We start from the raw sequence: 121,553 nt of genomic DNA, 5'->3' as shown, positions 1-121,553 counted from the left end.
TCTAGTGAGAATATGACTGGACCCTTTCCATACAACTTTAGTCATTCCTTGGAGGATATTTCCAGCTGAGAAAAGGTAAAGAGCCATCTACCATATGGTATGTCAGGTTAAAGTAAGTGCAGTCTTATCAACCTTTCAGTGTTGTTAGGATCATAGCATAATTCACCCATATATCCTCATGTACATCCCTTACTGTCTTTTATTTAAATAAGCATTGTCTTAGTCTGCATTCTCTTTGCATTGTGTTTTAAACAGGAAAATAATTTTAAGCCCCCTCACTGCTTTAATATTTCTGTAGGAGGCAGTGATTTGACTTTATTTTTTAAAATTACTCAAGGGTAAGACCTGTAAATAAGCTGCTTTCAAATCTGTGTTCTTCTCTCACTGAAATCATAAGATTATCACCCAGACAACTGGGTGGCAAAGCTGGTCTTTTGTTTTCTGCTGAATCTCACAACATTTCCTGTACATAACCTGTATAGAAATATGATTTATAATACCATAAGAAACTTTGAATACATATTTTCATTGTTGGTAACCCCTGGGCTTTCAGCAGCAGCAGAGATGATATCCATTTGTATCTAATATTAATTCAAATTCACAGTCACGGATGTAAGACCACTGAAAATTTCAGAATAGAGAGTTTACACAAAAGCATGATTTTAACTGTCATTCAATGCTAACTTTTGGGGAGGGGAAGTACAAATCTCTTGCATTTTAGTTACTGCACACAGGAGATATATAGTCTTAAATATATCCCAAAATAATAAAATCAAGAAGCAAAATAGGTTAGCCTTTCCCTTATAGGTTCTTTCTGAGCCACTGTGGGTACCCATGCTATACTTCAAAAGTTATTCCCATAATGATGAAAGCAAGATTTTTTTTTTTTAAGTGGCAATTTCCGTGTAGCTGCCTAGCTTCTGGGAGCTGCAACTCAAAAAAGCTGTTGAAAATAATTGTTGATAAAGTCATGAGAAGTAGCAATACAGCAAAGGACAGAAAAATCTAAAGATCCTCCCTATCTGCTTCAGGCCCTTCTGGGCTGTGATCAGTTCTTGCCCTTCTCTAGGCTGACAAACGCCCCTTTTCAGTTGCCTGGCCATGCCCTGTGCCCTTATTTTACAACAGTAGGCACACTCATCACCAAATATACGGTTTCATGTGAAACCACAGGAAATGGTAATTTCAGCTATTTTAAGCCTAAAAGTGGGCAGTATTTTATAGCGGGCTTGATTTCAAGAGACCATAGCATGTAAAAAAAGCTTTTTAACTTTCAGGGCTGTACCGTAAGCTAAAATATCCTAAGCCACATGAAGAGCCCCAGATTTATGATTGACAATAATAATAATTCCCACATTTTTGGCAACTAATTTGTGATTTATTAGTACACAAATTGGGAATTACTGACCTTGGCAAAACAAAACGTTTGTTAATTCAGTCAAGGCTACATTTCACATATTTTATTTGGCATTCTCCCATAAGCTGCAGCAAATCAAAGGGCAAATCTGGAAGCAAAAGGAAGGCACTGACTCACTAGTTAACTGAAACTCTTTTCGAATTTAGCAACTTCGTTCTGGGGCCCTCTAGCCAGAAATTCCTCTAAACCCAAAGCTGGAGGGAGCTTTAGAAGGCTGTAGGGTTTGTTGCCAAAAGTTTGCACAGACGACTCTTAGTGAATTGGTGACTTCAGAGCTCGGATGGACATTTGGAGCCCAAGGTGAGCTCCTACCTCTACACAGGCTTAACAAACCTGATCAAAACCTTCCTGTTTTTGTTTTTTTTTTTCTTTACTTCTGTAGCGCAAGGCTAAGGAAATGGGACGAGGACAAGGGCAGTGCAGCAGAGAGGAAGATGGTTCCAGGAGATCGCCCACGGTGTTTTGTGGCAGCGCGGCAGCGCTCTGCCGGCCGCTGCTCCAGCCGGAGCTTTGGCTCCCGCCGTGCCCGCAAAGCGCAGCCACAGGCAGCCGGCGCCTGCCGGCGTTCCGGGAAGGCGGGACGGGACAGCACGGGACAGCACGGGACAGCACAGCCCTCCAGCCGAGCCGACAGCTCCCGAGCTTTGCCGGCGAGCCCCGGCTGCCCCGGGACTGGCCCAGGACGGGTGCGGCGGGAGCCCCGCCCCGGCCCGGCCCGGCCGAGCGGAGCAGGGCAGGGCGGGGCAGGGCAGGGCGGAGCAGGGCAGGGCAGGGCAGGGTAGGGTAGGGTAGGGCAGGGCAGGGCAGGGCAGGCTGTGCCGGCTGTGCCTCCCGGGGGCGGGCTGAGACATCGGGAGTGACCGTCGCGGGGAAAGCGCCCGCTGGCCCTGCGAGCCAGGCACAAGGAAACTTTGGAGACCTTCAGTGCCATGCAAGGGTGAGTGATTTCAATGCTTCTATAATAGGAAGGAGGATGCTGTGGGTGCGTTTTCATGTTCTGAAGAATGTAATGTTAATTTTGCTTATTTTCACCAATGCAATCCCAGAAATGTTGCTCAGATAGAAAACCTGTACTAATTTGCTAAGAATGATTTTCAATTTGCCATTATGAGGGATCAGGTGAGATAGGAAAAGAAGAAATTGTTTCTGCCAAGCTGCAGCAATGTCCCAGGTGCTCAGATGTGCTCCTTGTCACCTTGAGTGTGGTAGGAACAGGTGAGGAAAGAGGGTGTCAATAAAGGCAGGTGGTAGGACTCCTGCCCCACTGGTTTTATGGAGCAATTTGTCTGGGGCAGAGTTTGGTGCAGTTCTGCTAGTTGAATATAGAGTTCCTGTTGGTCTCAGTTGGATGCTTTTGCTCCAAGTCCATTTGGGACTGGCTTAAAGGCCAGTACAACACTTGTTAGTGGTCATGAGTAGCCAGCTTCTAGGTGTAATGTATGGACTCTAGGTTTGGGGGGAGTGGGGAGAAGAGGCTTTCAGGTCTTCTGAGACCACTTTTTAGATTAACATAGGCTGCTGCCTTCAGCTTTATAAACTTCTTTGTATACAACTTCTTTGTTACAGAATGAGGTAGGTTGCCACTTGTATTACAGTTCTGAGGATGACTCTCCAAAGTACAATACTAAGGTGTAAAAAATGTGGGTTTGTGTATGCAAGTTGCTTCCTCTCAGTGGTGGGAACTGAGGCCTGACTGGGTAAGTGTTTGAACCTGGGATGCCACTGATCATAGCCAGGTTTGGACTCAGGCTCCTCCAAGAAGCCTCATACCTTAAATCCTAGTGCTCTCTGTCATCTTCCATTTTTTTTGCCAAGATCCATTTAACTTAAATTACAGTAAGATTTTTGAATTATCCTTTTGTCTGTGCTTGGTTGTATAAGGGCTGGCTTTGACAGGTATTGCATGTTTAAAAGCAAGATACTACCTTTCTACAAAAATGCACCTGTCTGCATAAACATTTGTTTTCTTGGCTTTTCTTTTAAAAATGAGGTGTCTGTAGTGCTGTGGTTAGGGTAATTAACTGCACTTCTGGGATTCCCTACTTGTTTGAAGCTTGGGAACTCAAATTGCTTAGCACTTCATGGACTCAAATCCTTTCAATTGACTTGAAATACCAAACTTTGGATGTGTGGTTTTCAAATGGGGATTTGGCTTCTTAAAAGCCATGATATCCTGAGATATGTTGTTACTTTATTATTGCACAGAGAATTTGAAAACCCTCCCTTGATGCTTTTGTCCAAGGACCTTACCATGTAGCACTGAGGCTAACTTTCTCTGAAACCAATGAAAATCATTCTGTTAACCTCAGTGGTAGCTAGCTTGGCTCTTCTGGCTTGTAAAAGCACTCAAGAGGATTATCACTGTAGAGACCAATGGCATATTGTGGCTGTAAAAGTCTCATTTCAGACACAAAACCTTTTGGGTCTGCACACTGGCCACCGCCCTAGATAAAAGTTGTTTGGGGCTTCCCATGGTGGTGTTCTCTTGCAGAAAAGGTGGAGTTTGTAGCAGCAAAGGAGTATTTGTTTGTTTGTTTGGAGGATTTTTAGTTCCTTAGTGAAGGAAGCAAGAAAATAGGTCCTTGTGTGTTTTCTTATGCAACCTTGAAATCACACTAAAGAAGTTCAATTTTCATTAAGCTATCTCCCCCCAAATTCATTTTTTTACCTTCTGGCCCTGAAAGTTTCACTGCTGTCTGAAACTCCTGATATCCACATGGGTCAACCTCACTAGAGAAAAAACATGGGGATGTGACTTTTTTCACTATCTTAGTGAAATTAATGAAATTGAACTTCATTGAAATTGGTCACCAACATGAACAAAGGTGTGAGTGCTTTAGGGAGAGAGGTATAGAAAAAGTATGAGGTGCATCTCTGAGATGATGAGGGTGATTCTGGCCGAAGGAGCAAAATTCACTGGACTCCAGTTTCTCTGACTGGTGAACCTGTCTGTGGGCTTTGCCACCTGCAGGGCAGGAGCAGATGAATCTCAGAGGTGTTATGTGATGGTGTGCAGCCAGACTTTGGGTTCATGGACATGCAGCAGGAGGTTCATGGACATGAATCAGGGTCTTGTTACTTAAATAATTTGAAGTAGTGCCATGCTCACAACTGTTCCTCCATCCCTAGTTTGGTAAGCACTTCTGCAGTGCTCCTGAGGGATAACCTTTGTCTGTCCCCAGTGCACTGCTGCTCTGCATGGCTCCAGCACAAGCACCACTGCCTCTGGGTGCTGCTTCTTGCATATCAGCAGCTGGCTCTGCCTTCAACGTTGCTGTGAATAGAGGTAAATGACTTTTACAACTTGGGTTATTTTCAGCTAGGAAATAATACTTTTGTCTTCTGAGTGTAATCACCCAACATGTGGTGTCTCCACAGGGCCTGGAGACCACCATCAGTCAGTTGGTGCTTGGACTGAAGTATCAGTATTAAAAGGATGGGTCTAAAGCTTTGGAGGTGTGGGAATTAGTGGAAAGGTTTGCATCTTTCTAGAAGCCAGTCTGTTCACTGACAAGAAAGAAGATGCTGGACTGTGTTGGGGGCTGACACCATGGCTTTGATGAAAAGTAGAAAAGGCTCTGATCTGGTGTAGTTTTGTCTCCCCAGTTGTTTAGGTAGACAAGCATCTGCTCAGAAGGAAAAATGGACAGTAGGGCTGGCATAGCCTAGCTAGCTCCTAGTGACTTAAAACCAACCAAACAAAAAAGCCTTGGAGAACCTTTGTCTTTGAGAAGATATGTTACATAAATTGCAAATTTTAAAACAATCATTTTTGCTATGCTGCTTTTTGATATTGCAGAATCTGTGTGATTGTATCTCACTATGACCTTGCTGTTGGTGACCTTGGAAGCTAAGTGAGTTGGCTTCTATAAAACTGATGGTGTGTTTAAAGGTGAGCAGTATTTATGAGCCATATTTGTTGGACTAAATCCATGTACGGAGCACTGTTCCTTCCTTTGAAACTTGCAGCAGGCTAGCTTGTAAGTTGCAAGACTTTTACCCAAGATTTTTTGATGGATGGTGGTATTTAAACATCAAGCCTCTTAGATACGTACAATAAAATGTGGCAGAAAACAGGTGTATCTGTAATGCTTTCTGTGAATCATCCCTAGTCTGAGACTGCCCTCTCTTGGAGGCCCTCAGTTGTTTTTTTTTTTTTTTTTTTTTTCCCCTCCCTTCCCCGGAGTGGGGGCTTGGTTTTCCTTCTGGAGAAATCACTAGAAAATTTCAAAATAATTCAAAATACTTGCTGCTCTATTCACCCCGTGGTAGACAACTGTCTTCTAGGTGTTGGGATTTTTTCTTTCATTTTTTTCTCTTTCTTTAGAAACAAGGGAAATTGATGGAAGATTAGAAATAAATCAACTTTTCAAAGCACTAGTTTTGAATCTAGCAAGGGTAGAGTTCCAAGGAGCCAGAGGGATGTAGATGACCAAACCTTGCTGAACTTTGAGAGGGATTCCAATGTCATAGGATGTCAATGCCATAGGAAATCTTGCTGTGTTAGAATGCAGTGTCCTAAATCTTCTAGCTGATCATGTATGATGATTTTGAATTTCACTCTACTTAAATGTTTCAAGTAACATCGTTTTAGTAATATGACCAGGGCATCAAGAAGGTATAAGGACTAAAAGTTTTCTTTAGCTAAAATAATGCTGAAATATTTGTTTAAATTTAGCTAGGTTGACAAATTGGTCCAGACTTGTTTATCCAGCCTCATTCTGTCATCTAAACCAAAACATATGTATTTTATTAATCTGTCAAGGTTTTAAAAAAATAATTTTCCCAGGTGATTTAACATGACACAAACTTGGTGTGCCTGTGAACATGCTGCTATCCTGCTGTTAAAGCCTGACTTGACAAATTTTGGTGAGTAGCTTATTATTTGTTTTAGGGAGAAAAAAAATTTAAATGTTTCTGCTGGCCTAGGAGCAAATTTATTTTACTTTCCTATAATACTCCCCTGAAGCCTGATTTTTTTACCTAATTTCATGGGATATCCTGAGGTCAGAGGAGAGATTCTTGATGTTCTGATCCATGTTCCTGGCCAAACCAATATGTGTTTGACATTGAGAGTAAACCAACAGGCAGAAGATAGTCAGACTTGTAGGAGGGATGCAATCCGCACAGGGCTGAAGGCAGCTCAAGGAGGCCACAACAGCTCCAATTGTTTTTACTTCACTTGTTTTCAGGGCCATCTTCTCAGAGTGAGCCTACCTGCTTTCAGGTTGAAGACTTCAAGGGGCCAAATTAGTTTTTTGGTTTGTCTGTGGTCACATTATTAGGCACTTCATAATAAAATCCTGGAAACTTGGGATTACCCCAGATCTTGTGTCTTTGCTGAACAAAGCTTCACTCAAGCCTTTAGCTGTCACATATTCCCAAAGGTGTTCTTCAGCTCACTGAATTGGTGTGTGTTGTTGGTTTTGCTGCAGCAATTCCAATGTAGAAAATGCTTTATCTTTTCCCAGAGGAAAAAGGAAATTAATTGATTAGCATTTGTTGACTCACCAAGATCACAGCAGCCTTCAAAGCTATCCAGCTTTAAAAAGAGTATTCTGAATGTCTGTCTCTGTGAAGACTAACTTTTCAAGGGTGAAATAAGTTATCTTTTGTCTTCTTCCTGTGCAATTAATAATTCCTCTGTCTATTAAGACAAGAAAATGCCCGATTTTTTTTTTCTTTTAGCCCCACAAGCAGATGTCTGAGAACATTCTCCCATCGTGGTGGGAGCATGTTCCTTCCAGAGCCTGTAGGGGGTGGAAAATTATTTTGGCCTCAAACCTTAATTCAGAGGTGCTGAATAAATAGCCACTCTAATAGCAGGAATTTTAAGAGCATACTTCTTTAAGATGCTTTAAACGTTCCACTATGGTGGAACAAATCCTTTAAGTTCAGTTGTCCTCCTGAGCCCTGGCTAACACCAAACTTGGAACAAGTGCTGTTCTGATTGAATACAATCTAGAATAGCTGCTGGAAAAATTGGCTTAGCCTTTGGATTTTTGTGGGCTTCAGTTGCTTGTAGCCACCATGGTATTCCAGCATAGGAAATGGAAATAAGTAGTCAGCCAGTTTTTGGTAGCATTTAGCACATCTCGCTGCATTTTGAAGACTAGGACAGCTTGTAATGGTTTATATAGAGATATCTTGTGTTCTTCTGATGCTTCCAGATCTGGGGCTTGTGGCTTCTAACCAGTGAACTCTCAGCACGTTTCATATGAGACAAGTATTTAAACTTCTTCTCTTGTCTCCCCTTTCTTGCTGGAGAGGAAAATCGTCAACACAGGAAGACCAGGGTGTCTTTTAGCTCCTGCTCCACTGATATGCTGGGGCTGGTACAATTGCATCAAAGTTCTTTTTCCTCCAATGCCCTCTTCAGCTTGGAGACACGGAGCAGAACGGAGAGGACAAGAAAGTAGCAGCCTAGCAGGGACAGCAGCTAGGAGATACAGCAGATGACAATACTGTGCCTAATTCCCTTTGGTAGTACAAGGACAACACATAAGTGCTTTTGACCTTCTGAAAGGCATTCTCCTGAATGGAGACTGGTGACAGAAGACAGTGTTTAACAGGGTTGGAAGGTAATTTAGATGGAGGGCAGACTCCTGTGAAATCACTGTACAGAATCACCCCCCAGGGCTGTACAGAAGATTTCTGCTGTGATTTGAGACTGCAGGGTTCCCTGTTCAAGAGAGCAAGTGAGGGAGAGGCAGTATCAGTGCAAAGACTGGTTTTTATAAAACCAGAAAAAGGCAGGTCAGGAGAGGGATTTGAGTGGGGCACAGGTACAGATTGTGCTGTGAGATAAAATGTGACACATTGTTTCCTGCACAGCCCCTGGGATCTAATGGTGTGACTTAGTTCTGGCTGCAGTCTGTCCCTCTTTGAGGTATTCAGGCTCTGTCCTTTTCCTATATATTGTCAGGACTCTTACAAGAGCCTAATATCCCTGAGGTCTCTGTCAAATTGGGATTGGAACTGGACAGATATTTATTTTAAAAGGGAAAATAAAACCCAAAGCCTCTCTGTCAAGTAAGGTAAGAAGGGCAGCAGAAATTACTGAATAATCTGCTTCTACTTCAAAGATGTAGTAAGATTATTTTTCTTAAAAACAGCTTTTTAATTTTTTTTTAAACCCAGTGACCTCTTTTGATGTCAGACTTCAGATAAAACATATCCAAAAATCCTAAGGCAGTGTCTTTAACAATAATGTTTCACACATGCTCCAAAAACACCCATAAAAACACATGTGAAGAGTGGAAAGTATTTAATTTTCTCCCTGTGGGCTCTGTCCCTGTATATGAACAAGTCAATCACCAGAAGAGCAGCAGAGTCAATGACGTTTTAATCCAATTGTTCTGTGATCTAATTTGCTTCTTGCTTACCTACCGTAATGACCCCAGTGTTGGTGTGTCTGGGGTCAGTGCTGGGGTAAAAGAGTATTTGCAGTGGCTGTTGGGGGAGCTACATCCAGGCTGACTGGCTGCTTCCAGCCAAAAAGCATCCTACCTAAGTTCCTCCTTTGCTCTCCCCAAATGAAGCATGAATCTGAATGTACCTCATTTTCTCAACTGCTAATTCTCAGGAAGCAAGTTGGGATTTTGGGATCTGAGGTATTTCCCCTTCTGTGGAATTTGATTGAGTTCTGCTAGCTCAAATGGTATGAATCGTTAGTAATTTTGAGACTCGAAAATACTAGCAACAGAGATGAATGGACTGAACAAAATATACCATGCTTTTTTAGATACAAAGGAAAAAACTAGCAGAGCTCAGACATGTCTTGTAGACATTCTTTTTTTAGTTTTACCGGAAGTTGAGAAATTAAAGCTGTTTGACTCTGACATATATGCAAATGCAGAACCAAGCTTGGAAATTTATGGGAAAGATGAAGCATCCTCTTTGCTCGGCCTCTGAAGCTGTTGCCCAAAAGGTGGCAGTCTCTGCTAGCAGGAGTGTGTCTCTTGCTGGCAGATTGATGCTTTTCCTTAAGGTTCATTCAGTTCAGTGTTCTGCATTGGTTGGGTTTTTTCCCTTCCCCTCCTCCCTCCATAACCTTTATCTTTCAAACGAGACCAGCAGCCTGTATATTTGACAAATATTTGTCTAGCACTGTAAATGCACACAGACTTAAAAACGACCTTTGAGTTAAACCAGAACAGATTCCCACACAAAAAGGAATTAGTTATAGTTAGGTTTATTTTTTCCTAAGCTGTGTAAACAAAAATTATTAGAATGCATGGTATGAATGCTTCATCTCTGCATCTGTGGCTGGGCTTCCACAGCTTTTTAAAATGTAATCACAGCTACAACCATTCCCTAAAAACCATGCCAAAGGCCTGGACCTGTACTCTTCAGTTATAAGCAGAGCTTCCTGGTTTATGCAGTGTTCGCTTAGCTTGGGGTGAGACCTGAAGGACTTGAAGCTGTCCCTGTGTTGTCATTCAGACCCTCTGGAGCTGGGAGTCTTTGCTTGCTGATGTTTTTCTAGTGGAGCTGTATTTACTTGCCAGCCTGAACTCTACTCCACAAGCACAAGTGTTGTTCCTGAAGTTCCTGAACCACTGCTGGGTCTGACAGCAGCAACAAGCCTGTGGATCTTCCTGCAAGATCCAGCCAGTGGTCATTACGGGACAAGGGGGAATGCATTTCATACTCTGATGTTTCCACTTCCTTACACACGTGACTGAAGAGCTCAGTGAACCTAGGGAATGGAAAATGTCTGCAGAAGCAGATAATTCTGTCCTTCCATTTGGGCACAGAAACTCAAGTTTACCTCTTGGGACACTCAAAGGCATGTGCTGGTTATTCCTTAAAAACATATGGAAAAACAGACTTTCCAGAATGGATCTTTTGCACTTAGAAGCCTGACATTATATTTTAGGCCCTTTGTAAGGTAGGGTTAAACTAACAAGTGTATTCTAGAGACAATTTCAGTGGGTCTGAGCTTACTGCTTTGCAGTCATTCTAAAGTAGCTTTGTCTTTAGAGCATGACAATTTTTATGCCACTTTGATTGGACTAAAAGGATCTTCATAATAATAGTAGTAATAATAATAATTCAAACTAGCATGGTACCATTAGAAATTGGATTTAACTAATCTGTTTATATCATTGGGCCTGCTCTCAAATTGTCTTCTCTTCTTTAAAAAAGAAATTGCTTGGTTAAAAAATCTGACTCAGCCTCACTAAAAAATTATATGACTTGGAATGAAAACCTGGAATTATGGGAATTTTTTTGGTGCAGAGAGAATTTGGGAGTGTGGTACTAGTTTGTTTTTAATAATGTGTTTATTTGTTTGCCAGACCCTATGGAAATGATGAGTGTAAAACCCAGCTTTCCTCACTACTGATCTTTGGAAGGGCTTTTAGTTTCACTGTTGCCTGCGTTAAGGCTTCACAAAATGGGATAAGTAGTCAAAAGCCATGAGCACAGAAAATGTCTAAGGGCATCTGATCCACATCAGGGAAGGTAGGTCAGAGCTAGAGAAGATTCAGATCACAGGAACAGTAATTGTCAAAGGCACCGAACAACTTCTGTACAGCAAATATGCTTGGGGCTTCCTTTCTTGGGGAAAAAAACTACTGAGAAAAGATGGACAAGAGTATTTTGATGTCACAAGGAAAGGGAAGATGAAAAGGGATTTTCTTGCTGCTGCTTATAATCAGAGATCCAGGGAATGTGAAAAATTTTAGTTGGTTTGGGATTTAAAGCAAGGGGATGTGGTTTGTAATGTCATCTAAGCAGTTGCACAGAGGCTAGAGGTACGAGAACTTCACATGGGTTCAGGAGTGTGGGATTAAGGAGTCTCACAGGAGACCTGTGAATTGTGCTGATCCTGGCAGAGTGAGGAGTTGCCACATGCTTGCATTAGTCTTGCTTTTTCCCCCCCATTATCTGGTATTTGCCAGTGTCAGAAACAGATAACCCAGGCTATAGAGACTGATGTGGCCAAAAGATGGGCCCATCTACTGCGTGTGTCAGTGATTTTTAAACACTTCAATAACTAAATTTCATGTGGATAAGAATCAGTTTGAAAGTCAACTCTTTAAAGATTCTTTTTGTATTTAGGCAATCATGACTTCTAACTAAGTTTTCTCCTTTCAAAGAAATATTTCACAGATGTAGAAGGAAATTGGATGATCTGGATTATTTCACAATCGATGTAGAATTTCCTTCCATATTTTTTACCCTTTACCCTCTTGGCTTGGCACACTGCAGTTTCTCACTAGAGGCCAGATTCTGGGAGATGAATATTCTAACTTCTACAGAAAGTTTCCTGGAGGCATTTGTCAGGGGAAAAAAAAAAGCCCTCAGTTTTTTCTATATTAGAGGTGTTTTTTTTGGTTTTTTTTTTTTTTGTACATTTTCATTTGTTTGCAGGTTTTTTCTTTTTTTTTTTTTTTTGTTGGTTTGTTTTCTGGGTTTTTGGAGTAGGGGCTGTTGTTTTTTTTTTCCTCCTTTTTTTTTTTTTTTTTTAGCTGATCACATTCTGGAGCATTTAATTTGTTCATATCTGGATTACACCAAAAACAAGGAAAAAAAGAAACCTACATAGAAAACCTCCAAACCAGTAGATTGTTCCTCCCCTGTGCGCAGAAGTACCATGACCACATTGGCCCTGCACATGTTGCATAGATGCTTAAATGCAGACAAGCTGCCACTGTCATTAAAATAATTCATAAAAGGGTTTCAATTAAAGGTTTTAAAAACTCACATTGTCCTTGTTTCCTCAGATAAATTTCTGGGGGGTTCTGTCAGCTGCCATTGGGAGACCCATTGAAACACTGGAAACCTACTTGGTTAGATGCTATCTAAAACTTGTTGGGGGTGGAATAGTCAATAATATTTGTTGCGAAGATTTTTTTTGTGTAAGTTGGGTGAAAATGGCCCTTCTTAAAACAATAAATAGTCCACCAGCAAACTAGCCAAGGCATAAGTTATAATACATTAATAAGCTTATGTAAGTATAACCTTTTGTTGTTTTTGTTATATTTTTATAATCTACTAGGGAATAAATTTCTTAATCAGATAAGGAAAGGAATGAATGTTAAATGCACATTGCATTAAAATAGACCTGGAGTCTTAGTTTCTTTGGATCTCTGTTGCAAAGATGTTTGGATCAAAGCTTATTTCTTTAATGACAAATAAATTGCATTAAACACAATTATATGCCTTTCATGAAGATTCAAAGACAGAGTTTGTCAGCCATGCAAATATTTTGGCATATGCATTACAGGTTTCTTCTGGGCTGGGCAACCTCTAATTTAATTTAAGAAATGAGTGGGGGAGAATCATATTTATAATAATAAAGTCTGTTTCAGAAGAAAAGGATAGGAGCCTGTTTACTGCCTTCAGTGGGCTTTAGATCAGAAGCAAAATTATCACAGTTATCTCTAATGCCCTTAAAATTATTGTCATAAACTTCCTTTTCTTCTCTTCGGTATCCACATGGAAGATCTTGTAATCTCTGCTAATTTTGAGGCAACAGTTTCCCTGACTTTATTAGAGGCTTTCCAGAACTGTGTTAATGAAACAATGATACATGACAGGTTGGGTGTTATGGTCTAATAATGATCTGCCTCGGAGGTTAATGGCATTTGGCTCGCAGCCTCCGAGTAATAGGCTGCGTGTGCACTCAGTGCCCAGGTGTAGCATTATTAATTCACTTTGGTTTACTCCAGGCCCTACATGCATCATCAAAACTTTTGGCCCTTCCTTCTTCAGCCCCAGAGGAGCCTGGTGTTCAAGGAGAATAGCAAGATTTTGCTAAATGAGAGTAACGCATCTCAAAACAGAAATGGGATGAGAGGAGACTTTCCCCTGCTCCTCCCCAGGCTGCAGCCTGTCCCGCATGCCTGGTGCCCTTCTCCCTTGCCTGGTTCCTTCTCTCTTGCCTGGTGCAAGGCTGGAGCTAGGCACAGAGCTATGCTTTGCTGTCTTCTCCCCCTGCCCCACTCTGATGGGGAGGTGGTAGCCTAGGCTGTGCCACTTCTGCTACAATGCTCAGCTTTGACAATTAAACCTCGAGGACAAAGGAGCTGAAAGACCATGGGAAGCAGGTGACAGCAGCCTGTACCTAGAGCTTGGAGGCTTTGCAAACAAATTAGCTTCAGCCATAGGGTGGGAATGCACAGGGTGGAGGCAGAAGCAGAAGAGCAGGAGATGGCACGAGGCAGGACATGTTCCCAGTAACACTGGTGTGGTTGTGGTGGTGCATGGCTGCATGTAATGAGGCAGGGTGCATTCACAAATGTTACATTTTTTGGTTCTTATATGACTGTTGTTACTGCAAAGAGTGGTAGCAGCTTGTGAATACTGAGTGATATGGATGTGTAATTAGCTCAAACCTGGAAGAGAGGGAGGAGGCATTTTGTTTAGCTAAGGTATGCTCCCTCTGGAAGAGAAAGTAGCCCAGAGGCTCAAGAAAAAAATTTATATACAATTTCCCTAGGTTAAAATTCAAACCCTCCCCCAAATCCTGCTATAGTAGAAACAAGGAAACTGAAACACCTACTTATTGCATTAACAAAGCCAGACAGTCCTGGGGGTATGAAATAGAGCACCGAGTGCATATGCTGCTGGGTGGGAATGACGCAGACGCTGCTCTTGAATGAGGCACCACTGCCTGCACTCTTGATTTTCTGAGCTACTTAAGGAACCCAAGCACTGCTCTGCTGGTAGAAAAGGGCCAAGAAAAATGAATACTCATCTCATTCTCACCTGATGAATTTTGCTTGTGGGTTAACAGGCTTGGGACCCCAAGCACTCTTTTCAGATAATACAGTTGTTATCACATGGAATATGAGGAGAATGAGTGTTTCTGTACTTCAGTTGCTTGACAAAGAATGACTTCCAGAGTGACATGTCTCCACTGTTCACAGGGAAGGGCAAACAATAATGCTGTGTATTGTGTTCAATGTTTGTCTAGCGGAGTGATTTCTTTTTGTGCTATGATTTTTGATTTCTTAGTGCTCAAAATGGGAGCTTTTTTTAGCAGACATATAACTAGACTTTGTGATGATGTTGTCCAATGATTTAAAATGGCCTCGTACGTGGGAGGAGAAACTATGAGTTTACAGTGAAGAACAAATCCTTTAAATGCTATCCAGGAAAGGACAGACAACTGATTTGGAGTGAAGAATATTAAAATATCACCACTGTAGTATAATATGTCCTGTGCCAATACTTTCTCCTAAAACTTCAGCTCCTGAAAAGAGTAAAGATGCTGCTCCTGTGAGGCTGCTGCTGCTCTGTTTTCCAGATGCACTGATGTCTGAAAGGGTGTCTCTAGCCGAGACTGATGTCTGCAGGGTAACTGCGTGGGAGACCAGGTGTGCCGTGGGATGGAGGGGGCTCAGGAAGCCAGAGTGCTATTTCTGGCTCTCTCAAGGTTCTGGCGCATGACCTGGGGAAAGGCACTCAGCCTCTCCCTGCCTGTGTTTCCTTTCCTGTTTATATAGCCTGCACACCCTTCAGGCAGAGTCTTCTCCAACTGCTTTCAGTATTGAAAGTCTACTTTTCCTCATCTCTGAAAGGAGGGCTATGGCTACGTCTATTAAGGGCTATGGCCCTTAATATATGATTATGGATAAATTAAGAGATATGGAGGTCCTTCATGATCCTAGTCAGGGATTTGCCTGTGAACAACGAACATATTTACTCTTTCCTGTGAATAATAGATTGTTCACTCTCTCATGACTCTTCTTTTCCCCAGTTGAATTGCCTCAATCTAAGTTCCAGAGGATTATTAATATAGTAGCCATTGCGTATTTTTTTTAAAAGTCAGAGTGAACTTGAGAAGGCAAGATGCTGAAACAATGACTTGTTGCATATAGGTCCCTCTTGATTATTAGAGTACTTTATGAAACATACCTGTGGTATGGAGTAGTGACAACAATTTATGTGCAAGTCGTAATAATCCAGAAAAGAGTGCTATGTTAGGAGAAGATACATCACCAGCAGCCTGAGATAGGTGAGGCAGCTGTACTTCCAGGCCCAACCTGCAGTGAGGATAACAATGTATTCCCAGGCTTGGTAAAGGCTGTGTGCTGCTCTCTTTTCCTGCTGAGTAGGGCAGAGGTCCTCTACTGAGGGGTGGGGGAAAAGGTTTATGTATTTTTTGCCCTGGTCTCCAGTAGCTGACTCCCTTGTATTCTTGCTCATAGAGATAACCCTGGCTCCTAGGCTGGTTCATGTCCTCACTAGCTAGTTCAGCTCAGGCCTTTCTTGCACTCACATACTCCCCTGTGCACCTGCGCTCACTCCATGGACACATGACACTCCAACCCAGATTCTGAGTTGGGGTTGGTAGATGCACTTAGATCCCTGTACACACGCATGTAAATAATGAATAGAATCCCTCATCCCGCATAAAAGTTAGAAATTAATTTGATAAGAAGCCAGGGTCGGTGCAGCCAGACAAGTATACCAAAGAGCAAACTGGTCACATGTGGCCAATCTTTTATATTCCTTTGTCTCCTTATTTTCCCTGTTCAGCTGTTCATTTGAAATCACCTAAATCCATTAATTTCTCCACCTCTGGTACCTTTCCTAACACCCTGTAGAAAGTCTTCTGCAATCCCAAATTGCTCTGCCCCTGTATTCTACAATGTGTCCCATACCCCTGGGCAGCAACTCCCCTCCATCCAAAAGGCATTCTAGTGTTGATCCATCTTGATGAGTTTCATGCCTAGGCACTGGGTCTGAAGCCCTGCTGGGAGAGTCCCGGGAGGGGTCTAGGTAGAGTCTCTTTTTCTTAATTTGGGTTCCAGCCCTAGTGCCTCTGTAGTCCTGTGGGATTGTGGAGATCAGGCTATGGTGAGCTCATGGCTCCTGTGACTAGCCAGGGCTGGGTATTATTTGGGCTTCCCCTCCTACCACCATGTCTCTGTGCTCATTTGGGTGCGTGCAAAGGAATTTTTATCACGTGACCTAACACTCCTGCAGTTTTCTTTCAACTTGTTAAGCAGCTACAGGAAAAAAAAGTGAGTAAGCAGGAAAACCCAAATCTGTGGCTGTTTAATTCATGGCTACCCAATGTACCTAGTGCCTGAGAAACACATATATCACCCTTGTCAAAACTATATAGTGAAACCCATGGCAAACCAGCATAACTACTTTTCTGTATTAGCAATTCTGCTCTTGCTTGCTATTTTTTTAACATCATTCTTCAAACCGTAAGTACAAAACCATAATTAGTACTCAGAGCAGATACAGCAACTTCAAAAACAGAAATCAAGCAATAAACCCTGGGGCAACATAACCACATCTTGGTTGTCACTAGTATGTTACAGAGGCAGTAATGATATACGGAAGTGTATGGCTTCATGTGGAGATGAGATAGGAGGCATTTATGAAGGTTAACACAATTTCTGCACAAAAATTGAAGGGCTTTATCTGAGGATGATGGCAACAAACTCCCAGGTTTGTGCTTGTGGTGAGTTAGGTTATATCCTGCTAGTTATTTGTCAGGCTGTTTTCTGTAGCAAAGTGAAAGCTTTAGATTCCCTCTTTCACTTATGTATCATCTTGTTAACAAATTCTTCAACAAGCTACCAACTTCCTTGTTGGCCTGGGCAAAAGTCAGACCTATAATAACAAGTTTGCTTTTTCACCCTCAGCTTTTGCAGAGATGGCTTCTTTCCCAAATAAAAAACTGAGCTGGAGGAAAGACTCACTATTTGTTTCTTTCTCTTCCATGTGATGCTGGGCAGTGGTTGCGTGTTTAGTACAGAGCAGCCTTTCATGAAGTTGTGCTTGCTTCAATTTGAGCAGCCTGAGCTGAGGGCTGTGCCTGGGCAGAGCTCATGCAAAAGCTTGGTGTGGACATACAAAAGGATCAGTTGACTGCAAGCCAGAATCTGATAATGACAGTTGGTATCTTGGGTCCTGTCCATGCCAGAAAAACCCAAAAAAAACCAACTCAAAACCAGAAAACCCCACACAGCTTTAACTGTTCCAAAGGATTGTATTTTATGCAGCCCACAAATACAGTTGAACTGGTAGTACCAGTGTCATGGTATTTGGTATTAGGGTATCTTTCCATTCATTCCTGTATATGAAACCATGAACAAATACTAGTGGAAGACACCCAGATGAAGCTTGGCACATGTCCTTGTAGCAATGGTCTCAAACAAATGCAGTCACACAGTCATACTGGTAACCAGGGAAGTGTGTGGTGACACTAGGTACAAGGTACCTACAAACCCTTTGAGTGAAAACCCCCCCGATGCAGTCATTCCCCTACCCCTTTGGTGGGAAAGGAGCTGGGTGTGCTGGGGCAGGGAGTGGAAATCCAGCTCTGCCCCATCAAGGAGTCTAAGAAAGGAATGAGTAGAGATGAGGATGAGATCAAAATGTGTTACTTGGGGAGTAACTACGATCACAAAATTTGATCCTGAAACATAATCTGGAAGACAAAAACTGTTTCAATAACAATGCTTTGAGGCACAAGGGAAAGGAGGAATAGGGTAAATGACTCCGTTGTTTTGTAAAAAACCCCAACAAACCCAAACCCCCCAACTTGTATTTTTTGGGTGATGTTATTTTTCCAAGTGCAAACACATAAGAGAGTTGTTAAAGCAACTCTGTCAGGTGCTCTGTGCCAAAAGGCTTCTGTTCTCTTCCTGAATGGGAATTAGTTATATTGTTCTGAGTGTTTTTAGAGGAATACTACAATGTTTGCCCTTAGAGAACTTGTTATCTATGATAATCAGGGTAAAGCAACAGCACTTCAAAGTGAAGATAAAAATACAGATAAAGATATTTTTCCACCTGTGACCCTATTATCCCACTCTATATTTCTTATTCTCTATTTTGACCAGGTTGCTTCTAATTGCTTTTCCATTCTTCTGATAAAATAATTGGCGGGTTTAGTTGAGGTTTTCTGAGCTGAAAACTGATGTCTAGCACTTTTTTATTTTCTTTTTTTTTCCCACGAGAATGTCTTGCTTTGTGGTTGTTTGAGGAAGTTGACTTCAGCAATTTAAAATGTAGTCATGGCTTATTTAGAAAGAGACACTGGCTGTTAACTCAAAAATATATGCCTAAATATGCCAACAGGTGCAAAAGCTGCTAATCACATGATGGCTACAGGAAACCTAATAACCATAGTGTTTGGGTTAAAGACAGGTCATGCTGATAATTAAATACAGAAGGTAATTTTTTTCCATATTTTTTCTTCCTCCCCTCTCTGTTCTATGTTTCTGTGTTCTAGAACTAATATGAAAGGTTGTGACACTGATGAAAATCAGACAGTCATAGCTGTAGTAGGAACAGAAATAGAGATGTGAGGTTAAGCAGATGTCAGCGTCACAATGAACTTCTGTGCTCTTTCAGGTCACAGCTTTTCAAGTACTTTCTATGTATTGTAAAAATAAAGGTCTTGAAAGAAATATTTTCACAATATTTTCATATTGTGAAAAATATGAAGCTAGAGGTCTTATGTAAAGCACCATTTGGGTTTGGTTTCTAGGGCTATGACTTTCTTTCTCATTGTAAGGGGAGAGCATGCACACAAAAAAATCTTTGGGGTAGATTCCAGTAATTAATACAGAGAGGCCCTCTTCTATACAACCCAGTCTATCAGGCCTGCAGTCTGGACATGTAAGTACATATAGCCCATGTCAAAGCTCTGTATCAACTGAGTAAAATTTGTTAGCTTTCTGCATCACAGATTTCTGTAGGCAGGGGAAACCTGGAGATTCATCCTTAGCTGTGTTCCAAAGCATTTCACACGTTTGATATTGTTGTGCTTGCTGCTTGAATGTTCAAAGTGCAGGTTACCATTTTACTCTTACTTTTCCTCCCCTAGTCATTACTTTATGATATAAATTGCCCCAGAGTTGGTTGGTGCCATCCTACCACTCTACCTAATTTGGAATAACTAAAACATGTTTGTGCAGCACGTAGCTACAGCTGGTACTTAGAGTTGTAACATTTCTGTTTGAAGTCTACTTCCTAAGGATGTTTAGGGAAAAATCCCAGCAGCATTCTCCAGTACCTATTCTTTCTAGGACAGGAAGAACATCTGCCTGCCTATAGCAAAGGCAGTGCTCTCAGAGGATAGGTCAACCAAGCCTGTGTAGCAGGGATAGTCTTCCAGCAACAAACAAGGTGATCTAGGGGATTCTGTCCTACAAAAGGAAAAAAATAAGCAAATCATCTCGTTAGAAGGCTTCTTAGAGGGCTCTTCTTCCCTTATCCCCAGCAGAGAAAGATAATGTGAAGAGCAAGATTTTTATTTTCCAGGATGCCTCCTGACATGGTGAGGTGAATTCTTCACTGTCTGGCCTCTGCCAGTGTATCCTTGATCTTGAGACTGAAATCTGCAGTTGCAGTCCAACACCTTGCTTCTTTAGGCAGCTTGTGCTGCTCTCAACACTTTGAAGCTGTACAGGAGATTGAAGTTGCTAGGAGTTTCCCTTAAGATTGTAACTGTCCCATTTCTTTCAGTATTATGGTAGAAAATTGATCATGAGGTGAAATTAGTAAGAAAATATGTAATCTAGATTTAAGTGACAAATGTGTAGATTTTCATGCTTCTGCTTGAGGCTTCTTACTTGCAAGGTGGGAGTATATGAACCTCACTTCTCTAATGCAACAAAAGTCTTGAGTCCTTTCATTATAGACCATTTCTCTTGGTATAAAATCCCATGCAAAGTGATGCTGCAGTATGCAACTAACCTCTGTTCATCCACTAGCTGGTCTTCCTCTTTAAACTGCCACATAAAGATCTTTATATTGTAGGTGTTGATAAGCAGTGATAACCCAATGGTTAAGGGATTGAGTTCAGCTTGTTCTGCTACAAATTTCTTCTCAGGCTTCTACACATTAGACTGTTTGGCTTTAGAGCACATCCTTCTTGACTAGCAAGAGATCTTATAAGATAAGGATGATGTGAGAAACTCCTGCCTTGTAGTCAAGTAATCTCTAGCTCTTCCTACCTGATTTGTCACCCACTGGTATCTCAGGAACTCATCTGTGTCTTGGGTAACCCAACCCTTTATTATACAACTGTTTCCACAAGATTAAAATTTTTATTACTGTTTTAGTAAGCAATCACTCTTATTCTCTTAATTATTCCTTCCTTATGTTGCCTAAATGTTCACATTTGCATGAGCTTGATTTGATTGCTTAATTATTTTTGAGATTTCAGTGTATTTAACCATTTTCCAATGTGATATTTGTAGTTTTTACCTAAGATGAAAAACATGTCTCAGGTAGACTAACACAGGATATTCTGAGTTGGAAGGGATTCACAAGGATCATCGAGTCCAAGTCTTAAGTGAATGAATGGCCTGTAAGGGGATCAAACACACAACGTGGTGTTATTAGCACCGTTCTCTAACCATGTGTGTCTTCTGAATGTTCCTTGGAGATTAGAGCAGCATGTTTGCTTCTCTGGATTCTCCATACTTTGTGTGTCTGCTTGAAGCTGCAAAGCACCACCCACTCTGGGTTACATATATTCTAATTGTGTAGCTTTAGAAGAAACTGTAGAGAGAAGTGGGCAGAAAGCTGTGGTCTCATTGCCATTACCATACATGATTGGAGAAAGTATTCTGAAAGGCTCTGCATTTTAGAAAAGGCTAAAATAAACAGCATTTTGTGGTAAATATTACATCAGTGATGGTGGGTATTTTTTTGTTTTGTTTTGTTTGGGGTTTTTGTTTGTTTGGATTTTTGTTTGTTTTCGTGTTTTTTGGTTTTTTTTGTTTTTTTTTTTTTTTTTGTTAGCGGAAAGCAAGGGTGGAAACAGAGTTATTGGAATATTATATCATGAACTGGAAATGGGGCTGATCCAGGAAACTGAGAGGTGAAGAAAATTATTTGCATTGCAAAAGGTGCACAGTTCTCTCCTGCTCTCCTGCTCAGTGTTGAATAAAGCCACAACAGATGCAGCAACATCAAATCTGTTCCCCTGAAAGGAGGAAGCCACCTTTTTTTAGTTAGTGACAAGTCTTGAAGGGAGCAAAAGGACTTAATTTTGTTTGTATTTCAATATTGCTTTTTGCTCCTATATCAGCTTTAAAATAGCAGCCTGCTGTTGCTCATCTTGCATAGCCTCATCTATTCTGTGCCTGAGTGAGGAAACCTTACATCCCAGAGATACAAAGTTCTTGTTGATAGCTTGAGGGAGGCTTTGAGGCTGACTATACCAAAAACCACTAATCTGTGGCAATTACACTGCGCCTTTCAAGGCAGCTTTACCAAAAGACCTGTTGATATAAGATATGGAAATTACAGAGCATGTATATATCACTTGCAGTGGGCTGAACTAGAGCCTTTCTTTCCTAAATACTTGTCCATGTGTGAGGATTCACAGGAAGCCTGTGCAGAGCTGTTATTGTTGAGTCAGAGTCTGTGCTGTGTTTTCCTGGAAGTGCTTGAATAGCCTGTTGATGTCTTTGAGTGTCTATTCCCGTCACTTCAGTAGAGACCTCCATCAAGTGCAGTATTTGGTATGAACTTCTGGGGTTTGCATGCAGGTATGCAGGTTGCCTATTAGAAATCCAGGATTCAAATTAGATGAAAAAAAGACTGAATTTTCCATGTGGGATTGGAGCTAATCACACCCCAGTGATTTAGCAGATCTCAGCCCTCCTTTTCACCTGCTGTGTTCTCTTTATCACTCTCCTCTCCTGTCTCAGTTTGTCATTCCTGATCATCTCACCAAGAAACTGAGCACTGAACAGCATTTCCTGAATATACAGCTTTTGTACTTCTCCTTTTGTTTCCAGCTTGGATCTTCCCACCAGTGGTATTAGTCTTTCTTCTTGAGAAAAGGAAGCCCTTGGAGAGTTGGGGAAGGAACAAATGCAGCTGTGGTTCAGTCTGCTGCAGGGCAAACACTGTGTGTTTGGAGATTTGTACAGCTCTCTGCCTGCCACGACTGCAGCACTGTGGAGGTAGAGCAGAGGTTAAAAACCAGAACCTCTGTTGTGCTCTTGCCTGCCTGAACAGAGTGCTGAGGTCCCTGCTGTTCCTTGCTAACAGAGGCACTGTGCTAATACAGAAAAGTCAACATGAACAGTGAAGGGCAGATCAAGTATTTGGTGTCCTGGAAAAGAGAAGATATTTTGTTACATGGTGCACAATACAGCTTGGTTAAGCAACATATGTGAGCCAAGAGGCACGGGACAGGTGATCTGTTAGGTGTGTGAGATGTGCCAATGAGCCTGAATGTGGCCATCTGCATAGGCATGAATCAAGTTCACCCGGTTCACTGAAGGTGAATCAGGATTGAGACATGAATACAGAAAGCAACAGATATATCGTAAAATACAAAACCAAAGCACAAGAAGTATTTGAACATTGCTATGGTCCTGTTGACACAAGAAAATGCCTTTGTGCTCTACTGAATCCATGCTATTCTGTAATTAGAGGCAGAATTGAAAGCCATAGATTTACAAGATCAGTATCTGATGTTCTTGGTCCTGTTGAGCTGCTATTTTATTGGCATTGCCCTGTAAAATATTTATCTTCTGGGGGAAAAAAGAGTTATTTCTTGTGTAAAATACTGAACTTCCTTGAGATGGGCTCTGTGTTTGGAAATAACTAGATAGGTAAAGAGACAGAACACTCTGAAATACCTGACTTAAAAAGAGGTTACACAAGTTGACTGTAAACTGGAATCTGGGTGTGCTTCTCACATTCACACTTATTTTGTGTTTAAATCAATAGCAAGTCACATAGGTATTCACCTGTGTCCTGTAGATATGAACAAGCCAAACAGCTTGAGAAGTATTTTTCTTATTCCACACTGACAGCTGCATGTGGGAGAAGACTTTAACAGTGTGCTCTTCAAGTTCATGACCTTTAAGTGCTTGCTGTGAATGTCAAAGGTAGGACAGCAGTTGTACACTTTGTAATGAGAATTATTACCTAGAGCACTTTTCGACTCTAAATACTTTATCTTATTCAATAACAACCAATGGATATTTTCACTTTACTCTCTGAAAAGCTAAAGCAAAGACAGGCTATGTAATTTCCTCTCTGAGGAACATGTTGGTCTACATGTTGCTGTAAGGGATAAATTTCATTCTTGGAAGCAGAAGTCTGCATTAATACATTTTATATTTCAGCTTATATTTCAGCTGTGGATTAAATAAAATTAAAAATCACTTGAATGCTACTTTGGCTGGAACTCAATAACTCTTTGTTCAATTTTTCCATCTATGACAAAACAGGTAGGATTACTAATGAAGTCTCTACAATTGTTTGGCAACACTTACAAAAGACATTGCATATGAAGACATTCTAGGATCAGTAAGTGAAAGAAGAATGGCTAGACTAATTAAGTGGTTTATAGTGTTGAAACACCTTGTAAGGTATCAGAATCCCCAATGGGCAAAGGAGTGAAGGAGGTTATTCTTGGGCATGCTCACTTCCCATTCCTAGCAAATCATGGTTAAAGATCTGTCAATTCAAGCTTGAAAAGTCTGGAATATAACCAAAAACACAGGAGGTGAATACTTCAACTTTGCGAAAAATCCTTAACTCAGGAGAGGAAGCTAATGGTCGTACTTAATAAGAAAGAATACAGTTTTAAAATGTGGCTAGTAAGTCTCAACTCTGCATTTTTCACAGAATACATAGGAGAGCATTGATTTGGAGTGGGAAAGAGGTAAAAGAATTGCTCTGGCAATAATTTTACGTCTTTTTGTCCCCCAGCAACAAGTTATGTAGATGACCTAATGAATAAAAAGAAAGACGGTTTATGTAGACCCCACAGTACCTGTGAATTCAAGACAGGCAAGCCTTTGGCCAGGAGCTGTGAGTGATGTTTGAGCCTGGTGAAGGATCACTTTTGATAAAGAAGGGCTCATTTTCAGAAAGAATGGGAAGAACTTGGACAGAAACCTGCCTACTGGACAGAAAGCCATGTGAAATAGGGGAATAATTTCTACCTTCTTTATTCTCCAATAAGTGTTAAATAATGTAACACAAAATTATTGCCTGTCCGGCAGCTTCTTAGTAGTATTAGAAGTTCATTTACTCCTTTCCCTTCTCAGCTTCTTTCTCTATCATAAATTTGCTTTCAGGTGAGGAAATGATCTAAACTATACTAAATGTTACACTGGGAACAGTTCACACTATCATGTTCCAGACAGGAGAAACCCTGATTCTAATTTCAGGAGGAATATTGGTACTGGTATGCCCTCAAAACCCATGGGGCTATCAAAGTCAAACCCATGTGGAGTGTGAAAATTTTGAGATAGCAGAGAGGTTTTGTTCTGGTGTGCAAAAGATGACAGTGTGAAACCAAATAGGAAAAATTAGCAATAAATTAGTTAGTCCAAGGATCTTTGATCTTTTTTTCATTATGACTGTGTGCTTTATCAGGCCCTTGTACATACTACCAGTTAAAGACAGGACATTTCAGAGGCAGCTCTGAGTAACCCTGTGTAATAATCTGTCTTCTGTCTCTTGTCACTGCCAGCAGAATGGACCAGGAGAAAGATTAGTATTCAAAGAATAATGTTTGGTGGTTTGGGTTTCTTTAGATACTGTGCCCAAAATGCATATTAAGTCATATCTTGAGATGACAGCTTTTGCCACCTAGGTCTAGAAGGGAGGAATTTTTCTGATGTCTTTTCATGTCTGATAATGGCTGTCCATTATATGGGTAAGAAAACACACCAGAAATTGTGATTCTTGCCAACATCTCAGGAAGTTAAGCATTATTGGTGATAATTATGCTTCTGGCAACAGGTTAAGCCAGATGTTCAGAAGCAGCTGCTGTCGACCTGTTGACAAAGTTAGTTTCTTCATGGTATAGTGCAGTGATTTTTGGCATCCTTCTAGGGAGGAAGGGCATAAAATTATGGGGAAATGAGACTGAATGTAAATTGCAACAATATGCTGTGGTGATAGAAAGGTCTATCAGTAGTGGGTAATGAATCTTGAAAATGGTAATGGCTTTGCAGAGGGTAGAAAAACAGTTCATGGGCATCATTAGTCAGTGATTTCTGCTCATCAAAATCACTTTCAGGAGTGGCATATGGATCTGTTTCAAATAGTCTAGCTCTGGATTGTAGGAATGTGACCTAGAGGCTTTTCTTTCATCACAGGTACTTGAAATTCAGGGACCTAAGGTTTCTTTCTTTGCTACTAAGTGTTGTTGAGGAAATGAAATAAAAGGTTATAGTGGAAGGTCACAGGTACTTCACCACGGGCACAGTGGAGTGGAAAGGTACAATAAGCTTGGGTCTAACATTTCTTGAACCTTCACACACTTCTGTAATTTGTGACTCTCCTTCAGAAACAGCCCAGAGAAGGCATCTTGGTGACTGTGGGAGCAGTTTCATTGATGATCACTTGTTATCACAGTGAGGATTTTATTAATTTCCCGTAGATAAGTAAGCTATGCAGGGAAGTGTTTTGAAAGGGCTTTAGTGGTCTGTTCTCTCCAATGGATTCAAGAAGTGAGTTTTAAAAGCTTGTGTTTATGGATAGCAAAATGTAATGAGGTTTTGTTTTCTTTAATTTCATACTATGACTGAAAATGTTGTGAATGGGATGGTTTTGCATCTGTAAGTTAGCTCAAAAGGCCATATGGTCTTAATCGTACATTTGCACAGATAATTCAGTCTCTAGAGCAGAGTCCATTTGTGTTTGGTCATCTCTGAGAAGGGTAAACAATTCACTCTGACAGTGAAATGCATCTTTCCTGTGGGGTCTAGGAAAATCGAGAAGCACAGACCAAAGGGAAAAAAAAAAGAGGAATAAAAGTTTTAAATTTTTTTACATATATAAAACTGAAAGTGGACAAGCTTTAAATATTGTGCAATACTGTAACTGAATTCAATATAATTTTGCTGTATGCGCATCTCAGATTTACTTAATTAAATTGTCACCATTTATATATGCAAAACACTTGATGCCTTCAGAAGACAAATATTGACTACAGTTGTAGGTCATCATGACCAAGACCGATTTCTCGCCATGAGAGTTTTAAGTTCCAGTCCCCAGAACCTCAGGTGTTAAGATCTTGTTTGCAGGAAGTCAGACATTTGCCCTCTAAGCACCTTCGAATGAGATCCCACATTTCAGCTTTTGGTATTTATGTGCATGTTTGCACATGAATGGGCTTACATAAACCGGAATTTGTGTGCTTCATTGCTTCACTTTTCTTAGGTAAATGCTTATGAAAAAAATATGCGTGCTTCTGGGAAGAGCCCCTTAACTTTTTATCAGGGCTAAACTATTTCAGGGATCCTTGGGGGATGACTGAGTTCGTTTGCGTGGTTTGCTGTCCTTCAAACGACCATTGCTAAAGGGCAGGCTGTGTAGAAAAATAAGGTCATTTCCCCCACTGCTTACTGGAGAGGCATAGAGTTTGTGTTTTTTTTTAACTCAGTGTTGCACAGTTGTTTTAATGAAGAAACATATGGCATAGCTGCACTGGTCTAGATGTTCTTTTCTGCTTACTCATCCCAGAGGGCTTAGTGTCTTGCTTTTTTTTTACTGAAAGTATAAACACTGTCTAACCATTGGGGAGACTTTGTCCCTGATCAGATCTGCTGATGTTAATGTTTCCTGGAGGAATGAGTAAGAGCACTTTAGTAGCAAAAAAGTGGTTTTGTATTGAGGAAAGATTGTAGATGAAAGTATACACAAGGTATTGCTGTGTGTTTCCCTGGCATAAGTATGAAGAGCGGATGGGTGAGGACATGTTATGAAAACTCCAGGAATAAATGAGATAACACTGTGATGTTCCTTTATTGTTCTTGGTGTTAAACGGTATTAGTCTGTTTCATAGTGTATTTGTGTTGTTCTCTTCCCCAAAAAGTAACTAATTTTGGGCTGTGTAAACTTTTTCAGGTCCAAAATTTCACCTGAAATATATGGGAGGAAAGGGGGAACCTGTCTTCCCTCCCCTTCCCAGTTATAATCACTAAAGCATATTACTTCATATATTTCCCATTGCACAAGTATTCTGCCTTTAAGCATGTTGTTTTAGATCTAAAGCAATTGAGGGAGGAGATGGTAATCTGGGAATTTCCGTGTTTATTTTTCTTTTGTTTCCAAGTGTGTACCCTTCATGATATTCTGTAACATTTCTTGACAATTTCTCTGCAGAAAATATTGAAAAAAAAGTGAAATAAAATTAAAAATTTATTTAACAGCTGTAGCTGGAAATCCTAGAGTAGTACAGTATCTCTTGTTTCTTCCTTTCCTAAGGTGGATAACAACTCAGTATGGTTTTAAGGTCGATGTTCTATGTTTAAATCAGTGAAACAATCTTTCAGTCTTTCACGTCTTATGATTAAATTCTGAAGTCTCTGTGCTGAGGTCAGATTGCACTATCTGAGGACATGGAAGGGAAAAACAAATGAGATTGGAAGGGTTAAGTGTGAAAAATAACCATAACAATGTGACTTTTGCTGCTGGTGAGTTGTTGACTATCATTTGTTCTGCAAATGATTTTGCTTGTCCAAGCTATGTAGGGTTGTTAGTTATGAAATGGAATTGAGGCACTGTTACTTAGTTTTGCTCACTTTGCGGAGCTGAATTTCCTTCCGAAAAATACCGTGGTTCCTCGAGAGTATTTAAAAAACTGCAAGAACAGCAGCTGGGCTGGGAGATGGTGAAGGAACATATGCAAGACTGGGATTCTAGATTAAATTCAGCATTTTGACTTGCCTGGGGCAATGGGCAGGGTGTCTGCTGGCTGCCTTGGACCTCCTCGTTCTGTCCAGGGTGGTCAGTGCATCAGGCTGTAGTTTGAGTTTGTGTGGTTTAAATTAATATTATTAGTATTAACTGATGCTCAGGCACTCAGCCCTGCCACTCTTTATGGTTAGGATTTGGGAGCTTAGCTGTTAGTAATTGCTTAGCTACAGTGATACAAGTGCTGTAGACAGGAAGGCTGTCCATCAAACAGGAAGAGTGTGCTGCCCTTGGAAATGCAGGGGGAAGAGGGTGAAGTGTGATGCTTTCTCTCCAGTTAGGAAGTGCTCTAGTCAGCAGACTTCTGGATTATTTAGTGTGAAATGCTGGTTTTGTAGATGCAAGGGCAGATAGGCTGAGCCAAAAAGAAGTGCACACCAGTAGGGTGAAAGCATTACTGGTGAGTGGTAAGTGCTTAGAGGTGGAGGTTGATTTAAATACCTCCTCTACATTGTCATCCTGTGACTAAAATTCCTCTTTCTTGCTCAGTATAATAGATATCTATGGTTATCTGTTGAGCCACCAATGTCTTCAAGGTACCATTCTTGGAGGTACCAGCATGGAGAGAAAAATCCCTGCACCAGAGATCTTCAAATCTGAAGGGACCAGTGAAGCAAGGAAGACAGGGTCCCCTGCCCCATCATCCTTCCACACCTTGGGTGCCTCCCAGTGTGGCTGCAGAGCCTCTTCCTTCCCACAGCCAGCAGCCAGGAACCTGCTCTTCCCCATGCAGCACACGCGCTCAATTTCTGAGCGTAGCCTCCAGACTAATTGTCAGGATCTTTCTCAGCACTCTCAGAAGGTCTGCAGACCAGGTGCTAAAATAAAGCAAAAGCTGCTGTTGGAAGTTTTTTGGCCTGGTCACCATTTCTTAGTCCTGCTGCTACAACTGATGCTCCTCTGCCACTTGCCCTGGTGACCTTTGGTGCACTCAGGAGGCTCTTGTGGCCATGGAGAGGGAAGATGAGCCCCTGTGTCATTCTGGGGCACAGGGCTTTCTAAGAAGGGGTGCAATGTTGTGGTGGGGGTGCTGTTGTTCACTTCTCCACTCTCTCCATGCTGCTTTTTGGCGCTCTCTGCTGTGCCCGCCGTCCCTTCCGTGCCAGTGCGTGCCGGTCCCCCCTGGCCGGAGTGGTGCCCAGCTGGGCCGTGCAGCTGGACTGGTGGGGGCAGAATGTGGGGGCAGCCCCCGTGCCAGCTGCGCCCTCACACAGGAAGGTCTCCACAGGCTGTTCCCGCATCTGCTGGAGAGGTGACGTGTCTGCCGCTTCACCCGTGGCGTGTGGCTTGCTGCCCTTACAGCTGCGCCAAAGCCGTGGGGCTCTGTCCTGTCCTCCCCCCCCTGCCCCCGTGGGAGGATGAGCGTGCCTGGGGATGCTCACGAGGTGGTGACTGTCTCCTGCTCTGCTCAGTGTGGGATCAGCATCTGGCAGCACAGAAGGGACTTTCTTCAGGTTGGTAAAACACAGATTGTGCCAAAAAACAGAGAGAAGTCAGGAGGTGTAGTAGGATGCTAGAGGCTGCACTCCCTTGCCTTGAGGAGTGCCATCATCCTTTTCCATTGCTCTTCCTGTGTCTCTGATGGCTCTAAATGATATTACATCCTCCAGATTTAAAGCTGCTTGAGTGAGTGTTGCCATATCTCCTGCTCTTCAGCCACACACTCAGTGAGCTTCCCTTGCAGGGCACCCAGCAACATGACTGGTATCTTTTCAGCAGAAGGTAGTTTATCTTAGGGGAGTATTTCTTACACAGTCTTCAATTAACATCTGACATCAGCACTGCTGAAAGAAAATGCATCCCACCTATTGTGCAGCAGGTATTATGGGGCTTCTTAAACCGCACAATTTGGTAATAACCCAACTCCTTAATTAATGTTCTTTTTCTATACTAAACCCAAGCTGCTCAGGCAGTTTTATTCTTTTCCCATGTCTGGGAGGCAGTACAGTGTTTAAAGACTTAAGTAAAGCTTCATGTTGACTTTTAATGACACCTGTGTCTTGAGGCTGGTTGTGGGGGATCACTGTCTGTCATTAGTCAGGCATCTTGTTCAAGCTTCCTACACCAGTTTGTTGACAAAAAATACCACTGTTTTGGAAGAAATCTGACACCTTTTTGCTCTATTTCTTTAACTGATTTGTTTGCTTTTCTTCAGCTCCTGTGCAAAGGGAGTCTGCCACCCTAGAACTGAAGTCCTGTTTGAAATAACTAGTATTTACCTATGAAATATTCATGAAAAGACCCAGGGATTTTGTTTGCTCTTTAATTATTCCTAATTAAACATCAGAGGATCATTTGAGATAGTTGAAAGCTAAAATTATTTTTCTGCACAGAATTCTTCAGATCTGTCAGCTCTCAGTTATTTTCTGCCAAGGTACTGCTAATGAGGGCTCAGGTTTATTTCCAATGAAGGTGGAAAACAAAAACACTTTCAAATAACTGGTAGCTCTGGGTGGTTGTAGGCTCTGGCTAATGGTCATGCACACACGCTGTGGTGGTAGCAGCCATTAGACTGGTGCTGTAACCCACCATGGACTCTGCCCCAGTCCTTCCACATTTGTTTCTGCAGCCAAACTCCAGCTGATATGGAGAATGCCTCTAGGTGATAGGTGTTTTTGTTCCAGGAGTGGGAGAGGGAAGGAGCAGCAGGTGAAAAGCCTTTTTTGTTTGCTCACCAGTGGTGTTCCTCCTTTCCCCAAGGAATGTGCTGGAGGTTAACTTAGGCAGAGACCATAAGGAGTAGTGTTGGCTCCTGCTCTGCAGTTGTAAATCTGTCTTCTGACATCTTTATCCCGTCTCTGTGGACTGGCTGGGGACAGGAGGATTAATAATTGGTACCACTTAATTCCCAATAGCCACACTGATGTTCTTGGTGATCTGTGAAGGTCTTACAGCTTCTGTTATAGCCTGGGATGTATTGTAGCAGGAGGGTGTTTCTATGTTTGGCTTACAGTTTTAGAAGGAAATGGATTGCCTGGATTTTGTCTATACATACTTTGTGCTTTGAACGGGACCGTAGTCAGATGTAAACCATGGCACTGTGCTGCTTGTGCTGTCATCAAGTTACAGGCTAAAAAGAGAAACTTGCCCCCTCTCCATTTCCATGCCCCTTTACAGGTGTATCCAGATGCTTTCAGAGAACTCTGAACCACAGTTGAACCTTATATATTCATTCTGAGCATGTCTAGTGACACTCGCAGTAAGCTTAGTGGAATGCTCCTGATCCTCTAACTCTGTGATGTACTTGTCACTTGTTCAGCATGTGGTCTGGGCAGCTCCTCAGGCATTTAGAGGATCAGAAACAAGCCTTGCTTGTATGTGATGTTAAAGAAAAAATATAAGCCAATTTCAGAATGAACAAATTAAAGCCAAGACAGTTTAGATTGTGATTTCAAATTTATCAGTGTTGTTGGAAGGTAGACAGTGTTGGCTTTTGTGGTATTGTCCCATAACTGAGTGTATCCCTTCTAAGTCTCTTGGTGCATCTCTCTGTGTTCCCAGTGATGCATGACAAAAAGCTCTGAGGAGCACTGGGAGGTTTGTATTGCAGCCTGGGATGAATCTCCAAGTAGGAATTTCCATTCCTCACCTCTGGCTTCTGTCTCATGCATTGGGTTATCTGTATATGTGTGGTTGATGGTTTAGGTGGGCCGAGGAACCAGGAGGCTCCCAGTCCCCAGGCAGGTCCTAGACATGTTGTACACAGCCATGGGGGAATCGATGACTCCATGTGCTCAGCACAGCACAAATTCCCTGCTGCTTGCAGACAGGCATTTGCTCACTGGACCGTCCTAAGCCCCTGCTTTGGAACATATAGAGCATACTTGTGACCCTACCAAAGCAGTTAATAAGATTTTACTTTCATTTAAGCGTGCTCACAAAGTGGAAAGCACTGTGACTCCCTTACAGGAACATACAGCCTGAGCTCCTCTAAATTACAGGGGATGTTGTACTGAGATGGCTTTATGCCTTAAGGGTTTAGCAGAAAAATTTTGCAATGCCTTTTTTTTTTTGCTATTACTTGCAAACAGGAAATGAATAAGCAAAGAAAGACCATTATAACTGTGGTTTCAGAAGCTGTTCAGTTCGAAACAAAGAGATTTCTTCACATTCAACCTCATTAGTCTGATTAGTGGGCTTTGAAAATGAAGCATGGAAAATGAAACATGACATGGACATGAATTGATTATACTAAAATCTACACAAACTGCTGCTTGGAAATGAAAGGATGACAGACATCTTCTCTGAGCTGTTTAAAAAGTTACATTTTCAAAGTAGCTCATTTTTTTTAGAGCATGTAAATTGCATTTCTGTAGCTCTTAACAGGAGACATGAAGAAGCTGAAAAATCCAAACGAGCCTGTCAGGTGATTTTTTTGGTTGGTTGGTTGTGGTTTTTTTAATAGAGCAGAGAAACATGAAGATGTAATAAGTTATCAGTAGAAAGATATGTTGGGCAGGAACAGGTTATAACTACGTGGAAATTGATAACGGGCTACTAGTTGTTTCCATTTAAAAATTGGAGAGAATACTCAGCATTATTTTCAGAAAGGCCTCTTTGTATCCTGCTGAGTTCTGCCTTCAAATTCACTCTGTCCTGTTGCCTTATTTATTGTAAAAATACCTGTTTGTTTGGATCTTGATGGAAGATCCTGAAGGGGCATGATTTTACTCTTTCAACATTAGTTCAGTTACTGACACTGTGTGATACAGGTACAGCAGTCTCCTGTTTCTAGTGTTGCTGTACAGCTACAACATATTATCTTGAAAATTGGGGTTTGAATGCCTAGTTTTCTTAACAGAGTTTAGTCCTTCAGGCCCCTTCCTCTTTGGGTATGAACTGATTTATTTCTGCATGTGTCAAAACTAGGTCTGTCCAACTGCAGTGTTAGTGCTGCACGTGACTGTGACTGGCCACGTCCTTTTTCTTCAGTAGCTCATTAAAAAAAAAAAAAAAAAAGTAATTTGATTGTATGTTTCGGTGTATTTCGAAGAAGTATTTTGAAATACTGCTTTCAAAGATTAGTCACACTAGTACAGTTAAGATCCCAGAACTCCTTTTGTAATTGTGGAGTCTGCATTTCCAGTAAGTGCATCTGGAAAAGGATTTCTGATTTCTGCTGTTGGACATTGTGGAAAAATGATCTGGAGGTATTTTCTCAGGAGAAAAATTTGGCATTTTGGTAGCGAGGAAAGGAAGGGTGTGGCTGGGAGTTTCCTACAAATTGGAGAGATATGTGATCACTGTGAAATATTGTGAGTAAGGGGCTGAGCACAAGTGTGCTTCAGGGGGACCCTGTCATGCTGCTTTCAGCCCTAGCAAGTTGCTGCCATTATGGTTTGGCTCATTGGGAAGAACAGGATAGGATACTGGTGTAGGAGGTGTGCTAAGTTTTTGCCCTTTGGGCAGTGAAGCTTGGGGGTTTAGTGAGAAAGTAGAATGCATGGGGTTTGGAAATCTTCCTGGATATTCCTTTTGGAAATGTCCTGTTAGGCAACTTTTGCCATGAATGATGCTGCTCTGTAATGCATAGCCGCAAAGTATTTCCATGAACCGTGGAAGTAATGCATTGCCAGGCTTATTTACCCCCTTGCTCCATATATAAGTGAACTGTGCATTACCTACTTTAAACCTAAGTAGATGAGTGTTGTAGAGGTGACCTGTGTTGGAGACAGCTCAGGAAATGTGCAGCTTCTTCAGCCACTGTGCTTCTGGCCCATGACTTGAGGAGCAGCAGTGTCTTACAGCCACTGTGTGTCATGCAGCATGCTGGGTGCTCCCATGCCAGGATCAGGAGTGCCTGTGGAGAGCATGAGCTCCTGCCACAGGCTGCGGAAGACCCATTTTTCAGGGTCTTGTGGATGGTGGCACCTTAGCAACCACTAATTTTGTAGGCACATGGAATTTATTTCCTAGGCATGAGTCAGGACATGATTTTGCCTTTAAGAATCAAAATACTCTTTGAATGTTTCCATGGGAAGGGGGGACTATATAGGAAAAAGGGAAGGGGGGAAGAAGAAGGATCACTTCTTTGAGCAGGTTTTGGGACAAGTGCTTTGAGTATGGCCATCATGGCAGTCTGCCATGCAGAGGCAACCGTTGTGGCTCTTAAGTGCTGGGCACAGGCACTTTTCACTCAGTTTATTATTTTTAGTGTAGGTTTGTGGAATTTGTGTAATTTAGCTAAGTGTGTGTGTTTCTAATACAAACCTCAGTTTAAACAAACCCTGCCCAGCAGGGACTGTTGCAGAAAGAAGAATGAGAGTACTGTTGACTTGAGCATTCCCTGTTCCCTGTGTTTCCATTGAGTTCCAGATATTTCATGGGTTCCTGGTTCCTCTGCTGGTTAACCAGACAAATATTTTAGTGACTTTAAGATGATTTCTTCTTTGTTTTGAATGAGGGGAGGAGAACGTTTAGGGGGAGTTTGAAGAAGTCCCTCTAAAAATGAAAGTAGAAGTTAAAATGTTTATTAAGTATATAAAGATACAATTGATGGTTAAAATAGCCAGGTTTATGTCCACTTTTCAGAGTGCTTGGGTGACTGTTTGCTGTGGATCTGGGGAAGGCAAAAAGGGGTGCTGGATAAAAGCAAACCCACCATGTAGTTGTTCAAGGTCATTAAACAATCTCTTCTGCAGAAGAGAGGTTTCAAGAGAAAAGAGGGAAGTTCACCAAGAATTATTCAGTGTTGGTGTCACTTTTATCTTTGAGATTTCTGTGGTGATCAGAATGGCTCTGAAATAGATCATGCTGTGCACTCCAAAAGCCAACTAATGATTAAAATGGAAGTTGTGAACAACAACCTGTGTTAGAAGGTGTCAGTATGTTAAAAAATAGCACCTCTGTAGTTGAGCAAGGTACAGGAAAACTCATTGTGATGTTTGCAGATGAAGTTAAAATAAAGAAGAGCAACCTGTTTTCCCAGTAAACTTCCACTGGTTTGATTTCTGTGAACTCCAGTGTGTTCTGGGGGCTGCAGTTAAGGACAGCACTATCTGTGTTAGCAGTAAAGCGATAGACACAATTAGTATTGCCTGCTCTTCCAGGAAAAAAGCCAATGGATGTCATGCGACGGATCTAAAAATGGATGGTGACAGCACCCATTTTATGCTTCATTTGATCCAGTGTAATACTGTTGTGGGCTGCTGTGTGGAGGAGGGGATGAACTAAAATAATATGTATTTGTATTGATCATAAGGCTCATTATATGAGGCAACTTTTGTGGCTTGCCACTTAGAAGCTTGTGCAACTTCTGCTACAAAATAATGTCAGGGAGCTGTGTGTTTTGGTCTGGGGGTTTGACAGTTGTGGGTTTTTTGTATTTGCGCTTTCCCCTTCTATCTCAAATTTGGTGTTTACCAACATCTTGAGAAAAGGAGAGCAAGACTTTCAGGCTGCTGGGTTTGTTTGATGTTCTTTTCCCACTTGAGAACATAAAATATAATTCAGTTGCATAAACAGATGTAACTGGGAAAATACATTCCTGCCAATGTCTTTAAAAAGAGCTTTGTTCTGGAAAATTCTGCTGAATTGGCGTAGTAATCACTTTCCTGCCATTCTCTTCAGTGGACATACAAGCGGGTTTTAGCTTGCTTGTGTGAGTCTTAACCTTTGATTTTTCCGACTTACAGGTTACAACTAGACTGAGAGAGATCCCCGTGGATCACTCTCCTCTGAGGCACCTCGGGGTTCTCCAAATTCTGGGCAGCCAAATTCTGGAGTGAGTGTATAAGGATTGCTCAGGCCTTGAAAATACTGATGAATGAGTTCGACTTGGAAATCAAACCCTTTGTGAGCTTGTTGGTGTCTGTCAAGTGCATAGCAGAATTTGGCAGCAGTCTAACAAGTGTGTGCACCTCTCTCTGTCTCAGGCTTAATTCTTGTCCTGAACATGCAAGTATTTGTATGGGAAGAAGGTTTGGGGAGCCACAAATATGGATTCTCTTCCCACTAATGTTAGTTCTGTGGTGCTGATAGGACTAAAAGAGTAAACCCACCCTGCTTCACTTATGGCTGGGAAATGGTTCTGGCTTTACAGATCAGAGTTCAGCCATCTGGGGAACTTGCTCAACTCTGCTCTCATTTCCAAAACTGCAGGATAAATTATGTGCACATCTGAAATTTGTTGGTGTTTTTCTTGAAGCACTGTGTCAAGGGGCTGATAAAAGAGACACTATATTTTCTGTGAGCCAGCAGAACCCATACCCCACCACTGCTTGCTAGAATAGCAAATGGAAACAGGCTGAGAAGAATGTCTGAAATGACTTGGGTAGTATTGCAGCTCCTGGGAGGATGCACTAACTCCTTGTAAGTTAAAGCATTAAATCTGCTTTCATGTCAGTGAAAGGATTGTTATCTGTTATGCCCAGTGGTTAGCGTGGGAGTGGGGTTTGGACATTTTAACACGAGCTTAACCCAAGAACAGAGAAGCTGAGGTTTGGGTGGAAATGGCTGGGAGTCTGGCTGACCATCATATCTAACAGGCAGCCCAGGCAAGGACATGATGAGAAAGAGCCCACTCTGCAAGTCCCAAAATCCTTGCTGAAAACTGCTGCCTGCAATGAGGGCTGTGTAGAGATGGGGCAGACTGGAGCAGGTTTGTCAGGAGGGGAAGGTGAGCTGGGCTAAGGGGAAGGCAGCATGAGGCAGAAATCAGAATGCTGAAATCATAGACCTATGCATGTATTGGGGGCTAGTGGAAGGAATGTATCAGGGTTAGAGGAAAGGACAGGAGTGAAGACTAAGCAATTGTCTGCAGGTGCTTGCTGCAGCTAAGAAACACATTCAGCTGTGGAGAGACTAGAGGACATTTGATGTTTGATGGATGAACAAGCCATCGAGATGGTGGTGCTGTGCTGCTGTGTTTGATCTATGACCTTTAGTCCTGGCACTATGCACTGGAGGGGGACACCAATAAGCCTGGAGGAGGCAATGCTTGAGGTAGTTTTCTTCTGGTTTGCTGTTGCCAGTGCTGTGGGGGGACAGCTTCAGTCCCTAGAGCTAGTGCCAGTCCTTCAAAGATCAACAACCACATCTCAAATATTAAAATATGCCTGGTGCGAAAAAGTCACTGTGGTTTCTGGTGCTGGTGCCTTTGAGGATCTAGCTTGCCAGTTTTTTTCTGTAATTCCAAGACCTAAACACAGACATTTCAAGTGAGAAGTTTGGGGGATGGTGTGGTAAACACATTTCTCTCTCTCTCAGGATTTTTCATAGAGGTGCACAGAGAGAAAGAAAGAGAAAACAATTTATAGTTCTGCTCGTGTTTTTCCTATGTGGAATGTGTTTGGAGAATGTTTACCTGGGGTGCTTGCTTGATTGGATTCTGGTGAGGATCGTTTTGAGCCTGATGGTCAATCAGATCCACCTGTGTCGGGACTCTCGCGAACACAAGTTGGAGTTAGATTTGGTAGTTAGAAAAAGTAGGTTTGTAGTTTTAGTATCTTCCTTTATATAGTGTATTAATGTATTATAGCATAGTTATAACAAAGAAATCATTCAGCCTTCTGAACTGGAGTTGGACATCATCATTTCTTCCCACTGGGTTCACCTGCATTTTACAATAGGATGGTTTTCTTTCTTTTCTTTTCTCTTCTCTTTCTCTTCTCTTTCTCTTCTCTTTTCTCTTTCTCTTCTCCTTCTCTTCTCTTCTCTTCTCTTCTCTTCTCTTCTCTTCTCTTCTCTTCTCTTCTCTTCTCTTCTCTTCTCTTCTCTTCTCTTCTCTTCTCTTCTCTTCTCTTCTCTTCTCTTCTCTTCTCTTCTCTTCTCTTCTCTTCTCTTCTCTTCTCTTCTCTTCTCTTCTCTTCTCTTCTCTTCTCTTCAGTTGGGTTTTTTGAGATGCAACCCAAGTGAAGTTAAGATGCAGGAATTGCCACATCAGATAGTATCCAAGGTATGACACAGCTGCTGCTGCCTCCAGCATGTCAAAAACTAGTATTGGTTGACTTGCAGGTAGTCCTTGCAAGCCAGGCTCATGAATTTGCTGCTGTTCCCTAATGAGACATCCTAACCACATTCCTAACTGGGAGGCATGACTGAAAAGAATTAAGTAACTCCTTTATTACAGGAATTTAGGACTTCTTCAAGGAAAATGTTCCATGTGAGACCTGTTGCACATCACAAGCTTCCAAAACTTCAGGCTGGCTTTCAGTCAAATAACAACAAAACATAGCTAAGGTGTTTCTCACTTAAAAAAAAAATTTGTTTAGTCAAATACATTTTTAATGCAAACACCAAAAACTGGGCTATGTCCCAGTTACTGAAGCCTTCCCATGGTGCTTTTGTTGTATCAGTTAACTAAGGAAACGTCAATGAACTGAGCCTGGAGCAGCAAGAATCCACGCTTGCCTCCCCTGCAGGCAAGGGTGGGCTCAGATGCAGCCCCAGGAAACCAAAAGGCAGCCTTTGTGCTGTGTGTTGGTTTGTGCTAAGGGAGCAGGACAGGGATGTGTGACAGACCTTGTCCTAATAAAATATTGTTAAGGACTTGCTTTTTTCTTAGAAATTATTTCTTCCTCCCTTGGGAAGCCTATAATTAGGAGTTGGAGGGGAAATTAAAAATAAGTTGTTTATTTAGATGTAGAATAATATTTCCTGTTCTCCACTGTAGCTCTTTAAAAAAATAAAAAATATACACACACACACACACACACACACACACACATGTATGTGGCATATCTATGAATAGCTTTATAAAGCTCTTCAGGTAGAAATAACAGATTAAACCTTTACCACCTAGAACTAGAGCATCTGTGCATTAGTTTTCTTTGCGCTCTGCCTGCTGCTCCAAGTGAGTGTGATGAATCACGTAGTGTCTGCAGATCTCAGTATGGCTTAGGAGCCTGTGTCTCCAGTGGAAAGACAATTGGACTTTGTTACCCAAGTTTACTGGGCTTTTTTGTGTTTTTATTAGTAATCACATGTTGAGAATTTCCTATTGTATTTTGTTCTAAGTATTTCTTTGATAAATATCATGAATCTTACCTGAGTGAATTCTGTGTTCCAGGAAAAATGGTTGCTTGATCATTTTAAAAAGATGATAGACTTGAAAATCAGCCAGAGGCAGAGACCAGCCCAAGTCATGAGAGCTTGGCAAAACAGGCCAATTTTTCAGCAGAATGTAATGAGTGTTGAACAACATCAGTGGGATCAGTGCTGTGCTGTTAGAGATACAAAGTCTGATGCCAAGAAATGGTGCTTTTAGACAGTGAAAGATGATGTACGCTGAATTTTAAGCACTTCCGCTGGCCTACTGGGGAGAAAAAAAATTAAAAAGCCACCATAAATCCCTATTCAGCTATTAATTCATAGGTTGCATTGTGTTTCTGACCAGGGTTTGGGTCTTTGGGGTATGTAAATTGTACTGTCAGAGTTTAGCTGTCCAGAATGTCCATATATGTAAGGAAAAACTGTTAAAGCTCACTAACATGAGAAGTGTTTAGCTGTAGAGGGGGAAAGAAAAAAGGCAGCTCAAGGCATTACCAGTATGTTCCTTCAGCTATTTGAACACGGGAATGGTGAATGCAGGACCCTCTTAAGTATGAGTGTGTGAGCAATCAGCTGTTTGGACACCCCAAAAAATAATGCCTGACAGCACTAATTTATATTAACAGTTAGCTATTGCACTCTTCAAAAGATAGAAGTTGATCGTAACAGGTTAATCTCTATTTCAGAGATAGGTTTTTTTTTGTTTGTTTGGGTTTTTTTTGTTTTTGTTTTTGTTTTTTGTTCTTTTTCCAATACTCAGCTGGATTAGGATCTGCTGTGCTAAATTAGTCCTGGGGACATTTAGACAGACTAAGGGGATACTTTAAAAGGGAGAGTTTTGTATAGTTAATGTTAATTACAAGAGATTTAGAGGCAAGGATTTGCTTTCCACTCCTACAGAGTGTCCAGTCTAAGAAAGAGGGTAACGATAGCCCACTTTTGCAGGCTCTTCACAAGAATTGCTGCTGCTTGAGCAGCTCACTGCCATCTGTGTGGGCACTGCATGTGTCAAAGGCAGGTATCAGAAGGATCAAGCATTAACAGCTTCCACACGGCACTGAAGTTTAGGTGCATGTTTGGAAATTAATTTTTTAATGTGTCTGTCCTCCTACTATGTGATCGGTGTAATTACACAGGCAAAACTGGCATTTTCCACACAGAAAAGGACTGACCTGTTTAACAGCAGCATTGGGAATAATGACTACTGTCAGAGTAAAGCAGAGGCTTGGAAGGATTTGATGGGGAAAGCCCATTAGTCAGGGGCTTGCCAAGACTGCTAGAATATGATGGCTTCTGTTTCTCCACCAAAACTCAGGTTGGGAACTGTGGCAATTCAGCCTCTGAACTGTGATTTGCTGGACTTAATTTTTCTCTCTTTTTTTTTTGTAAGCGTAGCATTACAAAAGGCACCCTCAGCTCCTCAGATAGAGTTTTGAAATAGAAGCAGTGGTCTGAGCCACAAGACAAGTTCCAGAAGGGCAGTGGTCGGCAGGGCATTAATTCTTCTTGTGAGGCAAGCCAGGTAAACTCTACAAAACAGTTGATAGTATGGACCTTTGGCAGGCTCCTTCCCAGCTCTCAAACATGGGTAGCATTTGATTGTTCTTTCAGTCTTCAAAGATCAATGCAAACCTTTATTTTCTATAAATAATTTAATAAATACTTTTGTTTTACAATGATACAACAAATAACAAATTCATAGCAAATGAGTCACAAAGAATTTAGGATCAGTATACTTTAATAAGGTATCAGTGTCAAAATACATTTCCTTATCAAGTTAAAGTTCCCATACAGTTATAATATTCTCAATAAGAATTCAGCAATATAGATTATGAAATAATTATGATAAAAAGTATGATTAATATTAAGACATGGAATATTTTTTCAGAGTGTTTTAGTAAACTGTTAGGGTATAACATTTTTAATGCTGAAACTACACAAATAAGAAACAGAAGAGCAGTATTCAAGTGTCTTTAATCCTTGAAGCCTTAAGTCTGTGCCACTGCAAATTTGTCAAATGTGGATGGCCAGTTTTCATCAGATGTTGATGCTTACAATAAATTTTTTCACACAGTAATATCTTCACTTTACGAGTAGATTATTTTTGGTAATAAACCCTTGAAAGATTGCCTACAATAGGGAGTATATTTTTTTTACATCATGTACCCATAACAAAAGGTCTTCAGCTTTTCTAAGTATGTGTGGTTAAGACTCGCTTAGCACAGCGAACTCAGAAGTGCTCTATGAACCCAAGGCTCTCTCTATGCAAGTGTCAGTGCGTGAAATAAAGCAATTTTATACACCATGCTTCAGCAGACTCAGAAGTCGCAAAAATATATTTTTGTTCTAAGTTTCTGGGCCAAATTTTTACCTTTAGTACTTTGCCACTGTTTAATTCTCTTCAGTGAATCTATAGTGATTTACACCAGTGGAGGAAACAAGATAGATTCCAACACAGATCTAAGTCTGTATGTATTAAATCAGAACTGCTCACCTGCCTTTTATTGTATTATTTTTTGCTGTTAGAGATGTTGTAATTTAAACTTTCAAAACCCTTTGAAAGCATGCAAAGCTCTATTTTTAAAATATGTGCATGACAATTAATGATAGTTGAAAAAGAGCTCTGAAAATGTCTGGCTGCATTTTAATGACTTTTTAGCTACTGATTAATTTAATGCAAGTAAAAATGAGAGACCTCCCTGCTGGCTATTCATCTCACTATGCAATCCCTAATTCTTTTTGTCAAATTATAACTGAGTTAGCCTAATACACTGGAAAATACTTGTTGAGATTTTTTGATTCAATATTGCAATTATATTGCTAGTTGGCATATAAAATGAAAAAGTGTAACATTAATTAGAGGTGTTAGTACTGGCCACTGCTCTGATTCCTGAAATATCAGCAACATCATAACAAATACTACAAGTTTCTAGCAGAAACAGCTCTTGAAGTAGTTGTGTCATAGATATAGCGAAAAGTACCAAGAGATGATTAACAACTGACCCAGAAAGAGATAATAATTAAAAAAAAAATCTGTTTTGTGTAAAAAATAAAGGCAACAACAAAGAACAAAACAAGAAACCTCAACACAAATGAAATCAGAGGCCTAAATCCTCCACTGGGGCAAATCTGTAGGACTCCCCTGGCTGTAGAGCTAAGCCAGGTTAAGGCAGCTGAGAATGTGACTTGCTTCTGAGGAAAAAAGCTTAAAACGTGCAACTTTCACAGATACCCACAAACATTGCATTTCACCATTCACATTTCTTTCAACAAAGTGTATAAAATGAAGGATGGGAGGCAGAAGGCTAGGATTTTTTCCTTAGTATGGTTTTCCAAAAGTTATTAAAGTTACAATAAAATAAATGCTGGAAAACAGAAATACTCAAAAGGATTTTAATTTGGCAGATCAACAAAAAACTGTGGTTGGAGATCAAATTTGTTTCATTCATCTTTGGCAATAAAAATATATCTTTGCAATACTGCAGCCAAAGTATCACATGATGAGGCATTTATACCACAGCTTTTTATTAGCATGAAATTTGAAAAAAAAAAATTCAGAATATAAATTAAAGGTAATGAGATAAGGGGAGGGTAATCAAACTCTCTAAACACCACTTTAATTGCAATACAGAAAATACAGTAGAAGTATTTCTTTAATATGAATAATAAAGTAAGTAACTTCAAAAGGCCACTATTTGGTAATGTGGACAACAGGTTCAATATCTAAGTAAAATCCTGTAAAAGTGTACTGGTATTAGAAATTGTCTACTTGCAAAAATATATTTAAAACCAGAAGCTGTTTGAACAGTATAGGCCGTGGAATATTGCGGGGTCGCTCAGGTCGCCTGGTCCAGCGCTCGGAGCAGTTCGCTGCCCTGCAGCAGCATCGAGCTGCCCAACACGGGCACGTTCACCTCACAGTCGTATCTTGTCAGCTCGGGCAGCAAGTAGGGCTCAAAGGAGGGCCCCAGCAGGCGACTGGTCATACCTGGAACATGGCAGTGAAGTAAGTTAAGGTGCTGAGACTAGAAAGGGCACTTGTTTCCTCCCACCTCTTCTGTTTACAACAGTTTCATTCTATTTTTATGTCAATATGCCTCAAACCACTAGCAGCTCCAGGTGTCAGAGCAAACCTGTGCTCTGCCCCTCCTTAAACTGCTGCAAGAGTGTCACACTAACAAGTGCAGTTTTTCACCTCCACCCCCAAACTGAGATTGTTCTGAGAAAAACCATATTGGTGCAGATGAGAAAAGCTGTAGTAAAAGACATGGTTTCTAAATTGACACCACTCCTCTCATATGTTAAAAAGAACAGACACACGTCCCCTTTAATTACTTATTTCAACATTTAGAAGGTACATGTTAAGACTCTAACTTACAAACCTCCATATCAATGCTGTAGCCAAGTTGTTTAGTATATAATAATCAATTCTATAATAATCAATTCTATCACAAGACAAGAGTATGGATGGAGGATGACAGGTCCTCCAAGGTGAAAAGGTGTTAAGTGTAACTGAAATGAACAGTAAAAATATTTTTTTCATATATTACAAATTACATTACAGTTTCACACTTAACCACAGATTTTTGTGCTATATTTTGATTTTTATCATCCTCCTCCTTGTGTGTTTTTTATTTTTCCGTGGAATCAGTATTGGAACAAAATACCAACATTTTCCAATCTCTGTGTTTGACAGCTCTTACCCGATGCTTTATGAGCTGGCTGGACACTGTAGTCCTGACAGTGGGAACTATAAAACAGAGGGGGAAACGCTCCTGCCTTCACATTCTCACCCGGACTGTCACAGGTGGGTTGATGCTGCTGCTGCTGTTGCTGCAGTTGATTCATTGGTTGGCTCAGACCTCTTGAGTTACAGAAAAATTCATCTGTTATTTAAATAGTAGGGAAAAAAAAAGCTAAATGAAGCCAGTGCAGTAATTATAGTAGATAATACATCTTATCACAAAGAAAGTCTAGAAGTAGCCCCAGCTCTAGCAGTAGTACTGCAGTCAAGATATGCTTGTGTAAGGAAACACAGTGTTGTAGAGAAGCAGTATCTGTTCTAGCTCTGAGATATTCACACCTTGGATCAGCAGGAGGTAAACACAGCTCCATTAAGCTGTTTTCTGTTCCCTCCTAAGCAAGTGTGTGAATATATGTGGAACCAACTAAATGGTATTTATCAAATGTACCTTTAAATTGTTCAGCTCTTAGTGTTACAACTTGATCTTTAATTTTAGCTTAATGTAATATTTACAGAGCTTATTTACATTTCCTTTTGAGAGAGCTTTTTTCCCTATCCAACCTGTCTTAAAATGGTGTTCCAATATGTAACACTGCAAAACCACTTTCTTTTGTCTTACCAGTAAGAACACCTGTGCTGAGAGACTTCTTTTCTGTAACCAAGGAACAGTTTTCCCCCTTGAGAAATTTCATTCTCTTCCACATTAGGTGAGATGGGTTAATGACAGATGGATCTACCTAGAATGAGAAGGGAAGCAAAACAAACAATTACACTGATGACCATGGTGAGTCCAAAGTTGTGAAGGGCATGCATTAAGAAATTATTACCCCACTCAGCTGTTGCAAGGCTTGTTCTTCATAATCCAGCTGTCGCTTCAGTTTCAAACTGTTAGACAGAGCAAGTCTTGCTGGGTTTACATCTATGCCTCGTTGTCCAAAAGCATCAAGGGGCCTGTGGTGAGGAGATCTTTGTGAGTGCACAGGAAGGCAAATCAAAATCATCTGGTTCATTTACAGATTCTTCGTTCATTAAAAGACATTTAAGGTGTCTGAGACTTGCCAGTGGACAGATCTCAAACATCAAATGGTTTTATTTCCTTTTATTAGTCTTCCCACCATCTTTAGAAACTTTTGACATTTGGGATCAAAGACTTATGAAAGTTTAGCATAAACAGCCCCTAGGGATCTCCAGGCAGACAAAAAAATGCTGTGGAAAAGAAAGTAATGTAATTCTTAAGAATTGGATTTGAGAGCCATGCATGTCCCCTTGCTTTACATACTGAGTATGAACACACAAGTTGTTGACTGGGGACAAACCCTTTCTTTCCAGATGCATATTCAGATACTGGTATTTCTGCCAACAAGAAATTCAAAAAAGCAAACCGCACAGCTTCACATTTTAAAATGATCATTGCTGTTTTATGTACTTCCTGAACATGTCAGTGTGAGCAACATTGAAAACTCAAGAGAAGAAACAGAGTTTCTCTCCACAGAGAAACTTCTAGCTATGAGGCAACTTCTAGGACTGTGCCCTCTGATCTTCATCTCATCACATACTGTTCACATGTAAGAAAGCAAACAAAAAGATTGTAGAAAAAGAGCCTGCAATTTAAGTCTTGGCTGTAGTATTTACATATGCCAGTAATAATGTACTTTTGCTCCTCTCTCTTCCCCATTTTCTGTTGTGCAGAAAATATATGCAAGGTAAGAAAGTATGAGTGTGTCCCTACTACTGCTGGACCAGTAAGTCTTTTTGGTACTGTTCTTAAATTGCATAAAGTCAAACATGCTTTGCAAAATTACTGGTGTAATTTTAACCGGACCAGCAGGAAATTCATTTGCCTATCCTTACAGGCAATGAAAAATTAGCCCACTTCTGCTTCCTTCAGACTCCTGCCACTGGGAGAGCACCACAATAATTTCCCCAGAGCTGCAATCTGATGCCTATCACAAAAAATTGTTTCAGCTGAATTGAGAAAAAATTTTCAAGATTATGACCCTTCTCATTTCCCAGAATATTTTCTGGATAAATATGCATAGTTATACCACAGAAACATGTACCTTTTTTTATATATGGGCACTCTCTGAGAAGTTATTGGTGGACCTGAGGGGGAACTTGATAGGGATCCTGAGTATTTATCCATGAGTCTCCATTTTGCAGGAACATATTCTAATGGGGGATCAGGTGGCCACTGGGTGTTTGATCTTCCTCCCATCGAAGACAGGGGAGTGCTGGCTTGGTCATGGTATGGTGGCAGGGATGGCCTACTCATATTGTTAAAGAACGCCGATGACAGGGACCCATGACCAGAGTTAATTTTTTCATTTGATAGCTGTGGGCAATATTTCTCTGGGAGGAACTGATTCTGTGAAGTAGGAGCGAGGGGTTGGAAGATGGTACTCATGCTACTTAGATGCTGCTGGGTATTTTGTGCACTTTCAGAGAGAGGACTTTCTTCTTGGCAGATGGGGCTGAGCTGGAAATCTTCTCCATCCATAGGAATGTAAGGAGCCAAGGTTTCAAGGTCCAGTTCATTAAAGTCAGTCTGTGCAAAGACAAAGTAAGTTCATAAAGAAACTATAAATTAGTAATAGTCGTGGCAGTTAGTGTGATATGGAATACTAACAAAGCTGAAACACCACTGTATGCCAAATTTACCTAATGAAATTGGCAAAGTCCTATTTAAAGGTGTCTTATTTCTATGCTAGCATAGCATAGCATAACATGTTCATCATATCATCAGCAGCAAAATTAAGACAACAAACTGAAGGAAAAAACCTTTCAGAGGAGCAATATTTGTTAAAGCAGCTTGCATGCAGCCTCCAGCATCACTGTGATCTGAAGTAGATGCTGTTTCACTAAGCTTTGAATAACTTGTCTGCCAAGACTCTACAACATGGGGCATGTAGTTCAACCTCAGGCTTTTTCATGTTAAAATAGAAAACACAGCTTTCTCATAATCCAGCTACATAAAAAAAGGTGTCTAAAAATGTGAGGGTTGAAAAAATGTAGCCAGAAGGACATTATCAAACTTAAATATGTATTCTGTTTTTCCCTTGGAGGACTAGTCATACCTACATTCACTTCTCTTGGCATTTGACCAGAGCTGAACAGAGAGGATAATCAATGTTGGCCCCCCAAACCCTGCAGCACTTTTATAATACTCATTTTTCCCACCAAAGCAGCTGATGTGGTGGGAAACACCTGAGCAAGCAGATGCTGAATCTGACAATACTGAAGTTTGCACATGTAAAGTCTTGCAGTGATTTTCATCCTGCTCCACCCTTGTCTCCTCTCTGTCCGCTCTTTCTCTTGCTTTCATTTCTATGTCCAGACTTAGACAAAATTTCTTCAGAACATGGATTACAGCCTACCTAAGCCTGAAAATTGAAGTGTTGGCTAATGGAAGTACCTAATTTGGGCCCCAGCATCCCAAACTTTGTGTAGGATTAATAGATAGAGATGAGTGTGAGGTCTGTGCTACCAATCAGCAGTGCCTGTTCCTTTCTCTCGACTATAAAGTATAAGCTCTTCACAAAGGCATTTCAATTAAGTATCTAAAGTTAAATAAGCTGAATCAGGCCCACACCTTTTATTCACTAGCTCACTTGCTATAATGTTGTAATAGTGGGTTTATTTATTTATAGGGGAAATTTCTACACTTACATCATTATTAGAATGCAGGAGTTGGAGACTGTGTTACTTTATGTGCACGGAATTGTCAAGTCTCTCTGGAAACTTCCAAGGGGAAAAAGAGGAAGCATATATCTAAAATGAGTTTTCATTTTGTAGTTAAAGGAGATGTGTGCTACGAGGGGCATTCCTCTCTCATTTGGTTGTTTTGCAAGAATTAGTTTATTTATATTTTGTTCTAGAAAGGATGTTTACTCATTAGTAATTCGGCTGCATTTAAAAAACAAATTGCTGCTGTTTATATTCCTTATCCAATCTACAAATTTTGAAAAGCTCTCTGGTGATCCATTCTTCTTAGCAGTGCCACCACAGTGGCACTCCAAACCTCATATTTCATAGAATTAGGGACAGAGATTGACATGGCAGCTCTTGGAAGTGGGCTGTTTTGTTAATATGCATCAATATGCTGTATCCCAATATCTGCACACACAACATGCAGCTGTACTGTCTACTAGCAGGAGACTGATCTTGGTGGCTTTTGGAAGAGGGAGTTCATTACCTGGGAGGTACACTGACTTTTTGATTCTGTGTCCATGGCAAAAAGTTTTTCAATCACCTCGATCTTAAGGTCTTCATCCACAGAACTGTAATAATCTCCTGGGCTGCTGGGCTGCATGGAAATAACAATTTTTTCTAAGCAGGAAGACAACCACAGTACTGGCTTAGCATCATGTCATTTATACCATGCTGTTATTCAGTAACAGATTTTTCCTATGAAAAGTGAATGGCCAGATGGTATATTTAGGGTGCTCAGAACCCAAAACTGTCCACTGCCATCAGAAACTTTTCTCTGACACAAGATCATCAGTGCAAAACATATGTACCCATTACAGGAACCTAGCTGTCATCCTGTTTTAAATATTTTTTGGCAACTTAGACCAGGAACAAGAAATGTACATCATTAAATACTTTTGTCAAGAAAGAAGACGCTTAGCAATACCGCCGTGCTTTTCTTAAGACTGGATGCCCTCCGGTAAGAGTGGCTCCAGCTCTTGGGGCCAGTGCCATGGAAGCACATTCATTTCTTCAGTGGGAGACTCCAAGGAGCTGCTCTCAAAAGCCTGACTTGGCTAAGCTTCCTAAAAGCTATAGCTTCTGCTTAACAGAAGGAGGATAGGTCTGGGGCAATGATCCCAGTGGCCACACAATTTTACATTGGCTTTTTTATAAGGCTAACTCCATGAAAGTTATGTTCTCCTACTAGTTGTTTTATATGTTACAGTAATTACTAAAGGGACAGCTGGGAGACAATGAGGACTGCAATGTGAAGTCAGGATATTGTTCCCATTTCATAGTTTTGCTATTAATTCTTAAAGCATGATGCAGTGTAGGAAAAATAAAGATACTCTGGGCCTTGCTAGGAAGAAGTGAGTCAGGAGTGCCAACACAAAAATGTTGTCTATATATATATAGATGGGATTTGGATACAAAACATAACATGCTTTTTAATGTTTTTTAAGCTCTTCTTACCGTGGAACAGCTACTGTTGCTGCTTGCACTTGGAGTACTGCTTCCAGGTGCAATCTGAGGCATTGTAAAGGATGGTATTGTCAGTGTTTCACCTTGAGCAGGGTGGCTTTTCACTTCCATCGGCCATGCTTTGTTTGGTGTCAAAACAGCATTGGTGAAGGCAGGGGCTTCCTCAAACTTCTGTGTTCCTGGATGGGGTTTTAACAACATTAATGAATACTTTTAGCTGGTGCAGTGTTATGATATAACTGCAGCTATTCATTAAAAGCAAACACTGCTCCTAGTTGCCATGACAATAAGTTGGCATAGACTTAATGCACATTATTTAGTCAGCAAGAAAGCCTGATTCTGCTCTCATTCACAGAAATTTTCCACTGGTGTGAGCATGTGGGCTCTTTTAGCCTTTACTCCCAATTTGTACACACAGCAAACAGACCTTGTCTACTAAGTTTCTAAATGTAGGCTCACATGTGGTTCTTTGTTGCACAAAAATAATTTATACAAATACTAACCAAAATCCAGGGAAATAATGGCATCACCAGGTGTTGGTGCCAGCTGAGCAAGTTCCTCTGGTTCTTCCTTTAGCTTAGTAAACAAGAAGTCACTCTTCTCTGTCACAGGGATGCCGCTGTCATAGGCAGCATTCATTGTCAGCAGGTGGGGCTTGAAGAGTGATTCTGTTTGGTCCATGGAGAACACAACGTCGTTCTTCTCAATTTCACTAATGAGAGAACAGGTTTTAGGCATTTTGTACCATCAAGATGAAAGATGTGGATAAAGTGGGCAGTACAAACTCCCTGAAGCTGGGGCTATAGGAGCACTTTGGCCTCTCGGTTGCATGCCAGGCTCTCGACAGGCAAGGCACAATTCCAGCGTTGCTGAGCACCACCATTTCGGATAACGCAGAGAGTGTGGTCAGGACTTCTGTGGGAATACTCAGGGCTTTGTTGCTCTGCTTTTTAAAGGGATGTAGTCAAGGCTGTAATGACCCAGACTATCACTCAAATAAGTATTTCCTATTTTGGCCCCAACTAGGACCAAAAAAACTTGAGTTTTGCCAAATGAAGGCAAAACTTCTGATTGGTCCTGATTTTTAATCCTGTAAACAGCTTCTCCTAGCAACATATGATACAGTTACTACTTAGTTTTATGTCTTGGTCACAGCACTAGAAAAACAAAACACATTAGCAGTTGTGTTACACAATAAAATCTTCGGTGCAGACCTTATTCTCTGTTGTACAAGCACAGCAGCCACTCTGCAGAGGAGAAGGGCTGTGGTGTATTTCAACAGCTCATATGAGAACAGGCATGCCACATTTTTCATCGATGTCTAACATCAGTAAACAAGACTGAACAAACATGACTAAACTGATTTCAGAACAACACCGTTGAATAAACAGACCCTTGAAAAGTTCCTCCAAATATTCCGTTTCTCCAGCATGTGAATGCACACGTGCTCTGGTGTGTCCCCTAAACCCACCTCAGCACGTAGTTGACGCAGACGATGCACTGGGGCTGCAAGTTTCGGGTGTTGTAAATCACTGTTCCTTGGGTCTCCAGCCATACGTATCCCCCGTGCTTGGCAAGCATACGGTACTGGCCCGTCACTACTTGACCTTTTGTACACACTGAGAAAAGGGGGCAGAGATATAAATAATGCATCAGGACAGGAACACACAACGTGTAACACTTGTTCTAAATACACCCACTTCTGAGTTTTCATTATGTGGAAGTGCACTAAGGCATTTGTGGACAAGGGATGTACTTTGGGGAAATGCAGCCATTTTAAACATGAAAGGAGCTGTTCATTTGAGGCTTCTACTCAAGACTGAAAATTTGAATTCTGGTATTGGAGTTTTTGAGATGGTCTGAATCTTCAGATCAGAATGTGGAAAAAATTTAATATAATACCTCAACAATGCCTGCTGACTGCATGTTTCTTGAGTACCTGTTGTAGAAGTGACAGGCTCCCAGACTGATCTGTAGAAAAGTGAATTTATTGAGGAAACTACAGTTTCCTTATTTAGGTAATCGATAAATATAAAAATCAGGTGATTTAAAAGCTATATTCGCTAAGATTTTTTTTTTAAATTAAGACCTTATGGTAGCAATATCACTCTTAAAAAGGTATCAAAAGTAAGAATAGTAAACAGGACTCTTTTTTCTAGAGAAAAAAAAAAAGCTGAACTACTGTATTTCTCTCTCTGGTTGAACTGTGTTGTTCCTCTGCAAGAGTTTGGAATTAGCAGCCTAGGAGAAACCAAGACCCACACGACCAAATTAAGTAGTGTTTGTTTAACTGTTTTTTTGAACTATCCTGTATTTCTCAAACAGTAAACTGACAATAGTACAACTTGGTTTAAAGCTTCTAAATGTCTGAAGGGTGAAATCTGTAGCCCTGCTATCCCCCATTATTTTGTAGTAATTGCAGAGAACGAGTTTTCAGTGTGGAGCTTTGGACTTCTGAGATGTAAGGTTTTATGATGTTCTGTCTGTTGTAATTCAAAGCTGTCAGTGAAGGAAAAATAATGTTGATCAATGGCAAAAAAATTAGGGCTGGAGTAGACAAGCAGTACTTGCACTAATAAGAGCTTGTACTTGTAAGCAGACATAATCCCACTGAATAGCAGCAGAAGTGGGAACTGGCCAAACTAAACCTTTGACCACACATTGGCAACCTTTCCTTTTAATCAGCTTTTACATACAAAACAAGTATGCCATCAAACTAATGCCCTAGAAATAATGCAATTTGACTCAGGAGGACTAGAAAATTGATACCATGGTCTTTTTACAGAAAAGTTCCTTGTGAATGTGGCCATTAAAAGAAGCTAGCTATTGTCAGCCTCTCCTATATTGCCACCATACAAATGTACAAATCCAGGCCTGTGAAATACAACAACTGTTTTGCAGATAATTGTTGCCATGTTTATCCTTCTATTTCTGAAGTTTGTTTGTTTTCTTTCTAGGAGTATTTAATCATCCTTCATTTAATTTATTTAGACAAAGTAGAACATTACTTATATTGATTAAATACTTCTGGTGGAACAAAATCAAAAGGCTTTCATTTCAAAGTGTTTTAGTGACTGGACTGTTCTGCTCTGCTTGTGAAACATAATTACACAGCTTCCTAATCATCAGCTCATCAATAAGAGTCACAGTGTAGGCGCCTGTTACATTACAAAGAAGCTTTTTACTGCTTTAATCTTTTTTATTATTATTATTCAAAGCATGTCATGTTCTGATATAATAAAGTACAGCAGAATCCCTCCAGGGGGTAATCTCATAAATTACTAATACACTTGTAACTGCTGACTTTGTTATCAATGCTACATTTAAGGTTCTGTCTTCAGAGTGAACTTCTCATGTCTCTATTTTTTAAACTTTTTATGAAGTATACATTACCTGTATCTGTACAGAACTAGTTACATGTCAATGAAATAGGCTCCAATTATATTCCTTATCTTTGTGTGGAGAGAGGGGGAAGGCGGGGATGAATTTAGTAGAACACAAAACCATGATTTCCTTGCAAGGCTTGCTGAACTTCTGCTAACTGGTGGGCACTGTCAGAATTGATGACTGCATTATTGCAAGGAGATATACTCTATACATAGCATACGTCTAATAAAAATTATTGTTTAATAAATGCAAATCTGCTGAACATGAATTTTGAGGTGGCTATTTCTGCGTACAAAAGGATGTGGCCAGGGAAAATGAGTAAGTTCTGTATAGCCACATGCTTGGAAGAACAAGGTCTGTATAAGCTCTATACCTGCTTGGTTACCCTGCATTACACAGCATCTCAATGGCATACATGATGGAATCCAGGCATTTCCTATTTGAAGGGTTTACGTGTGTTTTGTCAAGTTACAGCTTGCTGTCACTTTGTCCTTGTGGTTGTTCTCTGACTTGGTAAGAAGCCTGATGGTCCTAGAAGATGCTGTAACTCTTTATCATAGAAAAACTAAAGGGGTCAAATTAGCTGGCAGTTTAAACTGATGGTTCTGTTGTGGGAAATTGCATTTATCACAGCAATAGACTTTGGTCCTGTGCTTCCAACAGTAAAAAGATAATCCATGCTGATCCTGTGCTATCATAAATCCTATGGAACAGTTTGATCCTAAACATTGATAACCTGTGCAGTGTCTTGAGGACTTCTGCTGTTGTAACACCACCCCTCTAAGACTTATTCTTGCTCTCATTCTGCTTCTTGATAAGACCTTGTACCCTGCAGCAGGTTTGCAGGACATGGTCCTTTTCAGTGGGCACAAGTGACATCTGGACATACAGCCTGCACTATGTGAGGGTGATTGCAAAGCTGGAGTGAGGAGCAACATCTGTTAATGCCTGGTCATGGTGGGGACTAGAAACCCTCCAAAAATCTTCACATGGACAAGTAACTCAGTGCTCCCATTTAATTAACTAGATAGGGATTACCACCAAGGGCTTGCTCACCCTTCCCTTTTCTGTTACCAGATGGATTGCCAGCTCCCAGTTCATTCCCTCCCAGTACTGTCTCATTCTTAGAAATCAAATTCAGTAATTCTAAAGCACCAGCGCAGCTCACACCCCTGATTTCACAGGATGACTTTCAATAGCCCAGCACAGGATATTAACATCCTATCTATAAATACCACTTATTCATTTTTACTGGTAAAAACACTAACATATTACCTAAGAAACAATTTTTAAAATTACATGCCCAGATAACTCTCACTGAGTATGGGCTGATTTATTTTTTTAGTTTAAGCAGCTTTGGAAACAGGATGATTCATATCAACACTGTTTTACAGCACAAAACTTTCATCAATGCCAAAGAGTTTTTCAAGAAACATTTCAGCTTAAAACTGTCCTGAATCTTTGCCAATGGAGCTAACCCCTTAAGGTCAGTCAGCTATTCTTTGCTGCAACTTTTTTCTGGGAAGTACAGAAATACTTTCTATAAGTCTGTTTGGTGGCCAATTCCCTTTAGATGTGACCTAAGTCATGGGCTTTTTCCTGAGGACAGAGGCCTTGATCACAGCAACTACAAGGTGTGTGGGGTTTCTTTTTTGATCTTGTAGGTTCCAGTCTAGCTGCATTGCTTTGTTTCTATTAAAAGAGCATCTGCAGACGTTTTAGTGATTTGCTGCTTAGACCTCTCCAGTAAATTGGTTCTGGGGGGGCATAACAGCCAAGGGTGGGAAATGCCATTTGTACATTAATGCACTACCTTGTCTCCAGCCAAAGCACTAACTTCTTAAGGACAGAGACTGAAGATTTAAATCCAATTACTTTAAGACACCTGATGTGAAAGAGATGAAAATTATAACTGTGTGGCCTGCTGAAGAGAGATCTTAGATCTGATCTCTGCTCCCAGAATAATTCAGATACTTTACTTTAAGAACAACTAAAACTGGCAGTTCCCATAGGCATAACAATAACAAGAAGCAGCTGTTCCTGGCAGTAGGTATTATTTGTATAATGAATATCCTTTTAAGAAATCTCCTTGCACATCTACTTTGGATGGAAAAGATTGTTGTTATTTGGTAGCAAAAGAGGGACATTCAAAAAAACACTGCAATAAGCTCTTCCTATTTCCCTTTAGCTCTGCCTGCTGAGTCCAACAGCACATGAGAAAGATAATCATAGAATGGCTTGGGATCTTTAAGGAAACTTAGAGATCATCTAGTTCCAGCCCCTGCAATAGGCAGGGACACTTTCCACTAGATCGGGTTGCTCTGAGCCCCATCCAACCTGGCCTGGAGCTCTTCCATGGATGGAGCAGTCACAGCCTCTCTGGGCAACCTGTTCCAGTGCCTCACCACCTTGATACTAAAGACTTTATTCCTAATATCTCACGTAAATCCAGCCTCTGTCAGTTTGAAGCCATTCCTCCTTATCCTGTCACTACATGCTCTTGTAAATAGTCCCTCTCCATTCTTCCTGTAGGCTCCCTTCAGGTACTGGAAGGCCACATTTAGGTCGTGCCAACCAATACCTTTTCTTTTTGAACAATCACAATTTTCTTGGCCATCAGGAAATGCCCTTCTCACCAGGGCAGAACTGCCTAACTCAGCTTTTCAAATTTTCAGGTGAACTTTGCACTGTACCTTAGAGAGACAGTGATTCTTCTCTCTAACATCCAAGTTTAGTTTTAATTATGGCAAAACCCAGGCCCTCTGGAAGGACCAGCAGTAGATTTCAGCTAGATAAGCACAGTAACCTGGTGTAAATATTGCTCTTGGAGAGTATCTGTACACAAAATGCATGTGTATTTTCAAGTATGTATTGAGGTACCCACAGTTTATGCTTTACATGAAAGTGACAAAAATAAGAATGTGACTTACAGTTCTGATGACTCTTGGTCATACTCTCCGAGTCCAAGGCATGGTAGAACTCATATGCTGAACGACCCAGCAGCTCCTCTGGATGATATCCAATCAACTCTGTTATTCTTGTCCAAGAAAAAAAAGTATTTAAAATTCAGGTCACTGTAGCCTTATGCTTACATGTGCAGGGCAGCTATCAGCTCAAGTTCTTAAACTAACAGAATTAAAAAAGCAAAATGAGAAATTCTAAGCTTCCAAACACACGAGGAGCTATAGAGGACTTCTGATCACATTATGAAATATCTCCATGTTAAGAATAAACTGCCTTGTCCTACTACTGGAATAAAAATTCCTAAGGATGTCAGTGTGAGCACTTCAAATTTCCCTTTGCCTATTACATGCTATCTCTAATAGAAGGTATCAACTTCCATTACTGACAGAGTTCTCAAGCTGCTCGCTACATGCGGAAAGTCCCAACAAGCACCATTCAAAATCAAATACATGTGAGGCAGGTAGTGGTAGGTGCCACCAGGTTTAAAAGTATGTGTACATTTTAAAAACATACACAGAAGGTACTTTAGGTACTGCTTTCAATAAAATAAAAATGCCAGGTGAGAAAGTATGGGCAGTTAAAAGGAAAAAAAAATGCTCATCTACTTAGTCTTTTCTCAATAATTTGAAAACTCTGGCACATGGATTAGGTTACTTGGGTGACTAATCCACAAACTAAGTAGGATTTTACACAAAGAAAGCTATGATCTCAAAAACTAGACCTGTTTTTATCAGAGTCTTTTTGAGGTAAGGCCAGATTTCTCACAAGCTGGTTTCTCACAACCAATGAAAATAGGTCATCAAACTGTGCAGATGATTTTCTCTAATGAGGGGGTGGAAGACAAATATTTTATTTCAATTGGAAATACCATCACACACAGCTTTACAGGAAATATAGTAAGTTAAAAAAAGTACATAAAAAGTTAATTCAAAACCAAAGATTATCTTCTGGTTTACAAGACAGTGGCACTCTTGACTGCATCTTCCTACCTATTATAATTCTTACAATAACCTGTGATACAGAGAACAGCCGCACACAAAATTATTGTGAAGCTGTCCTAAACCTTTAAAAGCTGGGAGTTTTGCAAGGAATGGTCGCATCTTGCAGCACCTCACAGCTGTCAGAAGCAGTGCCCAGGTTTTATGCCACGTCACTAACTCACTCAGAATGGCTGTATCTGCCACCACTTTTGATTTGTAGTGTTGTTACTATTAAGAGACATCCTCAGGTTTGTGTGCTCCCTGGAAGGACAGCTTTGGCCCAGCCCTCTAGACACAAGCATGTCTTTACAAGACAGACATGTAAATACTGTGAAACAAACAGAGCAGGAGCATGGCATTCATCTCCTGGATCCCCCTCCAGCAAGGAAGGCACATAAGATGGGACTATCTTGTGTATGGCTTGAACGCCAAGGTATTGAGTCAGCTTTTCCGTGCCTCCACCTCCACAGAACTCTATAGCTCATAGCCCCAGGAGACCTTGGTTTTGTCACTCTAAAAACTATTCTCTGTCCTGATTTCCATGGAAGAAACCTGGGTTTATAATACTTAAGTTGGGCAAAAGCTGTAGCTTGTATTGGGTTCCCCTCAAAAACTTACTCTTCTGTTTGTGTTTCCAGTTTTATTTACATTTTAAATTAGACCAACAAAAAGGAAATGTTTGAATCCAGGTTTCAAAGAGTTTTTTTACTCTCTTCACTGACAAGCTTCTGAGCTTTTAAATTGCATCCCACTCAAATCTAAATTTTTTTCTGAAACCACAACTGTTTTTTCTTTCTTATTGAAAAGTATTTCTCATAATTAATCGGTCATCAAAGCTGAATCATCAGGAGAAAACAACAAATACTGAAGGAGCCCTAATAAAATTAAGGCTCGCAAAATACAGTTGCTGCTTGCCTTTATACAACCAGCTGGGACACAGTGGTGTGTGTAAGTGACCAGAAGCTTTTGCCAGGACCATGGTAAATACATGGTCTTTGAAATCAGAAACTATGGTCTTTGGCTGTAAATTAGCACAATACCATAAAGCCATTCCAGTTAGTTTGGAGCTCATTGCAAGGGGAGTGATTTTAAAATTCAAGAAGTTGAGTATGTAATCTTAATGCACTCACTGGGAGCTGAGAGTCAAGTGGGGGTTGAGCAGGGAGAAGGAAAACAAAATGAAGATAATGGGGAAAAACCAGAAGCACTATGTACCCAGCAGCACCAGTGCAAATCCAAACCCTTCATGGAAGTCGCAATGGAACTGAGGTAGCAAACAAAAAATACATGTTACAGCAGGCTGAGGGACTCTTCTCATATAGGAATTGCAATCTCTATGCAAAATTTATATATTCCAGTCCTGTAATTCCCCTTCTCATACTGCTCCTTGCTGTCCATAATGAGCACCCTTACTATAAAATTGCTCTTCTTGTCATTCCATGGCACAGAATTACTTGTGGTGCAATCCTGATGTGACAATGTCAAATCTAATTAGATCTAATGTAATCTTGGATGGAAGTTAGCAAGTGGTGGTAGTATCTTTTTACTACAAGCAACTACATATTACATGAAAAGATAAGATATCAAAAAATTACCCACAAACCCCACAACATTGGCCAAGTTCTAAACCCATGCCTGGTAACAGTGAAATACTAATGAAGAGTAATTGTTTTAAAATAGTTACTTTAAAAAATAATAATAAGTGGCTAAACAGTCTCTATGCTTTCATTGACTGATCAGTTCATCTGTTAACACTGTTCAGATTCATTCCACTTCTCTTTGAAGACTCCTCCAAATGACATGATTTAAAAAAGTAGAATGTTCCATTTTCCCACTCACAACCCCCCCTCCCCCAAAACTGGCTGTCAGTGTTTCCTAAATACATTTTTAAATACCACTATTTTATGAAAAACAATCTCTCTCCAATAGTTGTTGTTATCTCCATCAGTTTCGGGTGCATAAATTGGCAGTTCGCACCCTTCTTTATTTCTCCCGTGGTGCTGCTGACCCTGAAAAGCTTCAAAAATATCTTGTAGACTGCAGGCTGTGCAAGGCTGGAAATCAGGTTAGAGTATTCCATGCCACATTATGCACCAGGGTTGAAGTAGGCAGCTAGCCTTTTATCCATCATATCCATCCTGTGGCTCTCCCAAGATGTTTGTGGAAGAAGACTGGGCAAAGCCAAGAGCCTGACCAGCCCCTGGGCCAGAAGGCAGCGAGTGCTTTAGCACAGGTCCTTGTAAACCTCACCTGAGCCTTACTTTGAGGTTTGCCAGGGAGATGCACCCTATAAACTTTGTGTGCTCTCCACAGGAGCCTTCTAGCAACACAAAATGCCAAGTGAACACACAGGGGACTGAAGACGTCCCTTGGAGCTATGAGAAGGAGGAGAACATAGCTAAGAAAGTCAGGAAAATGTCTAGGTCCCATAATACCAAAGGATCATTTACACAACTGAGTTCAAGCACAAGACTTCTACTTTTGTTTAGACACCCGACAGAAAATTGCTCTTTGTGCAAGCTGTGGAATGACAAAATTAGAAAACAAACTGTATGGTGGTTTTGGATGGCATTCCTGTCACTGTAGGCTTTGTGTTTCCTTTGCATCTGTAGAATGCTCATTAGTAAGATAATAATAATTTTTTGTTGAAGATGACAGGTGGGCTCTGAGGCTGTTTATTTTCCTGTTACTGACTTGTTTCTGAGAACACAAATACCTTTGGGAAAATCTTAACTTTTGCCAGACTGGCACTTCAGTTTTCTGAGCTAAATTTGTCATCATGATGTACAGAGGTCAAAATCTCAGAAAATACAGTGAAGAGGTGGGCAATAGCCAGCTGCAGTAGGAGATCTATCCCAACTGCCGCCACTCAAATATGTTTTGAGCACCATTTCAGTTTCCTTTAAATATACAATATATATAAGTATCTTAATATTGAATTTTTGGGACATGGAATTAAATTTTGTGCTTAGGGTATGCAATTAAGAAACAAACTATCTGAATCCCATTTCTAGGTTTGTACAACTTTTCCCTATTTTATATCTTTGAGACATGGCAAAGCAATCAAAACTCACTGCTTCAAGGCTGTATTTCCTACAAGATGAGCTAGTACAAGTATTTTTGTTTTTCTTAAAATTGTGCTTTTCTGTCCCTTTATAGGAGCACAGAGGTTTTTATTGTATACCACTTCTTGAGTTAAAATAGTATGGTAAGAACCATCAGGACTGAGAAGTCAGGCTCTGTGAAAGACTGCTGTAATGTTTACTGCTTATAAAAAATAGTTGGGTGTATACTCATCATGCCCTGTGTGGACTCTGTGTGTGAGGATGTGGATCTCTTAACAAAGTCTTTCTGTATTCAAACTGTTACCAAGTTATTGAAGTTAAATTGGTCTTGAGAGGAACAAACAAAACAAAGTTATACTTAAAGTGGAACAAGTTAAAAAAAAAAAGAGGGAAAAATAATAAAGCCCAACACAGGCACTATGCCTGGGGTAAAGCACTCTGTCAGCCTGCTAGAGCAGGCAGTGGGGCAGTCTTGCCAACTAACCACACTTCCTCTCAAAAATATTAATGGCTGCTTCTACTCTAGCCCTGGCCAATGGGAAAAAAAAAAAAAAAAACCCAAAAAAAAACCAACCAAAAAAAAAAAAAAAAAAAACCAAAGCAAAATGAAATGCAAAATCTTGGGACCCCTTGCTACTACTGAGCAGGATGGATGGCCTGGTCAAGTGTATCTGCTCTGCAAGGCAAAAAAACCTACATGTATACATGAAAATCTTCACCAGGACTGTCACTCCCACTCATTTTGTCTACCTGAATCAAGGTTTTGTTATTAACAAAAGAAGTAGGTCATGTTTTACTCTTAAATATAACATATACCAAAAGTCAGTTTTGCCAAATGAGGATCTTTGGCTTCACATATCACCACTTCACTCATTTCCATACTGCATTTTCCCCTGAGCCAGAATGAAAGGACAGGAGGTCCATTCAAATGCTTCCCTGCATTCCCAATGAACTTAAAAATATTCCCCAAGTATAAGTCAAATGGCAAATTGACTAAAATCCTCATCCAAACTCCTATGCCTGCATATTTCTTATTTACTGGGACACAATAAAAACTCAGTTTCCTCTCAGTTGGGCACAGCCTGGATGCCACATGAATATTGATATGGGAAATCTAACTGGGACCAATGCTATGGCATTGCATCTTCCTGCTCCATCCTATTCTGAATCACCACACATCCTCTGCTGCTCCTTTTGTCTTCTTCAACTCTACCATTAAAATGTCCCAGTTAAGAAAAAGAAGAAAAGGGTATATAATTAATTGGATTTTTAGTAATCAGGGACATATGATCCCCCACAGCAAGCCATGCCTTCAAGTGTGAGCCAATGCCACCAAGGTAACAATATTGCCTTTGTACAAAGATATGCCTTTTCTTCTGACTAAAACACCCTCACTGGCAATCCTTCCTGACACAAAAGCATTGTGCAGCTGAACTAAACCCTCACTTGGATTATTAAATTGTACCACTGATTAGCATTTCTGTATTACAGCTAAAATAATCCTTCCTGTAAACCACTTAGCCAAGATAAGTGGAGCAAGGGAACAGTTTTAAATCACTCTCCAGGAATGGCTGAAACAGGCATTTAAGAGAACAATCCTTATTTTCATATCCATGGAATTATTCATATCCACGAACCTTTCACTACAGGCTCATCACCTTGCAAAACTGTCTTAAGAATACAAACATATCCCACCCAACCACTGGCAAGTCATAGGCCCACATACATAATTTAGTTTTGGAAGGCAAATTATATGGGCTACTGTCTCACATGTTTTAAATGATGGCCAGTCTTGCCTGCTTCATATTTCATCTACCCTACGCCCTCCTAAGGAAAAGTCAACTAGTTTTTGTCACAAAATGCTGTAAGGTAGCCAGTCTATATTTTGTATGTTGCTTTGTGATAGACAGTGACTGTGAGCTTTCCTAAGGAGATTATACTCAGAAATCCGAGAGTTTCTTTGACTGAGTGCTTTGAAAATAAAAACTTAATGCTCCCTGGAAGCAGACCTGTCCACAGCAGATGAACTGCAAAGAAGATACCAGGACCACTGCAGAAGCCTGGTAGAGGAGGCACACTGCCATCCATGATACCAGCTCTAAACTGGAAGCACGCTGTCCCTTAAGGAGCAATGAGCTGTGTGAGCCCTGCTGTGTCACTGCAGAAAGAACAGAGTATGTAGAAAAAAGTTTAGGCATCTGACTGGCACATGCTGCCTTCCCTCCTCTGCTCCCCAGCCTGGATTTACATTCCTAGCATAAGCTGCTCCTTCAATGTAATCTGTCTAGCAGCACTGAATTTGATAAGAACAGCTGAGTGTTTTGCATTTTTATGTGTCTAGTGTTGTGTCGCCTGCTGGAGAGAAATCAGCATCTCTCTAGGAGGGAAGCGGGGGCAAGGCGGATCTGCTGCAAAGAACCTGAAAGGTTTGTGAGATCTCCTCCTTCTCTGCCCTGGCTATCTTTTTGCAGCTTTACCAAAATCTGAATAACACAGGAATGAAACATCCAACCAAAACTATATAGTAAAAGATGTGCTAGTTTATAGTCTGGTTTTGGGAAAAAAAAAAAATCTTTAAAATCCCTACAAGTTCAATTCTCCAGAGGAAGCTGTCATATTTCACTGCCATTTGAAACACCTTCCCTGTAAATCAAATGTCCACTATTTAAGACAAGACATAATGTATCATTATTTTTAAAATAAGCATGTGTATCTTTAATAGGATAGCATCAGGCCCTCTAATTCTCATTTATAATGGCTTATGCATTAAGTCTTACAGAGACATGTGAATGCCACAATAAAGCAAAATCCTCTACTACTCTCCTGTAGCCTGTCACTGAATGGCCCCAGTAATTCTGAGCACATTGCCTTTAATAATGAGTCACTATCATATTGAGTCACTCCCCCCAGCAGCAAAATCCTATTGATATCTCAATATTTTCATGCTGAAAATATAAACAAATGAAAAAGTCTCATTGTGATTACCTCAGAGACCACTTCTAGTTACTTGCTGTGCAGATCTCAGAGAGGTCACAAGATCAGTCACAAGTTTCACACTCGCAATCTTGCTTTCATCCCCAGCTGCTAACACTGCAAGTTTATATGGCTGCTTCATCACATTGTTTAAAAAAATAATCTTACTTAGCAAAGTTTAAAAAAAACCTTCGAAGGTTGAAGAAATCAACAAAGATGTTGGTCCTGTGAGTTTCTGCATAAGTTGCAAGCATGTGTATAATCTTACTGATAATCCTCCAGGCCTCAGAGGTTCCTAGCATCTCTGAATTTCAGTAGACCAATTTCTTTAGGCAGAAAAGTTTATCTTAAATTCAGAGATTACCTCAAAAACCCCAAACAAACCCCAAATCCACAGCAGTGAAGACAGGATTTTCTGGGCAAATGGAGGACAGGAAGACACTTCATGGGAAGGGATCTCTGGGTCGCTCGCATGCACGGAACAGTTATCACAGTACACAGACAGGGAGAAGAGGTAGATGGCATGAAATATGCCATCCCAGAACAGTCAGGCAGGTGGAAACTAGAGGGATCTCCATTTTTTTCACTCAAGAGTGAAGTGTGGGGAGCAGAGGACAAACCCCTTGCCTGATCCAAGGTCCTCCCCTCCCCTTCATTTCACCACGAAAAGGCGCAGGGAGATAACCAATAAAGGCTATTTGCTTTTCATTGAGCAAGAGGCTGCAACTCCATTTCAGAGCAGCAGGTACTCTGGATGCCTTGGCAATTCCTGGTTAATGCAGGGCATAAAGTACTTGCCAGCTAACTGATAACAGCATCCTGGGCCAAACCAGCCATAAAACAGTCCTTGACTAAGGTCCGTACGGCATGCCCTGGGACACACACTCTAAAACAGGAATCCTGCATACCCTTCAGTTTGGTAAACCCTGAGAAGCTGACATTTGTGGCTCCAAGTCGCCTCATCCTCTGCCAGTAAAACTGAATTCCTCACTTGGCAGGATGAGGAAATACAGCAGGAATACAGTTTCGCCCAAACTGAAATTTTTGAGGTGGATTAAGTGAGCCACTAAATAGCCGTTTTGGTAACAGGCTGAATTTTCTTCTGGTCCTTGCTTACCAGGTCCACACAAAATATTTGGAAGAACTGCTTGTTTTGTTCAAGAAGATAAAAAACACCTCTGGAAAGGAAAAGCCAGTGGAGCATACCTGTCATCACAGTAGGTGAATTTCATGTCCATGCTGTGGCGACTCAGGAAGGTCTTGCTGTCCAGGGGAATATCGATGTTTGAAGGGTGCTGAATAGGCTCGCACATTATAATAAGGCAGGTGAGAAGAGGCTCCTTATACCCACACAGAGTGTGAGGAGGGCAAGTGTTATACACTTTAACTTGTCCAGTGCAGTGCAAAACCTGAAATAAGAAGAAACAAACTTAGGATGTACTTTCTCTCCACATCAAAATGTCTATTAGAATAAAACCCACTTAATTTGGCTCAAATACTGTACCTTCCATGTGGCAGACTTGAGGTTAACAGTTCTGCCTCTGTTGGTAACAGTGCATTTCATCCTCATGAAGAAGTCACGCTCAGTTGACATCTCTTTGCTTTTCTTTCCAAAGCCTGGACCTGTATAAGGAAAAGGCAAATTAATTTTCTCATTTTCCTTCTTGATTTCGTCTACTTTTAAGCATGAAGTATTCAACAGAAATAACAGACTAATTCTCAGATAATTTACCTGCAGAGACCATCAAAGATGCATGGACCATTGCAGAGCAGTTTGTAGAGCTCAGACCTAAAACTTTAGGTGGAACTTAAATAGGACTTTGTGCATTTTAAACCTATATTTTAGCTTGCAGCACATGAATCTTTCCACAGTGTTACAGCTGAAAACATTATACCAGTCTAAACTTGATGAGGGAAAATACTAAGAAAACAGTTCCTTGGTACTATCATATTTAAGCAATATTTGGCAAAACAAAATGAATCTGCAAGGCACTGAGTAGCAGTTAATGAACTCTAGGAACAACAATTCCTTTTACCATGACAAACAGATCTTTTTTGCTAGCCATTTACTTCATTTGGTTATTTCAGAAACAAACAGGGACTTTTGTATTTTCATTATTACCATTTTTCAGACTCAGATTCTCTCGAATTTCTTCATGGTCACATGGATGAGTGAAGTCAAAAATGCTGTGTCCAGTGAGTTCCACCTGTGTGGAAGTAAGAGCTACACATAGCAAATCAAAGCAACTGAAAGTATTTATCTATTTTTAAATACAATTGAAATGAAACTGCTCACTAGAACTGAGTGCATTGACAGGATGCTCACAGACAGAAATCCCATAACCCTCCCTTTGTTTATCCTAGGCAAAACTCCTCATTTTCTCCCCAGAACGATTCTCTTATCTTTGAATTTGCACAGTGAACAGTCAACACCTCTTGTTATTTTCGACACAGGACAAAACTCCCAGTCCATAAAGCAGAAAAAGGGGGACCAAAAAGAGCAGCTCTATCCCCTTTATCCCATAGTCTAAGGCACAAGTAGAATAATGCCTTCTCATCTCCCTAGTAAGATGTAGGAAGGCAACTTTGCAGTCACCAAAGACACTACAACTAGATAGGAAGGGAGAGGGAACCTGCAACCCATGTTGTCTGCTGGGCAGGGTACCTGGCTGAGAAATAAGATATTTTATTTCCAGTCTTTCTTGCAGTGACACACAGTTAGGTTTTCTGCATTTAGACATAAGAGTTGTTTCTATGAACTGTATTCCAAAGAGAGGAAAGCGTAAGGGAACAAGTTACCTGGGTAAGACCCATATATTTATTGACATTCTCTGACAGAAAGATCATATCTCCATCCTGTGTCACCACGGCAATAAATCCCTCCAAAGCTTTCAGGTACAAGTTGTCCATCTGCTGGTCTGCCTCTAGTTCATTCTCACTGTCAGCACATACTGAGGGGAAAAAAAAAAAAAAAAAAAAAAAAAAAGCATTTAAAGCCTTCAGTGCCCCAGCCAGCCTTTTTCAATGTAAGCACATCCGGTTACAAGGCGACAAAATATTTTTCTGCTGTTAAAATTTCCTTTCAGCAAACCTCTTCTGGTGGGGCCTTGAGAACAGCATATGAAAAGGACAGCCTTATCACTAGAAAGGCAGGAGATACTTTTCTAAATGTTTTGGCAAATGCAAGACCTTCTCTTCACCTTTAGCATGTTTCTGCAAGACATCTTTTCAGTCACTAACACCTGCAGATGCAAATGACTGAGGTGCATCTTCTTTGTGCACATTCTCCTGGCGACTTGCAATATTTATACCACCTAACAGGCACAAGGTAGAGGGCAAGCCTTACAAAAGGTACATAAATCTGTGCATCCCTAACAAACACCTAACAGGACTCTTCCATTAGGTCAAGCTTTCTAAGAAGTCCCAATACAGCTCCTACAAAACATGCCTAAATAGACCTCTTTACTCGGTACAGACACATCTCTTAACACTACTTTGGATAGAAAAAGTAGAAAACTGCTCCCTTGAAGTCGTTCTGGGTGAATCTCTTTGTCATCCCATAAATCTCAGTATTCCTCGGAAAACCACAGATCCATCTCACTGATACCTGCTTTTTCATCTGGAGACCTCAAGACTTCCTATATTCCTATATTCCTATAAAGTCTGACAAGTTTCATCACCCACCCACACTTTCCCTGCAAGGAGAGCCTCAGACTCTGCTTATGTCCTAGATGTTTGCCTATGCAGATTCACAAACCCAGTGCACCTTACTAATTTCTGGGAAAGACGTGCCACTAAGGCTGTGATAGAATATTTATTACAGCTGTTTTTCCTTTGGTTATACATCTTCCTGGTACCTTTTGGCTGCAGTGTAGTGACAATCGATGGCACTGTGATGCCCTTGTTGTGTGGTCCATCCCATGCCATGGGAGGCAGCACATGGCAAAACTGCAGGCAGCAGGGGAGGGGGCAGGTACTGCTCCTCCTGATGCCAGTCACACAAATGCCCATTTCCCTTCTATGCTTTTAAGCATGTCTCAGCTCCATGAATAAGAAGCTGTCAGGGAATGACATGCAGAAAGCTAGTATTGAAAAATTTCTGTGTAGGAGCTGGCCCATTAATTTCTTGATATGTTTTATGTGAAACTTCTGGAATTATTTTTTACAAAACCACTTACAGATATTGTATCTGGTCTGTGTAGCTCAGACATGCTGTGGTGAGCTTATCTTTACAGTTTTGTCAGTTAGCCTGCACATTTGTGATCAGTCATTGCAAATGTCATGGTAAGGCTCTGATTTTGAAGGGGAAAAAGCAAGTAAAAGAAGAAAAAAAAAAAACCACCTTATTGTCTCAGAATAAGGAATAGCCAACTCCAAGATCTGGGGCCATGGGTAAGTCCCATCTAGATCGAAGGTGCCCTAGAGCCCATGGCAGCAAGGATGGTGAGAGAATAGCTGAAGCGATTCTGCTCTATGTGCTCCTTCCTGGTGGCACAAGAGTGCTCCAGGCTGGGCCCACCATCAGTCTTGATGTCCAGAGGCTCCAACCATAACTGCATCAGCCTTACTTGCAAGAACAGTGGGACACAAATTCCTTGGAGAAGCTGCTCTCCTTAGATGGTTTAATGTTGCAATTTCAGCTTACAGTTTGTTCTGTAGTACACATACTGTTAGCATTTGAGAAAAGTCATTAATTTTTGTCCTTTTCCTCAAAGAAACAGCACATTGATGATATTCCTTCATGTTTCTTGTTGAAATACTCATTTTACACGAAGTCTGGAAGCAGGAATAGAGCATTGCTTTGTAAAACATTACATGATTTGGGTTTGTTGTTTTTTTGAATAGGGAAGAGGCTGAGCCAAACTAATGCAGTTTTTACTTTGAAGCACTAATGAGTGATGATTAAAGGATAAGTTTGATCTATACAGCTCCTGGAACTGCATCTGCTAGTGCCTGAGGATGGACTGCAAGCAAACCAAGAGGGATGAGCAGTCGCAGTGCAGAGCCCAGCAAGCACTGTTTGGAACAGGTAAGTGGTGACAAAAACAGTGCTTGCTGCTGCTGCATCCTCCTGTTCTCAACATCCCTCCCTGGCAGCCGCCCATCACGCAACATGCAAACCAGGGAAGAAATCTGACTCAACCCCAGAGCTATGGAGAGCACTTGGTTTATCACCCTTTGCCTCTCAACAAGACTGGTAGCAGGGAAGAGAGGACGCTCTCTGGGGATGACCAGCATAGGCTGGGGATTTATCATTTCACGTCCTTGCACTGCAATTCTGGCTACACATGCAAGGGCCAGTTCCCCCTCAGTACAAAGCAAATGACTTCAGGAAATTGCATCAGGACTAGCATTTAAAATACAGAAAATATACAATAATATATTTGAATAGTACGCACTTTGACCAAAATGACATTTAGGAAAGGAAAAAGAAAAAAAAAAAAAAAAGAGGTAAGTGACCATCTGCTCCCAAGCTTGTTTCTGCTGCATAAAGAATGTCAAGGGTCTTTTTTTACTTTTCCGGAAGCAAACAAATGGTTTATTCAGCAGGGATCATGGCTATAGCCCAAGACAATCAGCCAAGTGTGGGTTCAGAGAAAAAATGACTTTTCAGCTCTAACCCCAGACCCTCCTTTCCATTTTTTCTTCCCAGCTCATTAAGTTTGCATTAACAAAACATGACCATTCAAAGGCAGGAAGGCTATTGAAAGCATTTGTATTCTTAAATGCCTCCAACAGTGAAAGACAAACACTTTACTTGTATTATCAGATGATTAAGTTTGCTTTTCCCTGTATATAAATTATATTACTTATACAAACACACACAGAGGACATGGATCACTCACATCAGGGCTGCAGGTTCAAACCCTTAACGTCCGAGCCGAGCACAGCACTTAAAGATATAGTCAGCTTTAAAGCATGTGGTTACAGGGGTTTGTGGGATCAGAGTACACTGTTTTTATTAAAATTATTTTTGTCCAGCTGGAGGCATCTGTGATGTGGACACAGAGGAGGGAGAGGAGATTGATTGTGCTGCTGCGTACCCAGTCTGACCTAACCCAAAAGCATGACCAAGGTGTTTTGCAGACACACACCAGCCTCCCTGGTAACTGAATAAACCCCACTGCACCCCCTCCTTTCTCCTCAGCAGCCTACCTGCAGCAGGAAAGGGGAGCTGGCAGATACGGGTTTCTTGTAGTACCTAATAGGGCGTGCTCACCTTTCAAAGGCAAGGAAACTGCGGGTGCTATCAGGCACATAAAGGTGGGTGCCAAGTACCTCCAGAGCCACTCTGCTGCTGCTGCCCTATTCCTTGCCTGTCCCCACAGCAGCCTACCCAGTGCAGCTCCAGCACTGGGGAACACACCAAAGGTGCTCGTGTCTTTGACTGTTTCCAGGTTCTTTGCAAACACAGAAGGTGTCATGTGTGCTAACCCTCTGCAGCATATCAGCTACCTGAGGATCCTAAGTCTGCAGCAAAGAAATATGCTGGGCTGCACTGTGGCGCCCCTGGTATGCCCTGTATCAGGTAACTTGGTATAATTATAGTAATATAAATAATAAATAGGAGTCCCTCCTATGGCTGCAGTGTCAGCATTAGAGCACGTTCCCTTTCTTCTGTGGAAAACACTAGCTATTAATACACAGAAGATATACACAGTTTAGGAGAGTGATACATCAGAAGCAATTCAATCATTGCCACTAGCAAAAATCTGGTTTGCTTGAGAAAGAATCTATTTTGCTGATGCAAAACAAATAATGACATGGCTACTGCAAGCTCCTCCCTGAAATCCCCACTGTGTTTCACTTTGTTTTAAATTGTCTTCATTAATTTACCTTGGTGCTGAACTGGAACATTAGTGTAAGAAAATTCAGCTTCAGATGGAAAATATTTGAGAAGGCTGGGACCAAAGGGAAGTGGGAAGTGAGCACGAGGAGGTGAGAGCAGAACTTCAGCCATGGGCTTCCGATAGGTCTGAGGTCACTTTATCCAGAGAACAGCACCTCATGTAGACTTGCCAGGTTTTTGCAGGTCTTTGGGAAGGGTAACAGTGGGATTCAGTTTATAGTGATTTTTAGGGGATGGGGTGTTTTTTGTTTGATTGTTTTTTTCTTAGCATTGCATTTCAAAATAGCTGCTAGCTAAATTTTGAAATAAGGAGGTGTTTCTGGTTTTTTTCCTACAACATTTTCCACCTCACCTCAAGGGGAGTACCTCAGTTCTGGCACCATGACAGTATAGCAGGGAGACTGGACTGCAAATATGGCAGTTTAAATTAACAGCACATTCAGCAGAATGAAGTGCTGTAATATTGTTGTTCATATTACAGCTACTTGATGGAGTCCAGCCAAGATTGTGTTCAGGTAATGCTGGAAAGCCTATACGGGAGGAGAATCCCTGTCTAGGGGAGACTAGGAGATGTTGAAACATGTCAAAAAGCCTTGTAAAACTGCTGCTGTGGCCTTCCTGGGATGACTGTAAGAGCTACAGGGGAACCAGAAACAGAGCAATGGTGTGCCATGTCCCAACATTTGATGTGTCATCCACTGCTCACTTTGCCCCCAGGCAGAAATTCTTGAATTTTGATACAGTATTTTTCAGTCCATGTCTCAGTCTGTATTAAATTTTGGTAAGTATTTATAATGACTAATTTTCTAAATACCAAATAGAATTTATTCATTGACAAGAAACTTTGAACTGTAATGGCAAAGGCTTATTGCAGTGTTTATGATAACCTTTTATGCTAAAAATAACTTTTGTAAACAAGCTTTGATTAATTCTCACTGTCAGGATGTGCACTGTTCCCAAGTTTAAGAACCCTTTTTCCGTAGATGCTTGCTCATTTCCTTCAGTCCAACCTCTTGGAACGAGTCTGAAGGCTCAAAAATCAGGCTTCTCCTTAAAAGAAATAACTGTGCAGGTATAAACAACCTTCTAGCAAACAGCCTGTAACTCTTCTCAATACCTTTGATCTGACTCAAAGGGGTCTTTCTGGTGAGTTCAGAGGTAGAAAATTATAAAATGTGTTTCTACTGGAGGCCACATCATCACCTGCACAGAATTTTCCTGGCTTTGTCTCATCCTGGTTCCTATAGGTACCAGTAAGTTGTTTACATATTGTACAAAACTGATACCAGGCTACAGCTGCCACTCCAGAGGAGGGTTGCAAAACCTGACTGACGCCAGCAGGCAAAGGTTAGGGAAGATCTAACAGTAGCTTCATCCTGCATCAGAGAGAGCAGCTTTGAGACAGACTTGTCTCTTCCTCATTTCTTGTTTTCCATCAAAGGAAAGTGATTTTCCCCCCTTTTTTTCTGCCTTGACGGGGCAGTACATCCTGTTCAAGGGGATATTTTCAATGAGTTCAATAAAAGCTTTCAATTTAGATACATCAAGAAAAAGCTACTCTTAAACTTGAAGCTTCCTGAAGGGCTCTTATCTCCAAGTGCACAAGCAATCTTGGATAAAGAAAACACTTATGTTAGTGTTGTTTTGATTGCAGAGTTTGTATCTAGCCAAATAATTCAGATGCTGCTCCCAGGAACTTGGTTGGAGTCCTGCAGCCATTGGTGTTGAATGTTGGGAATACAGCATCCCATCAGATCAAGCTTTGAGTCCCATAGGACCTTTGGGTGCACCTTTCCCTGAAAGAGGACATCCCTTTGAGCAGCTGCAGCACTCAGCACCCGACTCACTCTCATTCCTAGCAGCAATTTTATGGTTAGCATAAAATTACTATTTTTCCAATGTAATAAAAGCAATCAAGTAGACATGCTATTTTTAAAGCACTGTTTTATGCCACAATGGTCTGACATTAGATGCAGCTTGTCCAGACATTCAAAAACAATGCCCACATCAGTTCTCCCTACAGTCTGTCCTCTCCCTTAAAAGCCTAGAGAAAAGCTATTTTTTCCCCTTCTGCTCCCTGCTGGCTTTCCGGCTCTGTTGTCTCCCTCCCTTGAAACCTTCACACTGGCTTCCTTGTGGCCTCCCTTCTCCCAAACAACTTCCTGTCTGTATCCCTGTTCCCTCCCCATTTCTGCTCCTGTCTGCCTGCACAAGAACAACTCCCAGCCAGTTTCCTTTGCTGGATTTCTGCACAGAAAAGACACCCAGGTGACCACACAATTGGGATGAGATTAAGGCAAGCCAATAAAACTGTGTTTGCCTGATTAGCCTGATTAAAAAGTTCATCATCCTGGCACAGAGAAATTCACTGTACTAAAGAGTTTTGGTTCCTGTAACACCTTTAGCATCAGCATGATTCAAATAAACACTTAAAATTATTGGCAGTGTGCATACAGTCTTCCTAAAATGGACTCTCCTCCTCATATACAGACAAAAAGAGACTATCTGAGGCAGCCTTAGCAACTACCAGAATGTTAGCTGCTAACCAAGGCAGCCATTCTTTAGCAAAAGCCATTATTTCTCTTTTGCCATCTATTAGCTCCCCAAAAAGCATTAGCCTTACTTACTAGCTATACTAGAAAATAATATGGGAAAAGTAGTACTAACACTTTTCTGACCACACTAAAGGACATAAGGTCCCAAATACAAAAGCTCCACTACTGATAAGCATCAAAATGCCTATTTTCAGCAGCAACTTTATGGGATCAAAACCTTTACTTGAACAAAGATCAGTTCTAAATTTATCCCAAACATTTGAATGTGATGATGGTAAAAATGTATTATGCCAACAGAATTAGTAGACATCTTGAAAAATATTTAAGATGATCACAATTAAATATTTCTACTTAGCATTCCAATTATACCATGTACTGTTCTGTGCACAACATGGAAACAGTATTATAAAGCTATTGTTTCAGTTTGCTTCCTGTGATACTAATCTCAATCAGGCCGTCAGACGAACAGCCTGCATTTCTAAATGTTAAAGGCTTCCTCTCCAACATTCCCACACAGAATTGCCTACTGTGAAAATCAAAGGGTAACGTGTTACTAAGTAAAGCAGCAACTTTTATAAAGCTAAACCTGGTATTTTTTACCCTTTTGAACTCTGAGATATGCAACCAGCTATTTCCTATTATGATAGGATACAAGGGCCCTACAACGCCTGCAGGAGACGTGCACTCTGCAATCCAGAAGTTGGGATTTTTTGACGCACATAGCGGGAGAGCTTTCAATGAGGGCTCAGATTCAGGGCCTCTGCCATTCACCTGCTGAAAGAATGTGGGTATAGATTTCCCTAGGTCTTGGCTTCCCAACAGATAAATGATCATTATGGAGACACAGATAATAAAACCGCCCGAGTTACACATGGGAAAAGCCCTATTCCGACTCAGGGAATAATAGGAAAGGGCATGAGACACTCAATGCCAGCGGAATGAGACTGACAAGTTGCCTACAGCCATCTCCAAAATCCCACCTGGAGCATCAACTTGCAGAAATATGAGGGTACTGTCCTGGGAGAGGCCTTGCTCTCTCTGCTTCAGGCAAAATTGCCTTAAAACAGAGAGATGTGTTTGAGAATCGTGCCCACAAACAGTAACACAAAGTATGGTGTGCTATTAGGTTTTGATAGACTAAATTAGAAACAAGAAAAATGGTAATCAAGCAGTAGTTTTATCTCTATCCCATTTTGAAGCTTTTTTTCAAGCTGCAGCAAATGTTATTTCAACATCCAAATTACTGACAGAACAAATACACTCAATTAACTCCAGTTTACAGTAGGCCTCCAGCCCAAATAATCCAAACCATTTCCATAAAGACAACATAAAGCAAAGAGGGGTTTGCAAGCTGGGGTGGGCATTTGATTCTATGCACTTCCACCTGCCCATTTCCCAGTTCATCCATCAAGAGATGATACAGTGTTCCCTATGCTCCCTATCAGTCAAATCAGATTTCTCAAATGCAACAGTATGTTTATGGTCAAATTCCAGGCTGCTAAACACGCACATGAAATCTTTGCTGCAGCTTTGCTTGGGGCTCAGAAAGGATCCAAAGCAGAAGCAAGAACAGAATGAGTACAAACATCACCCAAGCCTGTTTTCCATCTTGCTTCACACTTGTCAAAACAGGATAAGCAGCAAACCTCTTGATCTGTGAGCCTTCAGCTGCATCAAAAACCTACCACTCTGAATTAAACTGGATGGCCTTCTAGTGAAAGCCAGTGTCCTTACAAAGACTGACACTATTCAGAGGTCCACAAAGATAGGAAATTTAATTTACATGTTAGCTATACTCAGAATAGTAGATGAGAAGCAGTCAAGGTTTTCTAACTTAAGTTCTTTAATTATAATGTATTTTCATTATCAGAAAATAATACCCAAAATTTCCAGAAAATCCATCCTTTTAAAGTACCTTAAGTTCAACTCCTCAAAATAGAAGCATCTAAGATTTTGAAACCCTTATCTGCACCTCTGGTGCCTAAACATGCAGCCACAGACAAATCTACATTTGACTAACAACAAAAATTTAATGAGAGGATTTACTCCAACTAAACATTTGGACTGAGGAAGTGAGTCCATCAGATTTAAGGCTAAGCAAATAACTAATATAGAGAAAGCATGAAATATTAAAGCATAGCCTGTCTCTACTGTAGCATTTTATTTCCAGATTCTTTTCTGATGCTGGGTACTGGTAGTACTTCAAGAAAACGTCAATTGTCTACATGAATCACATTATTTTTCAAACACTGTCACAGAAATATGTCTCAGAAATATTATATCTTTATGTGTATGTATGAATATTATACACATATACTGAATTGCCATCACTATCAAATAATGAGTCTAAGCCTTAATACTATAGCATCAAAATAAATGTATTAGTCAGTAGATTTTTTTCTCACTGAGAAATGTAAATTAATTTCAAAAGTTCACTTTAATCTTAGCAGTTTAGTAAATGCATTATTCTGATGATGACTGCATCCAACTATTTCATGTCAATTTTTACAGGCACGCACATTACTTATATTATCGGCTACAGCCTCTCAGAAGTTTACTTTTCCTATGATGTGTCAGTCTTTAGTTCATGCCATATAAATATTTGAAAAGCAGAGGCTGTGTTTTTATGAGAACATTACTAACAAATTGGCGTTGTTTAAGAACATTTACCTATTTACGCAACTTCTTCAAGTATTAGTTACATGACAAAATCGGAGATGATTTCCAAAGACTGTTCAGCACATAAATGTTTCTTTTCACAGAAGTTCATGATAAAACCACATTCTATAAGCTAAGATAAAAATACCTATATTTTATACAGTAGGCTTCAGCAAAAGCCAAAAATGCTACAAGAAATTATAGAGCATACGGAAGCAGAATTGAATTTGCCATATCTTTCAGACTAACCAACAAAAAACCAACAGCAAATTCGACCACAAAATGGGATGCTTCCTAATAACATTTATTAAAGTAATTGCTGCTGTATGACTCAACTTTTCTGAGTAGAGGAAGTGCAATCGTGACCTTTTTGGGAGTCTTGCCATTAATGAAGGAAAAGACAAAATTCTGGGGTTGCCATTCACAAACAATGCAGGCATTGTTTTCTTAACATATTCTGAACATTCATAGGTCACCGTGCAAAAGTTCTGGAACATCAGTTGTTTTCATTGATCCTACAGGCTACTCAAGCCATGTATTTCCATCAAAGTGTTTATTCAAGTATAGGGGCAAAATAAGATTATTCCTAATTTTATCAGTTTTCACAGGCTGTAAAAATTATGCTTGTTCACATTTCCTACTAGTCCAACATGAGCAAAACTGATTGTGTAGAATCCATTCACATCAAGTATTTAGCAGTTGTTTTAGCTATCTTAGTATAGCCTGTTTTAAGTAACTTACCTACTACTCTTTGCCAGTGGATAGCACAATTACTCCTTTCAAACAAATTATTGGACCTTCAGAAAGGCCCAGCTGCTGTTTCAATGTGCAGGCACAAACATGCTTGCCACACCAAATCAAAAATTCTTTGTTTCAGCATGAAAGCTTAAGATATATGTTTGGATTCTGATTAAACTCTTAAAAGCTCAAAATCTCGTAACTAAGATTAATAAACCACACTCAAGAGTTCTCAGAGGTTTTATTTAGAGAGCCAAAAAACCTGCACTAATTGTTATTTTGGTCACCCTGTAGTCAGAGAAGAGCATAATCTTACCAGGCTGCCATCAGCCAGCCCGGACACCTAACTTCTTTCAGCCAGATCTTACCTGAAGACAAAAGCTTATGAGTCCGTAGGAAACTGATTGCCAGGCGCATTATGGATGCCTTGTCCAGGTGGGAACTGATGTTATGGGGCAGGGGCAGCTCATGTGCCAGCTCATAGAAAACCTCGGTCTCCTTGCTTCTTCTGCATCTTGCTGCATCTCTTGACTTCTCCTTCCTCCGTTCAGAACTGCTCCTGATAGGTAAAAAAGAGAAAGGAAAAAGCATTTCTTGAAATGAAATTCACTACTTGTGAGGCATTTACAAGAGTGTATCTTCTCAGCAATGAATCCATTCTGTCAAGTGTCTGAAATAATTGGCCAAGCTTTAATAACTATTTGTGCCCTTTGAATTGGAATTAGGAGAGGACTGACACAGCTGGAAAAGGCTCAAATTGTACATGAGTCAGTCTTTCAATGCCCTGAATCCCCACACAGTACAGCAGAATTGAGATCTGCCTTAGGCAAGAGAATCAAAATGAAATAGCAAATTATTACTTCTGGATTCGGGAAACATTAAAAATAATTTTTTTGCTTGTTCAATCTAAATTTACTTACTCTGGAACAGGGTGGCAATCCATTTTTAAAGCTAAATAATTACAGTGAATATGGCTGTGACATAGATACAACAATGTTGTGGAGTTTTTCAATGGCTGCACTCCACATTAAAATAAAAGTAGTAGTAGAGTAACAAATTGTGTTGGTCTATAGAACTGTCTCAGCTCTTAACCCAAAACTTGTCCAGAAAGCCAACTTTCTTTGACCATGAAGGGCACAAAATAGAAAATACTGCTGCTTGCAAGATAGCCCTTCTTTGGAGAAGCTGTTCTAATTAAATCACCATCTCTCCACTGTCTATGAAAATAATTGCTCCTTGAGTAAAATAACATAACCACTAGAGCTCCATGTAAAACAGAGGGGCGGGAAACAACAAAGGGGAAGACATTTCATGAAGCAAGTATGCAAATTAAAGCCACCAAGGGACATAAAGCTAAATTTAACATGTGGGAAGCACAAGGAATAAATTTATAATGGTTCTGGGACAGGGCATTTTAAGAGTGAGCTCTATTGACTCTAAAGTTCTTTAATGAAGTATAATTTCATTAAATTTCAGAACATGAAGCATTTGAATCCATTTAAAACCATGAGCCATTTCAGCCCCACATAGCTCTGATGATACTACAAGTTCCTACACTTGCATGAGTTGAGGTTTTGCAGTCACACCAACACAAAATACATTTTTCAGGCCGACTCTTGCAACAGTCCACCAGTGCCACTTGACTGAGCACAGAACAGTTTCACTGTTTTCGCTCTTTTGGCTGCACATTCATTTCTAGAATCACCAGCAGCACCTCTCTCCACTAGCGAGGCTCCCACAAATGAAGCAGATTATAACTTGTTTTTTCCAACATCAATATAAAATAATGAGCCTGTAAACTAAATATGGACCAACCAAAAAACCCCACCCTCTCAAAACCAAGAGTTTAAATAAATATATTCTGTTGCATGAAAATTTTGAGGAAAACAAGTCTTAATCGCAGTACTTAATTCTAGAAACTGTTTCAACCATGATATGTCTCATGCTAAACTGCCTAAAATAGGAGTATTAATCCATAGCAGAATATTCTAAAGAAGATTACTGCTTCTTGAAGACCTAGACGAGTCTGCAAAAGTTTCTAGCATTGAAACCACAGGAGGCTTCATAAATTAGTAAGAAGGAAAACCAGCCAGGACGTGCATTAAATGCCAAGAGTAAAGTCACAATAAGGTGTTTGCTGTGGCTCAACAAGACTGGACACTCAACACCATCACTCAAAGCAGGAGGGAGCTCACAACACATCAGTGGAGCCCCTGTGCTGCAAAACACAAGATGCTGGGCACATATGTGGGATCAGACAGGTGCTCACTAATGGGTGTGCTAATGGGGAAAGGGGGCTCAAATTCTACTATCTTCTCAGGATCCATGATCAGCCCTCAGCAAACCACTTTCACAATTATTTTTCCCAAGGTTCTGTAAAATGGTCTCTGTTACAGAAGGTGTGTACTGGAGGAGTCCTACACACATTTCAGTACATAATGGCAAGATCCAACTTCAATAATTACTTCAAGGGTATTGCTGAAGTGAACACCAACCCATCTAAGTTTGAATCTAAAGGAAATTCACAGGGTGACACTAACTCAATACTTTTCTCCTTGCCAAGTAACAGTCATACTACATCCATGTGAAAAAAAAGTCCCTTCTAACAGCTATCTGAGAAGATACAACAAAAAATGCCCCATGTTCTCCTGGGGCAGGTGCTGGCTACAGGAGAGTCACATATAATACAAACACTGATGGTACTTTCAGAAACGTGTCTTGCTCTCTAAAGAAAAATGTGCCTGCTCTGTGCCTGTACAGATGCTAGACTGGGAACAAATCTCAGTTTCTAATTATACCAAGAAAATAAAAGAGTAGAAGCAAAACAAAACCAAACAGACAAAAACTATGTAGAGGTATTTGTGAGCATTTCCAATTGTCGCTGGAAAAATATAACTTCAACCATAAATGTTTGAGCTCTGTTCTAAATCTAGAGGCCACAATTTTCACATTACAACCAACTTGGGCAAAACAAGATCCAGTTCCTCCTCGTTTAATTATGAAACTTTGGGAAACAAGGCCAAAGCCAGGTCACAATTTATACAGTAAAAATAGGTTGTATAAGACAGGGTCTCTCATGACACCACTGCAGCCACAAAAAAAATATTTAGTTTTCTAACCTCTGTAAATATAATTTTGAAGTGTGGCTAATGAGACAAACTGGTTTCAATATCCATGGGTTGCTCACAGTTTCTAAGAATTAACACTATAAGCAGAGAAAGATTTTCTCTCTGTTACAGATGCATTCCCTCAACACTGCTTCTGACTGTCCTGCTAAGGTCCTCTGCAGAGAGACATCTCCGTTCATTACACACCACACAAGAGCTTTCTCACATCAGAAAATGGGAAGGAATCAGTCTGCCAGGCTGCTTTCAAAAGACTTTTCTGCTCATCCATTATCATTTCAAATAAACAAACAACTTGCCTATTAAGCATTCCCCTCTTGTGGCTTCCTGCACCTCAATTTTCCTCCCCATCTCCCCTCACACAGCACACCCTTGAGTCGTGTTGCTATTGAAGCCAGGGCAGCATAAACCCACCAAGACCTAAAATGCTCCCATGCCATTTCCCCACTCAAGACCTCCATCTAAGCTTGCTTGCTGTGCCTCCCAGGGATGTCCACGTCAAAGATGGTCACTCTGTGCTTACTTGTCCTGGTTGCAAAAGACTCCCAAAATTGCAGTTGAGTGACAGAATTCTGCAAAAAGCAGTATTTTCATGATTTTTGTTTGCAGACCTGTAGGCCATTAGTAATTCTCTCTGCAGTTACACCCACATGATTAGCATTTCACCCTGGGTGAGGCTGGACCACCCATAGCTGGAGAGTGGTAAAGTGACTGCAACCTGCATGACTGAAGGCCAGGAGGAAAGAAAGGCTGACACTGAATCCTCTTCACACATCACCCGGGCAATAGAGAAAAGGTCTGGGCTCTAGCTAATTTATGAATCATTCCCTCCTAGCACATAAACCACCCACTTATGTGGCAGAAAAAAAAGCACAGATGTGCGTCACTGCTCGGAGAAAGCAACGCAAGCATAAACCTCACTCGCTCTGACAGATTTCTAAAAGTGCAGAGGGAAGAGCAGAGAAAGCCACCACCAATCAAGCCACCTGTACGCTGGTCCAAAGCCCGAGGGTATTCCAAGGTAAGCCTCTGAGGAGCTCCTAGACACCTGCTTCTTCAGGAATCCCAGTATCGGGCAGGATAAGACTCCACTGAGCTGCACATGCACCCTCACACTGCAATCACAGCATAAATGGTCCCAATAAACCAAGAAAGGAATGGAGAAGCTCAAATTTCTTTTGGAAATGGGGAAGCCAAGCTGAGAAATGGGTCTGGTGACTCCATTCAGGACTTGGCTACATAAAAGGTGGTCAGGAGACTTGAGAAGGAACAGGGAGGTGCTGCTTCCCAGCAAGAACTCTCCCAGGGCTGCTGGATGATGTGCCAGTGCTGCACTGCTTATGGGCGTGCAAGCCATTGGGAATGGAAGAGTTCCGGAGGCACAGGCAGTTCTGTGACACAGAACACAAGTACAGCACTGTACCCTCAGGACAGCTGTTTACATGATTTCCCACTCCTTCTTGATGGGTTTAGTTTGCACTCTGAAAATAGAATTTATGGGCCAATGCACGTGAGAAAAGATGACAAACAACTGGCAACTGTTTGTGCTCCCAAGGTGAAGCTTCCAAATTTTCATAAGCAGTTATCCCTAGAATCCAAACACCAAACTAGTCCCAAGGGTACACCCATGCTCAGGAACAGAGCACTTGATCCCACTGGGTGAAAACACCCCAGGTGATGTAGAAATGCCTTGCATGGATCCCAGGAGCCAGATTCCTATCTCTTTGCTCATGTCCGGCAGGCCCTTGCAACACAGCTTCACCAAAATCAGCAGGAATGCCTGCAGACAAAGTCTTGCACACCAGGGGTGAAGATCATAATCTGACTTTCTGAAGCCTCTCTTACTGCAGGTCTGGAAACTTCAGGGACTGCAACTTATTGGCAAAACCTGAAGCCCTATATAGCCCATCTGTTTTAAACAATCTTGCAAAACTATCATGTCAGCTTAGGAGTTGCCTTCCCAGTGCCTAGTGCTGTGACAGCTCCAGGCTCCAGCAGCCAGGAAAACAGCTGAGACAGCTAGGCTCAGCCACAGGCTGCACTGCTGCCACTGTCCTGCTGCAGCATATCCTCAGAAGGTACCTGTGACCCAGAGACAGGAAGGATCAGCCCCACAAACAATGGGGCACACAGATCATCCCCTGCCTGGGAGCTTCGGCACATGGCACCACTCACTGATCCAAAGTTTGGTTAGGCACCCGTGCAGTCCTCCTCAGCTCAGCAGCCAGGGACTGAGCTGAGGTTTCAATCCTGTTTCCACTGACTCTGAGTATTCGCTCTCTGCAGTTTAAATCCCATCAGTACTTCATCTACACCAGTAATCCCTGCCCACCACCTCCACCCATACATCTCCCTGGTCCTTCCTGCAGGCTGTTCCAACCCCCTCAAAGCCCTCGGTACCCACTCAGCTGATGAGGGTGCCAGGCAGTCAGCATCAGGGGTCCTCCCTTCTGTCAAGGACATTGGTGGCCTCCTCTAAGCTGATGGAGGGGACTTGCCAGGACAGCAGTCTTCTGCTCAGGGTTTCACTGCTCTTCACGAGTCCATGTGGGTCGATACTCAGGTTGTATACACACACACATCCACGCTTGTTTAAGATTCAGCAGTGCAGCAACTGCACTGAATTACACTCCCACTGTGCAGGCTACAGATCACAGAAGCTTTCAGAGAAACTGAAATGCACACCTTGCAGAAAAATATCTCATAAGTAAGCCGGTAGCCTTCGCTCGTACCTACATTCTGTGTGACACATCCGGACAGCACTTTGAATTATGCAGTTCAGACAGACCCGCTTGAGTTTACTTCATGATTTTGTTGACCCTTGGACTTTGCTTCAAACTGCCATGTATGCAAGCTAGTAAAACAACAAGCATATTACTTTATATCCAATGGCTGGTTATTAAATGTTTCTAGCTTCAGCACTTTAAAGGTCAAGAATCCACAGTTAATTAAGTTGTCACATGAAATTTCTCTAGCAAATGCTCATTTTGAATGGTTTAGAGTTAAAGCATCAAATGCTAACTTGCAGAAAAAGAAAAATACATTCTGTGCATGCAAAGATAAGAAAATACTTTACAGTACAGATAAATGAAAAATCAGATGCTTAGCATAAAAAAAAAAAAAATCAAACCTGTAAAAACTCAATAAAAGTATTTTAACAGGCAGTACTACCTTAGATAACAAAAAAGATTTATTTCAAACTAGTAAATACATTTTTTGCTGAGCTTATATTTTGCATTACTTTCTGCTTGTCAAATCCCTAGTTGATTTGAACCAGAATAATAAAAAAGGAGTTTTGCTGACTGTGAGGCACTCCATAGCTATCTCACAACCACACCACTTGACTGCCCCAGAGATGTGCTTCCAGACACCAAGCAGCCAGCAGTCATGCTTACTTAGCCTTAAAATTCCTTTAAAAAGTATTTGTAACCATTCTACCTGACAAGCAGTTTATTCTGGATGGCATGCTGTGCATTTGAAAGCTCCCTCCGTTAAAGTAATAAAAGTGACCATTGGTAAATAAAAAGTGCTAGAAGCAGCAATTTACTCACTCCCCATGAACTCCGGCCAAACTATGAAAACTGTGAAGGAAACCCATACACAGTGCCATGCAGATTCCTCCTTATACCTCTTTCCAGTGAAAATAACTATTTCTAAAGCGTGACAAGACACCAGATGCCCAAGTTCAGCACACTAGCAAGAGCAAAAGGAAGGAAAAGGACACAGAGTTATTTTCAGGCTGATGAAAAAAATCCAAAACCACTTTGAAATATGTGGAATGCTCATGGAGGGCAAGTGCTAAAGCAGTGTTGCTGCCCACTGGGATACAGAACCCAGTACACAGACAAAATAAACTCAAAGGACACCAAAATGGGGAATTTGTTAATAAAGGAAATGAAAGTTCGAAGGTAACAAGAAAAGCTACTAACAGAAAGGGCTATTACCAAAAAAAGGAAATAAAGTATCTCCCACCCTTCCTTTAAAGCTGCCCTGACTTACAGTAACTCCCCATGAGCTCCTTGGCTCATTTGAGGAATTTCTTATGTTTCTGTACATACTCATTAAATAACAAACCAAAGGTGAGATGATAGGAAAATGAGAAATCTGAGTGTCTCAGGGACAGAGGAGAGAAGAGAGTGAATTAAGAGTGAGGAACCCATTTCCATTCTCATTAGAATGCTTGGCACAACAACAGAGGATTTGGCTACTACAATGACAGTATCAAGAGATGAGGCCTAAATGAATACCAAAGTTTTGGTCCCTTCAAACATATTTATGATTCACTAAGGCCATATCACACCAAAACCCTCACAGCTGAACGTAACATAGACAGGAACAGGTTTTCTTTACAGGGGATAAATTTATATGTACTTTAAAGGCACACATGAGACTATAACTTTTCCAGTGTCCGAAGCTCTGACTGAACCTTTAGTCATAATAATTAAAATGCATTGAAGTATTGGGTTTGTATTTTATTTATTTTCATTAACATTCTTGGCACTGATTTGTGGAAAAAAAAAAAAAAAGAAAAAAAAGGTGGTACTAAGACAAAAAGCATTACACCTATACAGTTTTAAAATGTTTATAGCACTGGCATCTTCTTTATACCACTAACTGCATTTAATGCAGCTACTAAAAGAAAAACACTTTGCAAGTGCGATTTAAGGTATCACTGTAAATACTAAAGTTATCACAGCAACTATGTAGCACTTTGGAAGTTCCATGTTGCAAATCTCACTGAGGCTGCAGGAGCACTGACATTTTTTAAAGCATTTAGGTTCACATATGTCAACAGAGTCTGATAAATTTAATCATAGTAAGCAAAACAATGTCTAAGGATTTATGTTCTTCCTTTTTTCCTCTGGTTTTATGAGTACCTTGACCAGAAAGATAAGTATTAGGATTTCGGCAGCCATTAATCTCTTCCTGGATTATTTTACAATGCTGAGAGTGCCAGCCTGTCCCGCAGTTGCCACGCCAGCACAAGCCTGGTACCTCAGAGGATGTGCCAAAGGCTTTCTGTCCAGGGCAAAGCACAGCCCTATGGAACCACCTGAGGCCCACAGCGTGCAGAGGAGATGCCAGGCTGCTGATCAGCTGTTAGAGCAGATAGTGGCACTGCCTTTTTGCCTACATTAAGGCTAGATTACTTTATTCTGGCTTAGCTTTCAGGAAGTGCAGTATCCTGCTCCAAGTCACTGCATACTCAGAAAGCATCAATGCTGCTCACAGAGGGTCAAAACAGCTCTGGGTCACCTTTGTAAAGCTGCTGCAGCCCACATTTAAAACAGATCGGCCCCCCTTTAAAACATCATCCATCTTCTCAAATATTAGGGACATTTGGAGAAAAACAAGGAGGACAGCACATGGTCAAATCTCAGTGGACCAGCCATTCATCTCAGCTCAGGTCTTCCCTCCCCAGACTGGTTTTGCACTGCCCTTCTCCATCAACATCATGGATTCCTTCCCTGTGGCAATCAACTCTGACACCAGCCAAGACAAGGCAAGCTTCAGAGAGAACGTGCAGACGAAAGAAGGCCCAGCACCAACCACTCTAAATAGCACAACAGAAATTACTGTTTCAACATTGGCCAAAACTGAACTTCCTTTTAAATCAGCAAATTGTTTTTTGTGGGTGATAAATGTATCACTCTGCTTTTCTCTCCTGGAATCACACTGCAGTGGTGGGGATAAGGTTGGTTATGACAATGCACAACCCCAGATGGCTATCAGGGATTTGTGTTTGAGAGATTGAGAGATCCTTATCTTGGGGCATTACTTGTAGTAATCAGTCAATTTTGACAGCTAATCTAGAGGTCCATACACATTGTTTCTCAAAGGCTCAGCAGGTATTGCTAAGATCTGTTTTCAGATAACCCAACTATTTACCTACTCTAAAAAACACATATGAAAGGATGTGCTTTATCTCTTCACCAGCGGGTTAAAGCTAAAGGTGAATGAAGTGCAATTTGCAGGCTGGGGGATGAGGGAGGTGGGCCATAGTTAAATTCAAAACCAGCCTCATTTTTCAATGGGGCACTGACCACATCCCCAGCCCATACCAAACCCCAACCAGCATTATAAGATGGCACAACTGCAGGTAAACAGGGACAATTTTTCAATTAAGCTTTATTTCAAGCCTAAAGGACAAACATTGCCATCGCGTGACTTAGCTATCAGTGGTATGCGTACCTACGCTTCAGCCCCAAACCCACTCAACTGTAAACAGTACAGAGAGTCACGCTGAGCATTGTTGATAAAACCCAAGTTTTACGATCTAACTCTGTGTTGTCCCTTGGGCAATACCCACCAGCATTTGTGGGGGCAAACCTGGGGGCTTCAGCAGGCTTGGACCACCATCTCATGACATTTTAGCTCGTTGTGCTGGCACATTTGCTGACAGGTTCACACAAGGGGCCTTTGTGGGTAGGAACAATGAAAGAGGCCTGCACAGCACAGGAAAATGGGTGGTGACCACCAAAGGCTGGAAAAAAGCCTCTTTCAAAGGAAGGTCTTTGAAAACATTCGTTACACCCCACCCAGCTATTTTCACTACAATATTTCAGTACATAAAAACAACACAGGGAAAATAAACAGCCCACCCTTCAATATGTTGTATGTTCTCCAACCCCTGAAACCCCCCAGCAAGCCATAAAGATGTAGAAATCTTCATCGAAAAGAGCCACGTAAAATGCCATCCACCAAAACCTCTCCATACCCCCTTTCTTCTCTTATGCATCTACAGGCACTGGATGTAAGCTGACTCAAATAGACATCCTAATTTTCAGAGTAAAACTGAAATTTAAAAGTGTATTGGCTAGTAAATACAGGATAACAAGCATTTATAGGGATTGAAAAAGTAACTATACTGACACAATTGAAAAAATTGCTAAACAGTCCACTACAATGCCTTTCAGCTGTGATTTTTTTTCCTACCAATTTCAGCTAGAACTAATAAAATATTTCAGGTAAAACAGCAACCAGAGAGAAAGAAGCAATAAATAATCCATAATTAAATGGGTCTCTGAAACCAGCAGACAGCTGTAAACTTGAAGCCAGTCTCACAGAGGCTTGTCTCCATCACAATCAGCAAGGTTTCCAAGAGAGCAAAGATTGAGTAAGTGAAGCTCCAGCACTGGGAACACAGAAATAGTTCCTTCTCCTGAGGCTTTGGGCTGCTCTCTGATGATGCTCACTACAGCACCCTTACTCGTAAGGTCTGTATAGAAAGGCAGGGAGCGCCCACAACGGAAATTCCACCACTTTGTGTCACCTTGTTTCGAGCATGAGGTCTCTGTGATGGATGCTCTGAAGACTGCAGCGAGGGCACACACCAACTCTAAATGAAAATATTTTGTCTCCTTTAGAGAACATTCAAAACACTCACTAAAATGATTTTCTGTTAATAAGTCATGCTTTGTCCTCCTGAAGTGTCAAATCTTCTAATACTAAAGTTAAAAAAAACAGATCTTGCAATAAAATCTGTATTAAATAATGCCAACCCTTCTTTACTTTTGGATTTTAACCATGTTAACGTGCACTTGGTAATAATGGAAGTTAATGATTTCTCCATCTCTTGGCGATTTGTATCCATCCATGGTAAGATGATGGATATCCAGAAAGACAGATTAAACGGCCATTTCTTTGGCAAGCAGGGAATAATTCCTGAAAGTAACAATACAGATGCTCTAAATTTTGATCATTCCTTGTAACACAGCTTCCTCCACTTCCTGCAACAATGATCAAGTGTAGATTTTGAGGGCCAGGCTACATTTTTTGCCCTGTGGGGTGTGGGTTTTGTCTGTACAAACATCCCAGGACACAGCTTATTCTCAGCCCCTGCTTTCTCTTTGGAGGGCTGTTATTTTATACAGTAGTTCTTTCATTGTCTCTCTCCTCCTAAGTAAGTCATTGGGTTAAACTGGAGCAGTGATAACTTTGCATACTGTAATTTTGAGTTCTCATTATTATTCAAAAGTCTGCCACTAGTTTAAGTCAATAAAAATCGAAATTTAGTAGCTTGAGCTGGGTTAAATTTTGTTCTTTGCTAACTACAAGGTAAAAGGATTAACACCAAAGCTTCAGACTACTTCAGCTACCTGGCAAGAAAAGCAGCAGTCACTTCAGCCAAGTTAGGCAATTCCTCTAAATTTACAGCTAAAATCAAAGCCTGGAGTGATGTAACCTGGGGGCAATCAGTAACCCCAAAACACACACCTTTAGCTCCTGGCAAAATCCTGAGGAGTCTTCTCACTGCTGGCCTGCCCCTCCGCACCCATGCTTGTGGCAGAAGCCAGAGGGACATCGAAACTCTAGTACTTGAGGAGGAAACAGTTGTGGCCCCTCAACACTCAACTGCAGTATTTAAAATATTTTAAAAATTAAGGCTTGGTTCTGTCGGGAATCGGCTGCTAGCTCCTCTGACACATAACCCTGAATTACTCACTAAACACTAACTTTCAAAGGGAACTGATATAAAGGCAGTCTGTATTGTAACACAAAGTAGATAACTGGATGCAGTCTTTCTCTTTTGGTGTTTTTTACTTTATTGCTTCCCTACTCCAACTGTCTACTGACTCCTCATCCTCTATGTAGCTACAATAAAAAAACGGTTACTCTGGGAAAAGGAAAAAAAATATTATGAACATGAGAAGCAGCATAGCTAGGAAGAAATTATGTACAGATACAAAAGTAAATTCACACGGCCACATTTGTTTTCTATTTTCTGGGTTTTACTTCAGAACTATGAATTAACGTATCAGTATTTTGGCGTTACTCCTGTTGGAGATTTTTCTCTCCTTAAGTTTAAGCAAACAAGGCACATATGCATACACTGGGCCTGATTCTCATCTCCACCATGGTCCCATCACCCCAAGAGGGCAGGAGGCAGAAGTCAGCTGTTATAAATTCTGTTTATGAAAAACATAGGTAAGAAGAACTCAATTCTTCCAGAAAAGAAACAAGACTTTTTTGTTTCATATGATACCATCCACAATTGTCAGCTTACTTAACATTACAGCTAACTTGCTTCCAGCTTAACATTACTGCTAACTTGCATTACAACTAGGCAGGTCCTGGAGATCTATCAGAACTGTGCATCTGTCAGGGTGTGGTACCTCAGTATTCACTGTTTTGATTCTAACTATACAGCAACCAAATTTCTGACAAGAATGTCCAAGATGCACATGCTGAAATGCATGCAACTGGATCAGTACACACAGAACTGGCCACAAGAGTTACACAAAACAGATGGCATCTCCCAAGTCAGGAGTGAGGGTGCTCTCATCCCAGTAACTACCAACACTGTTTTGTAAACCTACCTCCTTACAGTGGTTCTTGGAAAAGAACATTTTTTTCTTCTCATCCTTTCCCTAAATTATGTAACTCAATTAACTGAACTACATAATTTCCCAAAACCTAACTACTTTCTCAGAAACAGAAAAAAAAAAAGAAGGAAAAAACATGAAGGAAAAAAAGAAAAGAAGCTGCACTCACTGCCAAAAATCATGGCTATGTTGTTAGAAAACACAACTGGGATGGTACAGAGGCCGAAGCCGAGGTAGGCTGAGAAGCAACTGTACCACCACCAGCAGAAGTGCAGGGGAGGGCTGAGGCAGGCGCAGAGAGAGCACCACGTACGCATGTTGATAGAAGCTGAATCCAAAAGGGAATGTTGCTTCTTGTGCTAATGTATTCTTTTGAACTGTGTGTGTCTGCCAGTGCAGTTAGCTACCTTTGTACACAACATGCTGCTGTGGCCAAGGGTAGTTATGAAAATATATTTACCCCTTCGTAGGCAGGGAAAAAAAAAAGGTCCTTTAGTACAGAATACAGAACATGAATAAATATTTAACTCTTTTACTGGAACAGCTTTATGCTTCTGTGAAATACATGTAAGACTAAGGCATATGGAAAACGAGTCATAATTAAAGAGCAAGGCATAGTAACATCTAATGGACACAATCTAAGTTGTACAGATATGACTTGATTTAACATAGTTTTTAGCCAATGGTACATTTATAAAGCAACAAGCCTTGGAGAAATATACTTCATGAACATACTACTGATTTTATTACATGTTTTAAAAATTTTAAAAGCCATTTTATTAATTACTGTATATAAAAATTATCTATATAAACTTTTCTCCTTTGTTCATATTATCATTTCCTCATACAGATAATGTATGACTTCAATTTCTGTTGATTTTGAAGTAAACTTAAAAACATTGGGAAAAATCTTCAAGGACTGTAAGACAACAGCTAATACCAGAACAAACCCATGTGGATGAATATTTTAACCACAGTTTAGCCACTTAAGAGGAAAGCAATCTCTCAGATCATTAAGAATCAAACAGGTGATTCTCATGACGGATACTAAATAAAGTTGCATTATCTACCAATAAATGTTTACCACAGCTGAGATCAGGCTGTTTAGCTTTAACCAGCAAAGCCTGGCAAAACCTTTCTAAAAACACAGTGAACAAAACCAATCCACCACGTAAGAAGTGGATGTAAGAAGAAAGAGGCTCTCCTGTATTTGCTATATTTTCAATTAAGCCCCAGCTCATATTGAGGTAGGGCAGAGGTCTGTGCCTCTGCACACACAGGGATTTTGTTCATTGTGATTACAGCAGGTTTTATTAAAAACCTGAATGAAGATTTGTTTCCCTGAAGCTCTGGCTTGCTAACAGCTCTGGGAGAAGGATGAATGACAGCGTCAAAACTCATCAGCCCAGAAATGAAGAATGCCAACAACTTGTCTAACCTGTAGAGCAGAGGTTGCAGGATTCACTTGAATTAATACAATTTGAATCTGAGCATTTCTTTAAAATAACAGTCTGACCAACTTAAGCAACTTTCAAGGATGGAGAACCAAAGCCAACCCACTGCAACCTTTAGAAACTTGCTCTACTGGTCAGTCACCTTCACTGTCAAAATATTTGTATAGATTTTCTTTTTCCTCCATTATAATTTATTTCTTACTGCCTATTTTTAAAGGCCTGAAGTTATTTTGGGTACTGGTGTACCAACCCAATACCACTTCACTTTCAGTCTCTGTTCATACTGTGAAAAACCTACTAACCAACAGGTCTTGCATCACTCCTATGTTCTGTGCAGAAACTAGGTGCAAATTCAAACCCAACATTTAACATGAGAAAACATGAGGCCAAGCAGGAAAGAGCAAAGAATTACAAAGTCAGTTTTGGCCAGAGGGGAGAGGAGAGAGAGAGAAACAAGCAAGATAAGCTGTGGGGTTTTGGGAGAAAAAAACCCTCACATGCACAAACACTCCCCAGCCCAGTTAGCAGAAAATCCAGTGTTTGCCTCTGGTGAATGCTATTTCCCCTTCTGCCTTCCACAGGCAGCAGCCACAGCAAGTCACTCCTCAGGTGCTTCCAGAGTCACTGCTGTCACTCGTACTCACTGTCACGCACCATCAGCACTCGATGGGCCAGGCACAAACATTTCTACAGACAGATTGCTCTGGACAGTAAAAACCAAAGAGTGGCTACAGGCAGCAGCTGCAAAGCCTGTTTCTGTGACCTCTCCTTCCCTAGTGTTTACATGGGAAGGATGGAATGCCACAGAGAATACCCTCTGAGGTACAGTTGACTAAAGCAACTTTGCAAAGCCAGTCTCAAAACATTTCTTTCCCATGTTTTTGGGAGCTGCAGCTATTTAAATTATCATCTTGAAGTATTAAACTCCTCACTTCCTCATTTTAGCATTAAAAACAAAACAGCAACAAAGCAACTGGGAAAAACATACTTGACATGACATGTCCCATGTCTGACCCATGTGACTCCCACTCAGAGCAGGGATCCAATACTGACACTCATCCCTATGCACAAACAGGGGACCCGAAGAAAGGAGGGACTGCAATAAACATCTGAAACTCCATTCAAACACCAATATTTGTGGTACAAAGGAAGAGGACATGGGGGACACAACAGAGTTCAGGATGAAGGAATAGCCTGTGATACTACAAAGGCAAGGTCTCCCCTCCCAAGTGTTTCTTCCAGGAATCATATCACACCTGTCCCTGTTACCTCATCATACTAACTTAAATGGAGTTATTCTGACTTGCACCAATGGGAGATTGGAACACAACTCTTCAAAGTAATTTTTTATGTTTTCTTCTGTTGTTTTAATGCCAATAAACAGGAAATACTTCTCTCTCACACTCTCCTGGGACATGTCACACTCCTTACACCAGATCAGCTATTAAGAGGCAGTGACTGTTCAGCATGGGAAGGAACATCTAGATACCCACATCAGCTCTGTTACTTGGCTATCAAGAGAGAGATATAAAGATTTAAAAGAGAAAGTAGGTAGAAACAACAGTTTTGGGAAAAGTTTAAGCAAAACAAGGGCTCTGCAAGGAAAAAAAGTAATTTTTCTATAAGTCTATTATAGAAAACAATGGGAGTTTCACATAATTCCAGAAGCCATGAGAGAATGAATCTGTAACTAGTCTGTGATATTGTATTTCTAATGCCTCAATACAAATCTATTTCAGTAGAGAAAAAGAAATAAAATATTGAGGAGCATTTGGAATGAAAACCATATAAAAAGGCAAGAAAGACCACAAACAGAAGTTCATTAAATGATGTTCTCTTCTACAAAGAAGCCTGAAACATGGAGAGAACTGGAAACCAGATTTTTATCAAACCATCTCTGGAGGAAGTAGATAACACAATTCAGAAAATGGGATTAAGATTTGGGTGTGCCGTCAGCAGATTTAGGGAGAGGAAAGGGAAAGCACACAACCAAAAAAAAAAAAAACCATGAGTGTAGAAAGACTTCAAGAATATGGAAAACATTTTTAAGTGCAGACCTAGAATTAGATAAAGAGAGGAGTCAAGAACTTTTCACCCGAAGTGTCTTGCTTCACAAAGGGGAAAAGGTGCAGGTGTGCCTGAAATACAGGAACATCTGGACTTTGTTAAGTCCTAGTTATGCAAGCACTGATCATCTTAATTAACCAGGCTTTGAGAACTGTCAGGAGGACAAAGATTAATTCTGTTTAACTCCATGAATAACACTTTTTAAGAACAAAAGGGCTCAGCCTGCACAGTAGCTTCATCAAGAAAGATACACTTCTTATTCCCACAGGGATCCAGTAAAGAAGAGGAAAAGATACTGCATAAAAACTTTAAAGGGAAGATGAAAATGTACCTTCTATTAAGCAGAACCTTCATATAAATATACATGACTGCAACTGTGCAGATACAACTCAGCCCTCAAAAAAACACCAAACCAACCCCACAACCCAAAAAACTAGAACTGGAATACTTTATGTCAGGATCTATTTTCTGGATGCTTAAGTATTTTTCCCATGTTTCTGCTCACAAGCTTGCTGTATCCTCATCCATGGCAAGCCCCCATGGCTACCTGCTCAGTGAGCCCCATGCTACCCCTTGCACATGCAAGGCCACTGCCAGTCCTCCTCAGAAAGTTAAGTGCTCCCCTAGTGAGAACACCTGTCCTGTGAAGCAGAGTCCATTTCATTTATTGAAAAGTCTTTTCCAATTTGGCCTGAGTAAACTTCTTTTCATGGCTGTCTGCCCAAGTATCTCCGATCTTACATGCTTTATCCCTGATCCAACTGCTCACCTAAACTACCTAAATTGGCTCATTTTCTAGTGTGCTTCTGGCACTCACATCACAGGCCAGGAGGAGTTGAGCCCTTGCATCCTCCTCCCTGAAGGTGAATTTGAAGTTCAAACTAGAACTCAGTCTAAGACTAGCTGTCCTGAGGATTTAATTCTGCATCCCTATCTGTATTTTACACTGAGTTTTCACCAGACGTGTTGTTGTCCTATTTCCTTTCATGCTGCTGTTTCAGTAGTTCTGGGAGTTACCTCTCTACTTCACTCTCATCAGGGAACTGGGGACCGTTTTCTGTCATGAAACTGCTTTGTTCAACATCCAATCACACCTACAAGATCACAAATTAGGAAGTAAATATGACAAACAGCAGAGTTTCCCCTGTATCTACTTGTACATTGGCATTCACACTCCTTCAGTTTTGCTACTCCATTTTGTTCTCTCTCAGGTGTAAACACAGTGCCAACACATTACACTGCTTTGTTATCCAGCTATGGTAATACAGCTTTGAAGTTACTCAAAGTTTAACTTCATTGAAGTTGTGTTTAACATGCCATGAACGAAATCACCTTGTGCATCACATCCTGCCTGCCTGTTGCTCTACACTGCAAACAGACCTCTGCCACCATACCTTCAGGTTATTGCCCTAAATTTGCATTTATATCAGTCAACTAGAATGTAGGGTTTCTTACAGTATGGCATTGTTATTGCTCCATTGTATTGCTATCTAAACATTATGCCACTAATTCACCTTTGAAGACAACTTTAATGTATTTGACCAGTATTGACAAAAAAGAATTCAGTTACTTGTTCTGCCAAAAACACATTTTTAATAGCACACTACCCTTTTTTCTAAACACTTCGAAGCTGCAGAGAGAATAAAGGATTACCCACAGAATGGGCATAATACAGAAGCAATGCTCAAAGTATTATAACATTATAGATTTCTAAAAACAGTGTCAGCCACAATAAATGCTAAGGCACTACAGTACAATACAGATCCGTATCGCTTACAAGATTAACACAAAGGTTTTTTGTCAGATAAAAATACTTTGGAAAGTTCATACATGTGATATTTTCTCCTACATTAGACATGAAGACATCAAGACATTAATGCATAATAAAATATTAAAACAATAGCACCTTTGCACATTGTATTAGCCTGGGCCTGTAAGGAATTATCTGACCAAGACCAGCAAGACTGTGTGCTCTAGCTAATAATCTGCACAGCCACACACAGGAAAAGACTTCCCCCACCTTTTCAGGTGCCATTGTCTTAGTTTTTAGGATAAGGAGAGGGAGTTCATATACTTTACAGATTGTGTGGACCAACAAGACCTAGCCTTCCCAAGGATTACAGTCCTTGCAGTCACACAGTGAAACAGAAATTGGCAGCAATAGCTGAAGAAGGAGCTGGAGAAAGGGCAGGTATTTTGAAGGATGGTCAGGAGCAAGTAATTTAGGAATGTGAGAGGGTAACTGTCCTTGACATTTGCAAACTGGCAAGCACTTTACAGCAGTGTCCAGGCTGCAACTATAAAATACTTTAAGTACTGCAGCTGAAGTTTAGCAGTGGTTCCCTATTTGGTCACTCAGAATTCAATGTCTTTAAATAAATACTTTTACAAACTGCAAATGTACCAGTGAGATTTCCAGCTTTTGCAAGACACTAAACATCCTTCATATACCCTATGGCTAATGTTTTACCCTGGACACTGGCTACCAATTGTCAATGTAATAAGAGGTCCAAGCATTTAAAAAATGACGAGAAGTAAGTCTGGTTTACAAGAAAATGGTAAAATTTAAATGTTTGTAGATGTGTGGGCACATTCATATATGTACACATTAGAATCACCATGAAGACACAAACATGGGGCTTAGAAGTCTTTGCCTTCCCATTCCTGAATTTTTGTGAGCAACTGGGACACAATTTCAAATTTAAAATACTATATTTAAAAAAATACGGAAAAGACACAGACCTACAGAGAGACAGAAAAGAAAGTATGTGTCTCACACCTGAACATGAGGAATGAAGACTTTCACAGTAACTGTTTTGTGTAACTCATGGTAGGGGCTACCAGTGCTGCAATGACAGAAATAATTTTCTCAGTTTTTGTCATGAGCAGACACATTCCTCAAGGTGGGATGGATAAAATTACACTGATAATTGCACTTCAAATTGTGCACAAACTTTGATTTGGCAATACTGTAGTACAGAAAAAGAAGAGGAAAAAGTAGGAGTTATCCCTCAGAAACTTACCAATGCCAGGATTTAGTATACCCGTAATTTTATTGCCTGAAGCCTCTATTGAAAAGGCCCTTCCTCACTGACAATAAAAACCAGAGGACAGAAGTAGGTTACAAGTAAACATTATCCATTTAAACTGCTAATGGCAAGCTCTGTTATATTTTTATCAATGCTTTTCTGCAAATTACTTTTATCAGTGATAATTTAGCTTTTATTTCATTATCTGGCAGAGCAGACAAAAGGAAAACAGATTTGTTTTACAACAGCTCCAGCACTTGCTCTGTCCATTAACACTGACAGACGAAGGTAAATTAAAGCTCTTAGACCACTTTTTCAGCATATGTGGCACTGACGTCTCTGTTTCTAAACAATGTGTGATTCTAAAGGAGAACAGATTTCATGCTAATGCTTTTATTCTCCCCACACAGTAAAGTTTCTGTATTTTTTCATATTTCATATTATTTCTCCATTCAGGTCTATGTGCTTCCAAAAACATCTGAGGACAATCATGGAGAATCACTATTTTAAAGAAGGAAAATACAACATTTCAGTCAACTGAAGAGTGAAATAGCACTTTTCCTCCTTCTTAAGACCACAAAACCACGGAGAAGTTGTGCTTGATTAAAATAATAAATAAGCATAAAGAACACTTGGAGGACTTTATTTTGCTCCAATGCTCTTCATCCTTTTTTTACCAATGTTTTCAGCTATTCTACTTACTTCAGTAGAGGTAAACAGGTTGCTTTATAACTTTCATCTAAAATAATAAACTTATTTATAGAAGCTAATGTAGCGAGCCAGCTGTTCTGGGCAAACAGCGGGCTCGCCATTTAAATGATTGTTTAATGGCTTTGATTACAAACAATTTTGCAAGAAAAACAACAAAATATTATTGACTGCTCTAAAAGTGCAAGTAATTAGTCATTAGTAATAACCATTCTAACTAAATAATCCAGTCACTTCTGTTCTTTTATTAAATAGCCTTTCACTCGGGCTTAACAAAAAAGCTATATTAGAAAATCAGAATTTCAAAGTCTGAACTGACAGACAGGTATTCTGGCTTGGTCTGAAGACTACTTGTGTTACCATTAAAAATACATATATTCTTTAATTTTAGATACTTGGGATAGTTCTAATTTGTGATATACAACCCACATAAAAGGGCTCTTTCTCAAAGAGCCATTACCAGATGTTCAGTCTGAAATTGCTGCCATAACCCAAGCATAAACAATTATTAACATATAATACAAAATTAAAAGCTGGTAACTGGTACTGGTAAGCTGGTACTGGTAAAGTATTTCAAAGAAAGAAATTTCTACTTTGTCGGAGCAAAATGAAAGAGTTCTGCTACCATATTTCTTTATTCAGGTTTGTGAATTACCCCAATATTGTCAAATGTCTTCATATATTCTAATAAATCCCTCATTTTTCTCAGAATAAGATTTTTTAAAGTCTCGGATAAATTTAATTTAGTTTTTCTGTCTCTTCTGCAAACATTATGAGCCCAATTACAAACAAATGTTATTGCTGGGGCAGGTCACATTGATGAAAATAGATTAATATTAAAGCACGTGAAAATTTGGAAGATCAACAAAATGCTTCTTGGACTACCACCAAGACAATTTTAAAGCAAAAATACGAATATAATTTAATCATTTCCTTACAAGCAGCCTTCCCTACAGGGCTCCCAAAGAAATGACAAAAATGAAGTGTCAGAGTATGTATTTTAGGAGGACCTTTACTGAGATGGGGGAGAAAGAAGAACATGGTAGTTGAATATTTTTAACCAGCTTTCCAGAGATGAGTCTAAATCAAGCTCTTACGAATCTTCCCTGTCATAACCCATTACAGAGGTCAAAGGTTGAAGCTTTCCCAGAGGTTCACTGTGCACAACAAACACTGAAATTCCTTAAATTTAGTTTATATATAAGAGCAAAAGTGCTGTGGCCAGTGACATCCCATAGAGTGCCATTAGTACTGAACAGGGCATAAACAGGGCAGGCAAAAGCACAAAATGGCCACGTTTTCAGCTAGTCCTAGTACTCATGTCTGCATCAGTTAGTGCTCTTACACTCTTTTAAAATGTGCTGTGAAAGGACAACAAAACCAGTCCCTTACTGCAGACATTGGACATATTTTGCTATAAATGGTGTATTTTTTTTCCTAATGTATTACAATTATTTGTGAACTATTATTAAGCTTTACAAAAGGACTTGGGGGTGCTCACTTTTTTTTTTTTTTGTTTGTTTGTTTTGAGCAGAGATCCAGTGAACAATTTTGAGAAATTTGAGATTGTGAGCTCTACAAGCTGGACTGGAGCAGCGAGTTCAATACCCTGCAGCTAACCTGCGGGGGACGCCTGGTGGGAGCTTGGCCACTCAGCCAGAGCCAAAGCCCTTGGCTTTCGTGCTAGGCATCTGACCTGTACACTATTTCATGTCTGTAATTTATCTTCAGACAACATTGGGGAAATCAGTAGGAGAGGGAAGGCTGCTGGATGTGTGTGCTGAACTGTCTAGGAACTTGCCATTCCAACTGTGCTTAGGACTCACTTTTCTAATACTGCCATCCAATCAACCAATATAATCAAATTAAAATAAAAAAAAACCCCAACAAAACACTTTTCCTTGAACTTTTTGAAACACTTCAAAAAAGTAAGAGAGTCAATATAATGGAGGTGGTTCCAGAAGAAGCTATCAGCATGATCAAAAAGGCAAAGAGAAGCTACTGAATTTCACAAGACATTGTCATCATCAGCAAGCTCAACATAAGAAGATTTTTTTCTGCCCCAAGCTGTTCATACAGCACTGGGGAAGAACAAAGGGACATTAATGATGCTGTTGCACGTACTGCACAGCCTGACCAGCATCAGAGAAATGTTGAAGAGCCTGAGGCCGCCAGTCTCTTGCTCTACCAGATGCCCGGTCTACAGCCACCCACCACCCACTGCATCTGCTGCAGGTTCTGCAGAAGCCAGTGTCAAATACTTGAAGAAAGTTGAGTTTTCACAACATGACACAAACGAGAATTTAGCTTCAGCTGGTTTGTGAGTGCAGCTGCTACCCATAAACCTATCTTTTTCACACTCAGGTGATCTTTGACATTACCATGTCCTACAAATATCTACAACTTGTTCAGCACATGACATTTCAAAAACAAGAGCAGCTTTGTAATTATGGTTTTGCTTTGTATACAAATAGTGGTAACCACTAAATGTATTTAAGGTGATTTGCTATATATGCAATTCTATCAAGCACATAAACATCCCTTCCCTAAACAGAGCCTATTTGCCTTCATTAACCATCCTGGTGTCCCCACAGCTTTTGAGAGCACATAACCATCTCCACTCTTAGTCACTCCCTGCCCACATCAGTACCCTTCTGTCTTTCAGTGCCTCACTCCTTCTCCTTTGACATCTCTAAAGTCTCCATCACAGACTTTATATTTTTTAAAGATGCATAGAAGAGTTTCAGCATCTGCATATGCTAAGTGCCTTCAGTTCCTCAGTAAAGTCACCCTACAGGAAACAAATGCAAATTACTGCCTTCTAGACATATGGCACAGTCCTGGAGACCTTGTTATTAAATCATTAACCTTTGCCTTTCATTTTACCTATGTTTTCAGTATTCAAATGTTGCTTGAAATAGACAACTTTAGTACTTCCCCATGCTGCAATTTGTTACTGAGTGCTTCACTCCAATGATTGAACAGTGACAAACAAATGAGACTACCAGTTCTCAAGCAACAAGAAAGGAGTTCAATAATTACTGCAAAAGTTAACAACAGTGTCCCCATAAAACCTTGCAAAAATCTATTTATCATTCCTATGCAATCCCTAAACCAAGATTTTCTAAGAGCCCTAAATACCATTTTCTCTGCCTCAAGGCTATAACTCTGCACCCTACTGATGCTCCAGTTTATCAGAAGATGATGCTAACCATGGTTGGTATCTAATCTCTGTAATCCCCCAGACTTAGGCCAAGGCTAGTGTTGTGCTACGGGTATGTAAAAATGTGTTTTGCTGTGGAAACAATCACATGTAATTTGGTGAATAGCCTGAATAATTGGTATGTAATAATTATGGTTGCTAGTACCAAATGTTTGTTTCTCTGGGAAAAAAAAAAAAAAAGGGAAAAAAAGGGGAAAAAAGCAAATCAGAATTTTGTAAGAGCCCTTATCTTTTAAACATCAGACTAGAAGTTGGTTCATACACATATTAACAAATATACAACCATGAGATGTCTGGTCAAAAAGCATGTATGGCTACTGAAATCAGTGGGAAGGGGTTATGTTGTTGATTTGGATAGAATGAAAATAAATCTGCTTTGCCCCTTCATCAACCCTTTCTGTCCTCTTGCTGTACCCTTTCCTACAGAGGAATATACAGCAATATCCCTGGCAGGCAAGGTGAAAGGGTGATGTAGCCCAGCATCTTCCATCAGCCCATTTCAATCAGTAGACACCTCAAGGAGGACACAGAAAGCAGAGATGTTTCCCCAAAACATTCTCCCAGCCTCCGTGCCTCTCAGCCTTCTCCTGAGCACTGACCCCAGGAAAGTCTGTTCGTCAAACCTCCAGCAGTGGCTATGGGTGCATTTGATGACTGAAGTCCAGCACACACACAAGCCTCAGCAGAACCCCTTAAAGCTGCCTGCTGTGGTAAGCCAGCACGACACTCAAGAGACAAGAACTGCTCATGAACCTTCACAGCTCCTGGTCCTGTCCTGCCAGCCCTCCCTTTGGGCATATTCCCATACAGCAGTCTCCTCAGAAGAAAGCCATGCTGCTGAACAGAGCTCCCTCTGCAGGAAGGGCAGAGCCCCTCTGCTCCTTCCCAGCCTCCAGGCAGAATCAGTGCTGCCACCTCCACCCAAAAACATAACCTCACAGGGGCTCTAGTAACAGCAGAAGGAAAGTGCCTCTTGTCCTCTCTTAAAGCTCCCTTTGCATTAAGTTATTCTTTCAAAAATGTTCCCATACTCAACTTATTAAAGCAAACAAAAAAAAAAACCAGATTTTGTTTTTTTTTCCTATTTAGAGAAACTGAAGTGTGAACACTGTGTAAGATGTTATAGTTCTTTCTGGGACTTTTGTGTTAACATTTTGAAAAGGTGCATTTTCATAATTTTTATTGCACAGCACCACATCCCTAATGCTTTGAAAAACTCAAACAAAAAACCCAATACACAATACGCAACAGTTAACATTTACTATTCACTTCTGCTTGTTCTGACAGATCTGTCAACCAGGAACCTTTTCAGATCTCTATTTTTTGTGAGTATGGCTAAGACTATACTTCCTCACCATAGCATATGCTAGATTTTAATGTTAATTTTACTGTTCTTTCATTTCACTTTTTCAAACCACATCCATTTAAGCTTTTTAAGCATACTTAAATATATAAATTTACTAATTGTTGTTATTAGACCTATCCTCTAAGAGGCTAAGTATACTGAATTACTACATCAGGCAGTAGGAGAAGCTCCTCCAAAACTCCTGAGGTCTTCAGTACTTAATGAGACTGGATTTTATAGTATGCATTAAAATTGTTGTTACACACCTACAGCATTCCCTCATGTGCCCAGGTCCCTAATGACAGCATGCAAGTTACACTGAGACACAGCACGTTCTGCTGTAATGTCACAAGGTTGGCCTTCCCTGCTGACAGACTACAACCTGTGGGCAAGTGCCACTAAAAAACTTTAAATTTTAAGAATAATCTAAAATAAATATCGGCCCCTCTTTCTCCACAGCAGTACCTGTATGAGAAGTCTCTCATTCCCCTCTAAACACTGCCTGTGAAAGAGGTTCACAGGTGTTGCCACTTTGCCAGCTGCAGCATACAGCTCACGAGAAGCACTCTAATGCTCTTTGGCACTGTGAGCATAGCCACATTTCTGCTGCTCCCAGTTAGCCTTTATACAGACTCTTCCCTAGATGAGAAGTTTATTCCTGATTCTGTAAAAGTTCAGCCTGAGAAACACCAAGCAAGCTCTTCAGCTTCAGGAAGGAGCAGGCATGCAGGCCGAAAATACTCGGTGCTAGGCGAGCTGTTCCCTTCTGCTTTATCTGTGAGCACAGGCATTTTGCGTGTATCTGCCCTAACACATCCTTCAAAGGAGAGCAGTATCTCCATGCACCAAAAGCCGAGTGACGGAGGCTGCTGTTCCCCCAGAGATACCTATCGCTCCTCTCCTGCTGCAGGACACACGTTGGATGGGCCACTGGTGCCCTTAACACAAGCCCGCATGAAGCTCCAGGTGTGGCCGTGTCCCCAGTGACGCGAGGGACACAGGGTGTTCCCAGCTCTGAGAGCAGATTAACGTGTACAGCTACATGTGCGTTTACTTGCCTGAGATCCACATTTAGACATGTACACAAGGGAACAATCCCGAGCTGTTTACTGGGACAAAACTCCCACTGAATGCAGCGGGTATCTGTCTGCCTCTACAGCTGAGGATTAAACCCTCAAACCTTCTGCAGTGCCCATGTGCACATTTCCAAATCATCAAAGAAAAAGGAAAAGTGAACATGCCCATGTGACCATAGATCTCTCCAACACTTGGCGACGTTTGGATTCAGAGAGCACCTGTGCCTTTTTAACACTGCCAAAAGAAGGACTAAGGCTCAACCCATCTTTTTTGAACAGGAGTTCCTAAATCTTGTTATTCTATACGCAAAGTAAATTTCTAACTCTGACTTTATAAGGCAAAACAATTTTTCTGAAATCACTTAAAATTATGTACACAGGAGGAACATACACTTATTAAAAGAAATGGACTGTCAAGTCCTAAAATATCTAACTGCTTCCTTTTGGAGAGAAAATCCGTCTTTACTGACAGTGAAATGTGTTCTCCAGCTGGCTGAACAGTGCTCAGCCCAACACCTTTTGCAATTCTTATGTGTCTTCCTAAATCTTAGGGCCAACCCCAGCATCAGTCTACATCTACTACTTCATTCATATTTGGGTGGCTTATCCAGGACTCCGAACTCCATCACTGTGGAGCAAACTTGTTGCTTTTCTCCATCATTGGTCAAAATATGTTGAGGTTAAACTGGTTTATTTGGCAACCATATTGTTTGGTCAAGCCATACTAGGATTTCTGGCTTTGCATCCATCTGGCAAAAATGCAGTATGTTATACACGCCCCCAAATAGTGCTCATATTCCCAATACTATAAAATGATTTGCTAGATATCAGTAGTATCACCACTCTATTACTCTGACAATTCTCCAAGTATGGCATTAGCTGGACTGTAGCTATTAAAATGTTGATCCTAAGAATACATGGTAACAAACCAGACTACAGACTACAGCCATTAAGTGACCAGGAAAGCTGTCTCATAACACACATTAACCAGTAATTTTCCATTAAATTAATCAGATGAAAAGACAGTGTTGCATGTGTAGGCAGCATGACTTTTTCTATGACAACTGGATAACCTGGATTCATAGAAAAGATGATAGCATAAGACAATTTATACACTATCTCACATAACTGAGATGACTAAGTCAATTCCAATGCTTTCACTTAAAATGATTCTTCTGTTGCTTCAAAGCAGATAGTATTTCACTGGAAGATCATACATGACCCGGGAACCATAACAGAAAAAATCAGTACAGTCTATTGAGTAAGTTTACAAACATACTGAAGTGACTATTTGTCATCTCTACCCTTCAGCTTTTCAAAGCCATGCCAGGAACAAGTTTGCCAAAGAACATGAGTAACAGCTTGAAAACTGTGATAAACTGTGTAGAAAGTTTCATATTAGACAAACGTCTTTCTGAAAATGAGTTACTGACAAAGCTCTGGAAGTACACATGGTATTCTACATATAAGTACCTCTGCAAACACAAATATTTAGAAAATAATCAGCATAAACACAGTGACATGGCACAAGCTGCTATGAAATACACTTTCAAAACACATACAAATAATCTAGGCTAGTAAATGGCAAACATTATCAAATACACTTGCTTTAACAGTAATGCAAATCTAATGCATATTTTAACCACAGACAATTGTAGAAACAATTGTGTAGAAGCATTAAAAACCATCAGCATGAAAATACTGGTTTCTGAAACTCCTTCCTGACATTCCTATCATAGTCTTTAACACTCTGGATACCCGAAGCATGTTTTCAAGGGAAATGTAAGGACCTTTAACTGAGGGACTATTAGCAATAACAAGAATTTCAGAGCACTCTGAAAATGCGCTTTCATTGCATGCTGTCTCCCCCACCCTTAATAAACGCCTATACTTGTCACAGAAATCAGAGCAACAGCGGCACGTATTTCAAAGGTGCAGTCAATCTGAAGTCGTGCCTCACGCTTTGCCTTCAGACATGTCGGCACTGACATACGCCCCTGCTGCCGTGGTTTCCCCATGGAAGGGTGCTTCCATTGGCGTCACCACTGGGACGCCTCCTGCCACTGACATGGCTCGGCCGCACGTTTGCAGGACTGGCCTTTTAAAAAGTCAGCCGTATAAACTGGGCAGTGACCAGAATGAGCCGCAGTTATACAAGAAGCAAGGAAATATTATGCAAGACCACAGGAAGTCAGAGGAGACAGCATTCTGGGCAGGCCTGGCAAGGAGTCTGTGTGAACTTCAGCTAACAAGCAAAGCTCGGTCATTGGCGCCAAATTCAGCAGAGAACATTCCCAGTGCTGCAAAGGATAACACTCCCCATGCTTTTGCCAGTGGGCTGCGTTCCAGGACGCCATGTACCTGATTAAATGCAGATAAAACCAGGTCTTACTTTTCGCCAAGTTTTCGCTTATTTATAAAATTTGAGGCATATTTTGGTCCAACACTTGTTAGAAGTGGCAAATGGTTTATTTTCATGGCTTTGCTAATAGATCACTTGCTCTTACGCTCCCTGTAATTTCAACTACAATAAGTGACCTACAAAGAAAATGTTCAGCAGGAGCTACATTTTTTCCACACATCATGCCCATCTCTTCCTCAAGGCTTTCTGCTAATAGGATATATGAGGAGTATGGATTCCTTTTCCCTTGGCATTTTGGAATGACCTATGAAAATGCACTTGGTGCAAAAGGATGACATGCACCTTGCACATAAATATACTATTTTAGTCTGCTTCAATGTCAAAGTAATTGTTTTGGGAGTGGGGTTTGGTTGTTTTTTTCATTTTTGAAAGCTACCTCACGCAGGTCCTAATTGGAGAAGACATCCATTAAAATGTAGCAAACTTGATTTCCCAAATGACTGAAAAAATTTGCCATAATTGAGTAAACATTCATCGTCTAGCAATACATGAGTTCAGAGAGGTTTTATGCTTTGTTCCAGGATTCACCTTTAAAACATCAGCAATAAAATGCTGGAGGTGGAAATCCAGTTTTAGGTTCACACACACATACTGCCAAATAAGAAGCACAGCATGCAGAGTCTTACACAACACAAAACAATTACCAATTGTGATGAGAGTAGACAAAGCGTTCTCAAGAGAATCTATTTTATGTTTGTAATCACCCTCAAAAAACACACAATAGTACTCTCCTTCCAGCAAATACATAAGACAAACAAAAACCAAACAGTAGTACTGCCTAGACCAGGGGAAGTGATTCTGAGAAGCATAAGAGATCTTCAGTAGATACCGATTGCCAAAGCCAATGAACCAATCTTAAAAGTTTTCATCATTACCTCTGCTTATGGGAACAACAAAAATACGCAACTCTTAACAGGAGATTCCCGCCTTCAATGCGGTTTGTACATGAAAAGGTTCCCATAACCTACTGCTCTTGCAAAAATAATTAAACAAGCCCTGCAACAACACAGGAAAGTGAAAATGTTAGTGGTGACAATGCCTTCATTGTTACAACCAGTATAACAATGCCCAAAACTAATCACAACCCCGACAATCAACACCAACGCACACACGGCTGGGCCTCCAACCAAAACAGATCTTTCTACAGCTGGACCCAGAGTTAAAGCTGTTGAGAAGTGAAGTTGTTTCTCCAGTTGAAGTCAGAAATCCCCATCCAGCTGAAACAAGTCTAGCTGCACTTCTCAAGGCCTGAGTCAAGTATACACTGGTGGTTTTAATGTGGCCAGTCTACAGTAGCCCACAGTACTGAGTGTTTGTATTAATCATAGTAGCAAGCAGTTTCTTCATCCAAAACCAGTAAGGTCTAAGCACACTGAAACACTTGGAAATGCCCAGAGTAAGGATCAGCCTTTTATCTGTATCTATTTCTGCCAAATAGCAAGGCAAATAGCTCACAGTAAGTTTTTAAAACATCACAAGGGTTAACTAGTAAACCACGCTACAAAAGCAACAAGCTGTTGTGCCAACAAGTGTGACAGCAAAAACACACTCCAGATTCTGCAGACTCCTGGTGGATCCTGGAACCAATGGCACAGCAAGCTGCAAGCATGTAGCTGGCACCTGGACTTCTTCAACCATAGCAAGTCTTTCGTCTCTACAGGGAAATGGACTTGTGGCTACAACTTTTCCCTGTAGCCATTACAACATCTACTCCCAGTTATTTAATATCCTTGAGATCTCTACAGCTCTATCAGACATGGAGGTAGACATATTATAACTGTGTAAACCTCAATCCCTTAAGGAAACAAGCTAGAAGGGGATAATTCATCTAATCACTGTCTCATCATCTGTTAAAGTTTCTTTTGATTTCCAAGTAGTTCACTGAGCCATAATCCTTATCCAAACTTCCTATATGCAATCCATATTCAGCAACAGCAAACTATAATATACCTCCAACCACAAGCACAATAAGGTATTTACTTCCTCTGAGGTGGGAGGGGAGATTGTTTTGACTCTCAGGAGCAAGTACATCTCTTGGTTGAGGCCTTCTCTTTATTTTCCTTCAGTACATTGATTTCATATTCCACAGCTTCACTAAAACATCTCCTGGTATAAGGGCAAACACAGCACAATGAAATTCATTTGCCCATCAAATATTCCTTCTTACAAGCATAAATCAGAACTGACTTCCTATACAAGTAACAGTATAAGAACAGATGCTTGTTTTACTTTCCTCACACCTTGCAAAGGTATTTCATTTGCTTAATCCACCAGCTAAGACCTGAAGTGAAATGATCATAGAACCCTCTTTTAAGAGGGATGAAGGTTCATATCACACACAGCTGACATTTTATTTTCCTCAAAGGCATTTTCACGAAACAGTACCCAGAGGTCTGAGGCAGGAACTCAACTCCATTTTGATGAAAGTTCTAGACATTATGGACATAGAGGGTTTTTTTGGTACAAAAGTCAGAGCACTCCAACTGTTAATTAAGGTAAACAAAGAGAAACTGAGGGAACCAAATCAACAGGAGCACACAGCCCAAATGACTCAGTAGGCTCTTTCCCTGGCTGTAACCTACTCAAAATGCAGTATAACATGAAATCATTTTATAGTTGCACTGTATTCATCACATGACTCCCTCTGAAGGAATGCTCTGTAATGACTTCACGTTGGCAGTGTTTCTTCTTAAAAGGTTTTAACAGGTCAGGTGGCAGGCACTCTTTCAGCTCTGCCTTTAGGTGGACTTTTGCTCCACATTAGCTGTCACTGCACCCAAAATCCCTACTGTGACCTGCAATCCCGATTTTGCTCTCTGCTCATTTTATTCCCCACATTAGAAGAGCACTGAAAAATTCCTATTTGAATAAGCACCATTTGCTGTCATCTGCTTCCTTTAAAATACTTCTTTTTAAAAATATCAGAAAGCAATAGTGCTGGTAACTGGTCCATTGCTTCATATCTGCCATTTGAGAAGCTGGAATTTAGTTATACCATGTTTACAGTGACATTTAGGTTTGAGGGGCAGGGGATGTTGTCCTATGATTTGGTGGGCAAAGGGAAAGAAGTGTTATACAGATAACACAGCTTCTTGCACTATCTTCTTCAGGGCCTTCGCACAACGTGTAAAGCTGCCAAGTCTGTCTAAAACATTAGGCTTTTCTCACTGTTTCTTCTTTACACTAAACACTGTACGGGCTCTGCCTTCAGGTTCACCCTGGCACCCATATGCAAGAGAAGCCTAACTAATGAAGATCCACAGGCTTCAGCCTCTGTGAATGAGATTGCGTATTCTGACCTCTAAACCCATGTCCCAGTAACCCTGTATGTCAGCACTCTTCTACTTTCTTACAGTTCAAAGGAACTGAGAGCAAATGATTGCTGGCTGAAACCCTGCTGAACTCCCCATCTGCAGAAAAGACCGGTTTTGTTGTGACGGTCAAACCCACCTTTTCACTCTTATTGCCCCGTGGTTTGCTCACCTGCCTGCTCCGTGATGAAATCTGAAAGAATAAGGGGTTTATAATCTCTGAGATGCTTTCAGGGTGTTGCAATCTCCTGCTGCCACCACCAACACCCCCACCTTCTCAATTGCTTGGGGCGTCTAAATTGCACATGGATCTTACATGACAGGAGGACAAATTCAAAAGTGAAGTAAACGAAGGCGTAGGTCACCCGTCAGCACGTGGGTGTAACCTACATATTGAGGGATAATATGGAGTGGTGCAGTAAAGAAAGCAATTAACCAGGTAATATAGGAGTGAGAGATAACCAAATTCCTTCCACTTGACAACCTCCTTTTAAAGCATTTTCAAGTTAGGTTTATTCTACAAGCTTCTTGCACACATATCTACAGCATTGTGTTAGGCACAGAAATAGAAAGTCCCTATTTGACAAAGTTTACAGTTTAAATAAATAAGACACACAAAGGGTGGAAGGAAGGATGTACTACCATCCCAGTTTTCCAGACTGAGGAGCTAGGATAACTACAGTGATCAGTCACACCACACTGTCCAGGCTACATTATAAACGTAATGCCCGAGTACCCAGCAGAACAGAGCTGGGCTGAGCAAGGGGCTTTCAGAGAGGGTGTGGAGGGGAAAGGAGACAGAAGAAGCAACTACAGAGGCCAGAACCACTTACTAAAGCCAGGTCAGCAGCCAGGTCAGCAACTAGACACTACTTTCACAGCCAGCTTTACTGAGAGCGGTGAACAAGCTCAAGAGACACAATCTAAAATATGATTTTATTCAGCTTCACTGTGCTTTGGCCCAGGTCCTCATGCCAGAGAGGCTTTGTTCGGGCCAGTCATGCAGCTGACAAACAAAAGTAGGGTTGGTGGGGTTGGTTTTCTTAAATGGGAAATAATGGCTGTTTCGAAACACCAGCATTAAGTTTCCCTCAAGATACCTCCACTTGCTTCTATTTCATTTTCAAGCCAGCACATGCCTAAGCGAACGGGATAGTCCCCTTTTGTGAATCACTGGGAACATAAATACGGCTTTGCTGTTACGTAAAAAAGACAGTAGAAGCATTGAGACAACTTGCGCACAGAAAGGATGTTCCTATAAAAATGTCCCTCTGATTAGTAATGGCAATAAACACATCCTCCAAATCATTCGCGGGGAATAAAACCAAGAACCAGATTTATTAACACAAACTGATAATCTTACAGCTGCAGCACAAAGACAGCCCACCCAGAGCTGAACCAGGCTATGTTCCCTCAGTGAAATGTGACATCTTCCACCTAATCAGGCACATAAAAGTGCTGTATTAAGCAATAAAGGGAGTCAAGCCCCCAAATGTCTACCTTCCCTTGAACGTGTAAATAACACTGTTTTGTTAAGACCAAGCATAATTATCTGTCTTGAGGCATTGGTTTCCTGCTCTATAAGCAAAAGTCAGCCATCCCATGTGCAAGAACTGGCAAACTCCAACTCTCTGCATTCTTCGATGTGCAAGACAACCTTACAGGACAACAGGGACTGTCTCCTAGATCAATATGGGGATAACTGGAAGAAGTAAACCAATAGCCACATTTGTCATGGTTTTCCTTAGCGACAGAGGAAGAAAGGGAAAAACCAGAAGTAGGCAAAGCCTTGCTGTTCTTCCAAAGACCATATGGTGAAGGCAATACGCAGAGGCTATTCCAAAATGCTTACCCTTTCCCAAAGGCTCTCCACCTTCACTGAATTAGAAAATGCAGCTTTTCCAGAAGAATCATCTAGCAAAAACTATAGGAAAACACCAAAAGCACTTTCACCAGTTTGCAATCTTCTCTCACATGTTATGAAACACAGGGGAGGCAACTGAGACCTTAAAAAAATAACCTGGAGTGGAGTATAGCTGTAAATGGTCACTGGATTTGATTCCAGAGAAACACTGCCTAAGGAGTTGTGGCATAATAAAGCAATTTAAATTTGAATTTCTCCTCACACATCCACGTATGACACTGACATTCTACAGATCACTCAAAAGGCATTTTTGTTCTAAGCAAACTTCCTATCAGCTTTAGGTCAATATTCACCATAAATATGTAAGAGTCTGAAGACACTGTCATTGCCATCAGCTAACGAGTTTGTTATTTCATCATAATGCCACACAAAAATCTAACCAAGAACAACAATGCTTATCATCTCAGAAGATACTTTGCTATTTGCAACGACTTTTGGATACAAATTGCACAGACAGCTAAAAGCTGGGAACATTCCTAGCAACATTCCCCATTTACAAGTGTAGAAATACAGAGTGGGCTGGTTTCTTAACATCTCAATGATCTTTGAAGTATTTTGACAATAAGTACCCATAATACCTAGAATTTACTGGCAGAGTGATACAATTGTGAATGAACAGACAGGGCCTGGAGACCAACAGCAGCCAGAGAATGTCCCAGACACAATGACTGAATAGGATTGCTTTGTAGTTTATCATACAAATGCAAGTGCAAACGACTACAGCTGTGATACCATGAGCTTAAACAGTTTAAGCACCTTTTTTATGGCAGTAAATACCTTAGATATGCTAAGGGTGACATAAAATACAAGGAATGTTCTTTAAAGCATACTTCCACCACCTTTATAAAAGCTGCCTAATAAGCATCCCACCTCTTACTTGCTTCAGCTTATTACCTAAGCAAATATTTACCTTACAAGAGCATGAAAAAATCTTAAGTGAAAAATACTATACAGTAATTTTTGAATGCCATCAGAAAACTTGCACCAAAATTATGAGCCCTTAATGGTTTTTTCCCATGCAGATTAAAAAAGTTCATAAGGCCTCTGCCACAACAAATGAGCACCAGCGTTCTCTTTTAAGAAGAGAAGAATAGGGCACATTTTTAAGATTTCATGCAACTTATTCAGGCCACTGAACTGGGCTCTTAAACTGAAACCATTCAGCAAAGCATTTTCTGTGTATTAAATAATATATATATATATATATAATGGACTCAGAAGCTGACTACATAAAGAAAACACATGTACTAGGCCAAAGGTGGATATCACCTGGGATGACTATATTTCAGTATATAATAATATCTGCTACTTAAAGCAATAGCTTTCCTGGGAAAGGCAAACATGTCTATCTCTCAGCATATGCAGGCAGGTTTTTGAGAACATGGCTCTGAAATTATCAGTCCTTTGAGAACAAGTTAGAAATTCTGTAAACATGCTCTTTTCATCTCTCCCATATTTTGACTTTCTCATCCGTCGTGTCAGGAGCCAGTGAGGGGTTATGGAGGGCCTTCATTGCTATGTTTTCAATTATACTACAGTCTTTAAAAAGCTTTTCACATAACCAAAGCTAGAGAAGACCTTTGTCATTGCCAAGTCACACTTCCTGCCTAACCCAAGCCAAAGAGGACTAAGTATTTTCATCAGACCTGGTAACTTGTCTAAGCAACCGCAGTTATTGAAAGACTGGGACTTTTTTGAATTCAAGGCTTTAAGTAATGAGGGCCTTGTAAATAATGTAAAAGGAATATCCAATATTTTGGTTTAGCAGATAAATTGGAAGATTTCTCCTGAAAGGAGGACAGGAATCTGACTGAGGTCAAGCCACCAAACCAGACACATATATGTGTCTTGTAGACTTCGGTACAGTAAAGATCTGGAAAAAACCCCAATTAAGTCTAACACCAGAAAAGAAAGACAAAGAAAAAATATTTAAATTAAGAAGAGACTAATAATTACTTAAGTCTCATTCAAATGAATTTAGAACATGCGGTTTTCAATTAACAACATAGTGCAACACAGGAAACCTTATAAAAATGAAGCCAAATCTAAAATGTTTCAGCAGTCTCCATATGTCTTGACAATTTCTCAACCCAATCCCTTAATTTTAGTTTAGCTCAAACTAGAATACAACCTCTTGTTTCCCTTGTGCTTCGGAAAATTATTTTCCAGGAAAATATTTGTTTTTACAGAAAATATTCACCAAATGCAGCTTTTCCAGGACTTGGTAGCCCATTGTTCAAAATTTGCACTTTATATCTTACCTTCATTTGCCTAACTCTAAATGGATATATTTTGATAGATAATGAGTAACAAATATTTACAGTAGATTAAGTTCACGTTTCAGTATTCCAAATAATAATGATCCCAGTAATCTTACTACACATATACCTTCAGACAGACTGCTTGCTATCAAGTGCCATAAGTTACACCCACATGATTCATCCATTAGGAGAGATGCTCTGTTTAAAAAAAACCAAACCCAACCACACCACACCCCCCAAAAAAAGTCACCATGCACAACGCTCCCCATATCACATCTAATTTTAGCTTTTCCTTAGATAACACTATTTCCTGAAACAAAAAGAGACTGCTTACACTCTTCTAGCTCCAAAATGTTATTGTAAAAATATTGTTGTTTGCAGAAGTAGTTGAAAGCACACAATATTTCATATCCAAATATAAAGGGATATTTCAGTGCTTCAGCCTTCTGTTCTGCCAGGGCTGTGGAGAAGGAGGTGAAAACAACCAGGAGTTACTTTTTTTAATTTTTTTGTTTCCTTTTTTATTTTTGGTTTTGTTTAGTTTTGTTTGTTTGCGTGAGGAGGCTTTAAAGAATGAGGCATGCAACAGAGAGCAGTGTAGGACCCTACACTCATCATTGTTCTCTTATATATATGAAAAACACAAGCAAACAAATCCCAGCCAAATCCCACAAAAGTCCGGTTGTTCTCTCCATCAAATTCCTGCTTTAAAGACTGTCCAAATTCTGGCCTGGAGGTTTCATTCATGCAGGTAAGAGCTGGGATTTAGGGACATGCTCAAGAAATAGGGACTGGAGGAATAGCCAGGCACAGGCAAGATGCGGTTTGAGAGATGTTTCTTGTTGGAAACACAATATGCTGCTGAAATCCCTTTGACCAAACAGTTTGGTTCTACAGATTTTCCACGAATACCTGAGATTAAAACACAGGCTACTTAATGTTTGCTTGAAAGCAAATCAGTGCATAAATACATACACAGCAGAATGAAGCAGCATTTGTAACTTGGGGGGTGGTTCAACATATTTACGTTAGGAATCAAAACCACTGAGGAGCTGTATTATCCTGGTTTTTTCCTACTTGAGAGCACAAATAAAAGAAAAAAGTGTTTTTTCCTCCTGCCCAAATGCACAGAATGTGTTTATAAAGCTGCAACAAGCCAGTATTTATCGTCCACCCATAGGCTAACAAAGTATGAGTAAAGTTTCTGAATTTTTCAAACTTCTTGGAAGCAACACCCTAAACATTCCCCTAAATCAAAGAAAACTGCTGATTCCACATATTAGCACACAGAGAAAGGGTCAAGACCAGGGCACCTCTTTGACTGAAGATCAAACATAAAAATTCAACTAAAGCAACTTTGCTTCTTGTCTGGCAAAATATTTGATGACTTTCTATAAAATAAATACTGAATATTTGCTGTGTCACATTCAGCAATGGACAGAGAAGCACAATAGAGATGCTATCCAACTCTAAATGCTTTGTAATAGCAGTCAAGTAAATTCAATTACAAGTCTAACTGTTTTCAGGCCCAAATATGCCCATTTAATCAAAATATATTATGGCAGATTTTGTTTCAACTAAATTTTCTAGACCTAAATAAAGTCACAGAGGAAAGAACCAAAATCATAATTAGATTTGAGCTCAAGAAGAGCATAATTAAGTGAGTTACTTTGGAACACTACTTACTTATCTGCCAATTGGCCTACTGTACTTTATTAAGCTGCTTTCCAAATGCATAATAAAATAGTTTCCCATTTTACAGACTTCAGAAAGCGTCTCCATGAAAAATAGCTCTGTAAATGTAAGAAAGAAGTTATTTATATATATATATATATATATATATATAAGCAGTTAGGGCTTTATCCTCACCAGATAACTACTTTATTATATCTCCTTTTAAGCAAATTGAACACAAGAATGATAAATGAGAGAAAACCTGAAAGATGCTTAATATTCATACTTACACTTTCTCTTCGTTTAAGAGAAGGGCTCTGTCAACCTTGTGCCAGCTACTAGGAGTAGAACTATTTATAACTATTAAGATATACATGTCACTATGAATACTGGAGTAATTAACACAATAGCATTTCACAAATAGCTTTAGCAGAATGAAACCATTCCATGTATTTAAATTATTTTAAAATACAATCTGCCTTTGTATTGCTCATTTCCTTACTCTAAAGTTTATCCTAAGAACAGCAAAAAGTTTAATGCTTGAAGAGTTCTGCCCCCACCACACCTAACAGCAGCTCCTGCTTGGAACCTGAAAACAAAGTACTTACTGTTTATGAATCCATCATAGTAAAAAATATTAGAGAAAGATATAGAGAGATCAATTTTTGATACTCATGATGGATCTCCCCAATTCGCAGCATAAACACAAAACTGGTATTTAACAGAGTACATCAAATATGCAAGACATTCTTAATGACCCACACAAGATAAAAGTGACAGAGAAGCAGAGAAAAGGACATGACACAAAGATTGCGTTTATGAAGGGTTGACAGATTTTTAACTTGCTCTAGGGTTAAACACAAGCAGAGCAAGACCTTGGAGCATCCCTGCGAAACACAAATCCTCAGATGCCCAGATCACTTTGGGAGGATGGTACACACGGGGAAGGCACTCACACTGCACACCATCCTCTATCAAAAGGCATTCAGTCTTCATCAAGACGAAATACTTTGGCTCTGTCAAGGTGAAACCACAGGAGCTGGGCAGCAGAAGTCGAGAGTTCCCAAGCAGGCCAGGTCGCCAAGCCAGAGCTCAGCCCAACCTCCGCTCCATGTCACTGCAGGCTAAGATAGAGCCTGTACCCTTGGGCCACCCTCTGGTAGAAAAGCCAGTCATCTGTAGAAATCAGAAGGGGCAGTGAGTACAGAAACAGAAGGGGCAATAGCAAAGTAGGAGGGCCATGAGTGGCCAGGATCATTCAAGATGACCTGCAAGCTATGAAGTGCCTGAATTTGTGGTGCTGAAAGTAAATACAAATTGCTTAATGTTAACACACCGTAATCATGTGCTAAACAGCCAATTTCAACACATTGTTCACCAGGAATTCAGGAGATCATATTTCCTTTTGATAACTCCAAATAAGAAAATCTGCAAGGGCAGATGTGAACACAGAAGCAAAGAGAAGTAAATAAAATATGTGGGCTATACATGGGGAGATGTTGAGCAATAGTAAAACTTGATTTTTTTTTATGAAGCTGAGTAATCTATGAAATAGTCTGCAAAGGAAAGTGCCCAAAGCTTCATCAGCTAAAGTACCTAAAGTGAGGTTTAAAAGAGTATAAGAACAAACCCAGGTTGGCAAGAGAACGGACAAGATCATCTGTCACCACCATCACAGAAAAACAGACAATAGGGAGTATACCTGGCAATAGTGACACACAGAAAATCTACTGGGGAGAACAAAACTGAGACTGTATGTTTCTTGAAATCTGCAGTCTAACACCTTGGCATATCCAGATGCTCACATTTCCTGACATCTAAATTACATCCATTACGAGCAAGTACCTGAGCTCTGGAGAGCTGTGCCATCAGGACACTTTCCTTATCCTGAGGAGGAACAGCCAAGAGTGACTTCAGCTTGGCAAAACTACTCTCCTGAAGGAAAAGGCTGGCAAAAATTGAGGCACAAAGCATCTCATTAGAGGGGCTCAACATCAAATAAAGCCCAAAGTAAAAGGGTAAATGAAAGCTGTCTATTACCTAGACAATAACAGGGGGCAATCCCATTTCTTTACTATCTGGGCCAGAAGAAGTTAAACGGATTTTTGTAACATTACATGGTTATGGTCACAAAACATATTGTGTAATACATGGGGACCACTAGCACAGAAACACCCTGAGCTGCAAAATTGGTTTATTTTTCATACAACTGGAAAACAAACACAGAATTCCCCAAATAAAAACACAACTGAAAAGGTGAAGCCAAATGATGCATCCTTCTCAGTGGTACTTGACTTGTCTTGAACCTGGTTTCAAACTTTTCTCAAATAGACACTGTTGTCCGTCCAGAGCTGTTCATTTAACACAGCAGCCAGTCCTAACAAAATTGTCCTGTCTTGCAAATCACTAAAAAGCATGCTAAGATAGTGTATCAGACTACTCTAATTACATTGGGACTTACCTACTACTTCTTATTGTACTGCACAGCTGTACAGATCAGACACTTTTTAGTTTGCTTTTACTATTTGATAAAATGTGTTATGCTCTTTTATTTCTCTTTCTTCCAGTTTCTAATTATTAGCATTCTAAGAGAGTATCTAATACTGTGTCGATTTTTTTTTAATTAAAAGAACAATCATATTAAACTCAGCTCTGTACCTTGGACTAACTTTAAACATCAGCCTACTGAAAGTGCCATAACATTTGTTCTAAATAAAGCAACTGCTCTTTTCTGCTGGCAAACAGAGCTTCAAATGAGGACAAGAGGATGCTCTTCAACTTAAACGGACCATTAAAAGAATAAAATATTATCCTCCTTACAGCATTTGTTTAACAGTAAGAGAACTGCTCCTCAACATAGTTTCAGAGCTGCCTGGAAATCTGGTAACATTGCCCCACCTTTTCTCTGTGAAAGTGATTTATAAATGCTATTAGCAAGCTAGGCTGCTGTGTCTTATCCATTCCGTTCTGGAAAAATATAGCAAACAATATACTAACTGTCGAACTCAAGGCAATAAAACTACTCTATAATAGTACTGGAAAATGAAGAAAGCAAAACTATTTTGTTTCAACAGGCTACATAGGGTACATCCCCAGTAGGGACATCCACAGCACAAGCTAGCTATCTGAAGTCCCTCATATGACACTCTCCCAGTTCTTCCACAAACATTATTTTACGCAACAATCCCATGAACCAGATAATAATTGGCCTACTTCTGAGAGAAACAGAAAAATTGTCACTGAATGTCACAATATTTAAAAGCAGTGACAGAGTCAGGATCAGGGTTCAGACTTCAGTCCTGTGAAGCCTGTGTAGTATCTGAAGAGTATTTCCCCAAACCACTTCAGTCTGCTGTCCTACAAGATTAGACAGTGCTCAACCCCTCACTCTGCTTGAAAGCAAGAGGTTAAAACAGAAGAGATTAAGAGTGCCCCATTAAAAAGAGGTAATAGAATGAATGCAGTGCCTTTCTAATATATACGCTATTTCATTCTCTTGCCTCATAAACTAACACATTTTTAACTACATTGTACTGTATTATAATTTTTTACTTTTTCAACATAAGACACAAAATGTACATATATTTTGTACTCTGCACTCTATCTGTAACAAAATACACTTGAAGCAACTGTTTAACCTTAAAACGTTAGTTTCCAGTAAACTGAGAAAAACAGAACTAGAGGGAAAAGGTATGATTTACACCACTATACCTCCCCTATTACATCGTCATAGGGTGACTCAATAAAAAATGAGCTATTACACAAACAAAACCCCGGGTTTAAAGTTTACTGCATGGTCAACTGGATAGTACGCACGACAAATAAGAACATAAAATTCTTAGTCTGTAACTCACATCTCTATAGAGAATCTATAGCCAGAACCTGTGCTGATAATCACAGGATCCTTGTGACTGCCTGCTGTATGCAACAGACTGAATACAAATCCTTTCACAGGACTTCACAGACCTTTATTCACTTACTTAGTTTTCCCCATGTCCATGCCCTCTCTCATCCATAGGAATTGTTTATAACTTTGGAGCAATAAGTGGATAATTCTTCTCTTAATGTCCACCTGTAACTTCTGTGTTATGGACCGCTTTTACTTTGATGTTTGTTCTCTAGAACCAACAAGAAAACACACTCTTTGATGAACTACAAAACCACCAGTGCGTTACTTTGATTCCCGCTGGAAGGATCGCTCTGTCAATGTGGGAATGTCTAGCTTTATACCCCTCTCGAAGGGCAGCAGCAAACGAGGCGCTGGGCACTCATGGAGCTCTCGGCCCTCCGGGAAAACCCGCTGACAGCTGAGGAGTTCCGCGAACCGCGGGAGATGCACTGCGGCCAGCGCCTCGGACTAGAGCGAGGTAGTGTCGAAATATTTACACAGCCTGTCAATTTCATCCACGCGACCTTAATCATGGAACACGTTTTGCTAAGAGTGCTGCCACCTTCGAAACCCCTGTCCTCAACTGAAAAATAGGTACCTACTACCTCTGTCCTCGCTGATACCAAGCCCTGCCATGGCGTACATGACATTGGCCGCACACCGGCTGGCTGGCCCTGCCTGTCAGGCGCACCTGCCCGCCGCCCGGCACGGCCGGGGGCCGCCTCCCCCGGGCCGGGGCCGGGTGCGCTGCCGGCCGCGGTGCCGCCCGGCGGGAGCAGCTCCGCGGGCAGGCGCTCCCCAGCTCGGCGGCGGCCCGGACAGAGCGCGGGTTACCCCCAAGGGGCGCGGCGCTGCTCCCCTGGCCCTCTCCCCGCCCGGGCTGGGCGAACTAACTCCCGCCGCACTTGGTCCCCGCAAAGGCTCCGGGTCGAGCCCTCGCACAGAAGCCGTGGCGGGGGGAGGCGAGGCCGCGCCGTCCCGCCGGCAGTGCCCCCTCGGCCCCTGCCCGCGGGGAGTCCCGCGGCCGAAGGGGGCAGCCGCAGAAGGAGGACGCAGCGGCCCGAGCAGCCCGGCGCCTCGCCCGCGGCCCCTCACCTTTTCTTCTCCTTGTCAGCTGTCATCGCGGCGGCCGCTGCCGGCTCCTGCGCCGCCTCTCGGGCCGGGGCGCGCTCAGCACCTGCCCGCGGGACGCGGAGCTCCGCGGGCGAGGAGCGGGGTCCGGTTCGACCGGGTCGCCCCCGAGGCGGGCGTACAGTCTCAGGACACTGCCGAGGATTGTACGGCCCGCCCGGGGGAGGCGGTGGTAGCGGCGGCTGCTGCGGCGGGACAGGAGCGACGCGGCGGCGGGGCTGTACAGCTCGGCGCCGCCCGCAGAAAGTTCTCACTTTAAACCTTGGGCAGCCGCCGGCCGCGGGGGCAGGGCCGGCCCCCTCCGCCCGGGACCCGGCCCGCACGGCCCGGCCCCGCCGCCGCCGCCGCGCCGGCCAATGGGGGCCGGCGGGGCGCCCCGGGCTCCCCGCCCCCGGCACCGGCCCGGCCGGGGGTCAGCGGGGCCGCTCCGCCCCGCCAGCACTGCTCCGGCTGCGGCGGGGCTCCCGCGCACGGGCACCCATCCCTCCGCCGCTGTCTTATTTTTTTTAGTTATTTAAGTCTTTTGTTATTAAACTTTCTTATTTTTCTCTTTCTTTCTTTTTCTTTTTTTTTTTTTTTTTTTTTTAGACGTGGTATCTCCCCGCCGGTGCGGTCCGAGGGCCGCCGCGACACCTGTCCGGCGACCGCGGAGCAGCTGCGGTGCTGCCCCGGCACCGAGCGCTGCTCCCGCAAGCGGGGACCCGCCCCGCACTCGCCCCCTGGAGCGCCCCCCGTTCAGCCCGAGGCACGGGTGTTGAAAAAATAAATTTAAAATTAGAAAAATAAAAGCCACAAGGACGGTGCGGGCTTGGAGCGAGGCCCCGGAGCCATCGCAGGCGTGCGGGGCCGCCCTCGGCGCGGGTCGCACATGGAGGAGAGGGAGTGTGGCGGCGGCTTGGGGCAGAGGGATGTGCAAGGAAGCAAGGGCTGTTCTTTTACCTCCCTGATGCGACTTCCTTCCTCTCCCTGTTTTTTTCGATTTTATTTTCTGTGTCATAATGGATATTTCAATTCAGGCACTTTTAAAACTCCTAGTTGATGACACATGGTGAAGCGAGTCTGTGGCAAGAAGCGCCAAAGCTCATCTCATGCTAGCACCTGCTATAGCTTGCTGGAGTTAAGATAAATGTAAATAATAAAAAACCCTCTTGCTTTGACTTCTGTTTATTTTACACCAAAGCAACTAACCTTCCTAGACAAAGGATTATGAAAATTTTTCTTGATATTTTCTTTCAGCATAGTAGAAACCTCAGTCTTATCCTCATGTTCTCTAAGGCTGACCTTACATTTTTATGTCTTGAACCAAATGTACACCTTTGCATTAGACTTCACGAGGTTTTCTTTACTTCTGGAAAATGGAAGTACTACAGGCAGCATGAGCCAAACAAGACTTATTTCTTGCTAATACAAATTGGAGCCATTTCCCTATGCCATTTCAGAGGCTTGTTTGTATACAATGGGTCAGAGGGTGTTTTCCTTTTCTTTTATACAGTATGAAAGTTTAAAGAAATGCATTTGGGTTTGAATTTGCATATTCTGCTCTCAAGTCTGAAAAGAGCTACACATGCTTACACAGCAACAGCCTAATTATGTGGTAACAGTTGGGGTTTTTTTCTTGTTATACAAGAGAACCTAAACAAAAGAAACCCACAAATATTTAAAACCTAAGTAAACTTAGTCAAACAGAATTTGTGTATGCAGGACTAAATTTAACCTTCTGGGAATACGAGAATGCAACAAGATCAAACACCCAAGTCACTCATTTCCTAGATTAAATAGACCTCTTCATCCTTCATTGATCTCTGCTGATGTCAATGCTCCTTGCTGTATCTTAAAGCACTTCACTTGGATAAACAACGTGCCTTCAAAAATCAGACAAGAAAAGCATTCAAACTGACTAAATCTAAACCACTCAGTAAATTTGAATTATTTCACATCTAGCTCATTGGCCAGACTCCTGTTGGCTCTGCCTACATGGATATGGTGTCATTGATTAACAGTGTCAATCTCTCGCTCTCTTGGCCAGCAGGACCTGAAGGTGCTTTGGCAATGGGAGAATTCACATCTGAGCACCACTAAAGAGCCACCACCTGTCCTGTCCTCCTCTGCACAGACAGGTTGGTGAGCTTCAGCACAGGTCAGTGCCCAGAAAAACAGGAATCTTGCTGCTGCATCAGGAAGGTGAAGCAAGCAAGACTGAGTGATTCTTACAGCTCCATCACAGCTTCAGTTCTTGAAGTTGTCTATACTATTATTTCTGGCAAATGAGCTCCCCATCTTGAACATGAAGAAAAAAAATGGCCTGTCCTCTAGAGCTTACTTAATTATTAATTCACTCTCTTTCCCAGGACTGTTCAGGGAGGGGAAGATCAAATGTATCTTTAATACCACTGTCAATTTACTAGATGCATTCTGTGATGATAAGGGACCCCACAGCACATTCGGGGAGGCTTGCTGGGGTTTCCCCTTGCTTGATAATAGTGGAGAGAATCACATAATTATATTTTCAAATGCATCTCGTTACTACTTTAATTTCCTTTATGATGAGTCAATTTCTATTAACAGCAGTACCCAGCATAACATGGAGTTTCTCTAACCTTATACTACTCAGAAGCTTCAATAGGAACTACGCCATTAGTGAGCACATTTATTCTACAAATCTGCTCTATTTAACCACAGCAGATACAGCTGCCAGAAAAGCCAAACAAAGCCTTAAACTGACAGCAAGCATACTTTGTTCTCTCGATTACTATTACCGTTGTAAAGGCTCTTTCCATTTCATATTCCTATGTTACTCCTTACATTTTACCTTGCATTTGCTACGTTTTACACTTTGTTTAGTAGATATAACTCAGATAAAATCTCATGGAAGAGGGAAAAGTGCTCAGGAAACTTCATGAACTGAACTTAACAGGGGTTAACTCCTCTTTTTCCTCCCCTCATCAAAGATATCAGCAGGATCAGCATACCAGATGGGACTTCTTTACTTTTACTGGTCAGAGAAAATACAAGCTGCTGTGTCTTAGAGAAGATGACCCATATTGTTCCTATGTGAATTATTCTAGAGACGCTATAGGAACACAAAGTTTTTAATTTCTAAAAGCAGCCTTCAGGTGATGTATTTGAGAAGTCATTGACATCTGTCTTGTTATCAGATGGGCTCTTGAAGGGTCCTTCAAGTCTAGAGGGGGCCAGTTTATGTCAGCTGTGTCTGGACTAAACTCTGGGGAAAAGAGAGTCTTACAAAAAACCCCGGTGGTGTGAGAGCAACTTTCACAGCGGACACTGAAGTTTAAACTACATTGACGAGCTAGGAAATCTGCACAGGGTAGTGACAGGGCCCCTGGTGCTCATGGAGAACACCCCATCACCCAAACAAAATGCTGGCAAGCTCCTGATTACTGCTACTTATTCTGAAACACACCAGTGATTTAGGACCAGTTATGCTGCATTGTTTTTTCCAAGGATATGCATATGTATGGAATCAGCCATCCAAATCAGTACTTACACCGGTTTGAATGCGCATAGCCATCGTCAGCCAAGTGAAAGCACTTCTAGTACTCTGGTTTATGTATGCATGCTACTGGCACTGTACTGACTGAAGAGTGTTGGTAAAACAGAAGTTTGACTCGGCTCAGCAATTAATGCTTCAGAGTAGTCAGAAGAAAACATGGATACCATATCTCTTGCAGGGGAGGCATAATTTTTAAAATTAAAAGCAGCTCTTAAAAACAGATTATTGAGAGGATAAAGTGTTTTAGCTTCATTGATAATCCCTGTCTGGTTTCTTTCTTTTTCTGGCTTCTCAATATTGCAAAAGCAAAAAATTGATTCTTGTAATAAAAAATAATGACATGATGGGAAAGAAGGGGAGAAAAGAGAGCCCTGTTATTCAACACAGCTGATCCTTTGGAGGAAGGAGACAGGATTCTTCGCTTACTCATACCAGAGTAAGTTAAAGCCACAGAATATTTATTAAGCACAATAGCAAGTGAGACAGTAAAATTTCAAACTTCATGTTGATTTATTAGCAGGGGAAAAGGGATCCCTATGAAATACAAACAGAATACATAAGATCTACAAGAGAAAGTAGGGACTACTTGGGTGGAAATATAAAAAAAATATGCCTGAACCATGGGGGGAAATAATAATAATAATAATAATAATAATAATAATAATAATAATAATAATAATAATAATAATGTATTATAAAACAGGACACATAAATTGCCCTTAAACAGAAACAGATATTAAGAATATCTTACAGCAGCACTGACCATTGCCCTATGCTGAAAGCAATACACAGTCTCTATGATATCCTGGACCGGCCAGTCAAAAATGTAGTTTTGAGGGAATGAGACACTAAGATGTTTTTGAGAGCTTCCAAATACTGAGCACACACCTTCAAGTAAGACTTACA

The 121,553-nt window shown here is 40.9% G+C and overlaps 1 protein-coding gene and 1 long non-coding RNA gene across 5 annotated transcripts; one reads left to right on the top strand and one right to left on the bottom strand.

The window, feature by feature from the left end:
• The first annotated feature begins 2,255 nt into the window (after window positions 1-2,255).
• On the top strand, window positions 2,256-75,660 carry LOC137471505 (uncharacterized). The gene is made up of 3 exons (XR_010997662.1): window positions 2,256-2,354; window positions 6,207-6,286; window positions 67,296-75,660. It is a non-coding gene; the product is annotated as an uncharacterized lncRNA (long non-coding RNA).
• EPAS1 (endothelial PAS domain protein 1) lies at window positions 40,803-117,533 on the bottom strand. 4 transcript variants are annotated; one of them, XM_068185891.1, is made up of 16 exons: window positions 117,098-117,533; window positions 75,537-75,727; window positions 65,167-65,318; window positions 64,490-64,574; window positions 63,872-63,990; window positions 63,574-63,776; window positions 55,316-55,422; window positions 50,470-50,617; window positions 49,502-49,710; window positions 48,990-49,177; window positions 48,019-48,129; window positions 45,887-46,371; window positions 44,654-44,792; window positions 44,446-44,563; window positions 43,786-43,968; window positions 40,803-43,070 (listed from the first exon to the last, which is right to left on the bottom strand). In XM_068185891.1, the coding sequence occupies exons 1-16, from the start codon at window positions 117,121-117,123 to the stop codon at window positions 42,919-42,921; spliced, it is 2,616 nt and encodes an 871-aa protein (XP_068041992.1). In that variant the 5' UTR covers window positions 117,124-117,533; the 3' UTR covers window positions 40,803-42,918. The 4 variants fall into 4 exon arrangements, with proteins under 4 accessions (XP_068041992.1, XP_068041989.1, XP_068041990.1 ...); XM_068185888.1 differs by lacking the exon at window positions 117,098-117,533 and adding an exon at window positions 80,698-80,833; XM_068185889.1 differs by lacking the exon at window positions 117,098-117,533 and adding an exon at window positions 80,698-80,829 and having other exon boundaries at window positions 44,654-44,777.
• Window positions 117,534-121,553: the final 4,020 nt, after the last annotated feature.

The sequence above is a fragment of the Anomalospiza imberbis genome, chromosome 3 (assembly GCF_031753505.1).
Source record: "Anomalospiza imberbis isolate Cuckoo-Finch-1a 21T00152 chromosome 3, ASM3175350v1, whole genome shotgun sequence".
In the NCBI taxonomy this organism is placed as follows: domain Eukaryota; kingdom Metazoa; phylum Chordata; class Aves; order Passeriformes; family Viduidae; genus Anomalospiza; species Anomalospiza imberbis.
The sequence above is the reverse complement of the archived record's forward strand: the minus strand, read 5'-3'. Positions and strand labels throughout refer to the sequence as shown.

What these genes read in the sequence shown, in the direction of transcription:
- EPAS1 (XM_068185888.1), bottom strand. Translation starts at nt 80,756, where the DNA reads ATGTCCTTGACAGAAGGGAGGACCCCTGATGCTGACTGCCTGGCACCC. An exon ending in GACCAAGAGTCATCAGAACT is followed by an intron (nt 50,618 to 55,315) that starts GTAAGTCACATT and finishes CCCTTTTCTCAG; the next exon opens with TGTGTACAAAAGGTCAAGTA. An exon ending in CAGCACAGGTGTTCTTACTG is followed by an intron (nt 43,969 to 44,445) that starts GTAAGACAAAAG and finishes TTTAAATAACAG; the next exon opens with ATGAATTTTTCTGTAACTCA.